General features: G+C 39.6%; 3 protein-coding genes across 15 annotated transcripts; 2 read left to right on the top strand and 1 right to left on the bottom strand.

The window, feature by feature from the left end:
* The first annotated feature begins 34,968 nt into the window (after window positions 1-34,968).
* Window positions 34,969-98,157, top strand: MAP3K1 (mitogen-activated protein kinase kinase kinase 1). 5 transcript variants are annotated; one of them, XM_049795543.1, is made up of 20 exons: window positions 34,969-35,125; window positions 73,231-73,381; window positions 75,837-76,043; window positions 77,753-77,953; window positions 78,799-78,915; window positions 79,474-79,622; window positions 82,063-82,184; window positions 82,935-83,016; window positions 83,148-83,325; window positions 84,113-84,403; window positions 84,851-84,972; window positions 86,030-86,121; window positions 86,369-86,558; window positions 86,885-88,163; window positions 89,086-89,238; window positions 90,617-90,779; window positions 92,248-92,379; window positions 93,374-93,516; window positions 93,997-94,128; window positions 95,466-98,157. In XM_049795543.1, the coding sequence occupies exons 2-20, from the start codon at window positions 73,238-73,240 to the stop codon at window positions 95,613-95,615; spliced, it is 4,047 nt and encodes a 1,348-aa protein (XP_049651500.1). In that variant the 5' UTR covers window positions 34,969-35,125; window positions 73,231-73,237; the 3' UTR covers window positions 95,616-98,157. The 5 variants fall into 5 exon arrangements, 4 of the variants coding, with proteins under 4 accessions (XP_049651500.1, XP_049651503.1, XP_049651499.1 ...); XM_049795546.1 differs by lacking the exon at window positions 34,969-35,125 and adding an exon at window positions 35,862-36,364; XM_049795544.1 differs by lacking the exon at window positions 34,969-35,125 and adding an exon at window positions 55,951-56,059.
* A 4,587-nt stretch (window positions 98,158-102,744) lies between these two features.
* Window positions 102,745-110,853, top strand: SETD9 (SET domain containing 9). Of its 4 annotated transcripts, XM_049794808.1 has the most exons (6): window positions 102,745-102,919; window positions 103,711-104,075; window positions 105,856-105,979; window positions 107,187-107,302; window positions 108,529-108,634; window positions 110,721-110,853. In XM_049794808.1, exons 1-6 carry the CDS (start codon window positions 102,834-102,836, stop codon window positions 110,806-110,808), a joined length of 885 nt encoding a protein of 294 aa, XP_049650765.1. In that variant the 5' UTR covers window positions 102,745-102,833; the 3' UTR covers window positions 110,809-110,853. The 4 variants fall into 4 exon arrangements, with proteins under 4 accessions (XP_049650765.1, XP_049650767.1, XP_049650766.1 ...); XM_049794810.1 differs by lacking the exon at window positions 108,529-108,634; XM_049794809.1 differs by lacking the exon at window positions 110,721-110,853 and having other exon boundaries at window positions 103,711-103,859; window positions 108,529-109,654.
* Window positions 107,309-140,168, bottom strand: MIER3 (MIER family member 3). 6 transcript variants are annotated; one of them, XR_007505044.1, is made up of 16 exons: window positions 140,012-140,167; window positions 139,173-139,197; window positions 136,789-136,934; window positions 134,747-134,881; window positions 133,146-133,266; window positions 130,828-130,913; window positions 130,573-130,645; window positions 128,180-128,331; window positions 127,631-127,712; window positions 123,566-123,660; window positions 121,567-121,694; window positions 121,238-121,383; window positions 120,313-121,154; window positions 117,015-117,134; window positions 115,612-115,690; window positions 107,309-108,193 (listed from the first exon to the last, which is right to left on the bottom strand). XR_007505044.1 is itself a non-coding variant. In XM_049794804.1 (13 exons), exons 1-13 carry the CDS (start codon window positions 140,018-140,020, stop codon window positions 120,697-120,699), a joined length of 1,653 nt encoding a protein of 550 aa, XP_049650761.1. In that variant the 5' UTR covers window positions 140,021-140,168; the 3' UTR covers window positions 117,190-120,696. The 6 variants fall into 6 exon arrangements, 4 of the variants coding, with proteins under 4 accessions (XP_049650761.1, XP_049650763.1, XP_049650762.1 ...); XR_007505043.1 differs by lacking the exon at window positions 107,309-108,193 and adding an exon at window positions 110,951-114,591; XM_049794804.1 differs by lacking the exons at window positions 107,309-108,193; window positions 115,612-115,690; window positions 117,015-117,134 and having other exon boundaries at window positions 117,190-121,154; window positions 123,566-123,657; window positions 140,012-140,168.
* Between the last annotated feature and the right edge of the window lie 4,011 nt (window positions 140,169-144,179).

The following is a 144,179-nucleotide window of genomic DNA, read 5'->3' as shown; positions in this document are numbered from 1 at the left end:
TACCTTCATCAGATTCTTTCTTGTGTTCTTTTCCGTCCTTTATTAGCCTTTTGCAGCATCTGGCTTCCTCTTTATATTCATTGTTATCAAATTTCCCTGTTGTTTTTTATTTTGTATTCTTTCTTTTTTTTTTTTTTTTTTTTTTTTGGTCTTGCACTTTACCTTGGTAAAGCTGGTTTTTTTAATGAATGTAAATTTCTGTTCTGATTATAGGTTGCCGGTTTTAAGCTACGTATATGTGTAAATAAATCTGTTGCTAGTCGCAGTTTCCTATTTATATTTTTCCTCTGATTGATTTGACTTATAATGATTTTCAAGTTCAAGAAATAGTTCCTTGAAAAGGCCTTATATATACATTTATTTATATATGCAAAACATACCAAATACATACATATTTGTTTACACGAACAGTGACAAAATAATGTGTCCTGATCACTTTTTTCTAAACACACATTAACTTGTAAGTTTACAAGCAATTTTTCTTTATCTGATAATATGAGATGCAGAATTCCCTGGGCTGGATATAATGTGTTTTGAGGCATTCTTAAAATTCCAAGGACACTGAAACACTGACAGCATGAGACCACCAAAAAGTCAACAAGAGTTCACTGATCTCTATGACACAGGCTGTCATTTTCCTTCTTTAGTGGAATTTGGTCAATTCTAGAAGATTAATAGAAAAACTGTTAGGCATATATTTAAAGTTTAGCACATGCTGAAGAACTTTACAGAATAAGACTGAATTTAAGGACATTTTAAAATTATTCCCTGGTACCTCTAGCACCCATCTGAAAAAAAGTCACAAAAATACAGAAAGATCAATTGCTGTTATTAGATGTTTTCCAAATGTTTAAAATTAAGCATATGTTTAACATCACTGCTACACTGCAGCATGTTTGTTCTGACTATAACTTGTTATACAATACAGTATAACATCCATGAGTAATTAAGAGGTCAAATATATCTGTATCTCAGGTTCACATCTGCAGGCTTGCAGATGAAACGCTAGTGGTCTGCTCTCCACAACCTTGATCTACAAAAGTACTTGGAGATCTTCAGAAACAAGAGCAAGTAAATGATCCCACTCCATCACAGGGCTGTTACTGCTGTGTTTAAAGGCCTTACCGATTTAGGGCTATAAATAGCAGAGTAACACTATGAATACTAGTCATCCAAATTTCTGTCATTAAACCCTGCCATCACTCTTTTTGAAACAGCGCCTGTCAGAGCTCATCAGTGTCCTGGCTAGCACATCTACCACTGCTTAGCAGCCTTGTATTGAAACATTTACTCGCTGAAAATGTGCCTTTGCTGCAATCAAAAATAGCAGCAGATCTGATGCAGCATCAGCTCATCAATCAATGCTCCTTGGGTCCTGGAATGAGTTTCTAGAGAAGAAGAATGGCAGAGAGATTGCACGCACAAGCCCTGCTGCAGAATCACGGATAGGCTGATGTTCAGAGCTTCGCTTCACCTGGAGAGGGAAAAACCTCCTGCTGTGAGTGATTTACTGCTCAGGGCAAAACTCATCTTTCTAGCCCAATGAATATTTAATTACTTACACAGTGTGAATCAACAGCAGAAGAAGAAAGTGTCTCCTAAGCAGTTTCCCAGTATTAATCAGATGGAGCAAGGACTCAAACCTGTCTCCAATGCCCTAAAAGGGTGCCCTAATGAGCAAGTGAGTTACTATACTCTTGTTGGCAGGGACTGGAGACAGGGTTTGCCTCCCATTTCTGGCTAAGGAAGGAAAAATATTAAAAGGAGTGTTAAGATTTACATGTGCAGCCCCTTTGTTGCAGCATTATAGGGCAGGACCGCAAAAAACGCCTAAAACCAAAAAGGCTGATATCTTTATGTTTATCTAACCTCTTGAAGAATGTGGAAGTAAAGAGCAGAATGGAGGAGAGCTGCCTGCAAAGCTGAAGCAGATGTGCCCCTGACCAAAGTAATGAAACTGTGAGTTTGCAACCACACCACGAGAAGTGAGAGCATGTGCAATACTCCCTGTGCTTTGAAGGAAGGGGCTGAGGGGCTGAAACCCCAGAGCTCCTTCTCCAGAGGAACTGGAACCTTGTTCAAAGCAAGAGGGGCGGGGGGAAGAGTTAGGAGTATTTTTCCTTTTTTTTTTCCTGTTCCTTGTCTTGTTTTAGATTGAAGAAAACAAACCAAAACCTGTGGAAGGAGTGGTGAGACGCTTCTGTTCCTGATGGACCTGCTTGGCCTCAGAAAGCAAAATGAAAGCATGGATCATCTAACCCTTGAAGCGTGAAGTTTAACGGAACGAGGGGCTGGGGCCAGCCTCTGAGCTGGCTGCCATGCAGCATCGGTGACTCCCTTACAGCTAGATCTGCTATAATAAGCCCTACAAGCCTTGCCTTTTTGGAAGATGCTCTGTATTTTTAAATCATTCAAGACTTCAGTCTAATTTGAAGAATGTTCAGTGAAGACAATTAATTAGCTCCAAAAACGTATGAGGTGCAAACATATGGTGAGCCAAGCTGCTTATGCAGAAAATAGCAAAACTCTAAATAACATTTAAAAGCAAGCCTGAGTAAAAATGTTTGGGCGTTTCTCTCTTTACAAAATGCAGACAGAAGAGACCAGTTAATACAAACATTAACCAATACATACTGTTGATTAAGGAAGGACAAAAGTAAAAAACTGATTTGCACTGGCCTGTTGAAAATACCTAGCAGTACTGCTGGATGCTACCTGCACTGATTTGCTCATAAGGCAGCTGGCCCCCTTTGAGCAGGGTCGCTCTCCTGAACCATGCACCAGGGAGCATCCGATGGGCAAGGCGCTACTGTCTCAGGAATGCCGTGCTCCTGCTGCTCTGTTTTCCCAGTTGTCAGCTCTGTTTATAAATTGTCCACTTATAGAAAATCCAGCACCTGCTAGCGACACCTCAAGCTGCCAAGTGCTTGAATACATCTCAAAAGAAGCCATTCCATGCTTAACCTGTTATGCTCAACTCTTTGGTTAAAGCAGCTTCCCAGGATTTCTGAGGGCAAGTTTAGGCTGTTGTGAACAAACCGGACAAACCTCTAGAGTTGCTTTTGGGTAGACCTAAGATGTGCAGTATTCCCTTTCAGGATAAAATAGCAGATCCACTGAGCCTTGAACATACCACCCTCTGTAAGCATAGCACGTTTACCCTCTACACAGCACTTAAAGATGAATTCAGAGTGGTAATTCAGAAAAATCAAAATAATTTTAAAAAATTCCCCCTGAATCTGTTACTGTTTAGTTCAACTGATTTGCAATTTTGATATTACCAAAATATGGCGATTATTCATTAATAACTCCCAGGTGGAAAGTATCAGATGCCTGGATTTGTTCAAACTTGTTCACCTCTTCCTTTAACCAACCTCCCTCATCCCATAGGTGTTCAAACAGCAAGGAGCAAATGCTCGGTTACACGCAACAGAAAACACAAAAGAGTTGTGTCAGCCTCATTGCTTGGCTGGCCCCAGCATGGCCCAAAACAGAGGCTGTCTGACCCAGCTCCTGCTGCAAAAGCAGAGCAACCCCGAGGAAAACTCTAGCTGCCAGTCTGTGAAGACAGAGATCCCAGAGTTGCTATTAACCAGCTGAGGGGGGAGCTGGGCCTGGTGCATCTTCAGCCGAAGGAGGACTTTTGGGAGGCTGCACAACACAAGGGCTCCTGGGTTTTGGAATTTATTCCTCCTCCCCTGTGGCCAGAAATAGCTCCAAATTCTTGACCTTCAGGCATAGTGTAATCAGCCCATTTATTAGTCTGGGCTTTTGGGGAGGCTTCAGATGTACTGGGTGCAGAGATTAATGATTTTTGGGGGGCGGTTGCTTTTCACCGGGGTTAGTGAAATGCATTTCTTGCATTTTATGGGGCGTAACTGGAATAACTTGAGGCTGCCAGAGTATGACATGGGCTTTCCTCATGTAGCCAAGTCAGAACTCATACAGAGGTAAATGAAATGTGGCCTCGAATGCCTTGAGCCTTACAGATTTCTGACTCTCTCTGGACTGTTCATCTCATTTGCTCCAGTGCAAAGTTGGCCCAAAATGCTACTGAACAAAAATTCTTGAACATAGCAGCCTTTTACCCAAGTCAGGCTCGTTGCAAAACTCACCGGTGACCCTGGTCTACAAGGCCTGTGGTTGCTGCCTTGCAGCTGGACCACGCTTACTCAGGAAGGGACTTCGCACCATGAACAAGGTGGTCCTGGTGGTCTGTCTTCAGGGAAGCTGGCACCCAGTGATGCTAAACAGCGACCGTCTAGAAACACTTCATTAATCTGTGAAGCTCACTGCCCCAAGATAAAAGGAGGTCAAGTGCTCGAGAGGACTCCAAATGGATTAGCTTTTGTCCCGCTCCTGCAAACTTCTAATTGTACTTGACATTCACAGACGACAACAGAGAAAACTTCATATAACAAGGCATTATCCAACCTTTCCTGGAGTTAAGCAAAAAAAAAAAAAAAAAAAAGACAAAAAAAGCCATTGTCCAAACAATCCTCTGGCAAGGTCTAGTAAAACAGAAACAGTCCACCAGAGAGACACCACTGCCACATGGCCTCTCCCGAATGCCTCCCAAGTGCCTCCTGACTTGCCGAGGGGCAAGCGCAGGGGCAGCGAACACTGCTGCAGCTAAACAGCAGGTCCTCATCGCTGCTTGGCTGCCCCAGGAGATGGTGACTGTGCCAATCACCAGCAAAAGGTGGAAGGAGAGGTTTAGTGGGATAAGGCTTAGTGCAGTGTGGATGCAATAGGCTGGCGTGACCAGCCACGGCGACCCTGACCACTTGCACCTCGTAGGAGTGGCGGCAGCATCCTGGGCCCTTTGCAAGGGACGGCAGGGAGCCGGGAGCTGCCTCCTGACACCGTGCACACCTACCATCAGATCCCTGTCCGCAGCCCCAGGCTCGGGCACATACCTCAGAGAGGGCTTTGAATTCCTTCCAAAACACTGGTAAAATGATTTTAAATACATTGGTGTGGACGGTGTTATCGCCAGCTTCTTCTTCCCCTCTAAAATCAAATGGACTTGTTATATTTTACGGGGACAGTATGCAAAGTAAACAATACTTATCAGGTTTCCCGGATATTACTTAAAACACTGAAATAATATTGTTTTAAGCATATGACCCAGACCTTAACACACAGTTTTGAAATATGCTTCTTTCTTCTATATTTATCATGCAGAAGAGATCTAAAAATAAATTCAGACACTTGAAATATACTTTAGACCTTTGATGCTCTAGATTGGCCCATGTCTAATTTTATCCTAGTTAAGCTGAACAAGCTTTAAAATGAACACTTTATCTCCAATTTTAATGTTACTCGCTTTTGTGGTTATGTTTTCAGACCAAGATATTGTAAGAATACAATACAAAGTATTGTAAAAATAACAGCTCACTGGCAGACCAGTCTTTCACACCACATATCTGCTTTTCAGACTTCAGAAGCCATTTGTAAGCACTTAGAGACATCTAAAAATGCATTATATTTCTGAGCATGGATTAGTAAAGAGAGTTTAGGCAGATCTAAATTCACCTTCTGTTACCAAACATAAAAGAAGGGAGCCTTTGAAGCCCAAGAACAGCTAAGAATAATTGTCAGGAAGGAGAGAGTCACATGAGCAGGAAGCAATACTCACGTTGCAGCTTTAGGCAACTATTAAACTGATATAGGAAGCCAGAAAGTTTTCATTTCATCAGCAACACTTAGGTTTACTACCCTACTTAATTGTACTACTATGTCTGGGGATCATTTCAGATGAACTGTTTTCTTTTGGTTTAGCACCAGTGATTAAAAATCCTTTCTCAATAAAATCCTGAAATACTCAATACGACATACAGTGGTGTTAAACCTTAGTCATCAGTGAAGTAGTTCAGAAAATGCCCATTGAGGTGTCCTGATGCAGGTGAAAATGTTTACAAGGGCTTAGAAACTATAACTAAATCTATTTTCAAATTAGATTAGCTCTCAAGTGCACATTAGCATTTGCTCCCAGATCTTCAGGACAGCTTGAAAAGTTGTGTGTCAGGAGTTTTTTGGAATGTGGCCGTCAGCTCCACTGTGAGAGTGGTTAGGTGTTGAGTGAGCGCTTCTGGAAGTGCTTTCCAGTCATGTCTCAGGACTGAGTACAGGAGAGCATGACCTACTTTAAAAATGTGACCCACTGCATAGGGAGAACAGAAAATATGGTGACTGTCAAGCAGCACGTCTAAGCATCAAGCAATACATCTTTACATAGAGTACTGTAAACTTTCACTGCTCTGGCAGTCATATTGGAATGGGTTCATAATGGAAATAATACATTGAGAAAATCATTCTATCATCTGCCTGGATGTTGGTGAATTGTGTCCAACAGGCATCCACTGACAGAGAACAAGTAACTGTTGTGGACTTGAGGACATACGCATTTTCGAGGTTAAGCTTTTCCACTGTGTTTAGATATTTGAGAGGACACAGTTTTACTTGTCACATTGTGCTGACATGACAGATACCTGCACTCATGCCACACAGCTTGTGCAGGCATGTAGTCCTTAAAAGAAGCTGCAGCTTTTGGCTCTGATCAATAGTACGTGCATCTTGACACATTACTTTTGTTTAAGATCTTGGCTGAGAGTCCAACCTTTGGGTCACTGAGTTGATACTGCACAGAAGATATTTGCCTGTATTTGGTAACACCAGTTTTTCTTACAAACATATCAGTAGTGTTAAGTGCACATTTCATTTTAATATTCCATATTTTCACATGTGCATCTCAGTGGATGGCATCATATATCACCTGTATAGGCTGACTTCCAACGGCTCCACTGACCTCCAGTATTTCTCCAGTGCCAGTTCCAAGGAATTTGCTGATGAATATCTGGCCCCTGATATGTACCTTCAGTAGAGGAGTTTCTGTGCAATTGGTCACGCTCTGTTGCAGAGCAAGTTTCAGACCATGCTTTGGAATAGGTAGCCCTGCTCCTCAAATCTCCCCTGGATTTTGCCTGATGCATTTTTATCTGCAAAAATTAATATCCTCCTTGCCATAACTTGGGCATCCTTTTCTCTTACTACAACCCAGTTCCATCATGTGTGATATTTCCTCCTCCAGTCTATATGGGAATACTCTGTCTAATAATATAAAACTTTCTTAACTACAACTTTTCTTGAAAGCAATGGAGGAAGAATCAGGCCTGAGTTGCCCATGCAGAACAGAGATAGCCAAACTATGAGCAATATATGCAACACATCTCAAAATGCTGCACACATGGTTCCCATGCAACTAAACGCCTCTTTTTTAAGAAACAGGAGAATTAACATTGCACACATACAAGACAGAAGTCTTCAGCAGCATCCCTTTAGTGTGGTGTTGAATTGTTGTTCATCTTGACAGCTGAAAGAAGCATCACAAGAACATCACCAGAACCAGCTCTGGTCTCAGTGTCTGAGGTCAGAGGATAGCTTGTGAGATCAAGTCCTTTGTAACAGGCTAAATCCTGCCATGTTAATTCACCTTTTACACAGCCTAGTGGTGGGATGCAGCTCAAGCCACCCAAGTTTTCTTCACAGCTAACTTGGCCAGGAGCTGGCTGGCTTACCTCACACAAAGCCCTTTACCTCCTCAGATTTCAGTTTCACCATCTCTGAAATAGGGCTAGCAATTTTTCCTTGTAGTGCTTGAAGATCAGCTGCTGAGAAGAGGTATTTCACTATTATTTAGGTAAAAACATGTAGGATTTTGTGGGAGCTCTGTGCAAATAAACAGAAGATGAGTACTTCCCCTGAAGTTCCTATCACAGGACATGAATCTCTCTGAGGTACAGAAATGCTACTGTCTCCCTATGACAGGCATGAAACTGATCACAGCCTACCACGGGTGCTTTGCAGTGAGTGCACTAAGATTATTCATACACTGAAACTACTTACTACAACACCTGAGAGATGCTTGCAAACCTAGCCTCTCATTAGCTTGGATATATTTTACCATGGCCTTGCATAGTACTCACCTGGATTTCCTGGTGCACCCAAGCAACACAATCAGCAGAAGTCTATGAAAATGGAAGAGATAAAAAGAACACCTCTGGTTTTTTCAAATTCTTCAGCTTTCTGGCCATTCACAAGTAGCCAGAAGGCCCTCTTCTAGGAGTGAGGTACTATAGTTATGCCCTGCACACAGCTCTAAAAATGCTGTAGCTATAAAATCGCTCCTAGTGAGTCCTAGTTACTTACTTGTGGGAAAAGGAAAACAGTGCTATGTCCCACAGCATGGTAAGCAAAACATATTTCATTTTAAGAGTAGACTACTATAAAAGCAAATACTAAAAATTGCTATATGAAAACCTCAGGGTATTCACCAAAGCATTTTCTGATCTTTTTTTTTTTTAATAAAAATGGTTGTGTTTTTCTTCCTTTTATATATATATAGAGGACACTTGTTTCTCAGGATGCCTTCCTGGGGGTAAGTTTTGGGATGGGGTAGAATTTAAAATTAGGCTTATTTATTTATTTATTCTGGCTAGATACATGACTGGCACTTGGTTGCATTGTTTCCTTTTATAGTAAGTAATCAACATTTTTCTTTCTCATATAGGATTTCAATCTTCATTTGGCAGTAGTTTAAATGTATCAGTATTAGCAATTGTAAGCATATCCTGAAATAAACACACTGAAGTGCAAGATACCTCCTGGTCTGCTTTTAATTCCAATTAAAGGTTTAGTAGAAACTCTCCTAGAAGGAAATATAACCTCAAGCAAACTATTTTAATGCTGTAGGGACAAACAAACTCTCAGGCAAAGCTAAACACAGCTCACTGTAAATTACAGGGCAGTCTTTCCCAGAGTATGGAAGGATATAAGCAGACTAAACTGACTTTCTCCACTCTCACAAATGAGGAAAAGCACATAGCAGAGAGAGAAGTCACTTGTCTAATCCTGAAATAAAGACCCAAGGTAATGTTATTATGATTACAGTTGTGGATATTCTTGATAGTACTGCTCTGGTTTATGCCCATCCTTGCAGACAGATCTCAGATGTGCAACCACACGGGATAGCAAGCTCCCTTATAAAAAGATCTGCCATAAAAGACTAGAAATTATTAAAAAATGTGTGAGTGAGGAAAACCCCACTTGTAACTTGTCTAACAGTAGGCCAGGATATGATAGACCTGTAGCCTGACTGAGGTCAAACCTAGGAGAGAAAGCAGACCCTGTAAGGCGATTATTCTGTTTTATATAAACAGCTACTCCTATGTCCTGACCTCCAGGCCCAAAAAGATATTCTTGTTTAAGGTCACAAGGAAAACAGAAGAAGTGAATAGAGCCTGGTAGTTTTTGAAGGAGGAACGCCTTAATTACATGGAGACAGACAGATTGCATGCCTGTGGAAACCTAACTCTGCTAGCTAGGCTTGATATAAACTGGCCACCTCCTGAAGAGCTTTCCCATTTAGTATTCATGTACAAGATGGCTAAACAAAGTGAAATCCCCTATATTTCATTAATAGATGTTGTTACTAAAATGAAACTCATTTCCTGGACTCTTTTAAATAAAACTACCAAAAATAGTTACATACCACTGCCAGAAAGTTAATGCAGTCCAAATTCCCATGAAAAGCATCAGTATGTGGTATTTTATTCAGCTGGTGTATAGTTACTGCCCAAATGAAATGCCGTGTAGCTCACCTGGAGTCTAGGAGCCACTGCCATCATCCATAAGAAGGAGAGTGTGTAGCATGCTAATCCTGTATTCACATGGGTGTTGAGAGGAGAATGCTTATAATAATAATGAGGCAATTGAGGCAATGTTGTACTGTTAGGGTCATTAAATAGATCAAATAGAAAATACGCTCTCTTCTAAAAAAAGTGGCAATGGCTCTATATCAAGACTAATGAGGTTAACAGGAGTATGTATAGAAATCTGGAGCCTGAGGGCCAAATCTTATGAGATGTTGAGTGATCTCATCTTGCTCAGAGTATTAAGCATTTTTTAGTCTCTGTAACTAGCCCCAGTGACTCAATGGAATAACTCACATTACCAGGTCAGAAAGACTGATATTGATTCTCCTTAGCCCTTCACTAGAAAGAAAAAAAAATAATAAAAAAAAATCATTGTTTCTTACATATTTTTAACTTTCTCAGGCCCTTAGTTGACAGTTATGGGACACTACTCCTTTAATCAAGAACGTGCCTTCCCATTTGAGTTTCAGTATAAGTCATCTTGGTGTGCTCCGTATGAACCTAAATGGCTCTTAAGAGCTGTTTTCAAAATCAGTAGTTCTGTCTGATTTTGTACATTCTGACATCTCTGGTAACTGCAGCAATTTGTTAGTGTGATGGGCTTTGCTATTAGCATTGAATTTCAGTGTCTTTTATGAATTTTGTGTGAGGCTGTAATCTGTGCGTTCCTTTGATATAGGACAGGATCAATATTGTTTCAGTTGTGATTTGGCTCTTTTTGTGTGCAAGGTATACTAGAAACTCTCATCCTTAAAAGTATTTCCCTGCAATACACCACTGTTCACTGTGACAGGGAGCAGGAAACTGTGGAAACTGGGGGTGGTTAAAGCCAGAAAAATGTTAATTATATGTATAATATATAGCTATATTAGCTGGAGCAATGCTTTTCAACCTCTTTCTGCTTGGAAGCCCCTAAAAATCTGCAAGTGGGTGCAAACCACTTTTCAGAAAATAAAGAAGTTATTTGCTAATGCACTTGTGTTTGGGTTGTCTTTCACAAACCCTTTAGAAGAGTAACTGCTAAGCTACAACATTTGTACAGAGGTTCCTTCTTCAGAAGCTGGGAAATGTCACAGGTTCTTTTTGATGTTTTATGTTAAGAACCTCAGTTACTAGGATTTTAACCACTGAAAAGAAATTTTTTTCAGCAATAGCATGCTCAAGCACCTGCTCTGTTTGAGCTGTTACAAAGAAAAACCATATTGATATCTTCTAACAGTTATTTGGATTTTTCCTGGCTAGTTGCTATACAGCTTTAATAATACTAAATTTGATATTTCCTGTCATCATGGACTGAGATGATCTGTTTCCAACAGAGTCATTCTTAATTCTCAGTATTATCTAGCGTGAGTTCTGATGTTCAATGGTTACATAGCTACGACTTTGCTGAATAGTGTTGTATAATTTGAGCATACTTACTGAACAATTTATATCTTAGAACATTTACTTTTTCATTTTTAAATTATAAGGGGAAATAATGTCAGCTTCTGTCTCCTTTTTTCCCTTCCAAGTTTATCTAGTAAAGGTGCTATCTACATTTCATCCCTCTGCATATCTGAAAACAAAGATATAAGTTCTCTCAGAGATAAGTGACACAGATAATAAAGTATCACCAATGTATAATCATTCCCTACTTAAGGAAGAGCCTTGATCAGTTTGCATTTCTGCTCCTTTATACTTAGAGGACTAGACTTCCAGGATCATTATCTCATATTTTGGAGCCATTTTAGACTGCAATACTATTTCTTATTCAAGCACAGGAAGCATCTACATTGTAGGCATTCTTTCTTTCATAAATATTCAGCAAAGATTTATTTCTTGCATACAAATGCCCTGCTCCTCTAAGCTTTGAGAAATTGTGATTCCTTCCCAGGGTGAATCTAAAAAAATATTCTTCCTAGACTGAATTTCCACAGAAGACCCTCTAGTGTTCAGCATTAGTAATCAAGCTTTGTTACTAAAATATTTGGTTATTTTTGTTTAATAAGAACTTTTGAAGTTACACTTGAATGTAATTTTTTCCCTTTTCCTGTATATCCATGTTCCTAGCATTTTTTCATTAGCAGTTGTGTCAACATGGCTTAGAGAAACTGAAAGGAAACAAGTTGGAAGGCTTTTAGCATATAGTCACTTTGTCATATAAAGATACTTACACAGATAATTTTTTTAAACATTTGATGTGAGTAAGAGAAACATGAATAATTTCTGATGGTCCAAAATCTGCATTTATTAAATCTGCCATTGGGCTCTGTTTGGAAATAGAATATAGTTATTTACTGTCATTTTCAGTAGGAAACAGTATTTCCTCTTTAGCTTCTTTAGACGGCCTTAAAATTGTGATTTGATTATTTTTGTGCACAGGATACATAAGAAACTCTCATCCTTAAAAGTATTACCCTGCAACACAACACTGCACATGGAAGTTGGAGATTTCTGTGAAGAAATGAGAAGAAAGGAAACAAATTAGCATCACAGATTGGCAATTTTGAAAGAAATGTTACAACATAAAAACATTTTTATGCTCCATAACATAGCCCCACATTTAAAAGTGACTACACAGACCATCCAGCTTTGTGCTGGAACCAGGCTGTCACAGACACTGTCCCAGAATTTCTCCCTACAGGTTGAGTCTACATCAGAGCTGTAAGAATGGATCACCAAGCATTTTTCTGCTTTTGAGCACGCACATAAACATGTGGCTTGATAGCTTTAAATTTATTACAGAAAGATCATTGTTACTTGCAGTCACTGTGAAGTTTGGGGTTCTATCATAATTTTAGTAGGATGATAATGTGTAACAGAGAGCTCCAAGACAAAAGGGCAATGGGCTAGATTATTGATTGTAAAATAAGGTGTCCTCGTGTGAGAGGATGGGTTTTGTTCTGACAAAGAACTGCTAGAAGGCTTCTCTTAGTTCCTGATGTAGAGGCTTCAGTGTCGTGTGGAAATGATCTAGGATAGGTACTGAGTGGATATGTGCAAAGTGAGTAGTTGTGTGATCTTTCTTCCCATGGAAACAATCAACTTCATTTAAAGAAGTGGCTTAAGACAAATAAGGTTTAAATCTGAACTTCTCTGGAGAAGTAACTAACCAACAAAACAGCTGAAGAAATAGTCATCTGAAGATTTAAGATAATGGAAGGTAGGTAAATTCTTAGAGGCAGAAAAAATTAGAGAGATGGCACCTTTTAGAAGGTAAACTGTGTTCAGAAAGTCAGTGAGAAAGAAAGAATCCCAAACTCTTTTGTCAGTAGAGATCCTGATCTCAGAGTGCCGAACACAAATTTGTAAAAATGTTGTTGTTTGATTTACATATTTCTTGAGCCGTGTAATGTGCTATGTGAGTCAGCTGTTGTTTGCGCGGAGAGAGAAAGCAGTGAACTGAAGCACTCCCTTGGTCACGCTCCTAGAATGCCTGGGTTGCATACGTGAAGCTTTGGTGTGGGCACCCAAGAGCACGGAGTCCTGTTCCTCAGCTGGACAGTGAAGGACACCTGGGGAAACTCGGCTCAACCACCCCGTGACGTGGGGAGCCAAGGATTTAGCAGGGGGAGCACAGACCACCCCGGTCCTCGTACCTCTGCAATTTGAGATTGAAAATGCTTTGGGACAGGGATTACTTCACTGTTTCTGGTAGCACAGTGGGACTCACATCTCAGCTGGAGCCCTCAAGCACCACAACAAAGCAAATAATGACAGCCATCTCCCACAAACCTACTGAACCCCTAAGACTATTTCAAGGAAGGCACCAGGATTATTAGTTCCCTGGTGGGTAACAAGTATAAACTCTCATCACTTATTTTGCTCTCTAATATTTTTAAGCTTATTTTTTCAGTTAACTGCATTTTAAGCAGGTAAATACACAGAGTGGATTTTTTTTATTAAGAGTGAATTAGCTAATTCTGTCCTTACCTCTGTTTTAAATGTACTTGGTCAGAAGGAGAAGCTATAAATAACGCAACCTTGCACTTTCTGTCCGTAGGACAGAGAAATGCAAATGACAGTCTAGTTGTACATGCCTGAGTGAGAACTGGAACTGAGCAGACTAGTCCATTTTAACATTTTAAGATACTTGAATCAAAGTGATATTATAGGCTTAAATCTAACCAAAGATGGTCATGGATTTTCATGTTATGCATAATCCCATCTAGCTCTTTAAAAATGAGCAAAAAACTTGAAAAATAATCTACAGAGACTTTTGCAACAGTGTTAATTTAAAAAACAGGGTCTTTATAAGATATGCATCTTAAGGACTACTGACTGTGAGCAATACAAAGATTAAATTAATTCATTTATAAAAAACATGTTATTTATTTAATTGCTATGTATGGATTTAGTGGCATGAACGTAAACACATATTTGAAAATCCTAACTCATGGCCTTTTGCAGATACGGAGCAAATTGTGGTCAGGCAGACATGTCCCTCGATTACGTTCAGGAAAGGCTGTGGCAACACATTTGACGCTAAAGAAGGGCTCAGATGGTCCAATACTTGTATGAGGAGGGAGGACAAATACTGCATGGGCCTTCATGCCTTGCCTTGTAATCTCATTCACTGGGTCTGATCTAGTTGTAAACCTGCCATTAGTTCAGTGCCTGGATGTGCTGGAAATCATCAGTGGGGTCACCAGTTTGACAGTCAAAAATGTTGTTATGGCTGATAATGGCTGAAGAATATGGCTGAATGTCTCCCACTGAGTACAAGAGAGTCAACAGCAGGCTCTCACCTGGGATTTACGTGCATTTCCATAGGGTACAACATCTTTCAGTCCTATTTTGTGTGCCTTGCAATTATTCCATGTATGTACAAAACCAGGCATCCCCTGAAAGACTTTTAAGGGGACTACAAGATATTTTTTCTACCTAATTGCAAGAATGACTTGTAAATAATTATCAGGACTTGTTCACTTCCTAGTGGTTCATCCGTTCAGCTGTATTGATGTTGGATAAGCTCCTCATTTAATTTCTTTTTCAAGGTGTGGCCCTGGATCATGTTTGCCAGTGACCCAATCATTGCCTTGAGGCCAGGGGTCCCTGTCAGTCCTAGGGGTAGTCCCCTAAAAGGACCAGGTTAATCTCCAATATCAGGTAAAATAAGAGACATTTGGGGGTTTTTTTGAGGAAATTACAGATTTGCAGTTTTGGTCTGATTCTCTTCCATGCCATCCCTCATTCCTAAGAATATAGCAGAGAATGGGCACTCCAGGAGCCAGTGGTCCGAAATCAGCTAGTTGCAAAGGCAGTTTTTCTCAAACCATAAATTCAAGAGACAGAAGTAGATGTCAGGCTGTTGGGTTCCTCTCATTGACAATTTCCAGTTGTCAGAGTATTTTCTAGCTGTTGTCTGACAAAGAGCTGTTAACTAAACAGCAAACATGATGCCTTTCTGAACTAATTTAAAACTTTAAGTTTTTCTAATGGGTGGGGAATCAAAAAAATACATTTTGAAAGCCAAACAAATGTCTCTGTTTTTCATTCAGTAAAGGCTGGAATCTTGCTTTTTGAAGTGTACAAAGTAGTAACATATGGTGACATTTTAGCAACATGTCATTTCTACTATTGGTCTTGCAGCATTATTTTATCCTGATTGCTTTTGAGGCACTTGACTTAGGTACTGACAGCCCAGGATGAACATGAATTCTGTTTCATATTTTGTAACACACAAATAACCTCAAAGAGGAGAAATGCAATGCTGTCTCCATTTTGTGGGGCTGGTAATCCTGCAGATATTTAAAAAAGGCTGCAAGTTGTAATTTCTATTAATATAGAATTACTACTGCAGTTCTCATAACATCAGTGGTCTCTAAATTAATGAAAAGATGTAGAAGACTGGTCTGAGGAAACCCAAGTGTGTAGCTAATGTTTCCACAGCCAGTCACTGAGATTAGAGGAAATTCCTGCCTGAGATACTTGGACTATAAAATTTCCCTCTCTAAGTGCTAAGTAGATCATTCTTGTCAAAGAAGCTGGTATTAAGTGAAAAGTGCAAACATATAAATAAGCCTTTCATGTTTTGACATCCTCAGTAGATTATGTTGTTTACTCATATAATAAAACATTCATAATTAATCACAGGGATTGTTCACAGCACATTTTGTAGTGCCTTCAGTTTTTACTGCTGGCGCTCATATGACAAAAGTTTTTGACAGCACTTACATTTTTAAAAGGGTTTCTGTGAGTTCTTACCAGAGTTTAAAAACAATACATGATGATCAATCCTTCTACTAAATTCTGGAAGAGAAAATATTTAACACTTTTAACTGCATCCTCTGATCAATCAAAGGAAAGTCATAAATATACAGTAGGTGTGAAAAAGACGTCTTTTTAGATCTTCTTCATCACTTTTCTCTTTTACTAGTGTTCAAATTTGCTTCCCAAAGTGTAGGCAAACAACACCCTGAACTTCATAAATGTGTGTTTGTGATCATAGCACATGAGTTCAAACCTTGCAGAAATAATGTGTTCACTTATAAAAGATAAGGCTCATATCTTTGGTCTACCCACCTTCTGTCTCCAGTCATGTATTCTTGCTTTTCTGTCTTGGCATTTTATCACCTCAAAGTCGCCTTTAACTGTGCTGTATTTTCTCGTCCTTTTCTTTCTCCCCTAAGTATTGATTTGGTCCTGGGTGGCTTAGGGTATTGCAGGCCCTGAGGTAACTTCTTGTCTGAGGACAGAATGGGATCAACTGTAAAATGCAGCATAAGCATGCGCTCTTACAGCTTATCGTAAGCCTCTGGTTTGTAAGGCTACCCCATCTTCTCTGCCATCAGTGCACAACATACTAGTAAGTGTGCATGATGCCCTTGCTACAGCCTTGCAGCTACAGCAGCACATGAGTGTATAAGCATGCACATCTTGAATAAAATTTACTGGTGTTCAGGTCCACAAGCCTGCAAGAATATAATCTGAAGTGTAACTTTCTAACAGATGTACTCAAATGTCCTTCCAGATATTTTTTTTTCATTTTATATATTGAAGCGCAAATGCATAGGGTTTTACTTTAAGTCAACTAAAGGATTAATGATGTTTAATCACACATGTACATCAGGCAAGTTAAAGTCCAGGAGAGCGACTTTCTTCCCTTTGGTTCACAGCTGCTAGGAGCATGATATGCATGGGTGCCTCTGAAGTCCTCAGCAGCGCTTTCAGCAGAGCAGGTTCAACCTGATGAGAGTGATGAGTTTCCTGGAAGATAAAATAGCCTGTTGCACTGAAATTTCAGCTAACTGGAGAGCCTTCAAATAACATTCAAGAAATCCAGATATAACATGCTCTGTAAACCTTCAGGACCTCATGATCTAACTCCCATAACTGATTCATAGACAACCTTAAAGATTTTTCAGGGCCATGTTAAACTCTGCACGTGCTTATGTAGCAAGTACTTCCTAAGTAACTGTGATATGACAACTTTCATGGCCAGTCAACTCATCTGTCCAATGTTCCCCAAACAATGGGACATCTGGCAGCATTCTAGCACAGATATTACCATGAGTGGCAGCTAATTCAGTTCATTCCAACAACATAAAGCAGTGATAGAACTTTTTATAAGCCATCTCTTTAGTATTTTGCAAAATACATCTTGGCCAAAAGGAAGATTCTGAACTTTGTATTCTCTTTTTGACTCCAGGAAAGTATGTTTCAACTTGAACTAATATAGAAAAGACTTCTGTTTGGATTAAAAACCACTGCCTTCTCCCATGTCTATATCCATGTGTTGCTTTATGTTTTTAATGGAAAATTAACCTTTCTCTGCCTTTAATGTAAGTGCCATGGGAGTATGTTTTCCCATTCATTCCAATGCAAATTTTATTCCAAATTTCATAATGAAGACAGATATTCCCTAATTTGTCCCTCTGAACCTAACAATATCTGGTACATTACAGAGGAGCAGAGCTGAAGACAGTATGGTCTAACAATAGAGTTCAGGCAAGGCACCACATGCTGTGTAGCAGCAATGTCCTGTAAGAACAATCTGATCTTATATAAATTGCAAACTCCTTTCCCTGAACATAAGGCTTTCTTGAGCATCAAACTGCAGCAAAAAGAAAGTGTTTTCAAGTGTTTTCCTGGGGCAAAAAAAAGTGCCTTTCTTTGATTATTTTGTTTTTCTAGACATGAGGATAATTATTCTCCCAATTTTCTGTTGGGGTAACTGGTACAATGAGAAACAAGTTGAGAAGAGATGCATTAAACCTGAAATTTCCCCTGCTGTGCCACAAGGCCATACATGGTTTGGCAGAAAATAAACAACTTACTTAAATGAGGCTCTAAATCTCTTTCTGATAAAGCCTTTTCATCATTTAATAAAAGTACTACATTATTGTGACTGGGGCAACTATGAAGTTCCCTTACCTCAGCAGTACATCAAGGGTTACATTACAATAATACCAGTTTCTGAATACAGTGCTACTGCTACAATCCTTTCCTGCCCTGGAAGTGTCTTGACCTCTCATTTAGAAAGATGATCTCTTCTCATGATCATTCCTTAGCCTCAGGCTGTCAGCTATATAGCAGTAGAGGTGAGGATGTGTAGCCCTTAAGAAATGGAAGAAGATTGGCATTTAGAAATCAGACAGTAATCTCTTTTAATTACTACCATGATATACCATGATCTAATAATTCTAACCCAATCTAATTGTCTGCAAAATGACCAATACCTTTTACTTTTTATTTTCAAACATCATCAGCCATCACTGACTTTTGTCTAACAGTTTACTTAATTGGCTACATCTGTATAAAGCTATAAAAGAAGAAAAGAAATAGTAATTAAAATCCATGCATGGAATGTTTTTAATTTTTTCTTCCTCTTCTTATTACAAGTTTTAGAGAGTATATTTCCATGGACTTTCTGAATAGGTCATAAAAATTACAGAGCTTTAAATGATAAAAATAAATGAAATCAAAAGAAAACTTACCACTCTAGTGTTAATAATCTTCCATTTTCTTTTAGAGGAATATGATGCTATAGACATGTTTTGAACTTGATTTTTCTAAGTAGGTAGTCGTGAGTGATTCATGTGAGTAAAGGATAAGTTATCAACCCCCTTGATCATTTCTTACATACAGTGAAGAAAGTATCATATGCAGACACAGCTTCATTCTCATGTGTTTTTAAAGCATGGTTTGCCTTCATTTTACACTTCTAGGAGAAAAAGGACCTAGCTGACGAGTGTTTGTACAGATCACATAGATCTTAGTAGGCTTTAAAACTGGCTTAATTTTAAGTAGTGTAGACCCAGAGCATGCACACCTTTAAACCAATTTAACCCTTTTTGAAATCTGTTAAGTTTGCCTAAACACAGGATGCTTCCTTTGTACATTACTTACAAGATAATAATTGCTCAAAGGGACTCTGTAATGCATATTCCTCTTTAGATCTTTGAATTTTGATCTCCAAAATGGCTTTGGGAGAATGGTTCTTATGTTACAGCTAATTAAAATACGTGAATACATTGTAACTGAAAGAATACTGAAATTTTGCATGGTTATTCTGCATTTACAAAATATACAACTTTCAGCACTAAGTACATGCAGTGCTGTATCCGTATGATCATGATTCATCTTCTGCCTTTCTCAGCTGCTAACTTCCTGCCAAGTTTCACTGCTGGCAGTTTTGGATAGTATAAAGATCTGAAATCAGTATGCGGTTGGCAATAATTACAGAAATAAGTTAAAAGATCCCAGTGCGTTATTTATTTTTAAAGTGTCTGGACAGTTTTCTTTCTCAAGTTAGTAGCACAAATCATCCCTTTTGTGTATTGGGCTAGGCTTGTTTCAGTTGCTGTTTCACAACATCAGTTTCACAACATTGAGGCAAGAGACAAACTAGTCTGCCGGGGCGACAGGCATTGCTATCCATTTACATTTCCTTTAAAATATTGCTGGAAAATTAGGGAGGAGGGTGGTTGCTGCAAAAATACATTTAATATCATTGCCATCGAGCTAGATATGAAACTAATGGTTATCTCTGACTATAATTGCAAGAACTTAATATGAGGCATAATTGATAAATCTGTACATGACTTCAAATGCCTCAAGCATTTTCTCAGCAAGTACGAGAGATTGCTTGGGTTTTCTCACCCTGCAGGAGGCAGATGGGATAGCACAGGTGATGAACATGGGCTTAGGTGACTGGGACCATATCACTAAGTCAAAACCCCAAAGAAGGGGACGTGCCGCTGGAAAACACATATTCTCTGGCTGTCATAACTGGCCTGCCAAGGGACTGCCTTTGCCTCCTGGCTTCCCAGAGCAAAAGAAAGCATGCTGTGATTTGCTGCCTGTGCTGGTGTCATAGGTCTGGTGTCAGTTGGGCCCATTTGTAGCTCTCAGTACATTTATAACAAGGACCTGTCCATCCTTTGCAGTGAGCTGTGGAGGCCTTCAGCACCCTGCCACTGCCATGGACAGAAGATTTCCTGTTACTCCTAAGCAAGCAGGTACAGTGATTTCTTTCTCCACAGACACTAAACTGGATCATTTTGTCATTCTTTTTGTTTACAGAAAGAAACACTAGAAGTCACAAATATGAACGATGCTGTGGTGACAGTCATCTGTATTGCCTTCTTCAAGGCCTTTGATGTTCCAGTCCCAGATAAATTAATTCTTTTCTGCATCATGTCTTCAGGTCAGTAAGACTGTGATCTACATTTAAATGCATGTAGTCATGGCCTTTATTTACATAGTTCAGCTGTTAGGGAAGAAAGGACACTTCTGATCTTGAAGGTTCTGCCACTGGACTATTGAAACTCTGCACATATGGTTCTTATGTGACTGGCTCATAAAATGCAAGCAGACTCTGTTTCTTACCTCTGTTTACTGGTTATTGTGGTTGGGTAGAAGGAGGTTTAGAAGTGGTTTGGACAGAAACAAGGGTGATGTCTCAGTGTCCCACAGCTCTGTTGCAGGCTGGGCTGTGTCCAGCCCTTTTGCCAGCCTGTGTTGGCTCATTTCTCTTCAGAGGGAAGGGACGTGGCTATTTAACACACTCCATGTCAGCACACCCTGCTCTCAGTTGGTTTCAAACCTCACCCTTCAAAACTTCCCCAGTGTGGCAGCCACAGCCCGCCATGGCAGACAGAGCTGGGTATCACCATGTAGGAGGACAGTCCCTCCCTGGAAAGCACGTCAAGGTGGGGTGGGTAAGTCTATGCAGAGCTCCAGAAAAATCTCTGGTCCCCCAAGCCTCATACCACCAACTTCTCTACTGAACACTGCTGGGACTTGGTCACGCCAGGATCTCCTGCAGTTGCTGTCCTTCGCACACATGCGCCATGAGCACCGATGAGGTTTGAGTTGGGAAGAACTACCTCAGAGCATGAGAATGCTTGTAGGGTCCATCTGACAGAAGGTGACATTAACAGGGTGGGGACAGCAGGGCGTATCTGCGTGTAGATAACAATGACTGCATATGTATATTTGCAATAAGCGGACTGAATTGTCATATTAGAGCAGTGGTGTGGCTGTACATCAGGACTCTGTCAAGACAGAATGTCGTTTTCAAGGTTATCAGCCACGGCCCCTTGTTTCTGCCTCCTGGGCTAGAAGCTGCTGTCTCGTCTGCTGTGCCCGTAGCTGTTGCTGGGGCTGCTCTTTAAACTGGATGTGCTTATGATTTACTGACTCAATAAATAGCAAGCAAACCAAAAAAGTGGCCTTTAAAAAAGGTTCTAATCCACCAGGGGGGGAAACATACCTCGGGATAGCTGACAAGGTCGTTAGTGACAATGTCATTTGCCACTCACCAGTTGCGAGGACGGCTGAGATGTACAGGAACAAGCTGCTGAACTAACACAGTTTACAGCAAAATTTGAAGGCAAATGCCACGTTGTCATCTACAGTATTTCAGCAGCTGATCTGCGAGCAGCTCAGCTGTCCGTGCACGGAAGGCAGTGTCCTGAGCTGCTAGCCTCAGCCATGCTGCATCTGCTCAGGAGTCAGCGCTCTTGGCAGTTTGTTGGGTTTTTGAGCAGGGTCACCACACAACTTTGGTTTAGACAACCCATATAGGAAACAGAATAGACACAACTGTGGGGACAGAAACTTATGGGATGCTGAGACCAAGCTGCTGGGCTCAGAAGTTTGGTAATATCTTGAACAGATCTGCTCCCAACAGATTAGTCGTGTAATGGAAATCATGTTTGGATGCAGAGATAACCCAGATCAGAGTGCAGGATTTGAGTGTGACACAGCTTGTGATTCAGCGGGCTATAAAAGGAGAATATATGTATTCTTCAGTGCCAGTGTTCAGGGTTTATGCTTCCAAAACCTTCTGGGTTTTATATGGTGAAAAAAAATCACTGTGTATAAAAGAACACCCAACATAAAGTAAGAGACTAATAAGAAACATAAGTTTATTTAATTTAAAATGAAGCAATGAAAGAGCTTTCTTCATACAACAACACTTTAGGAAATGTTAAATGTGAACAGTTAGAAATCCATGGCCTATTCCTGCAAATTTTTATTTGTAGCAAGTTCTTCCACATGTATATCTTAATTTCCTGTACTGCATTCTTCTTTAAATATACATTGTCACAAAGCCTGCACACCTTCTTCCCTTCTGAAAGTATTTTAAAGCATCTTGCAGAATTTCCAAAAAGATAAGATTATTGAACTTGAAACTTCATTTATTTTATTATATTTCTTGATGTATCAAGTCATGTCAGATGCATGAAATTACAGTTTTTCAGCTGTTCTTCATTTGATGGTACTGTGAGCAGTCACATAAAAGGATGACATACGATTTTTGTAGCAACAAAACTCAGCAGGACCCTTGGTTTAACTTCTTAACATGTGCCTAATATGTATCTGTTGCTATATACATAATTTATTTTCAGCACAAAAAAAAAATTGGGGAAAAACACCCCAGGACTTTGAATATATCTTCTTAGCATCTTGGTACTTTTCTGTGTCTGGAGTGATGATTTCTAGAGTTGTAAAATAACCAAATGAATCTATACTTAACAAGGACTCCAAAGTACTCATGTTGATACTGTCTACTTCTGATTTTGTCTTGATTTATGCATATTTCTTCTAGTAAGATACTATTCCGTGAATGAGCTTAGCACAAGACTCTGAATAAATACCATTACCTTTCAGTCTAAGCAAAATAATTTTCATAGCTTTGATAAATGTCCATCCTATTTCCACTTTATTGTTGCTCCAGGAACTGTTCATCATCAACTGCTCTGGCAAAACTCAGCAGTATACAGATTGTTCACAGTTGTAGAGCAATATATAGAAATGTTTGAAACCCAATACATTTTAAGTGTCCCCAAAGAAAGCCCTTGAACATAAGCACCTCGGTTTTTTAAAAAATAATACTTCTACCCAAAGATTACTACTGTGGTCAGAGTGAAAACTCCCAATGACTTAAAGGAAGCCAAGATTTCACTTGCCTGTAAGAGCTCTCCAGAATCTTGCAAACGTGACTAGTAACAGACTTGAGCACAGGAATCCATCAACAGAAGGATTTCCTCCATTCAAAATATGGCTTTCATTTGAATTCAAAATTAACAATCCAAATGAAAAGTCTGAGGAAAAAAATTCAGCTGAAATCAACATAAACATTTTGTTCTGATAAGACATTTCATTTCAGGTCTAACTGCTATATGATTAATTTATATACTATAATATTAAATAAATAACTTAAAATGCACAGAAAAAAAAAAAAAAAAAGAAAACAGCAGAACAGGACATTTAGACCTTATCAGAATCCTTAAAGGGCTTCTTTACCCAAACAAAATTTAGCCAAATAACTATGTGCCAAACACTGTTTGAGATGTGATTACACTTCCAGGCAAAACCCAGTTCCCTTAACTCTTTCTGCCTGTCTCTGATTAGCAGTAATGCATAGTATATATGTTAAAATGGTAGTTTCAGATTGGATATGCCCCACATAGCATATAACATGGATGTTTGTACTTCTCTTGCTTTGGCTTTTTCCCTGTGAGAAAAGAGGTAAGTGTCATCCCAGTTCTAAAAAGGCATTGATAATAAAATGAGACTGTGGTATCTTACCCATAATCAGATCTTTCTTGAAGTTAGTAGCCTTTAGAAGTACTTGGCAAAAAAGGTAAGACAAAGAAAAAGGTTACAGATCACAATACTTATGCCGATCCGCAATTTTCGCTCTTTTATCGCGAAGGGACAGATGAGCCAGAATCCAGAAAATAGCTAAGTATCATTTGTAACAGGAACTCACATTCTTATTCATCTATAAAACTGGGTAAATGACTGTGACCTATTAATAAAATGCTTCAGCATCTCCTCATACGTAATACAAAACTTAGCTAATATAAAGATCTGAATAATTAATCTCCTACTGTAACAGACAGCATACTATAGCAGATCAAGTGTTTCCATTTTTCTGAGATGAAGAATTTTATTAACTTGGCAATTCTGCAAGAGCTCATCCTTTTTCACACTTTTTTTTCAGCTACTACAGGCCAATCCAAATGTAAGATGCATTGCATTCACACCAAGTTTAAAATTGCAGGACTGTTGAAATGTTTGGAAGGGCTCTCTTGGGATTATGTAGTCCAATCTCCTGCTCTAAGCAAGACTATTGCCAGTATTAAATCAGGTCAGTTGTAGTGTTATCTAACTGAGCCTTGGAAACCTCCGAGGATGGAGATGTCACTACATCCCTCAGGTTCCGTGACAGAGGAAGAATGTTTAATAGAAAACAATAGCCACCAGCAGCCCACTACCTGATAGCTCAGTGTTAGGACAGCCTTACTGAAAATGTAAGCTAAGCTTATCTCTGTATCTGGAAGGCTGGATGGAAAATAAGGTAGTGTCTCAATACAATAATTTTTATCACTTCTTGCTCTTTGTTAAATTACTTGTATGCTCACACTTTGGCTGATTTATATTCTGCTATAGCACTGTATTTTGGCTGTTAGATGGTTTATTTATCATCTGAACATAAGTTTGTAGTGAATTTTCTGTGGCCTATCTTTGATGGAAGAAGAGAGGCCCTAGATATTTTACAGATGCTTCCAATATTTTTTGTATGGCAAAAAGTAATTTCTAAGAGATGGAGGCTCTGTTAGGAGTTAACATTGTATAAAAAATACTTTAAAGTACACCAAATAAGACCTATTATTTTGTATTTTTGCAAGCTGATTATGATTACCATGAAATCACTGGTTACATCATTCATTACAAGGTTAGCAGAAATGTGATCCTCAAAGCACATTCATGGCAGGAAAACTTGGAAACCCCATGTGGCTTTGTGGCTGAAACACTGAATTGGGCAGACACAGGTTTTTATTCCCAGCTTTCTACTTGCCCACAGTAGGCAAATAATTTCATCTGTTCCCCATCTGCAAAACAGAGTAAATGGCAATGACCTACTTTATAAAGTGGTTTGAGACTTACTGATGAAAAAAACTAAATAAGAGACTTTGACTGTTACTAAATAAAAGTTCTTATCTCTGGGAATTACTCAGGAGGGCTCCAAGTCTTCATAAAAGAGGATTGCTCTGGTTTAAATATGTTCCTTTAGAAATGGATTCAGTTAAATCATTGCAACTTCTGTGGTACAGACAAGACCAAAGAAAAAGCCTGAAGCAATAAGTACAGGGGAAAGGGAATGTATTTGTAGGTCAAGCAAAGCAGAGCAAAATTATCTGAAGCAAGCACTTCAGTCGCAACCAGTTCTCACTTGCTTTCACCTCCTCCTGACTTTGGATCACACTATACAAACGAATGTAATAGCAAACAAGATCCAGCCCTTTTACCTGAAGTTCAACCACAAGTTATTCCATGCTGCAATAGAAACCATACTTGCCACTTTCAGTAGATCGTGCAGTCACGGAGAACAATTAAAAAGAACTAAGGAACGACCTGTGCCAGACATGGACTTCCTAGTATATTTTAAAATAGAGATGATTCATTTTGGCAGCAGTCCAAAGCCTGGGGGCGGCGGGAGGAGGGGAACGACGACTTAGCCTGAAGGATAGATGGTGTTGTCGCTGTCATCCTTCCTCATAGTTTTGTCTGGAACAGCTTAAGAGCCTTTTCAGCAGAGCATGCTGAATCAACTCATTCTTGGCCAGCTCAGTTTGCTTTTTGCTGAGCCCAGTGCAGGCAAAGAGGAGGGCGTGACCACCGCAGCCTCTTTATTCTGCAGACTTCGTAGCCCCTTTGTCATGGTTTCTGCTACCTGGACCTAGTGAAAAGTGAACCATGTCCATTGTCCAATGTGTCTTGTGATAGGAGTTGTAATTTTTGTGCATGTTCTTGAAGTGCAAAAAAGCTGTGTCAGTCACTATGATGCTGCCACAAACCCCCTTATCTGACTTATGTTATAAAAAAAATTGTTTGAGCTTAAAAATATTAATGTGGGGGGTTTTGACTGTAACGAGAGGGAATAAGTGACATAAATGACCTAGATCAATTAATTAAATCCTGCATGACTTCCAGTTCATTTGTGGGAGAAGCACATGTGTTTGCAGCTAAGAGAGTTAAACATATTCTGCTTTAGATGAGTAAGAATTCCATTAAGAGTATTTTGATGTTTGAATCCAAGAGAAACAGTAGCTACCCAACGTACTATCTTAACCGCAATCAGCAGCATTTAGACCAAGAAGCACTGAACAGAGCACTAGATCTCTCTCGTCAAAACATTTGTTGCTGAGGCAAAGAGGAAGCCCAAGCCACAACATGGAAGGCCTGTTAAGTCCTTTATCTTTCCACAAGGAGATGTGCCTGTGCCTAGTGACCAGAGCAGATGGTCTCATCCAGTTTCACTTCCAGCTTAGGCCATGAGTTTTCTGTGTGATGGTAAGCTGTTTCACTTGCCTGTGCTTTAGGAATTGCTGTAATACAAATAAAGTCTGGATATTCAGAGAACTACAGTGTTAAAGGTGTGGGGCAACCTTAACACTTTACCTTGCAGTGAATTATTTGCTTAAGGAGATCTTCGTATCAGCATTAATACAATATGCCACACACCTTTCATTAGACACATGGGAGGATGACACACAGTATTTTGATTTACCTTTGCCTCACTGAGATGAAAATACCCTTCCTTTTTTAAGAGGTTCTTCTAAACTTGAACTTCTCATAGGGACATGATCCAGAACCCTTGAATTTGGGCTCTGGGCAAGAGATGACTTTAGGCAGATGTTGCCTTCACTGGGCCCAGGGCTATAGCAGGAGTGGTAACAGCATCCTTCCCCTGTCACTGGAGTTGAACCATCTGTACTGTGACTGGTGCTCTTCTAAAGCTTAGAGACTGCAAAGGAGAAGTGGACAGATGTTGTCTCTCCTCTGTAATTTTGGACCATCCATATATCCTCTTCTAGACTGATGAATGCCCAAATACACAGAAAATCATATGGTAGTATTGGGTTTACTAGCAAAATTTTCATTCATACTTTCCCATCTTCTGCAGCAAGCCTAGAATGCGAGAGAGACGTCAGTGGAATTCAGACCTATGACCTTCCAAATATTCACAATGAACCCGCTTTGAAAGCGTCATACACTTCAATCTCAGGACAGCTTTTGTTGTCTTTGGTATGGTACAATTACTAAAATAAAATGGTTGGAATGCCTCTCCATGTACCAACACAGACTACAAACACCCACATGCAGTTCTGTAACGTGCATCTGATATCAAATCTACTTTTGGTTATGTTTTTAAACAAATTAATTGACAGGCTTATAAAGTTAGTCTAAGTCTCGGGTATGAATCTTTATTATTCCAAATAGTAGCTATTTATCTCACGCTTTGTTGGGGGCAGAGGAAAAAAGAAACGTTTTCTTTTTATAGCTACAACTTGGGCTTTCATGACATCATCAAAATGCATTGGAATTTAGCTTCTCTTCTTTCAGTACTTTAAAAAAAGAGGGAAGGAGGAAGGAGACAGGAGTTTATGTTACATACTTCCCTAATATGCAGTCATTAGTAATAGTTTTAGAATGAAAAAAAAAGAACCAAAGATAATTTTAAGGGAAAAAAATTACATACAAAGGATTTTGTATTTATTGACTGATTAACGCACATCTTCACATAAGTTAGAGAAATAATCCTGTTTTATTTTAGACATAAGTAAGTTGTTTTAGACCACTCACATTAGGGGAAATTCTGGATTTTAAAAATAGGATTTTTGTCTTTCTGCAGACATTTCCAATTGGCCCCATTCTTCTTTCATTATTTTCTCAAGTGATACTCTTTTGGAGCTGTTCAGCTTTCTTCAAACATTGGATAATTTAGAGCAGTGAAAAGATGAGCTATGATGTTCTTTGATATCTAGACTCTCATATAGTAGTGTATATACTACCCCAAATCCTTCAAAATCTGAAAGAGAAGCTTCTGGTGCACATGTATAGTCCTCTGTAGAGGCATCTATCTGACCGTTGTTTTGAGACTGAAGATTCCCCAAAACAAAGTTGACTTTCAAAATTCTGGGATGATTTTTGGACATGTGGAAAAGAACAGGGACTCTACTAGTCAGGGAGACAAGAGAGCTATGTACTGATTAATGATGCAGTGAATAGCAATCTACTCAATTAAAATCTAATTGGCAGTATAAAAGAATAAAGACCTAGCCTGAACTATGAGGCTGTTTTAACATATGAAGAGAAAAGTACCTTTTCTTAGGGTTTATTGAGTTTAATGTCTGCCTGTAGCTTAACTGACATGGAAAGCTGGGCTTTCCTCATTCTTAAAATAAAATGTTGCTGCAATTATGTGTAAGCGCTTCCACTGAACTAAACCCAAATAAATGTGAATTCTCTGTGAAAAAGAAGGAATATATATTCTCACAATTCATAGTAAACATGGGGGGTTAGAATATGCAAAGGAATTTGGGAATAACTCAGAAAGTTTGGGTTTAGGAATTTAAAAATAAGAGGAGATGCTATTTTCTTTATTTAGCTTCTTCACCTTGCATTTTATTTTCACATTTGGTATCTCTCCACAGTTCAAATATACAAGATTATGATCCCCAGGGTGAAAGAACTTATTAAAAAGGGGTTTGCAGTAGTTCTTACTGTAGACTGAAAGGTATGTTACTGCCCTGAGAAGCATCCTTTGTTCTGGTTAAACAGAGCAAACAAAGAGTTATAAACTCAAGACTTCTGTGATTAATATGTAAATGTGTTAATACACATTCTTATTTGGGACAGAAATTAAAAGGAAGATTGTTCTTTTCAACAGAAAGGAGACAGTTCATGCAGCTTTATGATTAAGATGTTAGAGACTACCTAATGAAGTTAAAATCACCTCCAAATCTTGTGTCTAGAGGACAGGAAACTAAAAGCAGCACCTCAGTAGTGTTCATTTGTTAATGAAATTCAAGACAAAATAGTGACATGTATTTTTTAATTGATCTCACTTGCACTATTAGTATTGTGCACAATAAACTTGATTAAGGCACTATCCTTGAAAAGCAGTCACGCAACTCACTGGAAGTGATTTGTGTGGTTATACCTTCAATGGTAAGTGGTCAGTTATGCTCTTGAGACTTGCAAGCCTTTGTTCAAAATCTGAAAAGTTTTGGCTTAAACCACAAAGAAGAAGGAAGATAGGCAATCTGTCAAAATAAATTATGTATCCTACCTTGGCAAGCATTAAATTAATGCCCTCCCCCAAATCCACACAAACATCATCTGCCAAGGTCATTCTTCACTCCTCAAGGCCTTTCATAGTGCAAACATGTAAAGCATGTGAAGTCAGCTTAGTTTTGTACCCTGACAATGTTTTCAGGTTACATCAGCAGGATGAAATTAAATCATCAAAATTAAAATTGCAAAATATAAAACCAATCTATGAAAGAAGCAGCATATATGTTATACATATATTTATAGTATATACATGTATTTATATTACATGCAAATTAACTTTGCAAGTGTCAAAGACAATCAACTAATACAAATCTGTTTTCTGTGATTTCAGTATCTAAGAGAAAGAAGGTAAGTATGCAGAAAGGAGGGGATTTATCTACTGATGATTTATTGATAGGTGAAATTCCTTAGTCTCTACAAACACCATAAAAAATGTAAATGAACCGGGTGTAGCAAAGAAAGCTATGATATAGAGCAGCAAGAGCCCTATGAACAATAAACCCCAGGAACAGCAAGCAAATTCAAGAAGTAGGTTTATACTGTGGGAGAGATGGAATATTTTTTGAAATATCTTTTTTTTTCAGTAAATCAGATCTCAAGAAAGGTAAGAAATTTGTTTTGCAAAGATATATTTTATTTCATCGTATTTCTTTTGGAGCCAGCTGCTCATGCAAAGTGGCTTTAGAAACAACATTCTCAGGGACTGTCACTGACACACAAGCAATAAGGTAGAGTTGCACCTACCATAATTGAGGAGGGAGTAACTTAAATTTAAGAGCTTAGGAAAAAAATGATGTGGCCTTTTCTAAAATGGTGGGTATGATAAAGATCTGACTGTTTGGACATAAAAGATCCCATAACTATTTTTAAGATCTGTGGACTCCCTGACATCATTACAACAAAAAGCTATTTGATTCACTTCTGCCACGGTGCCAGAAAATCGACAGGCTTGGCATAAAGGGATCACATGATGAACTAGGCACTAACGTCGCTGCTGAGCGGTCTTATTCCCTCTGACAGCTGTGAGGGCCTTGGCAGTTCTGCCTGCTGGATTTAGGAAGAGGAACAGCACTGCCACCACTGCTAGCCATCATGAATGAAGGCATACAGACATACTAGAGGGGCAGGGTGGGAGGAACAGGAATAAAAAGGAGGGAGAGAGTGTGTCAGGCTGGATGCCATTACTGCACCCAGAAATTACCATTCAGATAGGCTCTGGCTCTGGAGAAAGCAAGTAGGGTACTCTCTGGAGGGTGTTCTTGACAGGTCCTTGCCTGTCTGGTGATTATTTAGGGATATTATTCTGGCTGTTATCCAGAAGTAGCTGTCAAACTGTGTCCCTTTTGTCTGCTCCTCTTCTACAGGATGCTCACAAGGTTTGTGCTGTATGTCCTGGATGTACCAATCACATGAGGTTGTTGGTTTGCGGCCCACAGCCATGCTGAGACACATCAGCAAGGCTTGGCCTTGTTTTTATGTTTGTTGATGGTTGAATGTTTATGCTATTGTCATGTTACTGTCCTCTAGTAACTGCAGTTTATTGTGGGTACTGTATGATTCCGCTGCTGGCAGAAGAAGGATGACTGAGCAGCAGGCAGAGGAAAAGATTAACTGCGGAGTCCTCTTTGGTGGGCCTGAGGAAGTGGTCCTTCTTCCATCCTGACCCTTCATGCTCTCTTTCAGTAGCTTGCTATATGTCCTTATTAACAAAACTAAGAGTGAAACTCTTGCATCTGTTCCCTTGTAGTTTGGAAGTCTGTAGCTTTCAGTGGAGAAAAGTTTCCACAGTTTATTAACAGCTGTGCTCATGCCCCATGCCTTTGTTTCACAGAACAGAAGGAATAATAAGCACCAAGGCTGAAAGAAATGTAACAGCCAGTGGTAGCAGTAGGGTAGAGGAAAACTAAGCTATTGCCGGTCTCCTGAGTCTGAAATGGTACAGTGGCTTTCCCCAGAGAGGGAACAGATAGTGGTGCTTACAACAGATGTAACCGCTGATCCGGGTGTGAGCTATATTGTCAATTTAGTAGTCTGGAAGAATATAAGAAAAAGAGCTGACAGTTGCAATAATTTTGTTAGCTTTTCATAAGTGATGTACAAGAAGAGGTTTAACAGGTCTTGCTCGCTTCATTACTGTACTTTCTTTGAGCAAGGGTTCACCTGGGAACTCAATAATAGTAAATCCCCCAGCCTTGTGTCAGACCTGAGGTAGGTAAGTATATTTGTTGCCCAGTTACAGTTAGGAAAAATTGAGCATGAAAGAATGGTGACTTATTTGAGCTCAGAAAAATCCACTGTAGCACAGCCAGGAAGAATAGCCAAATTAGACATCAAAGTACAGATATTTTAAAGATTACCTGACATCACAAATGGACCTAATTTTAGTAGTTAATGCAAGATGTACAAACTAGTGACAAAAATATCAAGGCAGCAGATAGACTTCTGCTGTACAAGGACTGTAATCTAGCTTGCTGATTGCTCTGTTTCTTGTCTGTCCTTCATACTTAAATTGCAAACTCTTTGGGAACAGATGACCTTGGATCATATGGTGGATAGACCAAAAGGCTCCCCAGTTCGTGAACAGATGCTACAGGAAAAAAATATTGATAACTGTGATGAATGTGACTAGACAGTGCAGGGCTGTTAGAAGAAACATCAGTATTATTAGTTCTTAAAAAGAAACAGAGAACTGTTATTACGTGCTTTGGCAGAAAAAGGAGGTTTAAGTACAGGTCTTTTCTTATGTAATGTGTCTGACACATAGCTCAAGATATAATCTTAAGTTTTATGGATCCAAAATACATTTTTAACAAAAGTTCAGTTCTGTGTGAGCTGAAGTGTGAGGGAATAAATCTTTAAACACTTTTCCCATGGAAATCAATGCTGAAATTAATAGGTGAGCCAGTAAGAAAAATACTTAAATAACAGTGAGACTAGACATTCCCAGTGCCTGAACTAAACCTATAGAATTCCCTGTAACAGATTCTGGTTTTACCTGGCTTTCTCTCTTCTGAAAAGTGATATGGCATCCTGATTTTCTGAGATGGAATTTCTTCTAAAAGGCACACCTGTTATGCTATGAAGTAAGAACTGAGCATCAGCAAGATGGCAAAGCATTGCTACAGGCAACAGAGACACCAGCAGATTTTCAGCAGGTCCTAGGAAACAAGAATGACAAGGACCTCAGACTCTATGTCCTCATTTAGTTGCTTGACACAGAGGAGTAAAGAGGAAAGGATTATGGCTTAGGAGCAGATTTGTTTTCCCTTTCTCACAATGGAAAGAATGAAGATCAAGGTGGGGATAAGTCTTTCTACACAGAAGAACAAGACACGGAGAATCTAGTTTGTATATAGTATTAAAGCACTTTTTGCATGTTTAGTCAAGACCAGAAGCTATGGACTGCGTTATCTCTCATTCTGTTTGTGGATGATGATGCCTAGGTTATGTATTCAGGGGCATGGCAGATTCCTATCTCTAGCATGTTGAAAATTGTTGGTTATTCATGACACTGTTACAGGTTTTGTGCAACAAGGAAACTCCTTGGCTTGCAAAAACTTAGTGTGTTCCCAAACAGAAGTTTCTTTGTGTACAACAGTTGATGTTCCAAATGTTGCACGATGCTAATTTGAGGCCAAAGGCTTCTGTTTCATAACAAACCCTGGGTGCCGCTCCTTATGACTTAGGGGAAACAGGCCCACTGAAAACTGCTGGAAGTCTCAAGTTACCCTCCCAAGCTGTATTTTAGATGGTCTGAGAAATAATCTATGTAAGAGGTAACTGAGTATCTTTCTGAGCTCTTCAGTAAGTTTTATGCTTTTTGCAATCAGGTCAACGCACACTGATTGAGTACAAAAGGATTTTTAAGAGCAGATCACAAGAAAACACAGATGTCAGTCAGCACATTCAATTACTGATTTCAGAACTTAGTACTTCTAGCAGACCCTCTATATTGTGCATAAATTTATGTTGCATACAGGTATTGCATTACCTAGTGTTCTGAAGTGAGGCATGGCAGGTGTTTTCTTGTGTGCTGCTGTGCTGCCCTGGTCAAGGCAGAGTGGAGGAACATCCATTTAAAACAGTAAGGTGAATATAAGGATCACAGGCAAAATGTAATTTATTAAGAGTTAGATTTCAGCCAATGCTCGGGGCATAAACAGCCCTTATAAGGCATACCATGTATTCTTTAATGACTAAATAGTGAGGTTCTTCCACTTTCCATCTTGTCCGAAAGTAACTCAAAACCTTGACAGTACTGGCCTTACTCAAAAGACAAAGTCGTGCCTTAACAGGGATGGTGACATGTGAATGTGATTTTATGGCAGAGGAGGATGCTTGAAAAGATATAGTAGTGCGCTGTTTGGTTGGTTGGGTTTTTTTCCTACTGAAGACCAGAGGATCCTGTGTACATGCAGGTTACACTGCCAACAACTGGTAATAATTTGAGTTCATTTCAGCCATCTGGTTCCGAATGTGCATGAAACTAATCTCATGCCGCTTCTACGAAGCACATGCTTTGCTCTGTTCTTCCCTGCATTTAGTAACATCCTCACTTTGACAATAAGGCTTGGTTTAGGAATATTCCAGAAAACTGTCCCTAATTTACTGTAAAGGCTGTAAATAAGCAATGGATCGTATCTTTATGAAATTCAGAATGAATTCATCTGTACATTTAAATGGACATCCCCGAGTTGTACATTACAAGAGGATATTTAGATCACCTTCTTATCCCAAAGGTACCCTACATACAAGATGACACCGAACACAACTGACTTTCTCAAAAGCATCCTTCACTGAAAAACCTTCATAAGGGTAGTTACAGCGTGGCATCCCGACAGACCACCTAAGCGATTCACTTAGGGTGACCTTAAGGCCACACGCATACTGATACTATTCTGCAATTAAATGGAGTACAACCAGTCTCCTCTGGCTTTTCCTTTTGCAAGTCTAGAGGGAAAGGCCTCTTCTAATCTGCTCGGCACATCCTTCAGTGAAGACTCTACATTTAGGTCAGCATCTGATCCCACATGTAAGGCAAGAAAGAGTCTGCTTCTGTTAGCAGGTACTTCTCACTCAACTAGCGCTTCAGATCAAAGCAGTGATCCCAGCCAAGTGACCGTAGTAACAATCGATTGTCGAGATGCTTAGTTAGTGTTACACTTGGGGGGGGTGGGGGTGGGGTGGGGGGTTCAGAGCAAATTCTGAGAAACAAGCCTAAGATAATTCAGCTAAAGAAAAGTGCCTTGAACTCTGCGACTTCTACTGTACCCCAAATAACACTGTCCTGAATAGCGACATTTAGTTTTCCTTTCCTCATCTCAGATTAAATCGGCATTCAAAGGGGCAGGCTTGTTTAACGGCAGCAAACCAGCACCTTTCCGACAGCGACGTACGCCCTCCTGCTCTCGCAAAACTGCAAGTCCCTTCTCCTCCGCAGCTCGGAGGTTGAAAGCAGAACCACCCCACCGCGGTCGAGTGGGAACCCGGACCAAGAGCAGATTTCGCTTGGACCTCCCCAGGGTTCTGGTCATGTGATGCCTCCTGCCTCCCTCCTCCCCCCCCAGCCTCCGGGGGAACAGCCGCAGCGGTGGGTACATGGGGCAGGCCATCATCTACACTAGATGCGCGCACTTTCGCACACACGGGAACGGGTGCGCTCCGGCGAGACGGCATTAACGCTTCCCAGCAGTGGCAGACATGGAGAAGCGTCCGAGGATGGGCGAAGCGGCGCCTGCCCACTGAGGGCAGCGCGGGGAAGGACGCCTGAAGGCTGCGAGCAAGGATGCGCATTGAATTTCGTACTAAGCCCAGCGAGGAACGAGCAGGTAAGCTCGGGCGCAGCAGCCATTTCCCGGCGGCTCGCCGCAGGGCAGCAAGGCACCGCGGGCGTTCTACTCCCCGCCTCGCCCCTCGGCCGGCCCCCGGGGAGGCCTCCCCCCGCCTGGAGGAGGTTTTCGGGGTGCTGGGGAGCAGGGGCAGGCGGACGGGGTGCTGCGAGCTGCGGCGCGGCGGCGCCCGGAGCCGGACCGAGTTTCGGGAAGGGCTTCCCCGCGCCTCAGCTCCTCACAGGGAGGCGGCGGCTGCCCGGGGCCGCCGGAGCGCCGGCCGCTCTCCCACACGTGGGAAGGGCCGCGTGGGGGCGGGGACGTCCTCGCCGCCCGGCGCCTCCACCGGCTCCCGGGCGCGGCGCGGCGCGCCGCGACCCGACCTGCCTGCCTGCCTGCCTGCCTGTCTCTGTCCCTCTGTCCCTCTCTCCGTCCGTCCGTCCGTCCGCGGGCAGCCCGACCTGGGCCAGGCCCTGCCGCTGACGAGCGGGCACGGCGCGCGCGGCAGCGGGCGCGGCTCCCTCCCACCGCCAACACCTGCGCGGGGGCGGGCGGGGCGGGGCGCCGCGCGGTCCCGCCCCGCTGCACCTACAGGCGGCCGCCCCGCCCCGCGTCGCCTGCCGCCGCCAATCCGCACCCGCCTCCCGCCCCCCCTCCCTACGCCGTTTGCGTAGGCAGCGCTGTTTCCGCAGCGGGTCGGAGCGCTGGCTCCCCCCGATCCTCGGGAGCCCGATGTGACCCGCCAGAGAAAATGGCGGCGGCGGCGGGGAATCGCACCTCGTCGTCGGGATTATCTTCGGGCGGCGGCGCCGAGGCGGCCGCCGCCGCCGCCTGCGGGAGCCTGAAGGGCGGCGGGGTCGCGGGGAGCGTCGCCGGGAGCGGCGGGGGGCTCCTGCGGGAGGCGGGCGGCGGCGGCAGCAGCCGGGAGCAGCGCTCTGACTGGAGACGGAAGCAGCTGCGCAAAGTGCGGAGCGTGGAGCTGGACCGGCTGCCCGAGGCGCCCCTCTTCCTCGCCGCCGCCCCGGCCGCCGCCGCCTCCTCCTCCTCCTCCTCCTCCTCGCCGGAGCCCCCCGAGACGCTGCTGCTCCACTACCTGCCCGGGCCGCCCCGCTCCAGCCCCGCCAGCCCGGCTGCCTCCCCCAGCCGCTGCGCCGAGCTCCCGGAGCCGCTGCCGGCGGGGAGCCCGGCGGGGACCGACCCCGCCGCGGAGCGGAGGATGGAGCCGTCCCCCCACGCGAGGTGAGGTGGGCGGGCGGGCTGTCGTGGGCAGGGCTCGACCCCGGCCGGCGGCGGGTGACAGCGGCGGCGGCGGGTCTGTTCCCGCGGGGAGGGCTCGGGGTATGCTCCGGCGCCCCGTTTCCACCTCGCGGGCGCCCGGCCGCCGCCTGGCCGCGGGCCGGCAGCGGATGCGGGGGGCGGGGGGGGGGGCGCGGCGGGAGCTGCCCGCGGAGCGCAGGGCCGGGGCGCGGCGGGCAGCCCTCGGCCGCCGCCTTCCCCCGAGGCGCGGGGGGCACCTGGTGCGTGGGTGAGGGCTGCCCCGCCGGCCGGGCGGCCGGCCGCAGCTGTCAGCGGCGCGGGGCCCGGCAGCCGGCGCCGGCGGAGCGGGTCGGGCTGCGGGGGAGCCGAGGCGTGGGGGTGGGGGGGCGGCGTGTGTGCTTGCGGGGGGTGCTTTTGTGTTTAACTTCTGCCGGAGCCCCGAGGGGCTTCGGAGTGCGAGGTCGGGGCGGCGGCGGGGGCCGGATGTGTCAGCCACTGGGGGGGGCTCGGGGCGAGCCCAGCCCAGCCCAGCCCGTTGGCTCTGCCCGCAGCTCCGCCGTGCCGGGGCAGGGCGCGGGCTGCGCCGTGTGCTTCAGGCGGCGGCGGTGCTTCTCCTTCGAGTGCTCGCCGAGCACCTGACGGCTTCCTGCGCTGCCCTAGCAGTTTGCTGCACAAAACTGAGTGATTTTTGTTTGTTTAAAAGGACTTCTCCGCAGTGTAATTCCAGTTCGCGGCATCGTGGTGTTGCGGAACTGATTTCTTTAATCCTTGGGAAGGGGGGCAAGAGGTTTGCGAACATAAATGTCCTCTCCCTGTTCCCAGGAGGAAGTAATTTTGCGGCGGTTTAGTCTAGGCGATACATTTCAGTGGTTTCATTTAGTGCCCTGGTGTTCGTAGCTCGTATTTGCCTTCCGTATGTACTATTTGATAAGCCTATTTCCTTGAAGTTTTCTAAAACGGCCCCTATTTTGCTTGTTTGACATGTGTAGAAGTATTCAGGGTGAAAGCGAACTCATGTCCGTGGTGAAGCAGTTAAGTACTTCAGACCACATTTCAGCTTTAACGTGCGCTTGCTAGGTCTAACTCGTGGGTATGTGTGTGGGAAGGCACTGCGGTAGTGACGGTGTAATTTTGAAGTGAAGTTGACAATTTCATATGGATTTCTTGTAAGGTTTTATATGATGTGGACTGTGCAGTTTAAGGACTTAGTGTTAGCATCCACAGACCTACTTCAATGCTGCCTGACAGTTTGTCTGGCTAATTATTTAAATCTCACAAGAAATTTAGTTCCAGTTTGGACACACGACTTGCGTATTCTTTTCAGTTGGTCTTACATTGCTTAAACCTGAAGGATATTGTTTAGAAGTTGACTTATCTTGGGACTACTGTAATGAGAACTGTTTTCTTGACCCAAGTCCTGTTTATATGAATTCTCAGCAATTCACATGGATTTTGGTCTATTTCTAGGGCACTGTAAAAATACTTGATACAGTGTGGTCATAACAGGTAATAAATGCCTCTGTACTTACAGAAGGATTAGTGAGAAATCTGAAGTGTCCGGGGAGGTGGGAATAATAATGAATTTTAGTGAGTAACTTGTCTTTTTATGACTCTTAGCACCATCTTTGTCTCTATCAAGTAATGAAATTATAATGTACTGTATATTGTATCTCATTACTGATTGTAACCAGTTTCATGGCTTTCAGTGTTGGAACACATTTAAAACAACTCAGAGTCTCATGGTGATAGCAAGTGGGAGTTAGGCTGATATTAGGGGTCCAGGAAGGTCAATATATGTTTCATCAATAGTGAAACATTGGGTCCATCCTTGCTAGTTAGTCCCACAGCAGCGGTGATAGAGCAGCTGTGGATTTTTTTTCCTTTCACATGGACGGTTTTGCTTACTTTTAAGTACTTGCATTTGGACAAGTCGGTGTTTTGAGTGTGTGTACAAGTTAAAACCCTTCTCCTAAATGCTCTGACATTTGACTAGGAATGTTAACAAATCACAGAAAATACTAAATGCCACGTGCTTTTCTCTTTAGTATTTTGGTGAGATAATCTTCTTTGAATTTATCATAATTTGAATTTATCATAAGTAGAGTTGAAAATACATGGCAACATTACTAGTGATTGTTCTTCAGAAATATCCTATAAATGCTCATGCAGAGTATCTCAGTAATTCTGTATGTCATGTTACCAGTAAACAGATGTTAGACAGCATACTCGTTTGTCATACCGTATCAAGAATTTAAAACATCCCTTTGCCCCTTCTGTAATATTAATTGACTTGTTCTAGCCGAAGGAGGGAGGTTAATTTGTATGTGAGTAACAGCGTATTACACATCAAATTTGTGCATGCAGCTGTTGCCCAGGCATTTATTAAGGCGGCAAACTGAAGGGCATAATCAAAATAATGTATTATGTGGAGGTTTTCTAGTCTGTTTTTAAAAACAGTAGTTGTACTTTCCTGTAAGGATCTACTGTTAGTTAAAAGATACTGTGCTTGCTCGGAAGTGCCCCTATCAGTCTCTTTGGTATTACAGTTACTTTGTTTTTAAATAGATTTTTTTTGTTTCTGTTTATGCTGGGAGACCTGCATGAGCCTCAGAGTGAAGCTGAGAAGGGAAATTGACTCTGTTGTTAACTCCTAAATGTAAATATTATCCTTTTTCTCCAAGCTCTCAAACATTCTGCTTGTCGCGGCAATCAGCAAATATATTCACTAAAAGCTGTGAATGTTGTAAGGGATCTTTTTGTATCACAGTAAGAGAAGGGATTTGTTTTACTAGGAAATGCAGCTTCAACATAAAGCACTTCAGACCTCTTATCCCATATCTGTACTGAGAGTATATTGATTTGGTTTATGTAAAAAGATCCAAACAGTGAGTTCAGTGATCACTGTGGTATGATTTCTTGTAACTTGAGGGAAATCCATGAAGGCAAAATGCACCTTCTTCTCTGCAACCTTGACAATGTTATTTTAAAATATTCAGGCCCTTTAAGTGATGTTTATTGGTGTCTGCAGTTGATTGTAGGTGGCTTATTACATCCCCAAGTACAGGATTAGTTATACTGCCATAACCATGTTCTTATAAAAATGAAAAGCAGGAAATGCCACAATTCATCTCCTCTGCATGCAGTAACCACGTACTGTGTGTCTTGAGTGAAAATTAAGTGTTTGAATTTGAAAATGCATATGCTAGATATGGCAGACTTTTCATATAGTTCAGCTGCAAGACAACCTTTGTAGATATTTATACTGTTTTTTCTGCAGTTGCTGTTTGAAGCCTGCTAGAGACACTGAAGACACACTATGAAACTGAAGTTTTGACTATATGTACAAGTAAAAGCTTGTCAATTTTAGCTCTGCTTATCAATTTGTAGCACCTTTGATGACTTTGAAAGGAGGGCATGAATGCTTTAACAGAGCACTGGACTAGGCAGTAGCAGAGGAACAGCGGGAGAGCACGTACAGTGAAAGCACAGTGTGGCCAAGGTTTGACTTGCTCTTTTTTTTTGTTCTTTTTTTACTGAAATAATGACAATTTTCTCTGTTCATGTTGTCAAAATGTAGCTAAGGTAAAAAACATACCCTTAGTATTGACCTTGGCTATTCTTAGCTAAGGTAAAATATAATTTAATATGTTTTAACCAAGTCCATAATGCTGGATATTTTTAACTGGCTGCTTAAATAAGCCACCAAATTTTCTGCTTCCAGTTTGAGCTGGACAGATACAACTGTGAGAGAAAATTCACTTCCTACCTCTTCTGTGCTCTGTGGCTTGAGAGTACTTCTGGAAGAGGGTCACCCTCTACTGTGTCTGATTTTTATCACTCTTAGTTATTGCAAGTGGTAGGGTTCTGCTTAAACGGTCTGATGTGGTATGGCAGTTTCTTTGTTCCTATGCAAAGTAAATAGATTGTAACTAACTACTGGAGCTCTCTGTCCCATTGGATTTAGTGATACTAAAGGTTCAGTCTCCACAGTGTGATACCTGTGTGTAGACATGTGCAATTGTCCCTCACCCAAAGGTCAAATGTGCAGAGCACAAGATTTAAAGATCAGTTTTTCCTTCTGTATGATGGTTTTGAACTTCATGAGATCTTTTAGTGTGCTAAATAATTTGGTTTTTTAAGTTGGAGTAAAGGTAATGGTGCAGCTCTGCAACAGTCTATCCTGGTGCAGGAGAGGATGAGATGGGAGTGGAAACAAGCAGGTGGAAGTGTGGTGACTGTGGGAATGCTTCTGTTGGCTTTTGCTGTCTTCCAGTATTGGTGAAACTTGGCTTAGGCTTGTTTAAAATAGCAATTATAGGTTGCCATGTAGCTGCTGTTTAAACAAACTTGTAAAGCTAGTTTTCAGCAGCAGTGGTGATAGGAGAGCGGATCTGGTTTAAGTTCTGAGATTCTAATGCTTATCTTGGTGTTCTTGGAGGATTCTCTGCAAAGACCCGAGGGTCGTCTTATTTTACTTTTTATCTGCTCTGCTCTCACTTAAAACTCTCAAATTACAGTTCATTCTTTTGCTTGAGGCAAAGTGGACAGAAAGCCTTTACGAGGACTTCATTACTTGTCTCTAGGTGACTGGGAGAATGTGGTTAAGTGGAAAGTTGCTTTCTGTTGCTTCCCTCCCTTTTTATCTTTACCCGGAGGCTGAGTGTGTTGCTTGCAGGGTGCTTCCAATTTCCTGTCTCACCACACTACAGAACTGGAGAATCTTGCTTGGTAGTGAATAGTCTTGATTATTTTTTTCCCTATAAAATATGCTTGGGGTTGTTTTGGGTTTTTTTGTTTGTTTCTTGGTTTGTGGATTTTTTGGGTTGTTTTTTTGTTTTGGTTGTCTTGGTTTTTTTGCTGGGGTGGTGGCTTTTTGTTTTTGTTTTGCCTTTTTTTTGTTTGGCTGGGGTTTTTTGGTTGTGGGGTTGTTGGGGTTTTTAAGATTAGTTTTGTTGGATCTTGGCTGAAAAATGTCCTGAAAAACAGCAGTTCTATTTACTTGATACTTAAGAGCCATTTGAAATTGGGAATTGTTTACCTTCTGTCTGGAAACTGAAGAAATAATTTTCAAATTGTCTTAAAAGCTGATAGAGCCATCACTCCCTCTCAATTTTGCTCAGAAATGTCCAATTTTTTGATAGGGCTTAGCACTTGATGACTAAGGATTTGAAGGTGTTTGCAAAAATATTTTTTTTTCTTTAAACTTAGAATGTCATTGAGTATTCCTGTTCCTCTGCTATGGGATTAAACTGGAATTCAAGTCAGTCTACTTTTGTTTCACACTGTCTCCATAGATTTCTTTTGTGTCCCTGAATTGTAAACTGTTCACATCATTCATGGAAACATAACATAATACTGCTTGTTCTCATCTCTCTTGTCCTAGTAGTCTAATTTGTAGTGGAATGGCTGCTAATATACTTATTACACTGGGTGACTTCAATTCTTCCCTAGTATTTCTTATCAGTAAGGTTTCACACTGCTGTTGATACTGCGGCTCCTTGTAACTTACCCAGGGACAATGTGGAAGGTGGGAGTAGAGTGCTGGAAAAATGAGTTGTGTCTGCTAGACCACACTGATACCTGACCACATCTGACATCTTGTTTTCTGAGCTCTTTTACATCCTCTGCTTGAGGATCATCAAAGTCATCTTGCTTTTGAGCAAACTGGAATGAGTCTTTGCTCAGTTGTCACCAATGAAGATCAGGTCCTTTTGTGAGCTGGTAGTAAACCCTCAAAGGTATGCAATGAATAGTCCTTGTTTTGGCCCACAGATATGCAGTTCATTTCACTAGTTATTTCTCAAATAACTTTCTTACACCCTGAGGATTTTTTTGTATGTCTTCCATGACCATCATGCTTGTACTTTCAGGATTGTTCCTTTCAGATACTGAAAGGGCTTGGTATAAACTTTTTAAGTGTTGAAGGAAAAAAAATGTAATTTGTGACAATACCAAATTGAGAAACAATTGTTTTTTAAACAAATTCAGTGTTACCTCCCATTCTACTGCCAATAAATGCCTGCAGAATTTTATTTTAGTAATTCTTTGTTTGTTTAAAAGGGAAGCTTCAAAGCTCAGTGGATAATAGGGCCTCCCCATTACCTTTGGGTAATATTTAACTGTTCTGCATCTGGAGAGGCATACAAAATGCAAATACCTGACATGCATGGTGAAACTTGCAGTGACCTCCAATTTGCAGTTCATGTAGAGGTTATTGAGCTTGGCAGATTCATATACTCCAGCAGGCAAGTGTTTGTTTATTGTCATTGTTAAGACAATATTCTGATTGCTTGGAGTTATGACAGTACCTTAATTTCTGGTTGCTGATTATGTACTTTGACAATTCATGTGTAGTCAGTGACAGTTTTCTCAGTTTAGTAATATTTTACTTTTTTTTTTTTACTACTTCCATGTTTTTAGACTGCAGACTTGCCAGGTATGATACTAATATTCCTTTCAATTTTCTTCTCTTGTTGCAAGCTTTAACTTTACCACCAGATATGTAATCAGTATCTTAAATGTCCCCATAAAATACATCTGAAATGTTTGTTATTTCACTAAAGTAAATGCCTCTACAGATGCCTAGTCTATGACTAAAGACTTGTTTGCTTGATGTAAGAAAATACTGCAGTTGTGACTAGCATGGAAGCTCACTGAAACACTAATATGTTCTTAAAAATTTGGAAAGGAACTCCCACATTAAGGATCTGTATGGTTTATTAATTTTATTGGATTATTCATATAAATAAAACATACGTGATGGCATCTATAGTTGTGTAAAGTTCTTAGGCAGTTCAGACTTGAAATGGAAATGTGAACAGCTGGTTTTTAAATGGAGTGGAGCTGTATGGAGTTTTTCTTAAAACTATATTAATATGCATAAGTTTATTTTTAAAAACTTATTTCAATGATGTCTGCCTATCGTTCCAGAAGATGAGCTCTTCTGTAAATATAGAAGAGACATAAATTTTTTTTGTTTTCAACTATAATTTGTGCTTTTATTTGCAATGAACAGCTCGATACAATAGGTTTCCTGATCTCTGCAGGCATATCGGATGCCCCAGCCTGTAGGAAGTGCTGGTGCACCTGGGTTTCTGTTAGGTTTTCCATGGTAAGTGTGGAAACTAATTCTTCTATATTGTCCAGCAAATGCAGCCAGGCTCTTCGCTGCCTGCCCTGTAGTGGTGGCTACTGGCTTCTGGCAAGGTCACTGTAACCAGCAGAACTATTTTTCTCATTGAACCCCCAAGGTTAGGGTCAGGATTTCCTGCACTGGTGTGTTGTGTTCCACATGGCCTCGTTCACACCTTGTTCAAACATTTTCCTAAAATTAACTGGGAGTTCCAGTTTCTTCCCTTGTCAAGAATTTACTGAGTTGCAACTGCATGTTTCTTACACCTCCCAGAGGCTTTTGGGAGGAAGAGCAGGGGTATGTAGGGAAGAGGTCTTAAAGACATGCAGATTGTTGTCTGTATTTAAGCCAGTATTACAGGAAGAGGGAGGAGAAGGAGCGCCCTCCCCACCCACCCCTGGTCTTGTGTACAAGAAGGCATGGAATGAAACTCCTTAAGCCATGCAGATCTCTGGCAGAGAGCAATGTGGATAGTCTTCAGGGTTGTCATTTTAGAAGTGCATTATGCCAAACTGATACAGAAAAGATTGGATCACTGACTGATCTGTTTGGTTTCTGTCATTGTGAAGACTGACATGCAGACTGTCACTCAGACTGCCTTTTTTGTGGGAAGAAGGCAGATAATCCCCATCAGGGAACTGAGTAATAAAATATTTTGGATTAAACTAAGATGTCTTCCATCTGTGCAAAGCTGTAAGGTGCTTTCAAGTGAGGATGTGTTCAGTATTGTAAACCAACATACACTGATACCCTCAGCAAGCTGAGCGAGGAGAAATATTAACAACTGGCACAGCATTTGGCTTAGGTGATACAGGGCAATTTAGGATTGTTGCAGTAGTTACAGTGGTGTAATGCCTGACCATTGCTCTTAGCTTCTGCTGCAGGTCAGCATGCCTCCATTCAGAATGGTTACTGTTGTCATTGATTTCAGCTATATTGTTGGTAGTGAAGGAGTCAGTTCTAAAAAGAAAGCTTTTTCCTTGTATTGGTACTTCAAAGCTAGATGGGTCCAAGTGACTCTTGGGAATGGAAAACACAGGGGAAAGGGTTAGAAAGCAGCAGATCAGTAAAATAAACAAATGTTAAGTGTTTTGTTGTACCTGGGGTGCTCATCATTTCAGCCCAAAAGAAATCCTCAGGCCAAGCTTTTTTTCTATCCACAAAAGAACAGAAGTCAGGGTTTGCAGAGTGCACTCTTAAACTCTCCTACAAATTCTGTTTCTCTTCTACAGTGGAAGCTGGACTTCCCTTTCTGAAGGAAAAAAAATATAATTGTTGGAAGACTTTGAGCTGAAAGTTGCCTTGTGAGGTGTCCATGAGAAAGGTCTTGATGACATCCATGGTGGGTTGACCCTGGCTGGACACCAGGTGCCCACCAAAGCTGCTCTATCACTCCCCTCCTCAACTGGATAGGGGAGAGAAAATGTAATGAGGGGCTCATAGGTTGAAATAAGGACAGAGAGAGATCACTCAACCAATTACTGTCATGGCAAAAAATACTCGACTTGGGGAAAATTAACTTAATTTATTGCCAATCAAACCAGAGCAGGGTAATGAGAAATAAAACACCTCCCCCCCACCCCTCCCTTCTTCCTGGGCACAGCTTCACTCCTGAATTCCTCCCCTCAGTGGTGCAGGGGAATGGGGGTTGTGGTCAGTTCATCACACGTTGTCTCTGCCACTGCTTCCTCTTCAGGGGGAGAACTTCTCATACTCTTCCTCTTCTCCAGTGTGGGGTCCCTCCCACGCAGGACAGTCCTCCATGAACTTCTCCAGCATGAGTCCTTCCCAGAGGCTGCAGTTCTTCACTAACTGCTCCAGCATGGGTCCCTTCCATGGGCTGCAGTCCTTCAGGCACAGACTGCTCCAGCCTGGGTCCCCTGCCGGGGTCACAAGTCCTGTCAGAAAACCTGCTCCAGCATGGGCTCCTCTCTCCACAGGACCACAGGTCCTGCCAGGATCCTGCTCCAGAGCAGGCTTCCTATGGGGTCACAGCCTCTTTCAGGCACCACCTGCTCCAGTGTGGGGTCCTCTCTGGGCTGCAGGTGGATATCTGCTGCATCGTGGACCTCCCTGGGCTGCAGGGGGACAGCCTGCCTCACCATGGTCTTCCCCACGGGCTGCAGGGGAATCTCTGCTCCAGTGCCTGGAGCATCTCCTCCCCCTCCTTCTTCACTGACCTGAGGGTCTGCAGGGTTGTTTCTCTCACATTTTCTCAATCCTCTCTCCAGCTGCAGTTTCTGGTGCCACAGCAACTTTTTTTCCCCTTCTTAAATATGTTATCCCAGAGGCACTACCACCGTCACTGATGGTCTTGGCCTTGGCCAGTGGCAGGTCTGTCTTGGGGCCATCTGACATTGGCTCTGTTGGGCGTGGCGGAAGCTTCTAGCAGCTTCTCATAGAAGCCACCCCTGTAGCTCCTCTGCTACCAAAATCTTGCCATGCAAACCCAATACAACATCTCATTCAAACGTCTGCTCTCTGTACCAAATACATCAGTGTCAGTAACTTTCCTTGGCTGCTGCTCTTGGGATACTCTATATAATGTCACAAACCTTTGTGAAAACTCTAGTACTTCTCAGAAAGGTACTGTCTTTAACCAAATCTTTCCCCTATTTTCTCTAATTAAGGATATTAAACTAAAGAAACTGTTTAATGTCCATCTTTCTAAATTCATTCGGAGTATAATTATACTTGGTCTTGAAACTACATTATTTACATTGAAAATTTTGAAGTATAGATTAGCTCTTTAGAAAGTTATGTGTATATATGGTAAGAGGAACAGTCCTACTATATTTTCAGTTTTGTCTTTTAAGCATGTGGTTAAGTTCGAGCATCTTCAGGTACGATGATAAACCATCTCGTCCTGGTAGATATGCTGAAGTATATAATTCCCCTTAGTACCTCAGCAGAAAATGAGTATGCTCTCCTGTTTGCTTGTTCTGAGCTGCATGTTTGTGGCAGTATTTTTCAGTTCTGCCACCAGAGAGCATGCCCAGCAAAGCCAAGTGGAGAAGGACAACTGTTTGGGCATTTTGAAATCACCTATGTATGAATTACATTCCTATATATTAAAATTGACTGCATGTGGGAATATAGGTCCAGTGCCAGGGCAGGCCACTTGTAGACCCTGGGAATCAAGATTGCAGGGGAGAGCACAGCCAGAACTTTTAGGCTTTTGGCTTGCTTTCAGCCCAGAGGGTGGACTGCCGAGGAGCTAGCAAGGGGAACTAGTAGGAAATCTGCCAGCTTCTACCACATAGACAAAGTTCCGTAGGAGCTTCATCAAAATGGGTCTCTGAAGTTTTCTGAATAGACAAGTAATTTTTTTTTTTCAAAGTATCTCTTTCCAGGCAGCAGTTTAGCTGTATGCATAATTATTTCCACTGTCTTTAAAGTACTTCCATGTGCATAAGTAGTTGAGATCTAAATAACCATAAATAGCTGGGACTTAAACAAAAATACAGGTTTTAATCTTGTGAGTGAGCCTGTAGTAAAATGCTTATGCAATGGTGGAGCCTCATGGGTTTTATTGGTATTCTTTGTGAGCAAGTGTTTACTTAATGTATATCTATTCTATTTGTGATATTGGTGCCTTAGGCTAAAATAAAGCAAGGTTTATCATCAAGTAGGTGAAACTTCTCTAATCTGTGTTTCATTCAAAACATGAATCCCAATTCAGAGGAAAATCAGGACCCAAATTACCACTATGGCCACCTTGGAGTTACACGTGACTCTTGCAGTGTTCTGAGTGAAGCTTCTCTGCTTGTCAGCTCTGTCAATCTAATGGCAGCAGGGCAATCCTAGCATAAAACCTGTTTGTACTCACAAAGACTAGGTAAGTGCTGTGCATCTTGTGGCCCTCAGCTACATAAAACTTGGTATGGGACTCATAAGGTTAGCAAGGGACTGTCTCTGATGCTTCAGGCAACAGATGCCTATAGAGCTTGGGGGAAAAAGAAAGATGCAAGATCTGGTAGTGTAGTTTGTGTTGCAAACTGCAAGACCTCCTGGTTCTAACAGAATCTTGACATACAAATGTATTTCAATTTACGTATGTGTAGCACTCTTAGGTTGATTCTGCCTAGGCCATGCTGATTTGTGAAATATCTAAAAATGGTAAGTTTCTGCCATGATGAAAATACCATTCAAAGGATGTAACAGTGAAAGTTGTCAAAAGTAAGAATATGATTGTTTTTCCTTTTTTCTTTTTTTTCTTTAATATACTTAGGACCTTTTGAACTATGAATAGCTATACTTAAGGAGCCATAAGATTTTGAAAAAATACTCAGTTTGCTTCTTCTGGCTTATTGGGAAATAATTCAGCTCTGTTACAATTAATGTTTGTAAGGGAAAGACTACTGAACAAATTTACCTTCTCTGGTTACCTTTGGTACAAAATGAACATTAAGTTTCTCTGATTGTAGAGCCAAAAGGGGCTACGCATCTCCCTGATTTGGACGACTAGTCAGTAGGTAAACTGGATTGGAACAAAGCCAATGCAGCATTTTCAGATCTGTGAAATGTCATCTGTGCAAAAGGGCTCTGCTGGTTATACTAGTTGAGACCAGCTGTGCTCTGTCTCCCCTCTGTGGGGAGAACAAAGCTTGCGTTAGAGTAGCTGGTACCTTGACAAGGACAGGCTCTTTTTTCCACTAAGTATGTTCAGTTAATCTCTGGGGGAGAAGACACCATTGCCTCCAGATTTCAAAACACTTTGTTGTGCAGCAAACACGATGACAAATAAATTTATGATTTGATGGAGGCACAAAGCAGGCCTATGGATTTTGCCCTAAAGAAATTTTAACTTTTTTTTTTTTTTTTGCTTGAAACCACCAATAATTAGTGCATAAGCATAAATGCAGTCCAAGTTTTCATTGTAGTTATAATTGGGTAAGGTTTTGGCATTTGTCAGTAACGGGCTATCCAATCTTTCCTCAGGTTTCTTTACAATCACTTTTGGAAAATAAAAAATACTGTGTAGAACTTGCTCTTTTCCTTCCCTAAGTTCTCTTTAGAGACCCAACATCTCACTTTCTCTCCTGAAGGCCCAATGTCTGCTTCATCGCGTTTCTGAGCCTTATTGTGACAAGGTCTGCATTTTGATACCTAAAAGGAAATGGGAAATGAGACAATATGGGTCTAGCACTGCTACTCCCTTTCCATGTTCAAATAAATGGCATGTTTTTATAACTGGGAGGGGATAAAGCTGGCTCTCACAAGGGAAGTGGTTAGTGTAGCTGGTTCTTACCATGGCGACTTTTGATAAGGATTTGTTAGACTATACTTATTTGCAGTCATTAAAATAATCTATACTTAAAGGGTTTAAGATGTTTAACTCTTTCAGTTTAACTACATTAGTCCTTCAGAAACTGCAAATGGGCAGTCAGGGTATAAGAATTGAGAACTGTGCTATTCTGTCTTTGTAGAGCAGTTTGCTTCTAGCTTTGTGTAGAGGTGTGGCTGGCTGGCTAATGCTTAACCCAGCTGTATTAAGCAAGTAGATGGGAAGTCTGTCTTCTGAAAGTGTTGACCTCCCCTGTCTGCAGTGTTTGAAGAGATACAGTTTGGGTCCTGCATTTGAATGTTCACGTAGTATTTGTTGTTAGAAATATGACTGAAGCTGACTATGCAAACGCCTTCAGTTCTCCAGGATAGGATTATGTGACAGTGTGTTCTTTGCTGGTCCTGTGCAATCTGAGCTGAAGTCAGCCTTGTTCCAGCTCCATTTCAAGCGCACATCTTCCTTCTGACGTCTGCATGGACTTTTGGCTCCATCACCCTAGCCACAGATCGTCTGTCTAGTGTAGCAATTAATTCAATGGGTGACATCAGTCTTCAGCTTCTAGTTCACAGCCAGGTCACTTCCAGTACCTAGTATAAGATTAACTTGTTGAGAAGAGTATTTCCATAAAGAGTCCATTGGTGAGACACAAGGGCATGACTGGTTTCACACGTAGGCTCTCTCCTACCTATAGTTCCACCAGTATTTCCTGGAAATGAGTTTTTATTTCTGGTCTTTTATATATGTGATGTAGTTTCATAGTTACTTAAAAAGCACTTACACATGTGTTTAAAGAAGTGAGACTGCTTTCTCAGTTTACCGTCCCATCTTTGAGAGGCTGCTACTGTGATACAAGCCCTCATGGTAAGAAGTAAAATGAGTCTGACATGTCTAGTGATCACAGATGTTTGCTTAATCTTTGAATATTGTATTAAAATTTAGTAAGGAACTTATCAGAGTGTTAAAGCAAATGCTTTTTACATCCCCTTTTCTTAGACAGTGTCTTGTAAAGGTCTTTCAGAATAGTATGCTTTTCGTTGACCTTAAAATCAGCATATTGCAAATGTGTTTCAGTGATGGTAGTTAAACTTGCAAGACATCTGATCACGCATTGATCTGACACAAGATTCCTTTCGTAATCTCTTAATATGTGGCAATGCCATTAAATTAGAGCACCTTCCAGAGTTGTAAGAGGAGTGGATTTTTTTCCCCACTTTTTTCATTCTTTCAAAGTAAAACTTACATGGTGTAGCAAAGTAGAGAAAATTAAATTGGATTATCAATTTGTAATAATCAGAGAAATTCTGGGATAGATTCTTACTATGTCATGTTCACAGAAGTTGTTTTTAACTAAGACTGAAAGTCTGTTCAGAGGAGTCATAACACAGCAGGGTGGTCACAAATGGGACTATTAACTAGTACAGCTGCCTTGCTGGTCAGACTGCTTGGCAATCACCTGTTTAATTTGTTGCTGCTTTATCCTTTTATATACTGAAGCACAGCTGATGAGTAAAAACTTGGTGGCACCGCAGGGAACTACTTCAGATTCAGTTGTTATTGATTTCCTCTGGGTGAAACATATTTCCTCTGTAACACGGGGGATAATTCTCCTTTCTTAAGTTGGTTCAGTGAAATGTTGCACTCTTATTTCCCACATTTTTATGACTATTTCTTTTACTGCTTCAAGTCACAGTCCTAGTTTGTGTTTTGTGTTTCTTATCTTTAAATGTGTTGCGTTAAAAAAAAAACCCAAAAAACAAAACAAACCAAACCCCAAAAAACCCACCACCCAACAAATCAAACAACAAACCCAACAACCCACTCTGCATTAGGTTACTACTGATTTTTATATAGATTCTGATTTTAAATCCTCAAAGCGTTTGTGGAAGTTGGGACAACATGCAACTTAATGAGATTTCACTTATGAGTTTCTGCAAAGAAACCCTGTGAAACTTCTGGAGGAAAGCTTTATAAGGCAGATTTGACAATTTGATCTTTCCAAATAAGAATGAGTGTTCTTGAAGATAATTAGCTCTTCACTTTCATTTCACTTAATTTTGAGTAAGACAGTTTTGGCTGCTTGCAAATACATGAAGTCGGTTTAAAAATTGTAGATTGATCTAATGAGTCTAGTACAAAGAGTGAGCAACTAATAGCTTGCTTCAAAAGGAAGAAAAAAAAAATAAAGCCACAAGGATAAACAGTCTTTTGAGCTGTGCAAGTTTAGATTTTTACAATGTGAAGATACTTTAGCCTAATTGAGCGTACAGAGAATTACAGAAATTGGTTCAAACAGAAATGAGTTGTGCTTCATCAAATCCAAAATTCAAAAAAGGATTAGGTGAGTTGGGCCTCGCCTGTGCCTTAAGTACATGCTGATTCTTGAATAGGATCACAAAACATACCAGAACTTCTAGCTAGCAATTTCTTCATGTTTTTTGTATCCAGTTGCATTCTTGTTCATTGTAGTCTCGTTTTTCTTGTGATTAGGGTTTTTTTTCCCAAAGTAACTGTCATATCCCTTATTGAGTGGGTTTTTTTATGTTGGGGTTTTAAAACTTATTCTTGTCTTCTATTGCTGCTTTCTAGATTGATATACTTCTTTTTGAATGTTCATACAAAAACTCTACTTGAGTTACTCAAATTCTTTTAAAATTTTAATTAATAGTTCTGAATTTCTCTTGTCGGTATTTGATTTATGTGTTTTCTGGAGACGAATGCATCTTCTGTTCTTTCTTCTTTACTGTGCCCTCTTTGATTAGAATTGCTTATGCAGAAAGTGAAGGTTGGATTTTAAATACAGCTGAAATATAGAATTAGTTACTTAAATGTGAAGCCTAAATTTGGTAACAGTTTTGGGAGGCTTGGAATTTCTTTAGAAAACCAAATTGCTCCTGTAGATACTTCCATATGAATTGGGAAGCTTTTGTAATGGGAAGGCAAAGAGGGGAACGATCCAGAACAGCAGCCAGAGGTAGTCTTTCACCTTCTTCAGAAATGTAATGCTCTCTTTTTCTGAAGCTGGCAGTGGGAACAAATTAACAGAAGAGTAATTTATCAGCCAGTTTGCTCAAAGTGATGTGGTGTATTCTGACTTTTTTTTAGGATTGAGTGCACAATATTAAACATTATTTGCATTTTTAATTTGAAGTTGGAAGTGGTTAAGAATCTTCTGAGAATAATGCCAGAATTTTAGTTTTCTTAAAATACATAACTTGCTTGAGGTGCTTTTTGCTCAATGTTTTTGAAGAGAGACTAGCTGGCTTTCATCCACCAATTTTGCAAACCAATAAAGCTCTTTAAGGTTGTTATTTTAATGGACCAGAATTTGTTGTTGCATGAAGAAATTATGAGATGGTTTTGAACAGAAATACAAGATTCAGTCAGTGTTAGTTTAACCTTCCCTTAGACCACTGAAATAAAATTAACTGGAAGAGCTCCGGAAACCAGATTAAGACACAATTGAAAGCACAGATTTACTTAGGGCCTTTCTTACTTTAGGGTATCTTGGTGCTCAAAACTACTGGAGAATTTTCATGAGAAACTGGTAATAAATTGAAGTAAAAACTTACTGCAGGAAGGTATGCATTAGTTTCAGAAATTCCTGTTAAAACAGCAGTGCAGACAGAGTCTCTCAATTGGTGAATTTAATGCTGTGAAATGACTGAGGAACTCTCTTACAGCTTAGTCCCAGAGTGAAATGCCAACACTTGCAAATGATCAGGCTTTTGGACCTTTTTTAAGAGAAAATGGTTTCTCAGCTAGCCTCAGAACTTAGTCTGTGTTGGTAGGGATTTGTGTCTGACAGTGGGATGTGGAAAGGAAAAGAGACAGTTTTTAACTTTACTGGAACTCGGGAGCTGGTTCAATGTTGTCATTTATGGCCTTTATGGCATTTATTCTTCTGGGTTTGCCTTCATTGTACGCATATGTTTCAAGTATTCTGCATTTGTTGTTCTTCAGGAGTTAACAGTAGGGTGAAAGTTAAGGAAAAAATATTTCTGTAATTTAGGTTCTGTACTAGGTTTTGGGAGGTGGGTTTCTGATTTTGGCTTTTTTCCTGAAAGCACAGACACCCAAGGAATGCTAATTTAAATAAAGCTGTTCTTGTAGGTGCAAAATTATATAGATGTTTTTTAAACATAAAAATAAACAATAAAGTGCATATTCTTCTTTAATTACACCCATATCTAGATGTAATACTGTTGTTTGAAACCCCTTAAATTTATGAAATATTTTTGAATAGTGTCTACTACCAAGGAGGTCCTGCAAAATACTTATTATTTTCTGCAATATTTTCTTAAGGTTTTAAAATCAGAGAAATTGTAGAATTATGCAGTTTGCTTTCATTGCAGATGCACAAATCTTAACCTGCAGATTGGTATGAAATCTTCCGTCAGATAACCGTTTACACTGCATTTCATGAGTTAGAAATATGAGTTACTAACATGAGTTAGAAAGGTGTCCTAGATACACTGGCATAAAAACACTACACAGGATTTGCTATAAAGTGAGAAAACTGGAAGCCGCTTTTAAAGAGTAATGGTTTAAAAAGGTAGGAAACAAATATAGAAGTTATAATTTAAACTTGTTCCACAAATTCAATCTAGTATTTACTCCTTTTTTTTAATCTTTGAAATGCTTTATTCCCAATAAAAGGGGGAAAAAATTGAAGCCGATCTCTTTTGGTCCCAGACAGCAACATGGTCAATGTTGGGAAAATTTTGCACCAAGCAGAAGTAAGGATGCCTTTCAGGCCTGTTGTGTAGGTTGGTTTCACAAGTGAAATATGGCCGAGTAGTGCAGTTCCAGCTCATGAGAATGAGGAATAGTGTAATAATTATGATAGTATGACGTAATTGCCTCTATCAGTAATTACTATACAAAAATGCCTAAAGAGTCTCAAAGGATCTTTGTCATGTCTGATTTTAAGCACTTCATGGAAAAACAGTGCTTCAGTCTTTTGTCTCAATTTATTTCATTGCCTATTAATAAGTAAGCAGTTTACCAGCAAACTTGGGCACATACCTCTGGCACAAGTGACAGTTATCAGATATATGAATTCATGGAATAAAGTGTAAGGCAAGAATATATAAGTTGGTTTGGGGTTGTTTGGGGTTGTTTTTTTTTTTGAGGCAGGGGGGATATAGATATTGGAGTGATTTCTTTTAACATTCTCTAATATTGTTTCAAGACTTTTTTGTTTGCATTTTTTTCTTCTAGATTTAGTGTTAATAGTTTGTTTGCTTCCTTAGATAGGATTGCTTGATTGATTTGTGGGGCTGCAATTAATACCAGCATAGTTCTAAATCTTTTGATCTGATGGCAAGTTAACAGTATGTTTCAGTATGTTTTACACTAGAAGTGTTGCTTTTAATGATCAAATCAATTTGTGAAGCACTGCAGGGGTATACAGTGGAATATCGTCTTGTTTGCTTGTAGCAACTGGAGAACACATGAAACCAGGACAAGATTCAGACAAGAATGACTGTTCCTCCCCCACACCAGCACTCCCCCCTCCCCTCCCCACCCCCCCCACCCCGACACTAGTGGCACTTGTGAATTGTGTTAAATTAGACATAGACCTTTTTTGCTTATTCTCAAACATTTGAATTCTACTGCCCTTCATAAGGGAGAAAAACTACACATAATTTGATTGAGTAAACTAAAATAAAACTCCAGATAACTAACTTGCTTCACCATTGATCATAATTTTTGTTGGCAACACTTACATGCATAGGTTAGATTTCATGCTCTGCTTTCTTAACAGCAAGAACATTGCTTGTACACTACTGCTGTTACATAGATGTGAACGCCTTGCTTTGCTTATTGGGTTCTGGACTGAGGAGAGAGTATGGTATACTGTCCTATGGATAGGAGATACCCATATCCTGTGGATATGCAAGTAGTTTACTCTCAATGCACTGTTAAGCTGGAGCTGCTGTGTTGTAGATGGAATAGCCAGCTGCTATTTACGTAGTAACATCTCCTAAATTAGGTAATGTTTTCTTTACTGTACCACTTTCAACTAGATGTATTTATTATGTGTAAATGACACAAGATTTCTTTTGCTGTAAAGAGAATAATTTTATAAGAAATATTTGCATTTTGTGAACTGTAAAACAACTCTCCCTAGGGAAAAAAAAAAAAGGCAGATCTGAGTTTGTTGCTCCTAGATGAACTTTTAAAAATACTACTGTAAAAGTCTTCTGAGATAAATTGCAGATAACAAGTGCCTTGTACTTCCTTTTTAGCTTACCTCATGCAGCTGTATCTTTAGCGGATGGTGAGTTTGCTGTGGACTTGATTCGAAATAACCAAACACTTACTGCAAAGAACAGTCCCAGTGAGTGTATTCTGTAGCGCAAGAAAACAAAGTCTGATCTCTAGCAAAATGCTTCCTGTTGCATTCTGAATGGCTCTGTCATAGTAAATTGTTTATTACTTAAGTCGTCTAAGGGGAAGCTGAATTGTGACAGATCGTACAGTATAGTAAAATTCAGTTCTGTGCTGATCGTATCTACTAAGTTTATTTTATTACTACGTACTTTAAATTCAGTCAACTGTGTACTGTGCTGTTCATAACAATTCAGTGCAAAAGTAATGCAAGACTGTCACACGTTTTGTTTCCCTTTTTATAATTGTTGAAACAAACAGCTGTATTTCTACATTGCCCAAGGATTTTGATTTTTTGAATGTAATGATCCATAGAATAGAAATCGCTTCATAAAACATGCTCAGATGTTATTAGAACCACACTTGAAACTAACTTCTGTTTTCCAGATTTCTGCCTCCCATGAACGGAGTTTCACAGAGATTTTTGTGTGCTGCAACAGGAGAGAGAAGGATTTTTTTTCTTAGCCAGATAAGAGAAACTGAAAGCGTGCAGACTCCTGTAAAATGTTTTTTTCATTCCCATTTCTGCAAGGGGAGGAGTCCTTACAAAGCCTTCTTTAACTTCCATTAGCAACTACCTTTGTCTTTATGCCATCTGTGTTATGTCAAATATAACTTCAATGCATGTATTGAAATTTGTGTCCTTTTTGTATTTATGTTTCAGAGAGAGCATGAAAATGCATCTTTCTTGACTAATGTCTGGTCTTACTCTGTCTAGGCCTTGGGAAGAGATTGCCTTTTTGTTGTTGATGCCTCCAGGAATTTGAGGGGTTTAGGTTTTGTTTATCTGTAATTCAGCTGCCAGCTTTCTTTCATAGCTGAGGTACCACTTTCACTGTGCTAATGAAACACTACCAACATCAAGGTACAGTAATCTGTTCTGTCTGCCTGTTAGAGGTTGAAAAAGTGACAGTCGTTTTGTTAGTTTTGCAAAGCAGGAAATTACAGACTTTTTACTCTTTGTCAGAAACTTCAATACCCAGAGCAGGAAGAACTGCTGAGATCCCTAAGAACATGTTCCAAGATACAAACACACAGTGTTTCTGTTTTAGCTTCACTGTTTGTGAGGAAACTGATGTAACTGAACACTTTTTTTAAAAGTTTGTAGTAATTGATAATTGTCTCCTGATTTGTTGGGATATGACTTCCAAGTCATTTTTTAACACAAGCCACGGTTCAATCGGACCTTATTTCTGAGAATTCATTGCTAGTATAGTTAGACCAGGGAAAGCCTTCTTGAAATGGAACTTGCCTGCCTTCCTCTCCTCTTCTGGGCAGTATGTACGTGGTAACATTGACAGATCTGTTTGTTGAATGTCTGCTTGCATTGACAGCTTCTTTTAGTGTTTGACTACAACTTTTTTTCAACTTGCCTCAGGATTTTAAAAGAAAGCAGGGACCTCAAGGGGGTGTGGGGGGGTGTTTTTATGGGAATTCTTTTTTAAGTTGCTATATTCCTAGGCCTTCAATTTTTCTAACAGTGGGTTTTGTTCCCTGACCTGCATTTGTACACAAAGGTGGCACATAAATTGGTATAAACAATGTGTATTTACCTCTTACATGTATCGTATGTAACTTTATGTACTACAATTAATTTCAGCTGTCATCTTACCTTTTTTTTTAGTATTATGGTGTGCTGAGTAAACATCATTATTTCTTTTTTTCCCTGAGGTCAGCTCAACTTCTTTTAAACATCTCAGGTCATTTCACATGACATGCCTTTGATTTCTAGAGTGCAGTCTACATACAAACAAGCAGATGAAAACTTAAAGCAGATCAAAAATCAGTTGGGCAAATTCATGTGGTGGCATCCTCCTCTGATTCCTCCGTCAAGCCACACATTGCTGGCGAACATGGGGAAGAATCTAGGGGTAGGAGTTCCTTCGTGGTTGTTCCTGTAGTTTTACCACAGCATGCATAGTTGCTGCTTGACATAGCATACTGGGCTGGTTTGGTCTTATAAAGGTGCTTTTATGGGGAGATCATGTGGAGTGATACACTATGCAGCTGGGAGCCTTGTCAATGCACAGTCTAAAGTTGCCTGTAAGCTCTATTCTTACATTTACCTTTGAGTCATACTGCCATGCCTCCTTTCTGTCCTGAAAACGTAGCTTTTTCTTCCTACCATAAATAGGAAACAAAGGAAGCAGTTATTTTTTGGGAGTGACCTCTTGAAGAGAAAACCAAAAAAAAGTAGTATTAATTGTTTTCAGAGTGTTAAGCTTTCCAATACATCTAATCTCGTGGGTGCAGGTCATAACCCCTGCTACCTTGCTGAGTAAATTCAGGCTGAAGGAGAATAGACTTCAGATTTTGGGGGCCGTAGTTCCTACTTCTGCAGCTTCATTTTAATAATAAAACTTTCTTCATCCTATGAAACTGTAGTTTCCAGTGTGGTAGATTCCATTGCTGCATGTAGGGCATCTTCTCTACTGGAATAAATCTGTATTACAGTGCATGTGTACTGTGAAAATGGAAGGCCTTATTATTATGTCTTAAAAGACTGACTGAAGCTTGTTCATCGGAAATGCCATCCTGTCTGTATTCCTGGGAAATTATTGCAGTACCATGTTATGAATTGGATTGGAGATCAAATCTAGTTCACAGGTTTCCATTTTTTCTTCTCCAACTTCAAGTTTCAAAATGTGTGGTATTTTGGGTTTGTTTTTTTTTGTTTGTTTTGTTTTGGGTTTTTTTTTTGTTTTTTTTTTTTTGTCAGATCCACATCAGTAGGGAGGAACAGAAATGAATAATCGAGGTGGGGAGTAGGAACTCCTCAAACTGACATTGCTGCTGGGAAGTTGATATATGGAACTGTTTCAACAGGTTACTTACCCAAGTTAGGACAACTTCTGGCCCCTTCTTCCTCTGTAGTGGCATATATAGCTGTTTATTCAGAGCCTAGGTATTTAAATTACCTAATGTGTTTCTAGGCTTGTTACCACTCTAGTTCTAATGTTAGTACTTGGTCTAAGAGTATTCTAGCAGCAAATTCAAGATCCTACTTGCATATAAATATTTTATGGTTTCTTTGCTGTTTGATTTTTTTTAATTTTTTTTTAAATATTCAGTGTATTTTTTCATGCTTAAAAGCATCTTGTTCTATAAAACTTAAGTGTTTATGGCTGAAATTTAGATCCATAACCAAACTGAAAAACTTGAAGTACCCACAGCAGCACTAGCTTGGCTTTTCTTTGATGGATATGGAATAGCACATGGGGAAGTGGTAAGAAATGAAATCGGAATGTCTTGCATTACTGAGTTTGCTTGTAGATTAATACTCTGAAAAACTGTTTCAACTTTTTTGCATTTCTTTCCTCATAAATTTTGAAGGCTGCTTAGTAAAGAAATAAAAAACTTGCAATTTTTACTTTTTCTGTGTTGTCCCATGGAAAAAATTTTCAGTAATATCTCTGAACGTCCAGTTTTACAAATGTTCCACATTACTTTCAGTTTGATAGCATTCTCTGGGATTCAGTTCAGCTGTTTTTAAAAGACTACATTATAATGCTAAAATAACAATATCTCTGTCACATACTGCTAGTGGATTGAAAGGGTTTAGAACTTTGTTGCAGCCTGCTGTGAGGTGATTTATGTTGCAAAAAAAAATGCAGTACTTCTGATTTTTCTGTTTTATGATCTAGTTCAACTCTGGCCTATAGACTAGACTTTACATGTCCAATTTCCCTTTTGTTGTATGAGTATATTCTTTAGTTGGAATATTAAAAATAAAATTGTCAACTTGTGGTTTTGAGTTAAAATTCAACATTGCTATGTAATTGATTTTGTGTTTTCTGATGAGCTAACTAGGGAAAATGTTGCATCTTGTGTTTATGTATGACAGGTTTTAAAAGATTAATTACACAGGATTTTTTTCTTAATAGCCTAACATTAGTATTTCTTGATAAATTGAACTTTAGGAAGTTGAATTTAAAAGTTGCCATGAGGAATTAGTTATTTTGGACTGAACTGCATTGAAACCATAGCTTTCAACTGAGGCCTCAGTTTGAAATCTGCTGCTTTCGTGTAGTAGCTAGCTCTGTGCTTGACAATATATCATCTCTAGCTGTGCTTCTTCCCTGAAAAGGGGAGCACAGCAGTCTTCATGAGTCTAAATGCCTGTCACACACTGCTGTAACTGCATTTTCTCATTAATACTTGAATTAAATTTAAGGATGGCATTTTGCAGTAGTGTGGACTCCTAGTCTAACTGCATGTTTGCACATTCCACCCAATGCTGAATTTTGTGTTACGTTGGTTGCACTAACCGTGTTGGGTGGTAAGTTGAAAACTGGTCTGCTCTAGGAGACAAGGGCTGCAATGTTGTTGTATCCATCTAGAGTAGGTAAGTGTGGCTGTAAGCAAGACTACATTTTCCTACCTTTTGTCATTGCAGTGTTGATTGTGAATTAATTGCATTGAAACTATCTGAAATCCAATATTGCTGGGGGGCAGTGTTAAAGCTTAATACATAGGCAGGTACTGGTAATGGATAAAACACCTCTGTGCATTCAAACAGTATTCATGTTAAAGTTTTCTTGTAGGGAAGAATACATGAGATATGCTTGCAGCAACATCCAAAGCTCTTCTGTCTTGGTTTTGAAACTTGACAGAACTACAGAAATACTGTCCTGCACATAGGGCTTGGTGAGTAGGCTCTCTGCTTAACATGTGGATTTTTAAAATGTTTAATGTATTGGCAGCAACAAAATTTAAGAAGTGCATTCATTTTATGATACCTTCATAAATGAGACACTCATACCAGGGACTGACACAGTTTACATGCTTTTCCCATAGAGCTTTAACTTGCCCTGCAAGACCTTTCTTCAAAAAAACCCAAAACCAAATAAACAAACAAAATAAATAAATTCCAAGGACAGTGCTAATACCTGTGAATCTGAAAATCAAAGCTCTAATACTTCTTCACTTTACAAAACCAAAATCATGTAGGCATAATTTGAATAAAATCTCTGCTATTCAGGACTGAAGTTTCTCTTGAGCTGTTTTAAATAAAATGCAAAAATGTTTTCAGTTCCACTGCTGCCTGAATCATACTCACCAATTCCTAATAGTGATTGTTCTTGCAGGTGGTGGTGATAGTGACAACTAGGAAGTAGGGGAACATAAGCAAAATATTTGTAATCAGGCTTTCACTTATTTCAAGTGGCTTCAGAATGGTAGCACTTGGGCATATTATTTTTTAGGGAGGCATGCTGAGAAATGTAGAAAAACAATAGTTGTTACAAGGAAGTGCTTTCACTTGAGTATGTTGTTGGCAGTGGATTTCTGTGCTAAAGATTTCAAGGGTCAAATAAATGAATGAAATGCATTCACATAAGTTATACTATTTGTCTCCAAATCTGCTTAGTGATGGAAAACACCTTAAAAAAAAAAAAAAGGGGGGGGGGGGCGGGGAATGGATGTTGATATTTGACTCTATTGGTTTTATGTTCTAGAACAGGTACTCCTGAACCAGGGGCCTACATGTTTCTCCAGGGTTTATAGCTTTGTTATATTTCACAAGTTCTGTAAAAATAAGAAAAGCAAGGCTTTTCTGTACAAAGGTATAATTTTAAAATTAAAAATAAAGTCTGCAAATGAAGATGTTTGAAAACCATGCTGTAAATTTGGGCTTGGTAAGAAAGCCTTCTAAAGAAAATTTAATTCCTTGTAATTTTAATTTCAATATGGCCTTGCTTCTCATGTGTAATAGTGAAATGTCATCTTGTAGACAGATGATAGGAGGTTTCTCTTTTGTTTATACAACTTTCTCAAACATGTATCATTAAGTTTGAGAAAACTGGAACTTCTTTGTATGTATGTATAACCAAGAGATTGTTTAAAGTATCAAAAATGTTTTAAATTATTTTAATTTTGGCACCTTGAATAAAGTTTACTTTTATGTATACACTAATTTTTATTAATCAAGTTACTGTTATAAAAACATTATTACATTCTGGTTTTTCTGGTCTCAGGGAAGCAGTACACTGCTTTCACTTCACTGCAAAGCTCAGTTAAACATTAGTGCTTCATGATAGCCTTACCATGTTTTACATCAATTTTTTAAATTAGTTCCTTTGGGTGGGGAGGGAGGGATAAAGCAAGGAAACCTTGTCATTTTTGTATGTGAATACTTAGGCATTGTGAACTTCATGTGGGAGCATCCCAGCATTCTTCCTTATATTAGGAATATTCATGAAAGGGCCTTGCTATTATTATTTTAGATTTCTTAATGTAAGTTTATTGATAGTGTCAGAAGTCTGGAGAACTGCTCCGTTAAATTTTAGACTTGATTTGTTGAGGGTGAACACAATTGTGGACAGAAGTTGGATGTTTGAGGATTGCATTGATCAGCTTACATGAGTAGTCCACAAAAGCCTAGTGTATAGTATTGCAGGACAAACACAATCTTTGTCTTTTGGGCTATGTGGGAGAGCAATTTAAAAATCTGAAAGTACACTTGCATGTTAATGTTTTTTCTTTGAAGTCATGGACTTCATTGGGTGCTGCTATCTCAGCTGTAGCAGTGCTTGAGGGTACTACAGAAACGGTTAATACTGGTTCCTATCTATACCTTCCAGGGTCCTTTAGCGTGGATGAACTGCATGGCAATTCTTAACCACATTTTTCTTGGTTGCTGGTTCATGGCTACCTTAATTGAAAAACTTGAGTGGGCCCCAGGCTTATTCTGTCAGCTACCTGAAAGATGGCCTGAGTAGTTGTAGATTGTATGCGATTGAAGAAAAATCACTGGTGTCACTGGTCTTAAATGGTAACTGAAACCTTATCTGGTCAACAACATATAGGAAACCAGAACCTATTAGCTTGAATGCTGATAGTCAATTTCTGATTAAGTGAGCTTAAATGGGCAAACAATTTAAAAGAAGGATCTGACATCAGGCAGTATTGTCAGTATTAAATATTTAAAACAAGTCCCAAGTAAAGCCAAACTCTAATTTTAAGTGCATCATTGTAATTCTGTTTCTCAAGTTCCCTTTTAAAGGGAATCTAATATATGAGAGAGAGATCTTTGTCATTGAAAACGTCTCCTCTGGCTGAAGTATACATTTATCTCTATATTCCCATGCTCCAGATAGTTATCTTACAGATACACTTGGTATGCATCCCACCTAAAATACCTTTGGTGCTTATCTTATAACCAATGCTGTGAATACAGTTCTCTCAATAAGCAAGTAAATGTTGGGGGTTTTTTTAATCATACTTATTTTGTAGCTTCAGCAATGTACAACTACTTGCTCTTCTAAGATAATGGTTCTTTCTTTTCTGTGCTTGTTAGGATAAATGAAAAAGCTTTCTTAAAAGTCACTTTAATGTGATGCTTATCCATGGCCACAAAGAATACCACTTGAGTGCTGCTGTTGATAATTTTTTAAATATGTGTTTTTGAGATTTTTGACAATTTCAGTTGTTTGACTTTTCATAATTTTTTTGAAGTCCCTTGTATGTCCACAAAACTTGTGTACCATGATTGCCTGTGCTTATTCCCATTTATAAATTTCATGGTTTTCACAACCATTTTTTTCCTCCTTCCCTGATTCCTTTGGATCAATAAAAAGATGACATTGGTCAATTTAGCTAGTCTGGTTTTGTTTAACAATAGTATATGAAAGTTTGAGTTACTGTTGTAACTGCTTGCCAGCCAAAACCCATACAGTTACCCTGGCGAGGAGATCTTGGAATGGAGAATGAATTGGAATTGCTCTCTTACTCAGTTGTGCTGCTGATTAGACAGCACAGTGAAAGATTAACTCCCCAGTTCTGGAAAACTTTCCTTTATTCCACTTCAAAGAGGTTTTTTAACAGCAGTAAGAATTTTTTCATTCTTATGCCAAACAGATACAGTTGGTATGATCCAGAGTTCATTATTACTTTAAAATATTACTACTCATTTTCAATATATTTTATGGCCTCAATGTCCCACATGATGTTAGAAAACAGATTTGTTCCAACTACCATATAAGTACATATACCAGGATGTTTGAATAATGCAGTAGTGGGAGATGGGTGAATATCAGTGTAGATTTGGCGTTGTTCAACAGTACAGTTTATTTTGTCCTGTTCATCATGTCTTTTAATCTTTCTGTTGTTCTTAGATACAGAATTGCTTTCAGTGTTCAAAGTGGCATGGTGGCGTAATCAATACAGTGATAATATTTTACAAAATTTTTACAAACCAATCGCTTTAAACAATCTTGATGGAAGGAAAAGATTTCTTGTAGCTGCCAAGCACAGGAATCCTAAAGAGTGCTATCCTTGAATCAAAAAATGCTGTTTAATTTCAAAAATAAATGCAAGAAAAGAGAAGCAGCCAAAGCATTTTCTGGTAGACTGCTGGAAGATGGAAGTGAAGGCACTACCCCCATCTCCTCCATAGCATTTACTTGATTTGAAATCAGAATCTTATCAGATGACTTTTTGCAGGAGGTATAGGTTTGCCTTTTTTTTTTTTTTTTTTTTTTTTTTTTTTAATTTTATTTTTTCACTTACTGCTTTCCCTGTAATGATTACTGAAGCCATTGGTCTAGAGAACTCAGGAGTGTAGTCAAAGTGGGATGTAGGGAACTGGTGTGTAGAGCTGTATGTACTGAGCACTGGTTTTAGTAAGCAGAGATGACAGAGTGCTTCATGGCCCACAAAACCTGCTGAAGGTTGGCAGTAGTCCACTGGAAGTCAGTATCCTAACTGAAATCTAAAGGTAATGGAGGCATCTTTATTCACTACCAATGTCTCTTTAAACTAGGACTTTGCACTTTGTCAGATGTCAGATACTGCTACCCTTTCATGAACCTGGATTTAGTAGGACCAAATACATCTTACTAGATAAATTAATCTTACTTGTTTCATTTAAGATTGTTTCACAGATAGAAAAAATTATATCCATCTGATGCAATAGCTCTTACTTCTTACATCCTCCCTCAAATACTGTATAAACGCTTAAAACTGCTTCTAGTTGCTCTTGCATAGCATGCCTTGATGAAATTAGACTATTCCTTTTAATATAGCATGGTTTGGGTTGGAAGGGACCTTAAAGATCATCTAGTTCCAACCCCCCTGCCATGGGCATGGACACCTTCTGCTACACCAGGTTGCTCAAAGCCCCATCCAACCTGGCCTTGAACAATTCCAGGGATGAGGCAGCCACAGCCTCTCTGGGCAACCTCTTCCAGTGCCCCACCACCCTCACAGTAAAGAACTTCCTTATATCTAGACTGAATCTACCCTCTTTCAGTTTAAAACCGTTATCCCTTGTCCTATTGCTACAGGCCCTACTAAAAAGTCTGTCCCCATCTTTCTTATAAGCCCACTTTAAATACTGGAAGGCCACCATAAGGTCTCCCTGGAGCCTTCTTTTCTCCCAGCTGAACAACCTCAAGTCTCTCAGCCTGTCATCATAGGAGAGGTGCTACAGCCCCCTGATCATCATCGTAGATGTGTATATATATATACACACATGAAAAAGCATGTTTTGCATAAGTGTAGTGTCTATCTATATAACTTCATGCTCATGCATCTTTCTAGATATATGTGATGTTATTTTTATCTTTTTATGATGGGGTGCCCATGGCTTGTGAAAGTGTTTTCCCCAGGTGCTTGCTAACAGAACAATATATTGTCCCTAGGAGCCTGTGAGGGAATGACTAAACTGAAAGTTGAATGCAAAGCCTTTCTGATCAGATTCTGTTCACATAGAACGTTGTGTCCTTCCTCAAATCACTGGTGACAAGCTGGAGCTCTTGTAAAGTGATGCTTCTTTAGTGTTATGCTTTCACACTGCTATGCGCATGTGTCTGCAATTTTTATGTAAATTTTTAAGCTAATACTGAACATACCCTTTTTCCTTTATCTAGGTCCATATCAAAGGGATGTGGGCTTACTGCATTTTTACTTGACTATGTAATTTGTAATTAGTATCAACAATTAAATTTCTTAAGATGTATGCATTACTATAAATTAAAAACTTCAGTACATTGTTATAATTGAAATATGAATGCAGCAAAGTTTTAAAATAGTCAGGAATACACTGAGGATGGTGAGAAAAAATGGTATATTTTTGGTATAAAATATGGTATATTTAAGGAGTAGTCCATGTACTTGCTCTCCTGTAATTGCCTTCCTTTGTTATCACAGACCTATTTAGTTATTAAGGATTTTTTTTATTGCTTGCTAACTAGATTGATTTTTAACATTTTTTTAAGTTACCTCACTAAACACTCCTTTCCTCATCAGATATGATTCCTTCGCTTATTTTCTCTTTATAGTATGGTTTATAAAGAAACCAAAATAGGAATTACTGAAACTATAACCATTTTTAGCTATATGCTTGCAGAAGTTTTGAATGTCTTTTCCTGTCATTTTTTTTGTCTTGCTAACTTGTTATCTTGCAAAAGTAAACATTTGTAATAGTAGCTGCCATTGTTGAAGTGGGTGTAGTTATTGTATGCTTGGCCTGTGGCTAGACTAGTTGATAGATGTCACCGAACGGTCTCCTTGATGCACAGGGAGACAGTGCTTTCTTCATACAGCACAGAGCACTCTGTATATGTGTGAGGGGGTTACATGTGTAAGAGTTAAGGACCTGAAGAGCCTAAGTCTGGGTCTTCATGGTGAGAGCCAGTTCCCCTGTGACTTTCTGCTGATAGAAAGTATGCCGACCACTATGGATCTACCATAAGTGAGTGAAGGGTTCTAATATGTTGCTATAGGGTTGTATTTCTTCATTTCGCAGTTACTCAAAATAGGCTTACAAGGAATTTTTTACTTTATTTCTGCACCCCAGGAAAGCTTTTTATGCCAGAGCCAAAAATACATATGGAAATGTTTAGTCCTCCTTGACTTTTGGAGCAAAATTCAGCATATGCATAAGTCTTCGCAGGACAAGGATGTTTTGAATGGGTCTCTGAGTGTCAGTGAGCAAGACATATCTCTCTTTAGCAAGGTTTAGTGCTTACTTAGTACAGCTGCTTATTCCTATATCATAAGAAATCATATTAATACTGTTAATTCCTGGTGTAACTTGGATTGTTTTTGCTTCTCTTTTTGTATTTCTTGTCCATATATTTATCGAAGTAGAGCATAAGGTGAAAAAAGTTTAGTACCAAATAACAAAACCAGACACAGACAAGATAGATAAATAAAAAAACCAAATTGGGATGATTAGCATACTAGGGTCCTGCTTCATGACTCCTAAATGCTACTTCAGTACAACTAGTAGATGACAATAATAATTTGTTGTAATTGTCAGCAGTGTATACTAAGAAACAAATATAACCCTGGTGACAAATAATGATTTTTATCATGGAAGCATGGCAGTTGAATCATTCTTCAGAAAGGAAAAAGAACAAGAGCAAACCTGTTAAACATCTTACTGGGTCTCTGGTCTCCTTCTGTAAGGCCAGAGATTGTTGGGTTTTATAACTTTTTAAATCTAAATCATTTAAATACTTACTTGTTTTGAAAAAGAGTAAGTTTGGTTCTCCATTTGTCTTGCATACCATTTACTGCCTAACCAGTTATTAAGACTTAAAAATTTTAGAGTATGTTATGTTTCTTTGCTAGAAATAACATGTTTATAAGCCTTTAATTTTTAATTTGCTTTCTTATGTCATTTATTTTTATGATCATCTTTTGCTGAGAGAACTTTAAAATTCTCTTTCCAGCAGCCATCTTGGAACATTTGGTATCTGCTCATAATTCTGTTTTGAATGCTGTTAGATTAGTCTAAATTTCCTTTCTTGTTTATAATTCCTCCAGAAATGATTTAATTAAGCTGTAGCTTTTGAAACTGTATATAGCTCATTCTCTCCAAGTTACTTGTTTGTATGCTATCTTATTTCCACCATTCTAATTGGAGGTGGAGAATGTAGTATAAATGGTTTTATCTGCTTATCCCTATCACCTTAAACTGATCGAAAGTATAATTTTTTTTGTATAAAATATCTGATGTTCTTCTCCGTTGGGGATAGGAGATTTAAATTGTCTAAGAAACTCCTTATCCTGTGCATTATGTGTGGAGACGTTTTACTCTGCTCTGACAGTCATCCAATATGAAATAAGCAATTTCATCTTTAAAAATAGGACAGACAGTTAACTCAAAACAGTGTGAACATTCTCATATACCAAATATATGGGCATATAAAAATGATCTGGAATGAGAATTTAGGACTTCTATTTTGGGTTTTACTGTACTTTTAATCCATCTTTCTGTTGATGGCTTCAGACTTTTACATCAGCAAGGACCACCTGTTCTGACTTGACGCTTTCTATGTCTTATCCAATTGTATTTCAGCTAATGCTCCTGTTTTGGGGTATGACAGGCTTAAAGAATCTGAATCCCAAGTTCAGTTTGGTGCCTAAGAGATTAAACTGTATACTACAAGTAAAGAATTCGATTCTGTTAAAAGGGGAGTTAGGTGATGTATGACCAGATAAAAACTTGGTCTTCAGCAAGAGATAGAGGGCTCTGGTGGGCTAACCTGGGGAAAAAAAAAAAATCCCTTTCTAACACCTATGCTTGACATCCTATAACCTGGTGCATATGAACTAATCGCATAACAAGCTGTCAGTGAGCACTCATATTCCAGTCTAATGACATTACTGCTGTTCTTGGTGATGGCTCAGTCTGTGGAGTTAGAGCTTTTGTTGTGAATATTGTCCTGTCAGAGTCAAATACTCTCTTTGACAAATGCACCTTTTGATGTATGAGTCTTCAAGAGAGATGCTTGATAAAATTACTTTGCAGGGAGAGAAGATAAGGGGTGTATAAAACTGGGACTAAATAATGATGATTACCAAACTAGTAGAGGTGTAGGCTCAGTAGTTCTTGTTTTAAAGCCAAATAACTGAATGTTTTTTCTTTCATGTTTTCACATTCTGTACAGGTTTGTTTCCCTTCTACAGAAAAATGGTGGAAGAAATATATGTTTTAGCTTCTAAAACTACTTTGATGTAAGGATGCAGTGGCTGTCACCACATGGTGTTTTCCAACAGGGGATCTTGCACTGCAGCCTGGGATCCCCAGGGCAGCAGAGGTTCCACAGGAACCTGCTGGGTGTTATGTTTTTCTGTTATAATTATATCTAGGCACCATTATGCTTTTTCTGTATTTTTATAACATGTAAATTTGTTTATAGTTTATGTTTCAAAATATATGTAGAAGATGAAAGCTTATTTGAGGTAGATAGAATGATGTTTCTAATGCAGAATGCTTGCTAATGATTCATCTAAATGACATAAGAAAGTGGCAGTTTTTTAATGTGAGTGAAAAGCAAACAGTGGATGTAGAGTACCACTCAATAGATACTCCTTGTGAGCTTCAGTGGATGGTGTGTTGGCCAAATGAAGAGAGCCTAGGTTGTTCTGAAGGGAAGACGATGAAGAGCTATTGGAGAAGCTGAGGCAGCTATAAAAAAGAAATACAGTTATTGTTTTGTCTTTTGTGTTTGTCAGGTACTCTAACAGAAGAATAGAACTTAATTTCACGCTTATGTAACATTTGGCTAAAATCCTCATAACTATTTTAGGAAGCCAGATTCATTAGTTTCTACAAAGTAGTGTGTATGATGCTGTCTTTAAGTGGCAGTTCTGCCATTTAGTACCAGGTGGAGAAAGTTCCCTGTTAAGTTTTTCATTGTAACAGAATATGTCATACCTGGTCTTTTGCTTTGTTAAAATGGACACAAATAGTTAGATGATAGATGCCAGCGGTAGTGGATCAGGAGGAGAAGGAATGGGAGACTGGCAGGAGGACAGACCATGATGCCTTGCCCATCTTGATCTGATTTTTTTAACTGATCTTGATATCATTAAAAATGCTTAATGGCAACAGAGAAACTATGAGCCCTACTGGAACTGTTAGTGGCAAGAAGTTATCTAAAACACTAACAGCTGGCCTCAGTTCAGGGAGTGGCTAACTCTTTTGTCCCCACTCCCCACACTGAGCACTGCTCCTAGCATGCCTCCAGGCCAGTTGACTAGCCCAGCGTTCTGAGGACCTGTCGAGGCTTGGGTTGCAGGTAGCTGCGTGCCCATATTCTTAATTCTTGCTTAAGGTCCCCAAAATGAGCTCTGTACATCCTATCTAAGCTCACCCGCAGTATTGACTGTCACCATCTATGGCATTTGCACTGAGCAGATTATGTAATTTCTCCCATATTAGTTCCTTCTCATTCAGTGCTTTTCCGTCAAACCCTGGGGCTCTTCTCCTCAAAACCTGTTGTAAAATGTGTTGATCTGATAAAGCTGCTGTGTGACCACTTTTGTTCATGAATGTTTTCCATGGTCACCCATGGTTTGACCACTGCTGGTATGCAAGTTACCTTTGCTAACTTGCTTCAGACAAATGTTTAAAAAAAAATATCACTCAGCAGCTAATAACTTTTTTCCTCCCTATGATTGGGTATTTGTGGATATAGCAGACAGAGCTTCCCTTGTCTTGGTGAATTGACTCTTTCCTCTTTTGGAACTTGCCTTTTTCCTGTTTTCCTGCTGCTAATAAAATCTCGTCCAGCATGTCTATTGGATAAAGCTGTTGGCTTCTCTGCTATCTTATTTGAGCAAAGACATCTAACTGTTTCTAAACATTGAGAAGCACACGAAAATGAATTGGAGCTGTGATTCAGCTTTCATATACCATTATATGCCCTTTGTAAGAAAAACACTTGCAGAGTTAGTATTAAACTCACTGAGCTATTCAGAATTAAATCTTGCTTGTGTATTTAGCAATAGTTTGCTAAATAACACGTGCATACCTTGTTTTAAAATATTGAATCATTGATCCATAGAGAACAAGTTGTTAATAATCTAACTATTCAATTACTGTTTGCAAGTCTTCAAAATTAAGACACAGAAACAAAGGACGTTTTGCCTTCTTTGTTGCACAAGACGTTGCAGTAGACCGTATCCATGCAGTACATTGATCTGATTGTATTTAGTTTTATGTAGTTCATGAAGCAAATAATCCAGAGTGAATAATGCAGTTATTAATTTGCAGACCACTGAGCTTATGCATTAAAAACAGTAGTCATCACACTGAGCTTGCTTAGTACTTTAGTATTACAATTTAGATCCATTTCTTTGGAATTTCTTGACTAATAATACAGGAGCGATGTCTGTTGGTTTAAAACTCCTAATAAAAAGAATTTAAAAGATCCTTGATGCTGCCTTTTGGCAGGGGGGCAAGGTTTAAAAGTTAAAATTTATCTGGAAAACAAGCCTTGTATCTTTTTTGCTTGATGCATAAAAAGCTGAAACATTTAAGAGCAAAATCCTTTCTTCCTGATGAAACAGAGGGGTGGGCTGGTGAGAAATGTCAGGCTCCCTGGTCCAAGCTAGCATGTTCTCTGAGATTGTTTTTTTGGCCTGCTCCTTAGCTTTGTCACTGCTGTTCAAATAAAGCACCACCTGGCAGTCACTTAAGCATATTGTTACCTTGACTTATGAATAGGTTTTGCTGTATGAAGATCAGAATGCTCTGTACCCTGCAGGATCAAGTCCTGGCTAGAATACGCTCTGGATTTATTGGTTTTGTTTTGTGCTGAGGTACAGTGATGTGGAGATGGGCAACCTAGCCATTGTCATGTAGGACAACTTCAGCTTGCCTGTAATAGGTGAGGGGGCTTGCTTTAGATTAAAAAAAATAAAAATAAAAAAAACCCTGCAGATTCATGGCCACAAAATGAGGATGTCCTGCAGTATGCAGGAGCTTTGTGCAGTCACAGGAAAAAGATTTTTTCCAGAGACCCAATATTTAATAAATATTTTAGCCAAGCTTGAGTTAAAATACAAAGTTTTCTTGAGCACTTCAGAAGCCGTTTGGTAAAAATACACATAATACTTAAATTCTGTGAAAAGTTAACTGTTGTTTACTAGGCAAAAGCTTTCAGACTCAGTTGGTCTTTCCCACCTGCGTGGTGAAAAAGCACAAGAGTTCTTTGTGCAGGCAAGAGTAGATCGGTTTAGCTGTCACATGAGAGGAAGATAGCTGCTTCTGCTTTTTAGAGAACAAGCACAGATTGTAAAGCCTCCACTGTTGTATTACATTGTTCATGAATTCAAGTCCACAGACCTCTAAAAGACTTTTTTTATATCAGTTGGGAAGTTAATCATGGTTATACGAACAAATGAAATACTGTGTCATTCTTTCACTGTTGGGATAGTGTTTTCTGTCTTGTATACAAAGTATTCATACAACTGTGATGGTTCATGCCATGGAATCACTAATATAAAAAAACAGAGTAACTATATTTTTAAGTTGCACCTATATTATTTCAGAGCTGTACTGTTCTTATGCAAAGATTTCTGTCTTTGAATTGATTTTTTTGACTGAGGAGAAAATGTAAAGTTTTTACACAATAGTTTTCTCCCCTATTTTAAACATAGGCACTCCATTTGGACTCTACCTGCTGCTGTAATATCTTTGTGTTTCATGAATTATCACTATTTTTTTTGGTCTCTGTTTCTAGGAAGCAATAGTATGGAATTCAATGCTGGGACAAAAATATTTTTTATGTCACTTCGATTAGTTTTGAAGTTGAGCAAGCATTAATGCTTAACGTCTGAAAAAAACATTTATTCTTAGGTGGATTATGTTTCTATTTATAGAGACTTTTAAGTCTTTAATTGCTAGACTCAGTTCTAAGTGTCTAAAATTGTTATTAACAGTAGGTTTAGATGTTGCTTGAAAAAGATTATTTTGTTTACAGTATCCATCTGCTTATTACATTTCAGCACTGAACAGGAAGAGTTATTTCCTGCCTCAGAATACTTTGTTTCCTTTGTCTTTACAATGAGAGAAAAAAAATAACAGTATTCCTGACCAGTGAAAATGTCTCATTTTTCTGAGCAGGGATTTGTGATAAATGAACTTTAGTGATGAATATAGGAATTGTAATTTTAACATCATCTTATTGCAGTGAATGTTACAGGGACTATGTTGTGGGTCATCGTCCAGTACATAAATGTACTTTTAACTGCATAGCTAAATGTTTTAGAAGCTGAAGACCACATGCATGAAAGCAGCGCTTGTAGCTGAATTATTATATAGTCTTATCTTCCACTTTAAGATGTGATTTTATTTTTTAAATAAAATTTCATTCTGAGAGTTGGCTTGATCAAGCTTGCTTATTTTTAAAGATGGCTAACTTCAAGAAAATGGGTGGGGATCATGTGCTGCTGCTTAAGAATGTGGTTTTGTTGGTGATTTAGCAGATAGCTCAACAGAATCAGGAAATCTTCCAGACTGTTCATATTTGGTTTTCAGTGTCTGACAGTATTTTTTTCTTTGTTGTTGCCAGCAATCACAAGCAACTACTTTGCTGTAGGTCAAAAAAAGTACAAGCCCAGATGAATTACACTTTCATTTTGCAGATACGAACTTGCTGTCAGTTTTGCTATAATTATAGCTAACTTGAAGAGCTTTTGAGTCATCAGTTGCTCAGAAAGCAAGTCTCAAGGCCACTAGCCTCACTTTCATGACTTCTGTGTCTAGTTTAAGCATACTTACTGTGTATTCGTTTACAAGCTCTCTTTTTTGAGGAAGAGCTCATGTATAGTAAGAGGCATTACATACCTAGCTCCTTGCTTATGCATAGTATGAAAATGGAAAATTTTCACCATTAATTTATATTCATTTTGTAAATTGTTTTAAAATAGAGATTGTAAGCTTTGAATTGCCAAGGAATTCATGAACCATCACAATACTTGTGAAACCTTTGGTGAATGACATGACATATAGGCTAATTTTTGTATTGGTTTAATATTTGCCAAGACCTTCCTTTTTACTGGGTGTCCAATGTTACAAGCAGTGTACACACATTAAACAGGTGTGCTGCAAACAGCAGGCTAGTGAATTAGTCGTAACTCTTAAAAGGCTTGCTGCAGTCAGTTGGAAGTAATGTTTTAGCAGCTGTGTTGTAAGGAGAGGGACACTAGGATGGCACAGAGTTTTAGAATGGTGTGGTATTATACTTTAACTAAAATTAATTGTGTTTATGACTATTTTTTTTTTCTTTGCTGTAGTCGTGACATGGAGAATAAAGAAACCCTCAGGGGGTTGCAGAAGATGGATGACCGCCCAGAAGAGCGCATGATCAGGGAGAAACTCAAGGCAACTTGTATGCCAGCCTGGAAGCATGAATGGCTGGAAAGAAGAAGCAGGAGAGGCCCTGTGGTAAGTGGCACTGATGGAAGGGCAGTATCTGCAACAGCTATTACAGATAAAAATCCCTTAAATTTCTTTCTATTAGAAACCTCTTTTTCTTAACAATCTACATACTATTAATTATGGTCCTCCTGTTCATTTTTTGTGAGCTGTTTAACAGCAAACTGTGGTTGACTTTCTGAAATATACACATTTATTAAGCTTTATTTTTAAGAAAAAGGCATATAGCTGCGCGGCTGATTTGTGTAGTATAAAATAACACTGTGACAACACTGCCCTCTAATGCCAACAACAAAAGTAGCTCCAGTTCATTAGTTTAGAACTTGAGTGCAAAACTGCACTATAGTGCTTTGTACTCCCTTGTTTCTTAGGGGTTTCATGACTTCGCTTTTCCATAGTTTGAAAATGTTAAGTTTTCTAGGTATTGTAATGGAAGTGCATGGAATTTTTGCTAGATGAAAAAACAAACTGCAGTCTTACTAGAAGCAGGAAAAAGACCAAAGCTGAGTAGTAACTCCTTCATACAGGTCTCAACTCTACTAAACTTTGGATGCCAGAGTATTCTATAACCTTTTCGGTAACACTTTTGTATAAATGGTTCAGAAGTGGTTTTAAGAAATTGTGGGTGGATCAAACATGAAACTTACTAAGCATAATTAGAGTTCTATTCAGTATAATACTGGTTAATTAATAGCCATTAGTAACCTGTACGTGTAGTTGCATTGCCTAATGTGACTCCCATGTACCACTTGATAGGAATGCTTATTTAAAGCTGAGATCCTCTGATGGAGTAAACAAGTGTTTGTGGACAGCTTTCTAGACCAGAAATAAGAGGGTTCTGTTGGCAACTTTCTCTCATGACAAAAAACATTGAAAATACTTACAAGTGCACAGAAAAGCAATACTTCAAAGGATCAAATAACCCCAAACAGTTCTTAATCTAAAAATTTTTAAATGCATCTTGGTTACTGCGTAGCTTGAAATTGTTTCCCTGCGTAGCCCACTTTTGAGGTTTCTGGGTTTAATACACCTTCTGTTGCTCCAGATTCTCCCATTTTACATTTTAAATGTTTTCAAGTACTAGCAGCTGGTAACGGCAACTTGTCCATAGGCCTGTGAATTTGCATTATGACTGTCCAGGAAAGAAAAAGCATTACAGTAATCAGCAGGAGAGAAAAAAAAGGCTGCACTGCTTTTTATAATTCTTCATTATCCTGTTCACTTTCATAATCAGATAGCAGTATATTTTAAAAAAATAGCAGCAAAGTTTACTGTAAAGTTCAGGTTTGCAATCCATTAAATATGTTGACTTCTTAAAGTAAAATGAGCAGTAATGTAAATGCAGATTTTTCTTCTGTTAGGCAGTGCCTAAGTGGAATAGCTTCAGTTGGATGAGGTAAATGTTTCAGTTTAAAATAGCATTTGACTTTGTGGATGCAGCCCAAATCATCAGGTAGAAGGACACGAGTCTGGATGTCTCTTACTCCCCTGAGCAGGAAAACCCCTTCCATTTTTTGCCTAAATCAAAGAGACCTCTGGAACTTTATAGGAGAGGTCTGTTCTGTTAATCTGAAGTGTTATTTGGAGCTTCTTCCAGCTTTGAGTCAAGCCCCTAAGACATGCAGAAATGTAGAAATAAAACTGAATCTGCTGTGACTGCTTTTAATTCAATTCCCAGGGGCCTTACTATTCTTATGCATTATGTGGGTCTGAGTGGCAGGCAGCTGAAAGTTGTCTTGAAATATTCTGTACCTCAGGGTCAAAATTCAGTGTTCATGCAACAAAGCACTGTATTAGAAGTGTGTGTACTCACTCTGCTTGAGCACATATGTATATTCCTGTAGCGCAGCACTGTACGCAGTGATTAGCTCAGATACCAGATGTAGTGTAGCTGTTCCACTTGTATGGCAGGAAGAAAACCCACATGTGGTTCTTACGGGGTGCAGCACACCTTAATTTTGCTGCATTGCTTCCAGGTTTAACGTAATTTTTACTTTGCAGCAAGTGTTGTGCTGTAGAAATAGCAACCCTAGTATTTCTCAAGTGATACTTAGTGTATATAACAGATGGATCCAGCATTATAGGTCTTAATAATCAGACAATGTCTGTTAGAAAAAAAAAAAAAAAATTTTGGCTGCTACTATCCAAATGGGGGAACTGCTATCCTTTGAGATCATGAATGACAACTATAGAAGTACTTTGAGAATCAAATCAGTTGCTGCCACAACTAACATAAGCAGGACAAATGGGCAGGAAAAAGGGTTCTTGCTTTTGTGTTGCGTATAGATTAATGAAATAAGCCCTATTAGATATTAGTATTAGAACCTAGGGAACATGCAAACATCAGATGTCTGGATAATGGCTTAATTATATAATGCTAGCAAAACAAGTTTTGATGAATTTGTTTTGCTTTAGTGTAAAATGATCAATTCGTAATTCTAACACATGGTTTAATTCTTGCAAGGTGGTGAAACCTATCCCTGGGAAAGGAGATGGATTGGAAATGAACAAACTCTCTCTAGAACCTCAAGCTGAAGGACAAAGCACTGCTTCTTCACCTACACAGAAAGGAAGACGTAGTCCTTCTCCTAGTAGCTCCTCTTCATCATCTTCTAGGACGGTTAAATCTGAATCACCAGGTGTTAGAAGAAAAAGGGTATCTCCAGTGCCTGTAAGTTACAAGCTGTGATGTAATTTTTGACTACACTCTGCAATCTTTTGCTTATAGAGGCAATTAATCCTCCCTGTGCAGGGCAAGATGCTGATACAAAGGGCTTGTGACAGGGTATCACTTGTGAGATATGCTCTGCATATCTCATGTTACGATTCTCATGTGTGGGCTTTTATTCTCTACTCTTTGGTGTGTGTTTTCTTTTCAATTCAGTCCTGCTTTCAATTTTTATTTCTGGGAAATAAATGAAGAAATACAGATATTCAGTCGTGAAGACATGTATGTTCCCTTAGCTTGATTTGCACAAAGAGGTGCTAGTAGTTTGGTGGTTTTCCTGTAGTTTTGCATGTCGCCTCTCCAGGCAGATATATTCCATTGGGGATATGATTGTTGACGGGATTATGATTCCTGTAGAAAATTGTTACTGGTATGCTATTTGTGATCTTCTATTCCAGAACTGATCTTTATGTACAGATAAGGGAAGATTTAGGTATGTACCTTGTTAGAAGACTAAAATCTCTATCATTACATTTGAGAAGATCTGGAATAGAATAATGTTTTGAGCAATAGCATCTAACAGGTTTGCTTCTTTACAAAAATGTTCATCCACAGTTAAGCTTCAGTTGACTTGTCTACAACTTCACAGTGCAATTAGAGTAAGAATAGGATCTAATTGATTTTATTGTCCCATTGCTCTAAACAAGGTTTCCAAAATCAATTAAAATATGTACTACCATTCCTCTGAACTAGGCACGAATATCATATGTTACAGCACTGCAGCACATCTCCTATCCTCTTGACAAAAGCAATTGAAAGGTTAAAAAAAACAAATCACACACACAAAACAATGCAAACCAAATCCACAACAACCCACCAAACTATCTAATTTATCCTTTGATCCATTTTTACTTGATTGTTTTTCTTTGTTTTACATTAAACTTTCACATCAAAAACCTTAGAAGTTCAAGCTACCTTTTACTTATTGATGGACAGGTAGTCAATTATAACCTGCATCATAACATAAAATTTGAAGTGGATATAAGTCAAAGCAGAAAATTTGAAATTGGACAGAGCCATTAATGCATCTCAATGTTAGAAATGTGGAGAATTTAAATGAAGACAATTTTAATAAAAGGTTTGGGCCACTGAATTTTTTATCATGGGGAAACAAAATAACACAGAACCATCCTGAACTGGAAGTTGCTTTAATTGTGCAAAGGAAAGGAAGCTGTATCCTTTTTCCTTTTCTTTGGAGTTTCTTAAACTTTTGTTCATCTTTGACCATATATTCCCTTTTGTAAACTCTAGTCATAGGATTTCTTAATTTATGAAATATATTAGCACTATGACCTTATATAATAATTTCCTGTATTGAGTCACAACTCTATGATTATCTTCCAGTTGAATTATACTTGCTAATTCAGTAGTAATATGGTAAGGCACCCAATGAAGACTTGAAAATAGAAGGAATTTAAAAGACTCCTTTTCTGTCATAATGTCAGACAAAATTTCAGTTTTTCTTCTGCCCTCGAGTTCTGGACGTGGAAGAAAAGTAACTCTTTTAAAGGCTTATAGTCTAAGCAGGTTGCAGTAGTTTCAGGCTTTGGGGACTCTCTTATTCTATGTCATTTGGAGGGGGAAAAAAACCCCCAACACCTAATTAAACTTACTGTTGTCTGGAAATCCTTATGATGGAACCGCTTATGTAGTTTCAGAGTGGACGAATAACACCACCTCGACGAGCCCCATCTCCAGATGGCTTCTCTCCATACAGCCCTGAGGAAACAAATCGTCGCGTCAACAAAGTTATGCGAGCCCGACTGTACTTGCTGCAGCAGATAGGACCCAACTCTTTCTTAATTGGAGGAGACAGCCCTGATAATAAATATAGAGTGTTTATTGGGCCTCAGGTAGAGAACATATTTGTGTTGTCTGTAGCTTTTAATAATTTATAGTTAATCTTGGAAAACTGTTCAAAACCAAATTAGATGAAGTTAACTGCCAACCCATGATAATGGTTCTATTAAGTAATGTTTAATAGTTTTAATCTGTGCTCATGTAATGATCAGCTTGTATTTTGTCAAATATGTATAAAGTGTGCTAGTTTTCTCTAAAGTTTCTCTTTAAAAAAGAAAAAAGACTCTAGTTTGGAAGTAATTACTGTTGTCCTGTCTATTTCTCATTCCTACAAGTGGCTCTGAATTACATATCTTAAGTATTTTTGGCTAAAATTTGGCCACATCATTTTCCTAGTTTCTCACTCTGAAACGCTTTATTTCCTCTCTCTATATAAATGACAAGCACATGACATAATTCCTTTAGTGGTGTGATAATTTCATTAATACCCATAGTGAGGTCCTTTTCATAGACTTTCGTCGTACTAATGTGATGCTGCATTGGGGAACATTTAGGTTTTTGAGTAAACAGAAGCATCTCATTCAAGCTTGATTGCTGTCATGTTATTAGATATACGATGATTATATGCATAAATTCCTTCTAGGATGAAGCATAGCAGTAACTTCAGTTGATTTTAAAAAAAAATTAAAAATGGGAAAAAAAAGTCAACTGAAAACTGATGTAATAATTATTTGCTTTTCCATATATATTCCTGAATAATATTTGGGGAATTCACATTTTCTGTTAGGCCATGTAAGAAGATAAGATGATATTTATGCCTATGATGTAGTTAAATGCGGAAAAATTATCTATGTAATTATCAATTCAGTAAAGCCTTAGCATATACTTTTCTTTGCAGACTTGTAGCTGTGGCCGTGGGACATTTTGCATTCATCTGCTGTTTGTTATGCTGCGGGTGTTCCAACTTGAACCCTCGGACCCAATGCTCTGGAGAAAAACATTGAAAAACTTTGAGGTAATTGATTTGTAATAGATCTAATGGCAGATCTAAAATACACTCCAGGTAAAAGTCTTCAGGACTTTATCTTAAAAATGCTGAAAACTGTTTCAAAGCAACAAGAATGTATGTTTTTAATTATATCTTTAATTCAGTCTCAAGACTGAAATTTTTTTCATTTATTCATTTGCATAGCTGCAAATAAAAGACGTAACTAAAAGAATAGTAGAGAGCGGTAGTTTACTGAGTGATTCAAATCTTGGATTTTCTACTCAAATTTGTCTGTCTCACCGATTACCTGTAAGGTAAACAGAACAAGGGTTCAGAAATAATTGTGTGTATACTTAAAGCTGGTTTTTATTTTTAATAAGCCAATAAGTTTTTGTTGTAAAGTGTTTCATGTGATCTCTTTATTAGTAAGACCTCTAAAATTCCTGCTGCTGCTGCTACTGCTAATGCATTACTGTGAAGGTGAACAGATCTTTTTTTAGCAGTGGTTAAGCTTCAGTAATACTACTTTTAATACAAGCTATTCTTAGCATAAATACGTCTGTTGCTATCTTTCTCTGATGTTAGGTTGAGAGTTTGTTCCAGAAATATCACAGTAGGCGTAGCTCGAGGATCAAAGCTCCATCTCGTAACACCATCCAGAAGTTTGTCTCACGCATGTCAAATTCTCATACATTGTCATCATCTAGTACTTCTACATCTAGTTCAGAAAACAGGTTAGTATTTTTCTAAAGGAATTAAAAGCTTTATTCTGTAGTTTTCTTCTAAATTTGGAGATTTAGAATCACCTACATTCTTTTTGTTCAAAGCTGCTTTCATTTCAAGCCTCTTTAAGTCTCTATTTGCAAACGATCAAGTCAAGCATACATTAGTCACCAAGTGGGTATATTTGCTTTGTAACTTCTGTTTGAAAAATGTTAAGTGGAGTTGTGAAAAGAATTTTTTTGAGTCTTTATGAATTTGGGAAACAAACTTGTGAAATGTAAGTGCACGACTGAAGCATATATTAACTTTGGAAACCTATTTCTGTGCATTTGTTCAAATACAGCACTTATGCAAATGTTGACAAATGAAGAAACATGATTTTTGTTTTTCTCTTGTCCTACTTTGTCATCGTCCCAAGCATTTCTCCAATACACTGAAAAATTTTGGGGTGAATGCACTTTGGGTAAACTTATATGAAAATACATATATACAAACATAAGTAAGCGTATATTTAAAAAAACACTTCATGTAAAATGGGTGATTAAATTATTTTAAGGGAGCTATTAAACTATTATGATTTTCACAGTTTATACAATATTAAACAATGCCTTATTTACCAATTTTAAGTGATGTTTGATTCTTTGATTCCCACCCCTCCGACTTCTGCTATTTGAGTGATTTTGCATGTTCTTTTCCTTGATTTTGAAAATATATTATTTTTTTTAAACAAGTGATTTGTGCATGCATGCATTAGTGAGTGAACTAGACATCCCCTATAGAGGTCAAACCACAGAAGGCAACTAAACTGAAGCTTTCTTTTGTGTAAAGTGAAACCTAACCTAAGGACTACCTTGATATATTACTTTGTGATAATAAGCATATAGTCAGATGAATGTATTCAGACAGGTTTATAATTCTGATGTACATTTTGTGACCTTAATTTCCCATCAACTTTTACTTCTTTTTTCAAATTGCCAAATTGTGTCACTGTAAATAAATTGCATAAACAAAGCAGTTCAGTAGTTCTAGAGTAGATTATGTGTTTATCTGGCAAGTCAGGCCCTTTAATATAGATAACTTGTGCAGGAAATTTTATTTTTTTTTTTCATAGAATTGGCTTCACTGGATTGTGAACTTCGCTGCATTAGTTCTCATTTTTTACAGGATGAAAGATTTTTCAGTTGCTTGCCAGTACACCTGATGATTAGTTCCTAGCATTACTGGTTCAATGAGATAAATTGCTGTTTTGTGCAAGTCTAATCTTGCATGATATAAGCGTTGGAGAACACTGAGCATCAGATTCATTTGAGATAAAAGTTTACTCAGTGCTGATAATTACTGTGACTTGCAATTATTTTAGGTTTACTAAAATTCTTCAAAAACAATTTTTAAATTAATACTTGTGTTTCTATACGTGCTGTGGAAATGAATTTTTCATTGTAAGCTTATTTTTCTGGATTTTTCAAGGAAAAAAAATATGTCAACCATTTGCAAGGAAACAGAAGTGAATATATGTGTATAGACATAGTGTACATACAAATTAATATTATTCTAAAAATATATTGTTGGTGAACAAATGCAGGGTTCCTGCAAACTTTGACACACATTGACTATAACTTAAATTTTTGTTACGAATAGTTAGAGTTTTGCACATTTAAACAGTATTACAGAATACTAAAATCTGTGTTTTTCACTACGTGTTACTTAAGTTCAGAATAATTTTTCTGGCTAAACCTCTAGTTATATCCAATTGAAAATTAAGGTGGGGGTAAATAAAATGGAAGCAACATGTAAAACAGGGAAAAAGTTTTTTTAAAAATCTACATGTGACATGTAGGTATGTTAGTGTTCATGTGAATCTATAGCATCTGTTTCTATTAGTGGCAGAAAATTATTGGGTGGCTGTTATCTTCTGTTAATTTTTTGAGTTTTACATATGTTCATCAAATAGTATTTACAGTTTCTTGTAATGGGCTAAAGACTATCTTGTGACTCAATGCTCTGAAAGGAGTGTAATGGATAAAAATGTAGGTAGCTTTCAAAATGTAAAGATTTCTTAGTTCTTCAAAAACAAATGATAAGTAAAAAAGTGAAGGTTGGTTTGTTTAAAGAAGCCTGAGGTGGGGGGGTGGGGGGGGTGGGGGCGGGATATGTAAGTGCCTGAAAGGCTGGGCCTTTCAATCTCTAATTGGTATCTGACCTAGTTTGAAAAAGATGTCATGTGTTTTGTGACTTTCCCTTTCTTTTCAACAAAGTGTTTTCTGTACTCAGTGCTTCTAAAAATTTGGTTGCTTACTTATTCAGACCAAGGTTTAGGAGAATGATTCATGAATAGCCTATGCTTCTTCAGAAGTGACTGTTCCAAACTGGAAGTTAATCTTTTTTCACTGTTAAAGCCTGTTCTGAATTCTGATATGCCACTTTTACAATCACAAATGTCTATTTTTATAGTATGAAGGATGAAGAAGAACAGATGTGCCCCATTTGTTTGTTAGGCATGCTGGATGAAGAGAGCCTAACAGTGTGTGAAGATGGCTGCAGGAACAAATTACACCACCACTGCATGTCAATATGTATGCTGTTATCTTTGTCTTGTTCAAGTTCTGGTGCCTCTAAATATGCAAAAGTATTATAACTTAGTGTGTTTTTGTTGGGGTTTTTTTGTTTGTTTTAAAAGGAAAAAAACCAGAAACCTGCTCTTAAGTGATGACTCATAGCTCTTTGTGAGAGTTTGGTATCATTCAGGTACTATTGGTATGCCTTATTTTATCAGTTATTCACAAGTCAAGTTTGCAATGTGATGCTTTGAGAAAAAAGTTAACTGCAGGGCTAGAGGTTTGAGCCTCTTACCTGAGTGAAAAGATTATGTCCAATTCAAGCAAGGTTAGGAACAGACTTTTAGCCCCCTGTAACTTGTGCGTGGAAGTCATCTGGTATCAGCTAGAGTTACATAGTGAATTATGGAGTATGCTTACATAGCACATTAAATAAAGTATGTAAATTATTACAATTTGCTTTAACAAATAAAATTCCATCTCCCATATTTTAATGCTTTTGAAAAAGTATTGCCTATGTCTGAAGTACAAAAGGAACTGCAGTTCAGTTCGTAACTTTTAATATTAGTTGTAGTGCTACACTGAAGCACTTCTGCATGCAAAAAATGTTTAAATGCCCATATTTATCAGGCTGCTGCAAATGGCTCAGTTCAGAAGCGTTTGTCCTGAAACTAACATTCTTCAGTAAGACTTAGAAATAGTAATGCCATCTTCTGGTTTTATACACTGTAAAACTGAAGTATGTATTATCCTGTTCCTGTGTTCCAGGGGCAGAAGAATGCAGAAGAAACAGAGAGCCACTTATCTGTCCTCTTTGTAGATCTAAATGGAGATCTCATGATTTCTATAGGTAAGGATTCAGTCTGTGTATAAGAAACTGTCTGTTTCTGGATCCTTAGTTGATGTTCCTAAATATGCTGAAGTATTTACCTTAGGAAATGTTTCATTTGTTAATCCATGTTGTTTGTTTGTAATCTGCAGTCATGAATTGCCAAGCCCTGTAGATTCTTCTGTTCTGCGTGTGGTTCAGCAACAAACTCAGCAGCAATCTACAGCTGGATCACAGAGAAGAACCCAAGATAGCAATTTTAACCTTACTCATTATGGGGTCCAACAGATCCCTTCTGCCTATAAAGATTTAGCTGAGCCATGGATTCAGGTAATTTTACTTTGTAAAAGAAGCTTCAAGGGTAAAAACTGATTTTGAACTGTTCTTCTAGATTTGTTAAGTTAACAGTTCAAAAATCTATTCTGAATCCTATCAGCTTTTTGATTAATTCTAATTGGAAAGAATTATGTTTAACTTGCATCTGAAGAGAAGGTTTTCCAGTCCCATTTTAACCGGGGTTCCAGTTTTGGACTTCACCTCAGGCCTTGTGTTAAAGGTCCATGTAATAAAATGTAGTATTCTTAACTCTAGTTTTGGTTGTGCAAGTATCACATAAATACAGTTGGCACTTATTGTTACCTGAGCTGTGTTGCAGGAGCCAAATGACCTAAATAACCTGTAGTGTCTAGAGGTGGGTTCAGTGGAGCAGGCGTCACGTAGTTAAAAGTGGGAGAACTTATAGTGCCTGTATTTCTGCTGTAATTTTTTGTCTGGTATAGCTGGACCTTGGTTTCAAGGTTGCTTATATCAATGTCTAGAAATAAACTCCATACTGAATAATTAACATTCAAAGTGAATGAAACCATCCACACAGTCATCCTCCCACTTCTCCTAACACGGTTTTTGGAGACCCAATGACTTATCGTTTATGATGTTTCATTTCTATCACAGAATCTTTTTTAAGACACTGTACCTTCTGACACATTTTTGCTGTCAGACTTCTTAAGGTGATTTTTCACCAGAAACATTTCTTTGCTCTTTTTGATTTTTCTTCTTGGGTACTTAAGTTGCAGTATTATTCAGTTTAACTTCTGTAACATTGCTTTTTCCTTGGTAGGTATTTGGAATGGAGTTAGTTGGCTGCTTGTTTTCTCGGAACTGGAATATACGAGAGATGGCACTTAGACGTCTTTCCCATGATGTTAGTGGTGCTCTATTACTAGCTAATGGTGAAAGCACTGGAAATTCTGGAAGTAGCAATGGAAACAACACAAGTGCTGGAGCTCTGGGAGCAGCTAGTGGGTCATCTCAGACCAGTATCTCAGGAGACGTGGTGGTGGAATCCTGCTGCAGTGTGCTGTCCATGGTCTGTGCCGACCCTGTCTACAAAGTGTATGTTGCTGCTTTAGTAAGTAGTTGTTTACTCATTGTATTCTAGTAATTTCATAGTTACTTCATTTTTGAAGGGGAGGGAAAGGGAGGAGATATGTGAAGTCAGGAATCCTAGTAATTGTTGTTGAGCACCACTGACGGCTTAACTTCTAACCATCATCTGAAAGCAGGATGAACAAAATCCTTGGCAAGAGTGGAATGGCATGGCTCCACTGGCCAAATATAAGGAAATGCTTGCTACAGTGCTACGTATTAACACTACTTCTATGACTAGGTTCTTTCCAATCTCAAAGAATACATGACTAATTCTAACAGTGATATGTAGTAAGCTATTTATGCTTTGAACATTTCACTGATGCTTTGAATGCGATTTATATAAAACTATTTACAACTCTCTAAAAAAAAAATTTTAAACATGTAGCTAATTTGATTTTGTATGTATTGCTTTCTTCCTTTCTCTTAGAAAACTTTAAGAGCCATGCTGGTATATACTCCCTGTCATACTTTAGCAGAGAGGGCTAAACTACAGCGACTTCTCAAGCCAGTTGTAGAGACGATATTAGTTAAATGTGCAGATGCCAACAGGTATGGTGTCTCATAAACTTCAGATTTATTTTGGATTGTTACTAAAATGTCTTGAAGCTTCATTTGTTGCTATTTATGTGGAACTAGGAGACCATTTATAGTTGGTAGCGAAATAAAATGTGTGGATCATAAGTATAAATTTATTGTGTTTTTTTAAAAGTCTAATTGCTACCAGCAAACTTGAAAGCTTGAAAGATGTGGGTTTTGAAGGCACTTGATTTGTATTTCTCCAACTCTTAGAGATCTTAAATGATACTCTGCTTTTACAAGGCCTTTTTCCCCCCCTCTTAAAATAAAGGAGCATGTTAGGTGCAGTCATCAGCTATCCCCTCCATCTCAGTTGATATTGCTTTAGTCTAATTCTCAGGACTCATCTTTAAGCAGTCAGCAAGTACCAATCATGTATGTTTCCTACTTCAATAAAAGCTGTTGTACATCTGTGCCATAAGGTGTTAATGTAACACTTCTACTTTTTATTTCACAGTGTGATGTTAGGAGATGGCTATTCTGAGTGAATTCCCTTGGCATTTCTGGCTTGAGTAGGACTTTTCTTCCCATCCCAAGCTACCCTGTTTGTTCTGCCAGACCAACCATTTCTTCATCTGTACTGTAAATTCGATGCAGAAGTCTACCAGCTTATTTTTTGTCTCTTTAGGTTTAGTTCCTAAGCAGCATTTCTTCTGAAACTGCAGCTAGAGATGCCTCAGCAATAGTCTAGCAATAGAATATCTAAAGTTAAAGGAAAAGTGAAATAGAACTGCTCCTTGTGTTGCTGAATTCCTGGATTTGGCCTGTTGTTGCAAGAGGATGAAGTCCTATTTGGGGTTTTGTTTATTTCTTAGTGATAGACATGACATTTCTGGAAGTATCCATGTAAAACATGTCACAACTATTGGTAGCTTACAGATAGAGGATTATAGAAATGTATTGGAATAAAGTGATATGAAATTTTCTACACACAATTTCAAGCTAATGATTATTGAAATATAATGATTAGAATGTTTTTCCTTGAAAGCATCTGCTAAAAGAGTTATTTTTTGGTTTTATTTTCTTACAGTCGAACAAGTCAACTTTCAGTCTCAACGCTATTGGAGATGTGTAAAGGCCAAGCAGGCGAGCTGGCAGTTGGGAGAGAAATACTTAAATCTGGTAATAGTAGCTCTTCATATATAATTGAATTATAATTACAAACAAATATACTGAAGTATTTTAAGTTTAATACAGGATTTATCCAATATTAGCATGGCAAAGGGAACAGTATTTCTCTTAGCAATTTGGGAGGGGGGTAATTTGGGCACGCAATGTGTATTCCTGTATGATACATTTCTGATCTTTATTTACATCAGAATTTAGATGGTGGACATACCTAATACTTATTTTACCATTTTTTTTATAGGGTCCATTGGCATTGGTGGTGTTGATTATGTCTTAAATTGTATTCTCGGAACCCAAACTGAATCTAGCAACTGGCAAGCACTACTGGGGCGACTTTGTCTAATAGACAGACTTCTGTTGGAATTTCCTGGTGAATTTTATCCCCACATTATCTGTGGAGATGTTTCACAGGCTGATACCATAGTAGACAGGTACTTGCTTACACTTTGTGACTATTAGTGTTTGTAGTTGAAAGTGGTGTTGGTGATTTCTTTAAAAAAAATAGTTGTTCTAATTCTGGTAAACGAGTAGTATATATTCATATGCAAAAGTGTGCTTGCTTTATCAAGTAAATGGTTGCCTTTTTTAAAAACTTTTGACCTGTGAATCAATTTTGAAGCAGCAGTGCAGCAATAAGTGTCCTTTCTACTGCAGAACTGACAGCTAAATACATTGTCTTGAAATGGCTTTCTTGGCACTAGTTACCTAGAGTATCTCAGTGTATAAAACATCTCTTTTTTTTTTTTTTTTTTTTTAGGTATAAGAAACTTCTCTCCCTCTTAACTTTCGCCTTGCAGTCAATTGACAATTCCCACTCAATGGTTGGTAAACTATCGCGGAGAGTATTTTTGAGCGCAGCAAGAATGGTGGCAAGAGTGCCCCATGTTTTTGTAAAGCTGTTAGAAATGTTGAGTGTGACAAGCTCAACTCATTATGCAAGGATGCGTCGACGTCTGATGGCAATAGCAGATGAAATGGAAATTGCAGAAGCCATCCAGCTAGGCATGGAAGAAATGCACTCTGGGGAATGTCAACATGAAGACTTTTTGCAGCTACCTGTACCAGATAACTCTCCAGAAGCTACAGAAAGTAATACTCCTAACAATACTGTCCAGTTATCAGGGAAAAGTGGGAAAGGTTTAAGTGACAAAAAACTGAGTGCCAGTCCAGAGGACTTTTCTGAGACACTGGCTGCCCTTGCTGTGGGACTTCCTGTTTCATCAGTAACCACTGAGCAACCAAAGCCAGCCATTCAAACAAAAGGAAAACCCCACAGTCAGTGTTTGAACTCTTCTCCCTCATCCAGTCATTCCCAGTCACTATTCCCAACGCTTCTGTCTCCTTCAAGCCCATCTGTACCAGCTGGAACTGTAACAGATGTCTCTAAACTCAGACCTCAGGGATTTGTTCCCTGCAAAATCCCCTCACCTTCTCCTCAAACACAGCGGAAACTTTCTCTGCAGTTTCAGAGAAACTGTTCTGAAAATAAAGAACCAGAGAAACTTTCTCCAGTTTTCACCCAAGCCAGGCCATTGCCATCCAGTCACATACACAGGCCAAAGCCATCACGACCCACCCCCAGTGATGTGAACAAGCAGGGAGAAACCTTAAAAACCAGTATGACACTTGACCTGAATGATATTTCGCAGTGTGACGGCAACAGTAGTAGTAGCAGCAGTGCAGTTATACCAAGTGAAGAGACAGTGTTCACACCAGTAGATGAAAAATGCCGATTGGATGTTAATGCAGAGCTCAATTCCAGTATTGAGGACCTGCTGGAGGCCTCTATGCCAACAAGTGATGGCACAGTTACATTCAAGTCTGAAGTTGCAGTTCTTTCTCCTGAGCGGGCAGAAAATGATGATACTTACAAAGATGATGTAAATCATAATCAAAAATGCAAGGAAAAGATGGAGGCTGAAGAGGAGGAAGCTTTGGCTATTGCTATGGCAATGTCAGCATCTCAAGATGCCCTGCCAATAATTCCCCAGCTACAGGTTGAAAATGGTGAAGATATCATAATCATTCAGCAGGATGTAAGTATACATATGAGAATTTAGCGTAAGTCTCAACTAAGGTTCACTGAATTTATAAAGCAGTGCTGTTATATTTCCAAAGTTATATAAAATGTAAAGATACCCAATACCCTGTCGCAGGAGTTGGAGTATAAACAGTCTGCCAGTTGAGGGTGCTGACAGAATCGTTCCATGGTTATTAACAAGCTTAGAGAAGGTATTTGGAAGAGAAACATCATGTCATGTACCAACTTTTAAAATGGCAAAGAAGGAAGTGTAAAAGTGGGGAAACCAGGAAATGAGGACAAAGGTTTTAAGCAGTAGAACTGTACTGAGTCTGTACCGATTTACTTTGAAGGCAATTGTACAAAACCAAACTAGTTTCTGAAAGAAAAGGCAGAGTTGTAAGAGATCTTGTTGTCAGCACATCTTGAGAGAGATGTGAGATACTTTAGAAGTCAGAAGAAAGATGCTTGTTTGCAAGTAGACAAAAGCACAATAAGAAAGAATAGAGAAAGGAGTATTTTATTTGTGGTCCTTTGCATGAGGTAACAACATGTGAAGCATAAAATGGGAGAAATAAATTAAGTAGAAAATAACATGATTTTGGTCGTGTTTACTATAGGTGCTAACTAAAACCTTAATTAGATGTGAGATCAGGAACAGGAAAAAAGGCTTGCTCCTGTTTGTGTCCTTAAATCTTGCCTTTCACCTTCAGCAAGTAACATAGAGGAGGCTCTCTGTTCTTGCATACAGTAGGAGTATGTGGATTATGGAATACACTGGTGTTCTGGTCCCAGCTGAAACATGTATAACATACAGTACAAAGAACTGTAAGGGAGAGGAGAAGCACATAAGCTTGGATATTTCATAACCTTCCAGAATGTCTACATTTTATATGCATGCTAGTAAACATGGAATTGATTTGGAATTCAATTTGCAGACACCAGAAACCCTCCCTGGACATACCAAAGCAAAACACCATTATAGAGAAGATGCAGAATGGCTTAAAGGTCAGCAAATTGGTCTTGGAGCTTTCTCTTCCTGTTATCAAGCTCAAGATGTAGGAACAGGGACATTAATGGCTGTAAAACAGGTAAATACTTCAAATACTTCACTTTCTTGAATATATTGTGCTTGTTCTTCAGTATTTCTTTGGAATATTAAATATAAAAGCTCTCTGTCCTCACAGACTTCTTGTATTCCTTGCTTCCTCTGTTCCCTGTCATGTGTTCTCACATAATACATAATAAAAAGTCTATATGTGCAGGGTATTAACATAACATTTTCAGGGTTTTTTCAGTTCTTAACATGAAAAAAAAACCCCAAACCTAACCTGTAAATTGTTTTTATATGCCCATTTTCTTTCATAGTTCTTCAAATGCATTTTTACTTTTATCACCTTCATAAAACAGTGACATTTAGGAATGGAGCCCAGATCTCTTGATTCCAATTTACTGCCCTCTTTGCAAGGTAGCTGTTAAAAGTAGTTTCCCCTTACTTGTCGAGACTTTTTTTCCTAAAACAGTTTAAGTGGAGGAAATGTAGTTTAATGCTTGTTTCCTCTGATCCAACAGCCAGCTTTGAGCCAAGTATTTTTAATATTGAAATTAACAGATACAGAAGTATGACTGAGAAAACAGGCTCAAATGCACATGCTTAAGATTTTTGAAGGTTCTAGATGTGAGTAAATCTTTCGGGCTTTAGGTGCCCTAGCTGGATCAGTGATACCAATACAGAGAAAATCTTAGTCCCCACATTTTCTTATTAATTCTAGAATGAACTTATACCTATGGAATTGAGCAATTTCAAAACATTTCATCAGGGAAAGAATACCCGTCATCAGCTGTTCTCCTCTGAAACTGTCTTCCTTGTGAAGGAGTAGGACTGTCCATGTAGTCCTTGAGGCTCCTCCTGGAGAGATGATACTGATGATTCTGAGGCCCAGGGGAAATTCTCTGCAGCATACCATTATCTGAGACTTACTATGGATCTGAGCTGGGGTTGGCTCCAGTTCCATTACAGGACTTCTGATCTGCTTTCCCTGTCCCCCAACCCCCATCAAATTTCTGGGATAAGATGTTTAGTTATGAAACAGATAGTATGGTTAAACTGTTAAAAATCTTACAGATAACAACACTGTCAGAATCCCATTTTAGGCCTTATCTTCTTTTCTTCAACATCTGAAAAAGAAAAAAAAAAATCCTAGTTTAAGCAGGAGAGTGAAGAGGGGAGTTTCCCTACTCCATACTGGGAGAGATTTTTGTTGGTATTTCCCCAGACGATCACTCTTAATTTTCTATGACTGTCTAACAGGGAGGTATGTTCTCAGCAGAAGGGGCTTGAGATACAAGAATACTTGCTATTTCCAGATGAAGAAAAGGGATGGAAAACCATCCATTCTTGTTACTGTACCAAAAGGGGGGTTATGGCACTGGTAATTATGTGAGTCTGAATAACATATTTCAAAACAGGTGACATATGTCAGGAACACATCATCTGAGCAAGAAGAGGTAGTTGAAGCACTAAGAGAAGAAATAAGGATGATGAGTCATCTGAACCATCCTAACATTATTCGAATGTTGGGTGCTACATGTGAGAAGAGCAACTATAACCTCTTTATTGAATGGATGGCAGGTAAACAATTACTGTGCCAAAGAAAATGGAAGTATCAGTTGTGTCTTGAACTATGTAGTTTCATACTGCATTTTGCATCACTTCAGTTTGCAAATTTGTGTTTTCATTCCTGTTGGTAACCAGTATAAAGGTCTACTTACAGAACAGTTTAAGTGGTCATATTCTTACTGGTGCATTCTTTTTTTTTTTTTATTTGGAATTTTCCATACCTAATCTGTCATACAGTTAAAGCAGTTGGAAGTCCTGAATAAAAATTCCTACTACTTTTTCCTCAATTTCTGAATCTAATCAAGGAGTTAGAAACTTGAGACAGGCACTTCACTTTAAGTTATTATTAAAAATAACTTTGCTAGAAAATTTGGAATACCTGTCACTTGTTTTTGTCCCAAGCATTTTCATAAAAGTTGTGCGAGGTGACGTGCAAAGGCAATTAAGAACTTAAAATAAATGTCTAATAGTAGGTAGTAAGCAGCATACTTCAGGAAAAACATCTTCAAATCCTAAATGTGTTGAGTGGTAATTTAGTAACAAATAGTGAAATCTTTTCATTATACTATACAGCAGGGACAAGAAAGTCTATATCTTTTTTTTAAGAAGGAGCTTTATTAATTTTATGAACGGGATTATATGTTGTTGCCATCCAGTTATCAAGACTAGATTTGATGTTTTATACATTCTTATTTCTTATAAAAGAAAGCATTGCAACTTAACTTACATTCTTTGGCAGAAACTGCTTAGCAATACCAGAGTGCTAACAAGCAAAGCCCAAGTATGTTATTACAAGCAGTAGTGTAGAAAATATTTTCTCAAAACTAAGGGTGTTTTAACTTTATTTAACTATAATTTTTCTGAAACAATATTATTTAGGTAATGAAATGTCAGGAATTGTCTTTACCTCATTCAAGCCCAGGTTATATTAGAATACTTTGAAAGGCACAACGGAAATCCAAAATCTTGAGGATCTATATACCAGCTGTGGAAAACAGAGGAAGACACTCCTTTTCCTTGCTTGTCTACTTGCTTCTATATATTGGTACTTGGATGGTAACAAAAGTAAATTGAGATCCTCAGAGGGAATGCTTACTGGAGGCTGCATGTATTCTTTTGCCCCAAAGCAAGCTAGTGTTCTGCTGCTTAAATGTTAATGTGAAATGTGGATAAATATATGTATTTTTTTTCAGCAACAGTACTTTGTACACTAAGGTATTTGTACATTCTTTTAAGGAAGTATAAAATTAGGAGGAAGCATGAAGAGAATGTCTTTAATGTGTACAGTTCTAGGTAGAAAGTAATTAAGTAACCAGGTATATTACTTTTTGCCTATGAAACTTTGTAATGTTTGGGGGGGTGGGGTGGAATCTAGTTATAAATTAGGAATACCAACACCAAGTTCCAATTTTAGGAGGCAGTGCTGCATTCTACTAATACAAAATATAAGTGTTGATAAAATACATTTTTTATCTTCTAGGGGGTTCAGTTGCTCATTTGTTAAGTAAATATGGAGCCTTCAAAGAATCAGTTATTATTAATTACACAGAACAACTACTACGTGGCCTTTCTTACCTCCATGAGAATCAGATAATCCATAGAGATGTTAAAGGTGAGAATTACGTAGAATGTCTTTTAAAAAGGAATGTTCAGAAAGCAGCATCTATTTTGCCTTGAGACTTCTTGCTTCTCTCAAATACCATCTCAAGAGTGGTATTTCTATTGGGTTTGATCATTCTTAAGAACTTCTAATTACTGAAATTAATCAGAATGTTCATATCCAGTGCTTGGGGATGTTTGCTACCTATGCCAATAGTTTAGAAAAATTGTTTTTCTCAATTGGTTCAAATAAAATATGAAGTTGCCATATAGCTTTAAAGATTGCTAGTTAAATTAATGTAAATATTTACACTGAAATAATACTAAAATCTGTGAGCAAGCCAAGATAAAAGAGGTCAGGTTTCTAATGTATAGGAGTATTGTGATGAGTTTTCTTCCTTCATCCTAGTTGAACATAAATACAGTGGTACGGTGTTTGAGCAAAATGTGGACTTCATTGGGAAATACCAGTCTTAATAAACTTTTCCCTTTAATGTCACTATAGCTGTCCATGAACTGGAGAGATATCCAGATAAGTAGCAATATAGCAATTGCAAATATTTGTCTTTAATATTTCTTCTTAAAATAGGAGAACTTTCAATTACTCTGTAACTCACTCCAAGACAACTCAGAGTTGCTTAAGGGTGAAGTAAGTTTAAATTTCACAGGGACCTGCAGGCAATGAAAACCTCCAGGGTTTTAGGTCACCATTTTCTTTCATTTTTCCATCTCCAGGCATTGTTCCAGAATCCTGTGTTTGCCCTACTTTGAAAGTTTGATTGCTTCTCTGTATCTCTGACAGCCTCAAGCTGTGTGCAGTATCATTCAGGCATAACACAAAAGTGACATTATTAGACTTTGTCCTTGATTTTTTAGATTTCTGTTATACTGAGGGGGGGAACATCAACCTATTTATAGTTTCAAAATGGAGTGAGGAAGAGTGTCTGTTCATCCTTTTGCCTTTAATAGAAAGCCAGCTAGCAGTAATTTTATTATGCTGTTGACAGGTGCCAATTTGCTAATTGACAGCACAGGTCATAGATTAAGAATTGCTGATTTTGGAGCTGCAGCCAGGTTGGCATCAAAAGGAACTGGTGCTGGGGAGTTTCAGGGACAGTTGTTGGGAACTATTGCATTTATGGCACCGGAGGTAAGAAACCCATTTTGGAAGTTACTTCAAAAAGTTTGTTTGAACTCTTTAAGTTAATTCATACAGCCAAAATCCAGAAAATTGCTGTAAATGCTTGAAATATATTTTAAATGTACTTGTTCTAAAGAATAGGAATGATTCCAACATGATGATAATGACATTTCTTTCTCGCTGCCAAAGTTGGTTTAGGTAGTTTGTTACATGTTTTATCTATCATAAGTATTGCTACTAAGGCCCAAATGACCATTTGGTCCAAAGCTACTATTGCAAGGTACCTTGCTTTGCCCCTCGATCAGGCATTTTATTTACTAGCTCTCTACAGCTGTATAAATCTTATGGCATTCACACCACTGATCACTCTCTCAACCTGAAATGTTAATCAGAATGCATTTGGTTGATGATACTTTTTGCATCTAAATTACTTAGAATTAAGAGACTTTGAAGTGGATAATCTGAGCTTTGGTCTGTCTGTCTCTTCAGGTTCTGAGAGGTCAGCAATATGGTAGGAGCTGTGATGTGTGGAGCGTTGGCTGTGTTGTTATAGAAATGGCTTGTGCTAAACCTCCCTGGAATGCAGAGAAACACTCCAATCATCTTGCTCTGATATTTAAGGTGAGGTGCTTTGTTGCTACCAATATGCTACAAAAGACTAATTTCATATACAGCAATGTGAATTTTAGAAAAGTATACAAGTAGTAGGGGTTGTTGCAATAGCTCTTCTTTATATTGGAGCTGTTAGTACAAAATCAATACTGCTATCAACATAATTATACTTGCTTGTTAAAAAAACCCAAACAGCTACCAACACAATAATATGCAGAAAAAGCTCTTTTGTAAGATATAGATACTTAGTGTAAAAGGCAAAAAAATGTGGGAATACTGTTGATCTTGATTCTAGGCAGAAGGCTGAGATTTGAACTCTTTCTTACAATCCTGTAAAATACGGGAGCAAAGGAAGTTTTTCTACCATAAAACATTTATGTGTGTATTCATATCTCAGAGTGGGGAATGTCCTTTGGTAAAAACCTGATGTTCAATGTTCAGATTTTGCTGAAAGATATTTACCATTATGCCATGCTATATATAAATATTGCCCCTCCCTTCTCTAGGTCATCCATTTAGGCATTCATGTTTCTTACTAAATTCAATCAGGTATATTTAATTCTAAAAGTTCAATTGAACTGTAGGCATGAATGAAGAAAATACTGCCACAAGTGAAGAAAGTGATTATTAGCATTTTCACTAGCATCAGTGAAGAAAGTGTTTCCACTAAACAGAACTAGAACAGCAGTATTCAAATATGTTGTAATTAAGTACAAATCACTTGTGATAAGAGATGTAATTGTCTTGATTCTGTGTCTGTGAACCTGATGGTGCTACTCTAGTGTTCTCAGTCACCTCACTTAACCTGATCTAGAGAAGATCAAAATTAATTTGGTGGGGATTGATCTGTGTCTATCTGAGAAAGATTGCCCTTTGGGGTGGTAGCAGAAATACAGCAAAGAAAATGCAAGAGAGCATACCCAGCTTAACGTATCATAACGTAACACCACTCAGCTTAATATATCTCCATGTTGGCTTATGCCAGTTAACAGTGATGGCAACTAGTAGACTAAAGAATACCCATATGTACGGCATAAGAGCTTTTCTTGTGGCTTGCTCAGCAGATGGTCACTGCAGAATCTTGCTGTAAGAAGAAAATTTAAAGAAAAGTGCAAGGAGAGAGGCAGACTGTGAAAAGCAATAGGTATAAGGGCAACTTAAGACCCATTTTATAATATGGAAGCAGTAATGTAATCTTCAAACTGCAGTAGGAAATATGCTAAGTGGAGAAAAGCTCATAAATATAACTCATGGCCTGAAAATGATCAACTTGTGGAAGGGTTTTTGGGTAGGAGAGGGGACTTAAGAATCACTGACTTCTAAAAAGTTATTTTCCCTTTGTTCAGATTGCTAGTGCAACTACTGCTCCATCAATCCCTACACATCTGTCTCCTGGCTTGAAAGATGTGACTCTTCGATGTTTAGAACTTCAACCTCAGGACAGACCCCCATCAAGGGAGCTGCTGAAACACCCAGTCTTCCGTACTACGTGGTAGCTACTTATGTATAAGGCTGATATACTGAAGAAGATGCTACTGAATATACCATAACTGTCTTGCAGTGCAGTTAAGCACAGCAAATTGTATTGTTCTGCTGGCCTTAATGATAGATACATCAAGGACTTAAGGCCAGTGGAGGACCCTACCTAAGTATGTGATTGACAAATCGAGATCTTTACCTAAGCTCAGTATGCAACATTTCACAATTTGTGCAGAGATTAGTAAACTGTGCCTTTTCAAACATCTGGCTCTATGTGAACACAAAAGCATTTTTCCTTAAATCTGCATGATTATTTAGCAGATAAGTGATTTTTATTTTATTTGGAGCACTTTTTCAGCAATATTAGGAGCTGAGGGGCTCAGGATCTATTTTAATATAGCATTCACTGTTCCATTTCACATCATGTAGATGAAAGCAGAGGATTCTGCAATTAGTTTTCAGCACTGGTTAAAAGGAAGTTCTGTATCTGTCCATTTTAATTACATAAAGTTCTCTGAGTAACAAATCCAAACGTTGATGGATACTTTAAAAAAACATTTTGCCTTCCTTAAAGTAAGAGCAGGCAGTTGTGGTTCACTGCATTTACTGCTGGCCATGTAATTTCTTTTGAAATTAAAGGGTTTTTTCATTGTATTTTTAACTTTCAGGGAAAGGTGATCTTTTAAAATAGTCTTTAGAAAAAGATGCAATAAGTGTCATGGAACATCTTGCTGACACAAGAGTTTTAAAAACAGATTTGCTGGAAATCTGGAAAAAAAATGCTATCTTCAACAAAGCAGTGTTGAAGGCTCTGATAGTATAGGTTATTTAAAAAAAAAAAAAAAACAAAAAAAAAAAAAAACCCACATTAAAACCAAGATTGTTCTGCAAAGAACAACTTAGTCTGAATCATGCTAAAAGTTGGTGAGCCTTCTTTTCTTATAGCAGTTTCTTCTGGGAAATTGTGTAGAGAAGTTTCATGTCAAAGGCCCCAGCTCCCATTAAAGTTTATGGGAGACTTCATCTTTATACTTCAGCGGGAGCAGGTGCCAACTATGAGCAAATCTCATTTTTTGTGTAACAAAACTGAGGTCATATTCTCTACTGATAATAACTTTCACATGCTGTTTTCCTTCTGCCATACATCATCTATTTACTGTAGCCATTAGTGATAATTTAATTTGAAAATGCTAAAAATATTACCATAAGAAAGGTATTTATTTTAACAAGAAACAAACTTGGACTTGAAAAGCAAGATAAAGTATAATGTGAAGTAAAGCTTCACCTGTAGTGCAAAACTTGTGTTTTTTAGCAGGTGTGTTTTTTTAAAACAGGTTTTTAAATTTATTTTAAAGGCAGGTTATTAGATTCTGATGCATGTAATTCTGAAGGAAAATGGCAGCTTTTCTTTTGCTTTTTTAAGAGGGGATCTTTTTAAATCAAATATTGATTGTGTTTAATCTATTTGGAAAAAAATACTGTTCATGTTTTAACTCTTCAGAAGCCAGTTGGATTGTTGGACTGAAATAGAATTGGTTATTTTCAAAGACTCAGGACAAACTAAATAAGCTATAGTACGTTAAAAATGTACAATACAAATTGGAAGTAAAACATCTTAAAGATAAGTTTACAGGAATGATAGTGCTCATACTAATATAAAAAAAAAGCAGTGTCATTAGTTGTGAATGTGTTTCTTTTGGAAATTTTACATTCCTTTGTTTTGGAAGACTGGCAGACTTTGAAGAGTTAAAATAATACCGAAATGTGAAGTTTGGTAGCTCTAACTGTTTTGTACTTGACTTTTTTTTTTTTTTTTTTTTTTACCACTTAGAATTTCTCGTTCTAGTAAGATTGTTTCCAAGTCTTTCTTATGTGCAAGCTTTAAAGGATGCACTCTTGCCAATTCATGTACTGGAAGATCAGTTGTCAGATTAATACTGTTACTGGTGGAAATGCAAACTGTATAAACTGATGAACCTCAGCTAATCAGTATTACTTTGTAGATCACCATGCCTACCACATTTCAAACTTAAACTGCCTCTAGGTGTCCAAATGCGTGCGTTTGCGTTTCCCTCAGCTTGCTGGTAATTGTGGTGTTTTTAAAATGCAGATGTGATGTAATATTCTTATTTTCTTTGGATCAAAGCTGGACTGAAAATTGTATTGTGTAATTATTTTTTTTGTGTTCTTAATGTTATTTGGTACTTAAGTTGTAAATAACGTCTACTGCTGTTTATTCCAGTTTCTACTACCTCAGGTGTCCTATAGAGTTTCTTCTACCAAAGTTCACTTTCACAATGAAATTATATTTGCTATGTGACTGATTCCTAAGACTTCCAGGGCTTAAGGGCTAACTTCTATTAGCACCTTACTGTGCAAGCAAATTTTACAGAAATCTCTGGGTTAAGAAATTTGGCTTCATTGTATCCTTTGTTATTTTAAATATATCAAGATATTTTAATTAAAAGTTTTTACCCCATTGAACCAATTTTATATAGTATAATTTGTACCTATTTTGGTGTTTTTTGTCTTTATAGTAAATAAAAGTTTTTGAACAAATTTTGTCCTTTGCTTATTGTAGTGTGAACACGTTCAGTTTACTGATGTAACATTTTTTTAGACTTCACTGTTTCTACATGATTTCATATGCAACACTCAATATATCAAGACTTAGTTTCTAATATTGAAAGACACATATGAATGAGTAGTGGCTGATACATGTATATCTTAAGTGTATCAGTAAAGAACGCTTAGATAAAGGGAAGCAACAAACACTAAATTTTTCTTAATAATAAAGGTAGGAACTTCTCTCACAACAATATATCTGTCAACCTCACTTGCTTATGCCCTCGGATCAAATATTAAATGTCTAAATTTTGCAGTAGTGCAAATGTAACTATTAATTACCAAGCCAGATGAGCCGATTTGGTTAGATCAGTTCTGGAGGCATAGAGGTGTACCTTGGAAGTTAATCTGCTATTTTTTGAGTGAAATGATTCTGTTGCTTGTGATTTAAAGTAGCAAACATAAGCCTTTCCTTATTCAGGCAATCTGAATAGGTATTGCAAAGATAGGGCTTGTTTCAGTTGCTTGTTTTTCTCCCATGTTTTTAAAATTTTAAAAATTAGTCTATTTTTTGATAGTTGAAAATTAAGTTCAAGTGTTCTGTAGCCTTTTTTGTAACTACTAAATTCTACATTTTGAAGGATCGTTCTCTTCATAGTCTCCATTAATTGAGTTTCTGCAAATAGAGACAAACATCAATTCACCAGCAAAAATTGGCAGCAGAAATCTTCAGATAAATTCTAATATCCGATTTTTAAATACAGAAGAATGTACTACCTGAAATGTTAAGAAGTAAAATATATGACAGGGATTAAATAAAAGATAAATTTAGTCTAATGTATCTTCTTTATTTAATTTACTATAGAATTTTGTATTGGTTTGCATGGTAAGGTTTTGGTAGCGGGGGGGCTACAGGGGTGGTTTCTGTGAGAAGCTGCTGGAAGCTTCCCCTGTGTCCGACAGAGCCAATGCCAGCCGGCTCCAAGATGGACCTGCCACTGGCCATGGCCAAGACAATCAACGATAGTGGTAGTGCCTCTGTGATAACATATTTAAGACGGGGGAAAAAAGTTATTGCACAACAGAAACTGCAGCTGGAGAGAGGAGTTGAGAACATGTGAGAGGAACAACCCTGCAGACCCCCAGGTCAGTGAAGAAGGAGGGGGAGGAGATGCTCCAGGCGCCAGAGCAGAGATTCCCCTGCAGCCCGTGGGGAAGACCATGGTGAGGCAGGCTGTCCCCCTGCAGCCCACGGAGGACCCCATGGGTGCCCGAAGGAGGCTGTGACCCTGTGGGAAGCCCGTGCTGGAGCAGGCTCCTGGCAGCCCTGTGGAGAGAGGAGCCCATGGAGCAGGTTTGCTGGCAAGACTTGTGACCCCACAGGGGACCCACACTGGAGCAGTCTGTGCCTGAGGGACTGCAGCCCATGGAAGGGACCCATGCTGGAGCAGTTTGTGAAGAACTGCAGCCCATGGGAAGGACCCATGTTGGAGAAGTTCACGGAGGACTGTCTCCTGTGGGAGGGACCCCATGCTGGAGCAGGGGAAGAGTGTGAGGAATCCTGCCTGAGGAGGATGAAGTGGCAGAGACACTGTGTGATGAACTGACCTGATCCCCCATTCCCTGTCCCCTTGAGCCACAGAGGTCGAGAAAATGGAGTGGAGTTGTGCCTGGGAAGAAGGGAGGAGTGGGGGGAAGGTGTTTAAAGATTTGGTTTTATGTCTCATTACCCCCTACTCTGATTTTGATTGGTAACAAATTAATTTTCCCCAAGTCGAGTCTGTTTTGCCTGTGATGGTAATTGGTAAGTGATCTCTCCCTGTCCTTATCTCGACCCACGAGCCTTTTGTTACATTTTCTCTCCCCTGTCCAGCTGAGGGGGGGAGTGATAAAGTGGCTTTTGTGGGCACCTGGCATCCAGCCAGGGCCAACCCACCACAAACACCTGAATCTTGCAATACTGTGTGGTAATCACAAGGTTGCAGTCTCCTTTTTAGGAACAAGAGATGGCAGAGATCACCTGACCCCAGCAGTTGGCAGAAAATGTCAAAGACACCTACTTACAGAACCAAACATCTTCATTTGCAAAGGGCATGTTCAGTTCTTTCACAGGCAAATAGTAAGCCTTTCCTTTTTTGGTTTTCTCTGATGGAAAAATGTTACATTCCATGTTCTCCATGACAGTCGTAGATTGAAGTCTGATAGTGTTTCATCTTTGCGAGTTCTCATTGAAAGGTAATGATTGCTTCCAGACCATGCCGAAGCATCACGAGTATCATGTATTTCGCCTTCATCATCTGAGTGGGCAACTTAACATCTGTGGCTGTTCTGACCTGACTCTGCCCACCTCCCAAGACACTGAATTTCCCTTACTGACTTTTCTCTCGTTGCTTAAGTCTTCCTTGCTGACCTGAATCATGAACATAACAGTCTTGCTTTTAAGAGCCACAATATGCATATACTGTGGCAAAGGTGCCTGTTGTTTTCTCATTGTGGCACACAGCTGCTGAAATCCAGAATTTAAGCTGTGAATCGAGACCCTTCTTCCCTGACATTACCGAGAAAGTCCAGAAGATGGCAGGAATGCGTTTTGAGGCGGCCACTGTGCCATTTACTTTTACTTCCCTCAGTTATTCCTGTTTGCAATGTATCATCACTCGGTTCCTGTTCTTGAAAAGATGTGCAAGGCCAACAATACAATTAAAGTGAATATGAAGTAAATCAAGAGGCCATTTATAAACATTTGCAAGGCTCTGAGACAGGAAATTATTTCTGCTTGTTTCATTGCTCTGGTGGGGCTGCCTCTCAAAATCCCAAACCCTTGGCTAAAGTTTAGGTCCAGATACAGGACTGTAAGCCTTGACAGTGGTTTGAGGTTTGATTTCTCTGTTCCCCCCAAAACCAATTCTCAAACACTAGTTCCATATGATTATTTTTTAAACTAGTTTCCTCAGAAAGTAAGATACATGCTGTCATGTTCTGTCCTTTTTTCCCCAGTAACTTTTGACTTCATTGGCAGATTTTAACTAAAACTGCAGGGTAAGGAGCAGCATCCAAAGATAAGTTTTATGAAAGTAGGTACCCAAGCAGAGAAGGGAGAACAGCAGCCAAGGAGATACCATTACCCTTATCTTAATATATCTTAACTTAATGATTTGTGAAGAATGATTTGGGGACCTTTGTTAATTTTTGAAGCTCAATTGCTGAGCGATTGTTTTCTTCACTAGATTTGTTTGTTTATTTTACAGACAACCTATGGTAGAATGTGGCAGCAAAAGAGATTATGTCCCCACCCCATGAGCACTCTAGTCGTAAATGCTCATGATTTGCAATATATCCCTTCTGTCTGGCTTGTTAGGTTTGCAGTAAATGCTGCAGACCGCTTCATACCAGTAAGCGGGCTGCGCACCTTTCAAGATGCATTTGCTTATGATGCTACAAAGCACAACTCGTGTCTCCTTGTCGCCAGGGCCAAATACTAGTCAAAAGCGCGGACAGAAATGTAACAGGTTTCAGCTCTGGGCTATTGATCCCCTCCTCTTATGATCATCTGAGGCACTAACAGTCTTCAGCATCGCTAGAGGCAGGTGCAGGATAATTTTGGAAAGGTGATCTGATAGTGCTGGGATTGCTCCTGGATGTGGAATTGTCAAGGAGACGTGTTTCAACTGCTGCTTCTAGATCATTTTTAAATCTCCTTTTGGTATCATCTTGCCTTTCTTGATTGCTTAATAAAACAGGGGAGGGGCCTGCAACCTTATTTAGATACAGGGAGGTGTGCGTGTGTTTACACGTGTAGGTATGCACCCACGGGACAAGACTTTTCTTTTCCAGCGCCTGCAGCTCTGCCTTTTTTGGTGCAAACACACCATGCCGTTATACTACCTACGGTTAACCGGCTCTCCCTGTGCCGCCAGCTGTGGCAGAACAAGGAGTCCCAGCCCCACTTGAGCCCGATCTCATCAACCAACAGCCCTATACATTTGCACTAAAAAGCTTCCCGCCCTGCCTCCTCCCCGCGGCCGCGGGTGGCCGGCCCACCCACCCCATTTTCCCCGCGGATCCTGCCCCAGGGAGGGGGCCAAGATGGCGCCTCAGCCGCCCGGTCAGCCTGAGGAAGCCCCCTCGGGTCAGTCAGTTCCGAGGGCGGGCGGACGTGGGCTTTGTTTTACTTTGTTTACCTGTACAAGGCTCTTTCCGCTACCTGTGTCAACCGTAATTTTAAAAATTAACTTCTTAAAAATGAATTTAAGAAAAAGTAAATGTTGAAAAATTTGGCTTGCCGTCACGCCTCCGCGGGTGTTAAGCGCGCAGCCGCGCGACAGTGAGTAGGCATCGGCTCCCTAAAAACGCACGTCACTCACGCTCCTCGGCGATGCCCGAGCTCACGGGTGGGCTACCGCTCGCCACGGCACGCGCCGCCGGCCCAGCGCGGGCCCGGCGGGCGCTGGCCGCCCCGCGCGCCGCTCACCGCCCACCGGCCAATGGCAGCTCCGTACGCAAATACGGCCGCGCGTACAGAGCGGGGATCGGCCGGGGCGGTTGCGCGGGCGCGGCTGGAGAGAGGCAGCGGGCGCCGTGAGGCAGCGGGCGCCGTGAGGCAGCGGGCGCCGTGAGGCAGCGGGCGCCGTGAGGCAGCGGGCGCCGTGAGGCAGCGGGCGCCCGCCGCCATGCTGCGGGCCCTGCGGCGGCGGTGGGACGCCTACAAGTACCGCTTCGTGCCCTGGCTGGCCCTCAACCTCCGCCGCAAGCGCAGGTGAGGCGAGGGGGAGATCCCGGGCGCCAGCGGGCAGCGGCGAGGCCGGTGTGGGGAGGCCCGTCTCGCCGCCCTTTTTGCCCTCCGGCGGGGTGAGGTGGCGGCCGGCGGCGCCTCCTGGCGCAGGGTTTTTCGGGCTGGAGGAGCTGCCGGAGCTGGGCGAGAGCTCCCTCCCCTCGGGGGGTGGGGGGGCGCGGAGCCGCCGCCGAGGCCCCGCTCCCCCTTCTCGGGAGCTGACGCGGGTGTTTCCCTGGGAGGCGGCTGCTTTGCGGGAGGGGTTCAGCCTTGTGTGCCGCTTCGCTGGCGCGAAACTTTAGTACCTGCCTGCTTTAAAATGGTATTCAGCGTTACAACTGGATGGGTTAGGTTTTTCTTTTTTTCAGCAAGACGCGTTTGCCCTCCTTTTAAAGGTAAAAGCAGTGCTTGAATTTAAGTGAGTACGGCGTTGTTAAAAGTAGCATAAATTAAAATCTCCCTAGTCAGCATAACGTTTGTCCTTGCCTCATTTAAAGTGTAATGCACTATGCATATTTTTTTTTTTAATAAACTTTGGTAATCACGTATATTTGATTTTTGGTATGTTTGTCACTGAGAGTTCAGTGGTGTTTAACCTACCTGCCTTGCTGTAATACCCAGATGATGGACAGGTATGAAAGAATATTCTTCAGAGTTTGGGTTTGTTTGAAACAACAGTGCCTGTAAGTTGCTGCTGTAAAATGTATTCCTAAATAAAATGTATTTCATTTAGGAAAAATGTAATTTTAAAATAAGGGTGTTTTTTTTCTTTACAGGACTCTCCGATATGTTCCCGAAAGCTCCCAAGACAAAATTATCTCTGATGAAGATGTCTTTGAAACGCTACTGAAAGTATTTAAAGCTCTGTTCATAAATGACTTCAGTAGACACGCACATATTTTGGCCTTACTTCCAGAAATCAAATGTAAATATATGGAATTACTGACTGTTGAGCAGAAGCGATCAAAAGTAAATTCATGTAACCAACAGAGTCAACATGTGTTTAGTCCAGAGGAAGTTCTGTTGAATACACTAGGGTTTGCTATTAGTCGAGACCGAAGTTCCCTGGTGTCTGCTGGAACTGGAGTCTTTGTTACCAAAGGCTTTGTACCAAAAGGGACAGTTGTATCCATGTATCCTGGTAATGGAATGTTCTTTTATCTGATTAAGTTAGATGGGATTTCTAACCATCTAATTATAGAATACTGAAGTTCCATTCCACACTAATCTTTATTTTACGGGTTTTATTTCTGTCATTCCTTAACAAAATTGCAAGTTACGGTGAATGAGAATATATCTGTATAACCTGACTAGAGTTCTTTTGGAAATAAGCAAACCAATATTGGGGGTGTGTGTGTGTGTAATTTTGTTTATAAAAAAAAACTTTCAAAATCTGATATTTTCAGCTGCTGGAAAAGTTGTTCCAGATTCTTTAAACACAAATGTATGGGAGCAATTTCAAGTAGATGAACAATACAGTTTAATTCTTCGGGGTTTCTGTTTTGGATAAGGATCTGAAAAAGGAGGTTTTGAGATTTCCACACAGATCAGCATACAAGACTATGAACTTTTTCAAAGCACAAAAATACAAATTGGAGAATGAAAGTAAAACCTTTTAGTGGAACTCTCTTCCATAGAAGCATGCTTGGAAAATCAGCACTTCTCTGTTCCTCATTTCTTGGAACTGTATTTGCTTACATTTCTTAAAAAGATTTGTAATTCTGTCAGTATGGCCAAGCTAGGACAGCTCTGCTGAAGTGCTTTGGATTTGTTTCTGTTTCGTCTGTCAACAGAGTCATTCCCTGCATGCAGTCTCTAGCTTCTGCCAGCACTGCAGGATCAGGACCAGTCCAAGCATCGGGCAGCGGTGTGTGTTTTGCCGTGCCAAAGCAGGAGTGCCTGGCAATTGCCATTGACTGCTAAACTGACTAACAGTCAAGTGACAATCACAGGGAATGAGCCTGCGACCTTGCTGCTCACTTCAAATTTCAGGCACATGCTAAGTATGAGTGTAGGCTCATCAAGAGTCTCCTCTAGCAGCTCATCTGGCAAAACAAGAGGATGAGCTGTTGAAATGCTTTCCTTTTTCAGGAGTATGAAGGAAACTGCAGGGCTGCTGGCTGGGGAAGGGACCCTGTGGAGAGAGCAGGTCAGTGCTCTCCTGCTTGTTTGGCAGTGAGCGCAGACTGCTGTTGGGGCCTTTGCCTCGCTTCTTGTGAGACTGCAGTGAAGGATTTCTGCAGAGAGTTGCTGAAGGTGTAGTGGATGTGAGGGACGTAGGACTGCAATGTCACGAAAAGTTGCAAGCGAGTCTGCTGTCACTTTTCTGTGCTTGGAACCCAGGGCAGGTTAAATCCTGTCCACGGATTTGTGACGTGGTTTGCTGAAATGATTTGTCTGTTCTTGGTTTGGCATTTTCCTCTCTCCTGTACCAAACAAAATCTCCAATCAGGGTGGTGGAGGGGGGTGTTTCAGGTTCTTTGCTGTCTGTGTGTGTTTTTCAAAGTCCTGACGGAGTAGTAACAAAATAGCTTAGTACCTTCAGGTGTGCTTTCCTGAACAAATGTCACATGACATTTTCTGCTCTGAAGCAGGCCAGTGGGCTGGGATTTTACCTACCTCTCACATGGATGCTGGACATAGGCCTTCTCCTCAATGATTTCCTTCAATGGCTTCTCTCTCTGGAATATCTCAGCTCGTTTTTATTTTTTTTTTTTTTTTTTTTTTTTTTGCATCCCACAAAGATATGTCTAAAAGCTTGTAAGTTTACAAGTGTTAATGTCATTAACTGAGAGAGGAGTTCTCTCCTACCCCCTCTGTCTCCTTTGAGTTTCTGTATGGAGAGGGCTGGGTGATATTGTAAGCCCATTCTGACAGTTAACTTCTTTTCTTCTGAAATAATCATATCTGTCTTGCAACAGGTACAGTATACAGAAAGCATGAGCCCATCTTTTTCCAGTCCCTTGGCAATCCCTTTATTTTTAGGTGCATAGATGGTGTCCTTATTGATGGGAATGATAAAGGACTATCAAGATCAGTGTACAGGTAAGCGGTCAAAAGAAATAGGGGTTTGTCATTCAACTGGTTTAAAACAGTGGTACTAATAGTCTCAGTTCCCTGTTGTCTTACCCTAAATTGAGTTAGATTTTAATATTATCCACCTATGTGTATCTTGTAATGCAAACAACACAAGGGTAAGAGCTGCTGGATGTGATCTGTTACGTACTTGTCTTTATCTGTAATGCCAGTGAGATGCGTTTCAATGTACAGAGACCGTTTCCTGTAAAGAAAATAGTTTTAATAGGAGCAGGATGTAGCATAAAATTTTTTAAATGCTTCTGAGCTGTTATTCAAATCTGCTTAATGGATTAAAAAAAAACCCAAAAACCCTCTATATGGACTTGCCGATATGAACAGGGTGAATCTGGTAACTTCGGCTCCGCTGTATGGAGGAGCAGCACTTAAGAAGGGAGCAGTAACCCTAATAATAATACTTACTATCTCACAATGGGAGGGACCCATAAGGGTCATCAAGTCCAACTCCCTACTCCTGGCAGGACTACCTAAAACTAAACCATATGACCAAGAGTGTTATCCAGACACTCCTTGAACTCGTGACAGGCTTGGTGATGTGACCACTTCCCTGGGGAGCCCGTTCCAGTGACCGACCACCCTCATGGCGAAGAACCTTTATCCTAATGTCCAATCTGAACTGCCCCTGATGCAGCTAGCCTGGACTGTTTTAGCTTACCTTAAAATACAACTTGTAGCAATTTGTCTTTAAATGTGAGATGGAAAGGAAATAAAATCTAATAACAAGCAAAATGATCTAAAATAATACCTAATTTGATTACTAATACCCACTAATACCAGATTTTAATTCTGGGAGTGAGTTTGAAGTTGATATTATAATGAGCCTTCACATCTCTAGAGGTGAGCGAGATGTGTTGACACTTCTGTAATGGTAATGTTTGACGTTGGATTTCGGGAATGGTACATGGTGGTTTTGTGCAGGTTCTTCCAGTGGAGTCTGAAAGATACCACACATTATGTTGGAGGTTTAAATGCACTTTTTAAAGTATCATCAAGGTGTTGGTCTGCATGCACACAACCCCACCCCAGTGTTGTCTCCCAGGTGGTTTGGACAGCTGTAACTTTACCCAGCAACTGTGGCCATTTCTACTGGAGGAAGTACAGATAACCTGTTAAGTGAAGGAGCAATTATTCACATTAACACTCTTGGTTGTTTCAGGTCTTGCAGCAGGAGAGATCAACTTGGCCCATTTCAAATGAGTGACGAGAGCTGGCTCACAGCTGCCCTGCAAAACCCACTGGCGGTGGGACAGTATGTCAACAACTGCTCACATGGTAAGTTGCCAGGTAAATTTTCCAGGCTTGAGTTTGTCTTTATGGATGTAAGTTGTTCTGGGGATGACAGAGAATCAGACACTAATCTTGGAGGATGATACTGCTGTTTAAAACAAGATAAGCACTTATGGAAAAAGAGTTTCTGAGGCTTTTTGTGACGGCTGGGTGTTAGAATCCTTCAGTGTAGCAACACTTCAAATATCCTTATGCTTTTCTCACTGACTCCCCCAGTCTCCTTCCTGGTACGTAGAATGAAAGGCACACATCCCAAAATGTGAGATGGTGGGAAAGAATATCTGGCGAAGGACTGCTGTGCTGAGGCAATACACAGAGTTGCAGATCACATTCCCCAGTATGGTTCCAGCAGGCTTCATGAGAAAACCATACACACAGTGGCATGTACAGTAAGAGTCTATCACTGCTCAGTTTGAACTATAATACTTTTTTTAGACTTCCTTATGTTTATGTGCAAAATCTGGGAAACTGCTGATATGATCTAGCTGTTGGACATGAAGAAGGGAACTACTTATTTATTCTGTCTCACACAGTATGTGTTGGTCTTAAGGTTCGGGGGAATAAATAACTTATGGGAATGGTTGTGAGATACAGAAAGTTGAATTGCTACCATCCCTAGCTTGTAAGTGGCTTTGAGAGCCTGCATTACACTGAAGATACCCTGCCTCCAAGTAGCACCCAGAAAGGTTGCTGGAGTAGCGAACCAGGTGTTGACTGGCACAGAGACAAAGGGCTGTCCCATGAAGCTGTTTCTTCCAGATCCAGTGTCCATATAAGGAAAATTCCCTTCTTCCTGCTGGACAGATGGTGATTTTCTCTCTGCTGTATTTATGATGTATTTTGCCACCAGGAAATTTCTTTTCTGGATGTTTTTAACTGTAAAAGCAAATGTTGTGTATTAACAACATTTAGCAATGTTGTAAGCTACCCCTGGCACTCTGCAAGTTGTGCCCCTTCATATACGTGTTGATAATCAGGTCATACTGTTTAATGTGATAAGGATGAATTAAAGCTCCTGTAGCTGACTGTGTTATCTCTTGTGTAAATTCAAAATAGGACTTCAGAGGAGTGTAGTAGCTCCCAACAGAGGCATGGTTTTCAGGCTTGATGAAACATCTGGTACTTCTGCAGCACTACACTTGATATTTTTACATATCTCTAAACCCTAGCTAAGATCGTCCTAGAGACTTTTTTTTTCTTCTTCTTTCTAGAAAAAGCAGCCAACGTGTGTTATCAGGAGTTTGATGTGCCGGGATACTTTCCAGTAGAACTGAAACAGTATCTTCCAAACATCGTCTACAGCCACAACATAGAGAGGTTAGCAGTGAGTCAAAGAGCTCATAGTGATACAAAGCTTACTGTATGTGTAAAAAAAAAAAAAAAAAAAAAAAAACCACCACAAAACAACACAAGACAAACATGGCTGAAGAATAACATTATTCCATATAAAGATGTTACACAAATGCGTGCACCTGTATGGAAGAGTTAGCTCTTTGAATAGACTAATTTTAAGTGATTTACAAGACTATTTCTTTTTGTTCCTGTTTCCACATCTTCACAAATAAGATCAGCATAGCTCTGAAGACATGGTTTTACAAGCAGTTGTTACACTACGGTGTGATTCTTCTGAATCCCATAAAGCACTGATTATATTTTGCTTGTATGTCAGTACTTGTTTTTCACTATGTATTTCGGATGTAGTTAGCCACCCTTAACCAAAGCCCTTCTAAGGTAGTTGAGATATAGGTTTCTTGCTCTCCTGTTCCCGTGGTCTTCTGCTTGTTTGAGGAATAAGGAAATGAATTTGCAAGAAGAAACCTAAAATTAATTTGTACTGAGGCAAGTGAAGTACTACGCAGGATAAAGTCGTGTGACTTAGTTACACTACACAATTACAATATCCTCATTTCTGAGAATCCACCTCTTTTAGAAATTAAAACACTTGGAAACCTTTCTCAGATTTTTTTGTTCAGAAAAGTGACAATTAAATGAATATGTGCAAGAAGCAGTATGGACAACAAGGACAGACAATACATTTGGAATTGAGAGTCCTGTACTGGGATGTTGTCAAGAATAACTTTGAAGCTGTACGTTAAGTTGTAATGTTGGTCCTGAATTTAACACACCAAAGAAACTGTGCTTCTGGTCCAGTTGCTACCTTCAGGAACCAAGTAATCTTCTTCATTTAGAGGATGTGTAAGGGTTTTAAAGCAGATCATCTAGACATTTAATGTAGTTCTGGAGCTATTTAAAAAATCTGGTTGGAGAAAGTTATGGTGTGTATTGGAAAAACAGCTTTTCTGATTCAACTTAGACTTTGTTGAGGCAAGGTTAATGATGCAGTTGTAGTCTGCAAATAAGTAAATAAACGCTAATAAAAGAAGTGGTAAGACTGAACTTGGAGGAAGCCTGGATGCTGTACTTGAAGGGTGAAAGTGCAGTGAGCAGAGCTAAGCTATGGGACCATTTCGGGAAGGGGGAATTTTTCTCTCTTCCTTGGAATCTGTCCAAGAAAATACGGTCTTTCAATCAATTCTGCCAGCGAACAGCCACTAGACAAAAGATCCCATCTGCTTCTAGCTGCTTGTTTTGATATTGATACTTACAGTGCTGTCAACGTAGGTAATCTGGTTTCTGAATCTTTTTCTGTCATGTAAAAGAGTTCTTAGTACTTGCTTAACATTTTGTTGTTGTTCGTTTTGTTTCAAAATGACCTCACACTCAATTTCTTAGTAGTGGGCACTATTTGGGTTGATGCTGTTCTTCAAGTTCATGTTTATCAGCATCAGAAGAATGTGCTTTCCTTTGAACAGATACTTCAGCTTCAGGGCATGGTCACTTACTTAAAGGAGGTTTGGCGGGGGGGGGGGGGGGGGGGGGGGGCGGTGTCCTAAATCTCTCTAAGCAGAGACTGCCAGCTACTGATTTCAGCTTGGTTTATGAAGAATTCACCCATCTCCATAGACTGCAACAGGGCTCTGATGCAGTTTGGAGCTGTCTTTCTGGGTGGTGTTGACTGAGGGTGGGTTTAGCCAGCTAGCACCTGTGGGTAGGCGTGTCTAGAGGAATGATTTCTGCTCCATGAACTTTGCTGTAGCTTTGCTTCCTGTCTGTGTGTCTTTTTCTCCATCTTGACTAATTCTTTTCATTTCTGCGTAATTGTGTGAGTGGAAGGTTTGTTTGTGGTTTTTGGTTTTTTTGCAGTTATACTGGTTTTGCTTATATTTGCTGTCTGTATCCCAGTGTTGTTCTTCCAGGCTCCTGGGCCTGCATTATGCATATTACTCCCAAAAGTAATCTGGACAGAGCCATTGTTTTAGTTCCTTGCCATGAAGAATTTAAAAAATTCAAAGGGACATGCAATTGTTCACTTTCATATATTTTGCTTTTCCTTTTCTTACAGCCACCCAAGGTGTGTAGTCCTTGTTGCTCTCAGAGACATCAAGCAAGGAGAAGAACTTTTTTCTAACTACTACACTGTTGTCGGCTGAATAATAAAAGAAATCTGTGTCATTAAAATACTTACTTTGTGTGTACTTCAAGCTTCGTGAGCATTTTTACATAATGGAGGGCTGTAGTTTTACCATTTAGACAGCAAGCTGCAGGCTTGTGTTTCCCTGAAAATACTCCACATTTGATGCAGGGGTGAAGGTTTAACCATTTATGTTATTAGCTTCTCAGCTCTCTACTGTTGTTCGTATTACTGCTTATCAGTGTTCAGCTGTCCATACAAACCTCATAAAATAAAAACCTAACTTCTGGACATGTCATTTAATCTTCAGTTTGCACAGCTGTCTGTAACTTGTGGCTTAGTTTTAATACTTTGCCATTTCACATCTTGTGCTTACAGTACACAAAATTTGTAAAAATGACTTCCCTCTCATGAACTATTCCTTGGATAATTGTCATAGTTCATGGTAATTACTAGTTCTTTTTCTGATTTTCTTGGAGTTGGTCCCTTTGGTATCTGCTTCCTTTTAGAAAGTATTTCAGTGTAGCCAGTTGTCCAAATCTTTTATGAAGCTGGTTTTGGAACAATGCTAATACATGCTTCAGCTGTGCCTGCATGGTGCCCTGTGATCAGGAGGCCAGCTTGAGCCACTGGCTTTATCTGTGCCTGTCTTGGGGTGGGAGGAAAGAAGGTCTGTATCTTGAAGCCCTGTTCAATCCTAATTTCAGTGGTTCAGTGAAAGTTTCCTGGCATGTGGCAACTTTCACAGCTTTTATTGTCAAGGAGAACCTCATGTTGCAGTGTAGCTGGAGGAAATAATGCCAGCCAAGTGTGCTGTGTATTTTTTTAATGAGTTACTGGCATAAACAGAGCCAGCCATTCCCACATTAATTCTTGCTGCTGTCTGCAAACTGCCTTCAGAAAGTAAACAGGAGACAGCTTGTCAGTCTTTCGGTCTGGCTAAACAGCTTGGGAAAAGAAAAATCATCCCTGTGTTTACTGCAAAACTCCAAGAAAGCCTCCCAATGAATTTGTGGTTGGCATAAGCTGATGAGAAAGGAGGGGCTGGGAAACGGTGCGCTCTAACAAATCTGGTAGTGGTTGGGGCAGCCAGGGTGCCGTGCTTAGCTGCAGAAGCATCTCGTCTCCTTTTCAGAACGCAAAGCTTTTCGGTGTCTGTGTGAACTTGGTCTCCTTCCAAGCCTGAACCTTGTCTTTCATATTCATCTGGAAGTCCTTCTCAGCCAGAGAAGGCTGGCTTTTTCAGGAAGATTTAAATAGCAGAGCGATGAGACGGTGGCAGGTGGCTCAGCGTGGGTTGTACAGTTCTATGAAGATGCTGGGGACAACTTTTAGTGGCCCCTTGTGTCTTCACGGCATGGTAACAGATCAGAGCAGGCAGCGATCTGCAGTCTACTGAAGAGGATACTCATCCTCCGTCACACTGAGGATCCCTTCTCTCCTGAGCTGGGCCTTCTTGCCAGCTCTCTCTGGGAGGAGGTTGTTGGGCATCTTGATCTCTGAAGAGGAGGCTGGTTGTCAGGCTGCCTGCAGCATTGCTTGGCTGATCAGGCCAGGGTTTTTGGGTAGGTGAAGAACCCTAGTCTCAGCATGCCAGAAAAGGGAGATCCTGTTCATGTTCTCCAGGCTGAGGTGCTGTCACACAAGGGCATAGATTACTGCAGCTAGCAGCTATCTCATTATATGCTTGTTAATACTTTTTAAATGACCAGATCTGAAAGTATGTTCCCTTCTGACGACTGTGGAACTGAAGTTTACAACCCATCTATTGAGAAAGCTTTGCTTTACTGCACTTGCTGCCTCCTGGATGTGAATGTAGCAGGTTAGTGAAGGACTGCAGCGCTGAAGCGCAAGCTGCCTATCAGTAGCAGGGTACCTGTGACTGGCTTCTCCTTGCTGAAATACTGAAACCTGACAGCCCGCTTCAGGGACTGCTCACAGGTGACGGAAAGCAAGACCTGGCCTGCAGCTGGCAGCAGCAATTGATTTCTGTCTGCTGGTGGCTACAGAAAGCCAAAAAGTAGCAGGAGGAGGAGGAGGAGGTTGTACTTCTGAGCAAGCAGCACCACACCATGGGCACTGAGCAGAAGAAAGGAAAATGGAAGAGTAGAAATAATGGTCCAGCAACGTGCTACAGCCTAACAGGGCTTCAGGTAGATCAGACTTCTCCTTGTCATCTTTAGATCCCTGTGTCTTCATTGAAGGTGAAAGTCATTCTAATTCCCTGTGTGTCCATTCATTACCACCAAACTGACACCACCAGTGCCTGAGAGGAGGATGCATTCTGATGTATTTTCAGATACAATGTGCAATCTGATGATAACCCAGTAAAATTCTCTATGCAACCTATTTATGGTTAATAATAAATTATTCATAACAATAAGTACAGTCTCTTGAAAGATTATTTACCTGGGTGATTTTCATTGGAATTCCCTAAAAATAGGGGCTTACTTGGCTAATTCTGTCTCTGTATACCTGTACACTTCAGTGGTAGAAGGAAAGGAAAATCAAACTAAAATTTAAGGTGTTTTCAATTACTGACAGGCCAGATCCGCAAAGTCCTTCTCCCAGATGCAGACCCTTAGTCTGCATGTGTTAAAATACTGTACTAATTCAAGAGAGAATTTGTATGTTTAAATCTGTTGCCAGCTGTGATGCGCTGGCTGGTATCCTGAGTGAGGCTCACCAGCTGTCTTGAGCCTGGCTGGGATGGAGCTAACTGTCCCCACAGCAGCCTGCCCAGGGCTCTGCTTTCTCTTGGTAGCTAGACGGGTGCTGGTAAAACAGCAGTGCTGTGGCTGGTGCTGAGCAGCCCTCCCACAGCATTGATGTCTCTCCCATGCCCTCACCCCCAAAGGCTGGTAGGCTGGGAGTAGGAAAGAGCTTGCGAGGGGACATAGCCAGAACAGCTGTCCCAAGCTGACCAAAGAGGTACTCCATACCACAAGACATCACGGTCAGCAATGAAAGCTAAGAGAAGGGAGGCGGGGAGGGAGCATTCACTATGAAGGTGTTTTCCTCCAGACTAGCTGCTATGCTTACTGTGGCCCTGCTTCCGTGGCAGTGACTGGACATCACCTGCTGATGGGAAGTGGAGAATAAATATTGTTTCCTTTGCTTCTGCACAGCCTTTGCTTTTGCTTTATTAAAATGCCTTTATCTCAACTCACAAATTTTTTTTCATCTTGTTTTCACCCCTGCGCTGGTCTTGCTGAGGAGGGAACTCACAGAGCAGCTTGGCAGGCACCTGGCAGCCAGCCAAGGAGACCACACCACACCAACATAAGAGCAAAACTAGGAGTCCAGGCGTGGGGGGAAATAGAAAGGTTCACCACTGCATGGAGAGTTTTAGGCTTATTTTTCCTGGATTTGTTTGAATTCCTTACCCCTGTAGTAAATGGCCTTGTAGTCCTGGTGCTGCCAGCGGGGGAGTGCAGCTTGTGAACTTGGGGGGGGTTGAAGGGCTGAGAAGCTTTAGCAGGTTGGGCTGAATCCATGTGCCTCCTCAGCAGGAGCAGGAGGATGGAGCCCTTGACACTGCAGTATTGATTTGGAAACACTGAGGGCTATCTGCTGCTGTTGAGATGGTGAAATCAGGTTTTGGAATAAATGATATTGCATCAAGAGACACCCAGCTGGTGTCACCAGGCTCTTCTGAAGAAAATTAGTCTGCAAGGCTCTAACTTTTGACTTCTTAGCTCAAAAGGCGAAGCTAGTGGTAACACTCGACTGCAATTCTTCAGCAGGTTAAGTTGTTAACTGGAATCCCTGTTGATTCGGCATGGCAGGAGAACAGAGGTGCCTGAGAGATAAAGAAATGAGCTAACGAACTTTGCAGGGGTGCTGCAGACTCCTGGAAAGAATAGAGAGACGGCCCACAGCAGGAGAGGGATGTGTCTGCTGGGGGAAAGAGCTGCAAGGGGTCAGCACAAGAATTGGAAGTTCACTTTAAAAAAGCAGTTCTTAATCAAGCTACTGAAGTATTCAGTAATCAAGAGTCTGAAGTATCAGCAGTATGATTTAGAGCAGGTGGACATGAAATAGCCTGTGATCAGCTGTCCTGGTTAACACACTTGTGTTTGAAATGCCTGTGCACAGGGGGAGTCCACCATGAAGGGCTGGGCTGGAGGGGTGACTGGTGGCAGCTCAGAGGCCACCCTTCCCTCAGGGCTTCCTTGTTTTATCCATCATTACTGCCTGTGGCCATGGATAGTGTGATGAAGGCAAACCACACCTCCCTGCTGTGGCACTTGTGAGTTGGAAGGACTGAGAACCAGTTTGTCAGGCACTGGAAAGAATATAATCTGTTAAGCTACTGATGGGTATCTATGTGTGTACACGTGTTCATATACAAGTGTGTCCATCTATATATTCATACATATACACAGGTGTGTTTCTATACAAATATACAGATATCTAAGTGGGACTGGTGCAGCAGCTGCAGTTCCCCACGCAACTCCCACAGCACTCTGATAGGAGGAGAGGGGGAAAGGTGTGAGTGCATAAATGCTGCTGCTCATCCATCCCTCCTCCCTTGCTCTCAAAGCCACCATTCCTTCCTGGCCATTGCTCATCAGACCCTACCGTGAGCTGATCTGACTTGCTAATGTGGGAACACCAACACAAACCACAGGTTTTCTCACTTGTTTTGGTTTCTGCTATTGCAGTGAGCTGAAACAGCTCATATAGAGGGGCCAGAGCCAGCAGGACAGCAGGAAGCCTATAGGTGGTGGCTGCAAGTTGCTAATTTGACTCATGGGATCTTATGAAGCCACGCTTTAAGACACTTTTATTTTGCATATAAAGGTGACATTGTACTTACCTGACAGCTCCTCGTTGCCTGCCGGGCTGCTCTGCTGCCGGGCTGCATCCTCCTTCCCTGTTCTAGTTCTCGAGCTCACCTGGCAACACAGAAAATCGAGTCAGTACCTGCAGCAAAAGGGAGCGATGTTCTTCTGCCAAGTTAACGAATTGTGTCAAATCTGTTCACAGAACGGGCAGATGTGTGCCAGCGCTAAGGCAAAGGAGCCAGTGGGGATCAGCAGCCATGCTGCAGGACAGCAGCAGCCCATTGCTTCAGCATAGGATGAAGGCAGCAGGAGAGCATGTTTCTGCTGGGGCATCCTCATCTCCTCCCGTATTGGAGGACCAAGATTTGCTGGGAGCTCTAAATTACTTTTCCCTACAGAGAAGGAAGAGAAATTCAAGAACTAGTAAAAACTTTTTTAGCAAACCGATCACTGGGGTTTATGCTTCTAGTCCTTGCTGCTTTGCATTTTGTGGACAAAACTTAGGCACTGAAGATCCAAGCACCTTAAGGACTTCAGGGGCTTCTTATCTTTTTAGTGGCAGAAGCAGATGTGTCCCAAGATTACTATAAAGTAACTATTGAGTTGGGGGGAAATGTTTACATTATATACAGGTATACTAATTAAAACCATTTTTAAGACTCCAGCATTGCAAGACTAACAATTAGTTGCATCAAAACATGAAAGGACTAGATGGGGTCAGTCATCATGATTTGTACTAATAGCACTGATCTTTATGCTAAGCAACCAGAAAAGAGAGGTGTAGCTTGTCACCAAAGAGCTTTGGATAGGTATGTCATTTTGCACCTTGTATCAACCATCATTATTCTCTTGCATCTCTTCATCAGAGGAAGCAAAGCTCATTACATTACCTGGCAAATTACAACTTTTGCTGTTCAGAATTGTATGAGCTTGCACTTCTATCTAATTAAAAAGAAATAATCTTTTCTTTACCCAAAGCTTTATTGTGCCAGCCATCACAAAACCAAGCATGCTGGGCCTAGGAAAGCACAGCACTAATTCTGGCCTTTGACCGTGTTGGTATGCAAGATCTTAGACGTAATACAGTGCTTTTCAGGATCCAAGATTAGTGGTCATTTCCTCGAGGGAAAGAAAAATCAAGACAACAAGCATTTCAAACCATTTAACTTCAGCATTAAGGCCTAAGCCAAGTAAAATTTTTGTATTCACACCTGTAATTTAGCTGGACATGGATTTAAGGATTTGGGCAAGCTTTCTTGAGAGAAAACAGGAGAACAGGAAAGTGTTCTCTACAGTTTACTGTGTAGTTTGAATACTAGCTTATACCGCTGCGATGCGTTACTCTGAAGCTACGTTTAAGTCCCATCTAAGATTTTGCTATGCTTAAGCCATAATGCTTTAATGTTTGAGGGAAATCATTACTTAACTACCTTACCTGCATCACTGCATGCTGCATTTTTCACTCTTCTCTATGTAACATTAGGTAGTGTGGTAGCGTGCACTTTAGTGGTACCCGGAGTTCTTAAAATGTGTTCAGAGTTACTGCTAAATATTTCTGAAAATGAAGTAGCAAACATAGTGCAGATGTATGTAAAGCTTTACAAGTAAAGAAAGGTTTCCAGACATTTATTTCTGGAGCTGTATACCAGGTATTAAAGTACAACAAATACAAAATAATGCTCAAAAAAAAAATCAGTGTTTATGTACAAATATTAAAACCAATGCAACAATAGCGACTTCCTCTTGAACATATGATACTAGAACATGTTCCGATTGTCACTAGATTTGTTGTTATGCACAGGGTCCTTACTTTGAACTGAGAATAACTGGAATATCTGTTTTATTAGGAGAAGTATAACCATTCCTACTGTATTTTACAATTGATAGTATCTTCCTCCTTCTTTCAGTGAAAAATAGGAATAAAAAAAATAGTAACCTTGTCATTATCTTATAAATTACTGTATTTAGTTTCCCTGTCTGTAGACAATGTGCTTGTAATGCTGGGCAAATAGTGTCCCTGTTGGTCAGTTTATCCATTAGTTTACATTCAAAGTTGAAATATTCACTAGAGACTTTGGTTAAATTAAGTAGTATCACTATGTTCTACTTGAGCTGAAGTTTTCCTATATTTTTGACCCTCAGTTTTAAAAATTAAAAACAGGAAACAATTGCACAATTCATTGACCTAATTGTACACAATTTAGTATTCTTCAAACAGTATTGTACATCCTTCAAGTAAATTCAGCAGTTTGACCATGACAAGAGGAAAACTAAACATTTAAAAACCTAGCATGAGAAGATGATGTATGACTAACTAAAGTAAAAGTATTGCTATAATCACAGCACCAGTTACACTCCTAAATGAATCAGCTACCCTCTTCAGATTCCCTGTACATAAAAAGGATACATTTACCAACACTGCAGTTGCCCATACTGATTTTTTTTTTTTGGTTTGTTTGTATGAAAAAAAAAGTGTGGCATAGGACAAGAATTCATCACAGTTTGTTATAAGAATTGTGCTTCACCATCTAAGAACCAAGGCAATGTAATTTCTTCATATGGTTGCAATTCAGTTATCTTCATGATGACTTTCAAAACGCAATTCTTTTAATAAACAGTAACAAGTTCTCCATTTAAATGTTTAAACTGAGAGAAAAATAAGTAAGTCCAGCTTTTAAAAGAAAAGTTCAATAAATAGCTATTTTACATGGATAGAGTCATAGTGGTACAAATTTATGAATGTCACATCAAGCATGCACAAAAATGTAACTATACACAGAAGTAGTCAGAAAATATTGAAATAGATATCTAAAAAGATATGAAGAATTTACATATTTACAAAATCTTGCAAATTATTGCCTCATTTTAACAAGGAATTAAAAGTAAACGATACCAGCTAGCTAGCCAACAGGCTAAATAAGATCAGCATTTAAAAATCTATTAGACTAGCTGGAATTCATTTTTCTCTCATATCATTTTCTGAATTTTGGTCAAAAGTCTTTATTAAATAACTAAAGTGTCCATTCAACTTGCTGACAACCCAAACCTTAGACAAGTCTCTGTCTACTTTAAGAGCCCAGCAATGCATAGATAAACTGAATATATTACTGCATCAGCTAATGAGAATGGGCATGTTCATTTAAGTGCAACTGGTATAAGCATTCAGTCATCTTTGTATAATGATTTTTATACAGACCAGCCACTCACTGTAAACCCATAGATAAACTTGAATGTATAACAATGGAGGATTATGGCCAGTATTTTACAAAATTACGTAAAATGTGTTGATTCATAAACAAAAAAAACAAGGTACAAAGTTCAGCACAAAACACAGCAACAAGAAGCTGACAACTTGGCTAAAAATGTCAGAGTACAACACAGGGCCAAGGCTACCTGTTATTTACTGTGTACTTACTAAAGTTACATATTTCAGATATGTAAATTAAGAATGGATTACAAAATTATGTCTACTTTTGTCCACTGTGCTAAACTAATTTGGTTTTAATATGGTAGATGTGCTATTGTGTAAACACTTCAAAGCAATCTTCATTACAATGCTGTAAAGAAAACTCCATACGCTGCATCCGAAACTCAGGATGTCAATGCATTTCACAGTATGCATAATAAATACCCTCTTCCCTTTCAAATATTAAAGTCACTACTTTCTAATTACTCAGCATAACCTTGAAGCAACTATTACAAATATCAACAATGCAAACTTAATCACTTGAATAATGAAAACAAATTAGTGGCAATTAAATTTGTAATACAAACAGTGCAAAGAAAAAGTATGGTGGGAAAGGGGTAATCCTATTGAAGTAAGGTTCAGATTCTCATTAAAAAGCCCTGCAAGCTGTATGCTACAACAACCTGTTACAAGCCAATACTATGCTTGGGCTGCCTCTCGCGCAAGAACTAGAGCAAACATTTGCAAGACAAACTTCCTGGATGGCTAAATTGCACTCAGTGTTCAAAATAAAAATTAAAAAAAAAAAAAAAAAAATACTGAAGTTACATAGTTGCTTTTATGGGAAACATTTTTACTCATCCTTTCCTATTTGACCAAGGTAGTGAAGTGCCATTTTTGAGCCAACGACTTGCCAAAACAAATAAATGCAATCCACACTAAAGAAAAACTTTCAAATACATACTTCAAGGTTCTACTATTCCTATATAAGCTAGATAGTCCCTCAAAACTGTAACACTTAGAACTGCAGTGCTCCAAACAATTTAAGATGTCTTCCAAATGTAGACTGTTTGTTTAGTGGTAAATCCTAAGCTGTGCAGACTGTAGCTTTATACATCAGCTGCCCTAGGAAACTTAAGGTACACGATTACATTACTCTTCAAAGTCGTGGACAAAACCCATCCGAATACAATATAGCCTAAAACGCATCTGTTTAAGCCAGTAAATAAGTTTAAAGTACACAGACACCTATGGCAGCATAATTACTTCTGTGTAAGGTAGCCATGGCCTATATTTTTGCAACAGCATTGAAGTGTAGGTCTTCACACTTTAGTCATGTTAAGTCCCTTGTGCTAGCTTCCACCAAGATGAACTTGCTGTTTTGTAAACTGAAGTGCTCTAGTTTAGTATCACATGAGAGAAGGTTCCATTTAAAAAACATCCTTGTATGTTTGTGCAGTTTAAATTAAAGAAACCCATCCCTGCCTTTATAAGGGAAAAAAAAAAAAAAAAAAATGCTACATTGAGCAGGGATCAGGATCGGTACCTGTAAACATTGTTATTCCACTGCATCCGTTACGGCAAAAGTAACTTAGACTAAAAAGCCACTCCAATTCGTTCAGAACTTCTGTGCTGGTTTTGAAATGGTGGCCTCCGTCTACAGGCTTTAAAAAAAATTGAAGCAGAGCTTAAAGCTGCACCACAGAGTTCTCTTAGTCCCAAACTCTGCTGAACATCCTATGACATTTCCACATTTATGGACTGAAAAAGAAATTACTCTTGATAAATCAAGATATAGTTCTATACATACAAAGACATCACTGATGTCATAAAGTTCAAACTTCCAGTGAAAGACTAAGCAAACCTGATAGCTCCCATCAAGTTTACTACTACTGCATAAAGTACCCACTGTTTGTTTAGTTTTCCACAGTCATTCTGAGTGAAGGGCAGCATGTTGGTGAAGAGTGTGGGTATTGATAAAACCATTTGTCTCATTTGCAGATAGACTGCTGAAGTCAGCCACTGAAACAGCCATTTTGGCACTGGTAATATGGTGTGTGTGGTTCTCGAAGTCCACACCAAGGTTATTTACAGAGACATCACTCATGAAAGATTCTGGGACAGCAATTCCCATTTTCAATCTCTTTGCAGGTCTTTCTGTCTCCTCACTGCACATGTTCATTGGGTTTAGCTCTGAATGATAAAAGCCAGTCTCGAATAAATTAAAACAATCACTTTCACCATTGCTAGGCAAGTTAAGCAATTCTTCTGTTCCAACAGGCACGTGATTAACTGGTGCTCGGGGTAAGCTGTCCATAGGAGGAAAGGTGTCATCCAGGCAGTTCACATCTGAAGTGTGGCAGACTGTAGCTACACTATTTGTCAATGCTGCAGAAAAGATGAACACAAATGCAAATGAAATAGTTGTTTGCATAGTTACAACAACACTTTTTTTTTTCCCCTTGATTTACCTGTCAACTCATTGGCAGTGATAGAGTTCAGAATGCTTAACTGTTGATCAGGAATGGTTTCTGTTCGACTATTAGATGTTAAGGCTGAAGAATGCACTGCGCCACCAAGGGCTTCTGCTTCATCGACCAAACGATCCATGTAGTCCCTGAAAGAATATTGCATCCATGATGTATTATTTAACTGGAAAACAAAGCCTAAAAATGATGATGGATTTAATTTCAGTTGCTATAGCCACTGCAGCATTACACTGCAATGACAGAAGGAAAAAAATAATCTTCTACATTTATGATTTGTAACACAAAACATATTCCAAGAACGTTTTACTTACGTAACTCCTGGATGATGGTTGTATCTCTTCTTTCCAAATCTTGTTTGCTGAGCAAAGTAATCATAACGTTCTGACTTCTTCCACATGTAATAGAAAGCCACACACTCAGCAACTGTTCTGGTTCTTACCTAAAAGAAGGCAAGAAGAATTTACAAGATTAATGCAAAGACTTATGTTTTGTCATCTCTCCAATTCCCATTCCTGCAATATTGTTAGTTTTATTGTTCTAGTATCTGGAACAAACCAATTAGATTAGAAGACTTCAAAGATCTACAGTTTCAAGTAAGTATCACATTCGTTCTACTGTATGCATTATTGACTTTTTAAAAACTAGATTGAAACTATATCTACATCTGAAGCATTTATATATATAACAATTTTTTTAAAACTATAAGATAGGCTCTCTCTTAAGATGGAAAAAGCTGAGCAAATCAATGACCTAAGAGAAGTGGTGCAGGAAAGACTTTGGGTACTTATTCCTTTTGGGGAAGTCCAGAATCCTGGGGGCTTTGACAACAGATAATCACAACGGTAAATGCTTAAACAACAAAATAAAATTGTAGTCTTGTTGAGAAGGTTATAAAGGACTCAAAAGATTAATTTTGATCTATGTTAACTGTCTCTTTCCCCCAAATGGAGTTTGCTATGTGAAATCAGATTCTTGGTAGAAAAAGTCGTTACTTCTACCTATATTCTTATAAACTACATCCATTTTTAGATGCAGAAACATTTCACATCACCCTCAGCCCACAGTTCCAGTTCAAGTTTTACAACCAGCATGTACAACTCTATCAGTTGGCAGTAAACTATCCTTGAGCTTAATCAAACTCACGGAAACATCAGAGGCAAATCCAAAATACCTTGGGTGTAATAATAAACCTTGCTAGTTTAGACAACAACATACCAGGCAGGGGAGGAAATGAGCAGATGTCCGTATGCTAGTGATATCAAGTCCCAGTTAACAGTGCTTTGCAGTACAGTGATAAGGAAACACCTCGTGTTAAATTTTTCCACACACAAAAGCTTGTCTAGCTGATACTTTTGAAACAGAAGTGGCATCAGCTTATGCTGGATCCCAGAACCTTCCCTGAAAATCCTGGCATTTTACCCTTTTGGAAAAAAAACCAGCTGACTTCTTAGACAAATTCCGATCCATAGCAACAGATACATCAACCCACATACTTTGTTGCATGTTGGAAAAAATATTTTAAAATTATTTCTTTGCATCTCTGATGAATTACTGTTTATTGGTAAGGTTCACTTAAAATCTGAACCACCCAAATATTATTTAGGACAGGTTAAACCAGGTATTGAGTATGACTAGCTTACTGTTGCTGAACAGCAACGACAAACCTATCAAGTTTATCTGAAATACAAGACCACCTGACTCCTAAAGGAAAAAATCTTCAAGGTGGTATCAAAATATAAAGTAGATACACAGAATATTTGGAAACATCCATATTGACAACTGTTGCTTTTTGATTAAAAAAAAAATAAAATAAATCCCTACTCTTCAGACACAGATCAGTCAAATCAGAAGCAATCCAGATCAAGATTAGAACTCCTTTGCTGTCCACAAAACAGAGTCCTTATGGATGACTACACTTCTTGAAAACACAAAGAGCTAAGCCTGTTTCAGTAAACTTACACATTCCTGGTGACAAAAATAAGTTAAGATGCATTTTCCCCTCCCACTGCTGTGGTATGGAAATACTGTACTTCTCGATGAGGCACACATTTAAACTAAATTGTAATATGAATGCATAAATAGAAGTAATGTCAACATAAGTCAATTTCAGAGGTAATACATTGACTCATCTTGCAATGCCTAGTTTTCCAATGACATCTAGGGAAAAATTAGGACAAAAATGCCAAACTGGTTTTAATATGTTGGTTCTTATTTCACTCTTCTGCAGGGCTTCTGACAAATGTATTGCTTTTATGGATTTTCAGCATTGTATCATCTACTAATTCTTCCATTTAACTGTAGAATACTAACCTTGTTTTTCTGTATGAGATGAAAGTCTTTTCCATAAATAAGAAGTGCATGTTCAAAGCTTCTGCATTCTTCTTCTGTCCATGCTGTCATCTCTTCTAGACAATTATAAAAGTAGCATGATAAACTTGATTTCACTCACTAACCTTTTACAAATAAAATATTTGTTGCTAATGGATGACTATCCAAATGCATTCTAAAAAAAAAAAAAAAATCCATGTTCTTTCCTCTACTGTACAGATATCCTACCTGAAATCTAACATTCTTCTTTATAAAGACTCATAGAAGAGTTTGATTTCTGAAATCTTTTATCCTTGAGGGCAAGTGACATGCAAAAGATTTGATTCACTATTTCTTAATAAGTTTGTCATCAAAAAAACAAGGTTTGATAACATCACTGAGGTGTAAGCTAGAGATAATTTTTCTGAATATTTCTTCTCACATAGGATACAAAGACCAGTGGACGTTCAAAAAGAGTGAAGGAACAACCTGTTGTGATGGATACCCCTGCTCTGAGTGAGCGAGCAGTACTTTGATTCAGGCATCACCAACAAGGCAGCCTGAGATCAGCCCTGCTGCACAAACCATGGGAACTGTGCTAGCTGTATCTTCTCAGGAACTAAGGAGTCTAAGCCATGTCTTATCAGGAACTAACAGTACCAGCCTGAGCTGAGAGTAGACAAAACTAAAACTGCTACAGCTGCACACCTGCACGTACACCAAAGAGGAGGGCTGACTACAAGTTGGTCAGTTTACACTATAAGTATCTGTAGCTGCCCCAAGCCCTCTGAGATCTCCTGCAGAGCAGCAGACTGGGCAGAACTGATCTCCGCTTGAGCAGGGAAGAGACGCCTCTCAAGGTTATTCTTCAGAGTTCAGACATACCCTGCCCAGGACGTAAAGGCTGTAATTAGGTAAGTGACATTTTACATTAAGCCTAAAAGTATATTGTATACTAATGACATGTATATATATCAAGCTATAGCTTAATTATTAGAAGTGTAGTAAGTAGTAGAGTGTTTGATCACCACCTGATTATCAATTAATTATTGTTAAATCAGTTTAATTACTATTTGATTGATTAATTACAGTTTAATTACCAATCAACGATTAATTTTCATTTGATCATTTAATCATTAGAAACCCCTTTTAGTTAACCCCATAACGATGACTTTTCTCAATTATTCACCTGCAACAAAAATATTGGCATAGTCGGCAGGATGGCTGATTCAATCACTGACTAGTTATGGAGTCACAGAGCTAACCCTTCACTGAAATTTTCACATGACTGGGTGCGTGAAAAGTAGGATAATTGGAATAAGATAAAAGAACAGTTGAACCCTGTAAAAGGGAAGCTGAAAGACGGTAAAGAGAAGGTAATAATAATAATAATATACAAGATGTTGAAGAAGTATTTATGAGCTGCATATCAGTTAAAAGAATGTGACGAACAAGAAGGGAGAATGTTACAAAATTAGTTTGAACAAAAAAAGTGACAAGAAATGCTGGTACCTCTGCAAATAAACCAAATGCTTAAACAACCAAGGGAGGAAAAAGAAAAAACGCAAAAATGCAAGGCTAAGTATCTCTGGCATGCCTCCTTAACAAGGAGACTGTATTATGTTAGATCAGGATGGCTTTTGGGGACCAGGGGTGCTCTTGAACGAGAGACCATCCCCTAACACTGAATCACACTCTATTACCCGTTGAGTAGCATATTGGGCAGGAGGCACAGACCCTCAGGATAGAGGGGAGCCCACTGCTATATCAGTAAGAACATTAAGTGAACTTTTTACTGCCGTTACAAAAGCAGCCTGCCTTAACAACAGAGGTGCACGGGGTGATTACCCTGTCTCTGCCCCTGTAGACCCCAAAGCCATGAAACCACTAGTAAAAGGAGCCCCAGCTGTTTTAAAATTGTACTTCATTGCAAAAAGAGATGAAATAAGACAAAACATAGAACATAATGCTCAGGAAGGTCAGGGTAGCCAAACCCTTCTCTGACCCATCCCGACCTGGGCAGACTTGATGCGTGGCATTGTAAATCATAGTTGAGAAATGGGGTGGCGTGAACGAACACCAGCAGGGCTGTCCTGAGCTAACACAGACAGCAGACAGATCTGGCAAGTAAGACAGACTTCACAGAACCCCTGACACTTTCCTCAAACTCATAAACCTCCCGGTGAGGTAGTGGACCCCCAGAAAAAGCATAATGAACCATGGAAGAAAGGCTTAGCTCTAGGCATACCTCGGGTAGCCATACAGGGCCAACTGACTGGGACTACACTTAGTCTGATCCAGGCTTTTGAAAAACAAAGGCTATAAGGGAATCCGGAACAAACCAAACAACCATCTGCTCCTAAAGATCCCAGGAATAACCCTTTCAGATTTCATAAGGTGGAACTGCAAATATCTCTCTCTGTTGTTTTTGGGTTTGGGGAGTTTTTTTAAGATAAAACCCGCAATTTCTAAAACTGAATTTTAGTTTTACAAACAATAACAACAACAAATCATTAAAAAAGAGTAAGAATTTTAAAACAAAGTAGCTCAAACTATTTGAATAGGTCAGTTTTGTCTCAAGTATTGTTGCTTTCCTATCTTGATTACGGTTTGGATCTATACAATTAAGAAGGGATATTTCAGGCTTCTTACATTCATAATGATGATCCAAAGTTCCTGTTCAGCTGATATTTACAGCCAATGGCGGGGGGGGGGGGGAAACATATTTCAAAACATTTCTGGAAGCAGACACTGAAACCAAGACCTTTCTGCTCCCAGAAGGAGATAATCATGCCACTGCAAAGTCATTTTCTTTCTTTCTCACCCCACTGATTTTGCATTCCTTACTACAGAGTTCTCAAGCTTTAAAGAGAAAAGATCCTCATGTAAAGTCCAACAGTTAAGAAATTATTTTGGGAGTGGTGGATTTTTAATTCTCATCTTGAGATAGCAGTGAACTTCAGTGGGTAGATAAGATCATAGCATAATGGTTACCCTAGGAGACATGCACTGACAGTGTTATCATCCTTTATCATTTTTAATGAAGGTATAATAAGTCCCATCCGATGTGGGGCAGGACAGGGAGTGTCAGTACTAGTCCTTAGGATAGAATTTTTGGCTCTGAACTACAAACAGGCAGACGTATTTTTCAACCCCGGAACAGGAACATAAATCCTAGAAAGGTGTGGGATTTAGGATAGAACCCTGCAACTGATACTTTCTTATTGTTTAGGTCTACGCAATCTCTTCCTGTACATGAGCCTTCTGAAGCACTGCTCTGATAGTCCTTCAGCTTCAGCTTTACTTTAGATACTTAGCTTTCACAGCACCTAACTTGTAAACACTCAAGTTCCCTTTGAATCCAATTCTGAGTAGGGAATATCTGTCAGACTATCAGTTTATACCAGGGCTCATACTCCATTTCTGCTTTATGCAACACATATGTTAAAATACAGGACAAAGGACTGTCTTTGCTAAATGATAAACTCTGACTTTCATTTAAGGGAGTAATAAAGTCAGGGATAAACAAGATGGAAGCTTGTTTTCCACTGTAAACTCAAGCAAAGCTCTCCATGCTCTACTGAAGACCTATAGAACTATACAGTAGAACCAGTTTAGGATTGGCATAGCACAACATTAGCACAGTGGGGAAGAGAGTGGGGCTTATTTATATAGCCAGCTGTGTTGTCCTGATTTTGGTATAAATGTCATGAGATTATAATTCATCATGATCTTAAAAAGATGCTGTAATGTGGGTGAGAACTGCCACACGGGAGGCAAAATCACCGCTCCCCCCAACCCCTCTCCTCAGTCTGTGCCATTGTTACAACAGTAAAGGAGGAATGAAAGGAAGGTGAAAAACTGATCCTCAACCTCTATACAAGTTGCAAACTTCTCTAGCAGGAATTTCCAACTGGCCAACAGTCAGATTATACCTAATCTGTGCTAAAGACATCATGGAAAGGGATCTGCTCATCAACCTGATTCTTACTCAAGGTTTCTCTACGCAACTTTTTTTTTTTTTTTTTCCAAACATACATTTCTGAAAAAACAGGTATTCTCTCTTACCCTGAGACGCCTTTCCATTTGAGCAGTACCTCTCAATTGCTTCTTTAACATTATGGCTACTTTTAAGAAGTTCATACAGTGCCTATAAAATAGAAAAAGTCTTTTTTATTAAAAGAGTCAATGTTTGCAAATATCCAATCTAGACCTCTAAAACTAGCCTTTCAGTTAGCATATCTAACATAGAAAATTTTTCTTTATAGATGATGAAAATTTTAAAATAACAACCAAAAGCAAAACCATCTAGAAGTTAAGGCAAGGATTAATTAAGAAAGTGTAAAACATTATATGCAATTATTAAAAAAGCTGGATTTGTCAACAGCATGGCAATCAGAAACGTCACAGATCACAACACTGCTAACATTCAAATACTCGTAATTTTAAGCATGTGCTTAAAATTACAAATAAGATCCTGACCCCAATAACATCTAATTTAAAAAAAAAAAAAAGAAAGAAAATTGAGTATTGCTGCCTTTATAACAGAAGGCAGAGAAAGAGAACACGTTAATTACAAAGCAACGTGTTCCAAATGGAACAAGATATAAAACATACTTGTTCATTGTCCCGTGTATGTAGTCCTTCAGGAATTCTGCCAATCATTTTTTCATTTCCTGTTCTTAAGGAGGTTTCAAAAAGGTATTCTTTAACTTTACTTTCTGAGATCACATCAGGTTTCCAAAGTAAATGGTCTTCATTTTCATAGACTGTTAAAACAGAAATCCATTAATGCCAGGTGTGACATTTTTAAGACTGTAACATTAAGAGCTATTTCACAAAGACAAAGAACACAGAAGTAATCAAATCAAGCACCATCATGCCTCTTTTAAATTGCAGCTCACTTTCGCCCAAAAGCCTCAGTTAAGAGACAGACTCTGTAGTGTGACATGGTGAAGAGATTCAGGTTCCATGAAGACAAGAGACTGAACTCTGGAGATGAAGAGTCTTTACAGAGGAGCAGCTTGTTGACAGCTAGATGATTCAAGTCGAGTTATGCATATGTATTCATCATCTCCACATAAACTAACTAGCAAAACCATTCACAGTTTTGTTCAGCTGTTTTCAAAAAATAAACTATAGGTTACAGTAAAAGTGTAGGGTATTACTTTAATATTTCAAATATTACATGTCAAAAAAAACCAACAAAAAAAAACAAGAGGAGGTAGCTGATTGGTCATTTTCAACTAAAATTTGCCAAAGATAACTTAACAGAAAAGAAATTTAGGTCTCAATGTGGTAATCTGTTTTTCCGTTCACTAACAACTGAATGCTGTTAAGAACTTGTACGTTGCATACTTTACAAGGAATCAGGATGTATATTCCTCCTTCATAGTACACTAAAATCATGCATGCACCTCTTAAGTAGCTTATTTGAAAGACAATATATTGGAAATACACAAAAGTTGGACTGAACCTTTGTCAGTCTGTGCACGTTTCAATTCTAGATTAAACTATAAATCCTTTATTTTATCCACAGTTGTGATTAACATTGCATGTAATGTTTCACATAGTGTCTTGGTGATACAAAATGAGACAGTTATTCAATTCAAACACACAAGGCTGTTACAGTAGAATAGATGGAAGATTCTCAAATCTTTCATAAAACTGTGGGAAACAACATTAAGCTAAGGTGAGGAATAAAATTACATGTCCTCTGAAAGTTTTGTTACAGCTTAAGAACATGGAAAACTTTCAAATAGATATGTTACAAGTGTAAGGTTTATAGAAGAACAGAACTCCCTTCTAACACAATTCTGGTAGCTGGGAGTACATAGGAGAAATCATAGAATCACAGAATCAGAATAGTTTAGGTTAGAAAAGACCTTTAAGACCATTGAGTCCAACTGTCAATCCAACACCACCATGCCCACTGAACCATGTCCTGAAGCCCCACGTCTACACGCTTTTTGAACACCTCCAGGGATGGTGACTCCACCGCTTCCCTGGGCAGCCTGTTCCAATGCTCGACAACCCTTTCAGTTAAGAAATTTTTCCTAATGTCCAATCTAAACCTCCCCTGGTGCAACTTGAGGCCATTTCTTCTCACCCTATCACTAGTTACTTGATAAAAGAGACGAGCACCCACCTCACTACAACCTCCTTTCAGGTAGCTGTAGAGAGCAATAAGGTCTCCCCTCAGCCTCCTTTTCTCCAGGCTAAATAGTCCCAGTTCCCTCAGCTGCTCCTCACAAGACTTGTGCTCCAGGCCCCTCACCAGCTTGGCTGCCCTTCTCTGGACGTGCTCCAGCACCTCCATGTCTTTCCTGTAGTGAGGGGCCCAAAACTGAACACAGGACTCGAGGTGCGGCCTCACCAGTGCCCAGTACAGGGGAATGATCACCTCCCTGCTCCTGCTGGCCACACTATTTCTGATACAGACCAGGATGCCGTTGGCCTTCTTGGCCACCTGGGCACACTGCTGGCTCATATTCAGCCGGCTGTCGACCAGCACCCCCAGGTCCTTTTCTGCTGGGCAGCTTTTCAGCCACTCTGCGCCAAGCCTGTAGCACTGCATGGGGTTGTTGTGACTCAAGGGCAGGACCCAGCACTTTGCCTTGCTGAGCCTCATAGAATTGACCTCAGCCCATCAATTCAGCCTGTCCAGATCCCTCTGTAGAGCCTTCCTACCCCTGAGCAGATCAACACTCCCTCCCAGCTTGGTGGCAAACAGGGGTTTGTATTTGCAGATGACATCACAAGCTCTTCAGGGAGTACATAAGAGCTTTCACAGAATCCTTCACCCCTATAGCCAGGTCCAACCTCTCCAAGCACTGCTGACACTCATCTTCAACCTCCTTCAGTTTTATAGTGCCCCCCCCCCCCCCTTTTTTTAAGGTCTCTGAAACTTTAAGTAAGCCATTGAATTTACCTTATAAATTTAAATAACATTTTTCCATCAACTGCTATGTATAAACAAAATAAAAAGTAAAACAGTCAGAAGAACCTACCCTTTTCATCATCACTGTATCTGCCAAGGTAAGGTGGAATTTCAGCCTGGTACTGTGAACCAACCATTATTTCCTGAAGATGTAACAAAAATGAAAAAAGAAAGGTATTAACTTAATATTTTGTCGAATGGAAGCATTAAAAATGCCATTAACCTGGCATTTGGCAGAGAATTCCAGAATTAAGGTACTATTTTAGATATGTACTATAAATCTTAACGCATTTTTCTTAACAATAAGAAAAGACACAATCATTACCTTTCTCAAATCTTCAGATGAATTACCATTGTCTGCCTCTAGATCTTCACCATCTGATTCCTTATCTCCATCACATGTAGTGTTTGCTTCAGACACAAAGAAGTTTGGTTTTAGCTAGGAAGAATTTTCAGTTCAAACACAGAACTACAAGATAATATTTACTTTTGAAAGGGGCACCTTGCTTTTATTCTGGGAGACACTTAAAATGAATCTGTTGATCTACATTTCTGTCAGAAGCCTGTTAATCTACATTTCTATCAAACTAACATGAAGTCAGAAGGCACTGGTACTTGTATACTGCAGAAAGGAAACATTTATCATCACCTCACCTGAAACAATCTACCGTATTTCTAACAGTCAAAAGGAAATGAGATCATGATTCTTCATCAATTTTCTCAAAAAAGGCTTATACCTTACAGAAAAGGTATGAGAAAACCAGAAAACTTCCAGGGCTATGACTTAGCCTCAGGTTAATCACAAAGAAAGTAAAGTTGAAGGCATGTCTTTATTACCTACTAAAACCTTTCATCAGAAGTTTTAACGGGCATTCAAACAATTCCTTTAAACAGGGCTGCCTCAGCATGAAGTAAAGATACAGGAGAGATACACAAAATGGAATAAGCAAAATACAGCAAAAGACTGCTTATTCCTTTTTTTTTTTTAATTAGGAAGAAATACAGCAGAGCACACCAAGCAATTCAAATACAGTACTCCACACAAGAACTCGTATTTTAGAATCTCCAACACTGTGGTACTGGATTCTGAAGTAATTCTGTTTTTATAGCTGTATAATCTCTGGCAGAATGGAATCCACAGTTCTGATATGATTAAAGCTATTTTGTATTCTCAAACTTCAGAAAAAATATGCTTATAAATAGGGTTGCAATTTCAGCTTCACCACAACTAAACAGAATCGTCAACATCAGAGACAATATCCAAGACTCTATGGACTGAAGCTGCTCTTCTGTAATCACTACTACAATCACCAGTCTATCTCTTTTTCTTGTTATTAGTAGAATGCAAGAAGCTAACCTAAATGCATGAAGTAACAATATGCCTGGATAATCATAGGCAATTATTTTTTCCAATTAAAGCAAATTTAAAATAGCCTATGTTATGTATTAGACACGTTTATCTTAAAAGTTAATGTTATCTTAGTATCTGAGAAATTGACAGAGATCAGAAAAAAAGGTGAAACTGCCGACAGCACAGAGAACTAACATCTGCCTCCCTGAAATGGTGGTTATTCGATTTTAAAATATCCAGCCAAAAGTTCTAATAGACAAAGTAACATTCTGATAGAAAACCATGAGAGCTGAAAACTAAGATCACTGTTTCTTAATCCTCAATAAGATGAGGGGCTAATTATTTTTTCTATAAAGCTGCCACACTTTCAGTGTCATATTCATTAACAGTTCACAAGCAATGTTTAAGTGCCAGCAAGTTTGTGGTTTGCTTAACTGAAAAAAGGGTGTTATAATTTTTAAGGTTTTTGTATCTCTCTTTCAGTACAAATGTCTTCTATTTATTACACAATCAGCAGCATGCAAAAGGCTACAATTGCTGATGACTGAGGCAGCACACCCCCTTTATCATCCCCCTGCTCTAGAGGAATGAAATCCCCCAGGAATAGCTTAAAATACTTGCCAAATCAAAACTGTGATAAAAATCCTCCACATTGCTCTAACTCTAGTACACCAGTGAACAAATAAGCTGCAACAGGCAATGAGGAATATCTCGTCCAGGTTGGATAACTGAACCACTGGTTCTCAGATCTTTCCCGTAATAGCTCCATGGGTAGTGAAATTTTGGTGGTCATGGGTTTATAGGCCCCATCCCATATAAAACCACTTTGGCTCACCCCATGAAGTTGAATGTGTGAAGGGAAATAATCACAAAGAAACCGCGTCCCAGTTCACATCCACAGGCTGCACGGAGAAGTCACTGGCTTAAAAGCAGCAGCAAAAATTTTAGTAGAGAAACACTAATTTAGAAGAATGGGTTACATATTCATGTAATTCACTAAAATATTGAAAATTAATTAAGGGTGTTCCTCAATACCACATTAACTATTAATTATGAAGTTATTGTATTTGTAGAGAAATTAATTTTACTTGTGCTTTGAGAACAGTACCAAATACAAGTCTTTCAGGTAATCAGTAATACCAACCAAAGACAACATTCATGTACAACATCCTGCAAAGCACTGTTTCTCAATTCCCAGTAAAGTCAGCACTACCAGTTTTGATATTTTAAGTTAGGAAGCTACATATAATGCTAAGAGTTTTTCAGTACTATTAAAAAATTAGGTTTCCTACATCTTAATGGCCGAGGAAAGAAGTCAGTAGCCTCATGTGAAGTAACTGATGGTGTCAAGTCATCAGCAGAGGACTGTGTTTCTTCATCATCACCCGACAAGAGGTCTTTAGCTATTTCCTCCTGTATCATTAAAATAAAAAACGTAAAACATCAGACTGACTATTAAGTATAGACTGGTGAGCATTTAGATTCAGCAAATTGTAAGTCTCATTAATTAAAAAGAATTATTTTACCATAAGTAAATTTAGCAGACCATACTCCCTTAATTAAAAAGCTAGTTTGCTTCTCCTCAATCTGAGAACAAATATAACAATTCATTTCAGAGTTGAATACAGGGGTTCATTTCCCCTTTGTCTTCTATTAAAACAAATGCACAAGAAGTAACTTCTGCAAGCATCAATCTCAGATGTTCCTCCAGCTGCTTCTCATGAAAAATGGCAGTGGAAGCTTCCTCAAATCTGTAGAATTCTGTCATTCTTTGCATCACAGGTATACTGAAGTTTTAAAAGGCTGCTACCCCTTAAACTCTGGCGGGGGGGGGGGGGGACGGGGGGGGGGGACGGGACACGGACCCAGCCAGGCATTTTTGTAGACTTCTGCTGAGAGGACAGTTACAGACAATAGACAACCTGTTATCTTCTCAAAATACAAAAAAACTGACATTTCTGTAGGTTAAAGAAAAAGATGTTACAAAAGAAAAAGCATACTTCCTCCACTAGCAGACATGTTTGAACCCCTCTGTAGAGAGGTTAGGAAGGGAAAGAACTGTATTAGACAACAAGCCGACTACATTTTTGTAGCCTCAACACAATCGTGAATCCTAATAAGAATCAGATGTGCAGAGCCATCATTATATCCTACTTTCTGTGGACTGTACCATTACATCATACTCACAGAAAGTAAAAAAAAAAAAAAAAAAAAAAAAAAAGGACATATACTTATACCTATGTACTTTATAATCCAAATTGCAAGCTGCATATGCTTTACAGCCAAAAATCAGACTAAAATCTCAGCATTCAAAGTAAGCTTGCAAATCACAAAACCTGAAGTTTTAGGTTTTTACATCAGGAATGCAACACATGTAGTCACTGCACATAAAACAATCTCTCTCTCACTCCTCAAAGTTGAGATCTTTCCAAATTATATGCATTTGAAAGCAACATTCCAAGGCATTCAGGAGTGCATTTTCAAGTTTTCCACAGACGTTTTGATACTTGACATGTGTGTTGGAAGTCAGAATTATTACTTCTGGACATTGCATACACTATCAAAAAATCCCACTTCTATTAAAAAAAAACACACCATCTATTGAAAGTTCAATATGTGTTTTAGAATGTGTTTTAGAAGAACTGTTAACTTATTCATTTCTCATTTGTAGTAATATAGTGCCACTGAAGTTGCTATGCATTTGTAAGAGTGATAATTATAATTAGAATCAGATCCTCAATATTGCTGAAAAAGAATGAATTCAGAGTATATTGTATATGGAAGTTAACAAAGATACATATTTTGTAACATTAAGAGATAGTGAAATATAATTTAAGGTCACCTGGATTTCTGCATTTAAACCATAATACAGGGGAAAATGGTTCTGACTTACTTTATCTAGAGTCATATCTGGAAGTTCATCTGCAAGTTCACTTGGAGAGCTATCAGCACTGGAACCCGCCATAACTGGAATCGTGGGTTCATAGCCATAGAATGCCAGTAAATCTTCCAATGGCATGTTTCCTTCCTAACACAAGAGGATTTACAAACATTTCAACATGTTGCCAAATACTTGTAAACAATTCAGGCCTAAAAGGATAAGACATATTTTGAAGAACAAAAGTAAAAAACAAACAAATAAAAACTTAATTGAAAGCAGGAATCTTGATTCAGGCACAGGACTGAAATAATTCATAACCATGTCTCTTGGCATATAGCGAAGTCCCATCAAGCAATTGTAGAAAATTGTTTACTGGATGAAACTAAAAAGTATTAAAAATTTGCTCCTTATCTGATTCATACTGTAGAGCATGATTTGCCTATACTTTTTCAAGACAGAAGATATCCTAGAAACACTAACAAGCCTCCTACAAGAGAGAAATGCAGAAAAACTTGAAGACTTTAGTCCTACAGTTACACCGGCAAGTGTGCAAAACCCCACAGAAGTAAACGCATATAACAACTTTTAAGCCCTCCTTTCAATCTCCTGCACAATATATTTTACAATGACTGTTGAGAAGATAATAGGAGAAAGACAGCTAATGATACAGAAAGAAAAAAATCAAGAGAAAGGCTTGATTTCTAACTTGTTTTTTCCCCACCAGCTTTTGATCAAGTGATTGATTTCAGTATAATCATATCTGCATCCTAATTCAATTAATAAAACAATAAACAGTGGAGATTTTTTTAGTTACCGGATTCAAGCCATCAAAATATAAAAAATATTTTCTAATATTTATACCCTTAAAAGTTATATTACCTTTAAAAATTTCTTGTTCAACTCATACACTGATTAAATTATTTGTTTTCTTTAGTCAGCTAAGGTCTTAGTCCTGCAAAGACTTTTCACAATGGGTAAATGTAAACTCACATCCAAGTCTTTGATGATCAGGACCTAAAGTAATAAAGTGTTTAAGATGAGCGGCTCTCAATTCTTCTACCTTCTATTACAGAAGCAATAAGATAATTTTGTGGAGTAACTCCATTTTAACCACCAGACATGGCGAGGTGCTTTGCTATTATAATTGCAAGTTCATAATCAGCAAAAATGTAATTGTAAAGGTAGCAGGACAAAAAAAAATAAATAAATCAGGAGTATAAACACTGTTAACTCCACATTTAGAAAATTTGTTCTCACACAGACTACAAAAACACAGCCTCATATTTGATGCTAAAAATTACACTTTCCTGGAACTCTGTTGACCAAAATCTGCAGTTATGCTGAGTGGTGTAAGTGGGTCACCCAACAGTAATGAAAGCAACATCAATTTGTGGGTGTTCATCATTCAGCAAGCATTTAAAATGATGCACTGCCACAGATGAACAAGAGGTGTAAATAGGAAAAACCATGTAATTAAAGAGCGTAAAATGGAATAGGAAAAGCCAAGGAGCGTGCTGGTCATTGTGTATACCTACCGAATGCCAAACTGATGAAACTAAGACATAGAACTACCATATACATAGAAAATGAATGTGATCCATCATGCCTAAAACAGGACTGTTTGTTTGCATATTGAAAAGCAAAACCTAACCAACAGAATAAAATACAGCTAGCTGTCACTTAATAGTATGCAAAGTGTACAGCTTCAACTTATATCCAACTTACAAAACTTAGAAGTCATAAAAGATATTAGATGGTAGGACTCTAAAACCTGCTTCAGTGATTTCTCTATCAAAGTGAAAGGACTACTAAATGAAAAATATGAACTTAACATAACACTGATATCTTTCAGAAGAGAAGTTCAGGCATTTGGTGAGGACGCACTGCTATACACTAACTAAACATAATTTTCTTTTCTTTTTTTAAACAAGCTGCAGAGGCATGTTGCAGGAAACAGCATTATACAACGCAAACTGAAGAACAGGTTGAGTGTTCTTTTCACTAGAAAAGTTACAACATGTATGGACATTTATGAGAGCATGAGTCACTCTTACCTTTTCTAAATCTTCAATTTCAGAACTGAAATTTTTGCTTTCTTCCATCATCTCCTCTTCTTCGAGAGTTCGCTCATCATCATAATCATGTACCAGCATTTCAGCAGATGGGTCAAAGTCATGATCCTCAGACGATAAAGAGCCAACTATAAAAAAAAACTAATTTGAGTAATTTTTTTTCTATACCAACATATGAAATTACATCACAGAAAAAAATATGGTTGCATGAATTCTTTTACATACAGGGTCAGAACCCTCAGTGGAATAACTGGAACAAATTCCTAACTACTTGACAAATTCAGCTGTTTCAGCTGGCTTTCCCTTTTCATATTTATAAGTAGTAGGTGCAGTTTTGTCTCTTCAGTACAGAGTTATTGCTAGAAGTACCTAAACTACTAAAAAAAAGTTTCAGAAAGGACAATCCCAAATTAGTATTTTACTGAATGAAAGATTGTGCAAAACATATTTGAAGTCATCACTAAGGTACAAAGCACACATGTCACAAGATTTCAGATGCTGCAAGACTGTGATTTATAGACTCTGATTCTATTTATGTGATTTATATGGTAGCAAGCATAGTTTTTCACTGATAAACAGCTAACTTAGATTATGAATCAGCTTTCCAACAGCAAAATAAACAGCGAGACTTGCCTCAAATTAGTTTAGCCTCACAGATGGATCTTTTATTAAGACTAATTTAATTCTTAGCACTTAATCTATGAAGAAAGAATAAACATAACAGAGTTTCAAGAAATATTGAAGAAAATATACCAGAAAAACCAAAATGCTTCTAATGGATTACAATAATTAACAAGCCATTGTGACAGCTCTGTGGTCCAACAGACACTTTTTCATTGCTCAAGGATACTCATAAGTCATCAAAAAAGTACTATAATTGTTTTTGTTATTAAGTTCATTTTGCCAACTCTTAGAAAGGTTATCATTAGATCCAACAGGCTTTAAAGATGTGAATATTCTGCACTGCAAAGTCAGTGTTCTACACTAGAAATCACTGAATTACAGGGTCATTTTGTTCTTTAATGTTCACTTTCTTATGGCTTTCAGGATGGAGAAAATGAACAGATTAGGCTATTTTCTTTCACTTCTGGCTTCCCCTTCTAGTTTTTACATACTAGTGCTGTGTTGCAATCCTTGGCTTACAAGCAGCAAAGAAAAAGCTTATTAAGAATTATTTCCATGTAAGAACTTCTTCAGAAGTTTTGAAGGGAATAGCTACAAATTTTCAATCCTTCTCAAAAAAATAAAGCCGTACCCCTCTTTGCACTGCTTCCAGCCTTGAAAGAGACCGTTGTATGTACTAAGACTTCAGAGTCTTAAGACATCAAACTAATTTTTCAGCAATTATGCTAAATACTCACTCCTTATATGCAGGCAATGTAAGTGAACTTTGTCTTTTTAACTCACTTGAGACAATACTGTGAAAGTTCATAATATCATACTGTAGAGAAACACTCAGGCCAAAAATGCTTTTTATTCACGTTATTCATATTATGGTCTCACAGAACTTTCAGTATAGCTGATAACGCTAATCCAATTACAAGAATGACATTACGTGTTGAATTTTCCTGCTCTTGGCCATCACACCCTGATCCAGTTTTAAAGAAGTGTCAACTGCCTTAATCTAATATATATTTATATATATGTGTGCTCAAGATTACTGCTTCTCATCGCTGTTCTAACCCACCTTATGTTTGAGTAACTCAAATGGAAGTTCTATTCCACTCACAGACTTTAGATGAAAAAGTCCTACTTCTTTAGTAGCTCTGAATGCTCAATATCCCATTTAAAATATTTAAAACCACATTCAAGAATACTAGCTCAATAAATTTTGTGAGAGTAGTTAAAAAAGAAGACAAACAGCCAATGCAGAAGGCAGTTACACACAAGCGAATTCCCAAATACTTCTTCAAGAGTAGCCCTGCTGATGTCAACTACGCTTGCTTGCGTAAAGTATTCCAAAGAACCTTAACAGCAGTTAAAGCCTTACACATTACTTAGCATTACGATTTTAAGCATTTTCTCTTCTACCAAGAAGTTAAAAATTTACACAAGCCTGTAGTTATCAGCAACAAGAGCAGCAGTCTCCCTCTGGGCTACATGGCTTTACTGAGATACTGACTTTTAAAAGCGCTACAAAACTTTGTTTTCATTTTGGGTTCCCAGCAGCCAATTACTAACTGCAACCAGAGTTAAGGGAAGGACTCCACAGCGCACATCTCCTTCTCTTAAAAATCTGGCAGGCGGTTCACTGCGTGCACATGAATCGTTAGGAAAGCTACGAGGGGATAAATTTGGGAAGGAGCATAAGGGAGAGAATGGCGGGCTGGCGGCAGGCCGGGCGCTGGAGGTGGGCGAGGACGAACCTGGGCTCGAACTCCCAAAGGAAGCCTGCGGGGAGGAGAGAAAGCGAGGTGAGAGCGGGTTCCCTCCGACCCGGCAGCAGGCAGAGGTCTTCATTTCATGCTCTCCCCCCTCCGCCCCCGGAGCTGCGCCCTTCCCCCGCCGCTCCCCGCCGGCCTCGGCCCCTGCGTCCCGCCCTGCCAGCCCCTCCATCCCCTTCACCCTCTCCCATCCCTCCCTCCCTCCCTCGCCCGCTCGCTCGCTCCCGGCCTGCCGCTCTCCTGCCCTCCTCCTCCTCCTCCGCTGGCAGAAGCCCCCCCCGCTCCCCCCGGCCAGGAGCCGCGCCCGGCCCGGCCGGTGCTCCCGCTGCCTCCGGCCCCGGTCGGGCGGGACATGACAGGGGGCGGCAGCGGCGGAGGCAGCCGGACCGGCCGCCGCCTCTTACCCCCGCTCCCAGCCCGGGGCTCGCTCCTCCTCCCTCCCGCCCGGCGCTCCTCCATCGCCGCCGGCCCGGCCCGGCCCGCGCCCCCCGGCGGCCCGGCGCGGCGGCCGCGCCCCCCTCCGCGCCCGGCCGCGGCCTGCCGGCCGCCCGCGGGCTGCGAACCCGGCACCCGCGCTGCGCGGCGCCCGCCGTGCGGCCTAGTCGCGCAGGCTCCCCGCTGCCCCGGCGCCGGCGGCTCCGCCGGCCGCCCCCCCCCCCGCCCCCCGCCCCGCCGGCTCCCCCCTCCCCCGCCCCGCGCCGCCGGGCCGCCCCGGAGGCGCCTTACGGGGATGTCGAGGCGGGCGCGGGGGGCCCGCCGGCGGCGGGGACCCGCGCGGAGCCGGCCGAACCCCGGCGCCCCAGCCCGCTTTCCCCGCTCACCTCCGCCATATTGGGACGATCGGGCTGAGGAACAGCGCTGCGCCGAGTGCCCGGATGGGGCCGCTAAGCCAATGGCAGCCGCCGAGCCCCAGCCGGAGCCGGCCGGGGAGGGAGCGGAGGGGGCCGGCGGGACCGGGCTGGGGCGGAGGAGGCGGCGCCGGGGCAGGGGCAGCGCTGGGACCCCACCTCCGGCGGCGCCGCGGCCTCCTGCCCCGGCCGGCGACGGCGCCCTGCCCGCCCCGGCCCTGCCCCGCCCGGAGAGGGCGCTCGGCGCCCGCCGCCGCCCAGAGCAGCAGGCCGGAGGGGCGCGGCGCCGGCCGCCGCCCTCCGCCCGCCCCGCCCGGGGAAGCCCGGGCCGGCAGCGGCCGCCCGCCCGCCCGCCCCGGCGTGCTGCCTCGGGGGCCCCGAGGCCGGCCGGAGCCCGGGTAACTCGGACAGCTCCGGCCCGGGGTCAGCGAGAGCCTCCGACGGCCGCGGCTTGCCGCCCTGTCCCGGGGCCGGGGATGCCGTACGGGAGCGGGGCACCCGGCTGCGTCCCCTGCGCTTCGCTCGCCGCCGAGCCCCCTTCCTCGGTGCTGGTGCGGAGGAGGGCTGGCAGTTACGCTGGCACCCCGCGGCCCGGGTTTCTGGAGCAGGAGACGAAATGTCAAAGCCTGCGGACCTTCCTGTCGTTGGCTGCCTGCAGTGGCTTAAACGGAGAAAGTGAAAATTACCTGGCGGTGGGGTTTTCTATCTAAAGGTTGAGGCGTTTTACATACGAGTAACATCTGTTCTGGATTTTCAGTGGTGTGTTTTGGTCCCCGTACGCACGAAGTGGGAGTGGGGCCATTTTCAGCTTGGTTTCTTCATCCCAGGCTATAAAGGCTCAGGCTTTTGGTTTTGGAGTCACATGTTTCTACTTCTGGCCAAAATAGCGTCTGCCGTACTTGGCTCTACCCAGTATTGCTCTGCTGGAGGGGTGGGTGGTGTGTGTGTCACAGCAGCAGCCGGGTGCAGTAATGCCCCAGACCGTGTCCCACCTGGGGAATTCGGGAGGCTCCAGGCTGTATCGCCAAGTGAACGGCTTCTTTGGATGTGTCTTCAGTTGGGTTTGCAGACAGCGTAGAGATCCCAAGCTAGTTTAGGTACTTAAGTAGTGGAGCTCTGTACTGTTTGATTTATTCTGCTGGGACCTGTTGCTCTGAGAAGCAGAGTAAATTTAACTTCTTGTGTGCTCCACTGCTAAGTCTACCCTAATTCCAGTATATAAACTGTTTGTGTACCTTCAAACTACAAAGCAGCCTAAGATGTAGACGTACCTGCTCTTGATGTACCTGGGGTGAGATGTTGACAACACAAAACCCCCAAGGCTTTACAGAAACGCATATTTTTTTTTTTTAGGAAAGTTGCCACAGTAGCCACCAGTTCCAGCGATACCTCATCCTCTGGTCCCCGATCAGTCTTTGCCTTTTTCCAAAGTTTTATATGCAGATTAGGGAGCTGTCTGGTAAAAGTGATCAGTGACAGACAGATAAGCTATGTCAGAGCACACTGCATGTACCCCAAAATTAAGAAGGAAGATTTAATCCTCTCCATCTTTGACTGGTCTGGAATGCTGCTGATGCTCCTTAGCCTTTTTCAGTTTCATTCCCTCTAGATACACCAAACCCACTTTCTACCCCTGTTCCCTTGAAGCCTCAGCTTGAGCAAGGCAAAACAGCTTCTCATGAACACAGAACGTGTAACACATACACAAGCCTGTTCATCTTACCAACAAAATAGTATGGAAAGTGCAGCAGGAAGAACCTCCAAATCAGGGAAGTACATATTTGCTACTATACACATTTTCATAATAGGAATTGTCCCCGATTGGATGCAAGCAGCTATTTCCTAACTTCCAAAGTAGTTTACTCACAGTCTTTCAACTGTTCAACATGATTAAGTTTTTCAATTGTGTGTTATCTTACAGAAAAATCTTCCATTGTTAATTTGCCACTAAAAATCTCTTATCAGATTTAGAACTGATATTTTTTTATTATTATTATAATTCAGACCACTTTGATAAAATAGTATGAACTCATACCTCCACCACAGTAGGTCATGAGGTGTGTTCCAGAGCTGTCATATAAGTTACAGCAAGAATTCTGGAAAAAACATAGGGCTCAGTATAGTGAGCAGGGGGCTACAAGACAGGAGGGGGGAAAAAAAAATAAAATGTAAAACTTAACGGGATCTAAAGCGTAACAGTGAAAAAACCAAGCTTTTTTTTTTTTTTTTTTTTTTTCCCCCCTGTCTTTTCCTGAGATTCAGTTTGGCACTTGGAAATTGCAGCTATACAGAAAAATATACAAATGTTCGCAGATTCTAATAGCTACAAAAGATGGTGAAAATCTGGATCCCCAAGGTTTGAAATGAGCTGCTATAATCTTGTATCTGTGTGGGGACTGGATTTAGATGGCAATACCTATAAGTGCAATTATATTCCATGCTGTTACAACATGTTTTACCTCCCAGTGGTTTTCACGGAGTACGGATCAAGATAAAGAGTGAGGATGGCAAAGTTACTGGCATAAGCTTGTTTGAAGGGGGTGGAAAGAAGCAAAGATGTGATTGTACCACCTCTTTCTCAATTAGCATTTTTCTCCAGAAACAGGGGTGTGAGTGTGGTATGCTCCTGAAGTGTAGCTTGGAAACCAAACTACCTTGTGCTTTTGTGGAGTCTGGTATGGCATTGGTATGGAGCTTCCACCAGGGCCCAGTGCTTTCATGCGTGGGCTTCTGCTCTCTGCCTCACCTCCCTGAGCAGAAAGGAAATGTGAGATTGCTCTTTCCATTTTACAGGGACTCAGAATTAGAGATAGCTGGACAAAATATGTGTATGCATATATACAATGAATCAAATAGTTACATCAATGCAAACACAGTTTTCCATAGCTGCTGGACATAACAGACCGTGTGGAGTTCTGTATTTCAGGATGTCTTTTCTCTTGAATTGGAATCAAGAAGATGGGACAAAAGTCTGCCTAAACTGTTCTTTCTGAAGCAGTGGGGGAGGACACATTTTGTGTCCATATTTTGACTATATTTTATCATCTAAGTTATTCTCAGATCAAATAAAAAAGGAAAAAAATATTTTGAAATAATTTTTTTTGTTTCAATTGATTGAAACAGTCAAAAAAATTGAAAGAACTAAAATGAATTAAAAGAGAAGAATCCCATCATCAAAAAAAAACACACCCAAAACAAACAAACAAACCCCAATGCCCCAAAACCAGTAACGCAATGAAGCTGAACAGTTACAGGTGAGGAGTTGTAAGATAAGGAGTGCAGAAACCCTAAAAGAAAATCTCTTAATCTCTAACATTTTTTTCTCCTTTACTCTTTAAGAATGATAAAATTAAGTCTTACTTTCTGCACTCTTAGTTGTATGCTATCCTATCATGGATACATCCAACAGATATATGGTGATCAGAGAATACCATAACCACGTTTGAAGTCTTGATCTGTATCTGGGTGGTGTGAATGTTACAATATTTTTTCATTTCAGTCCACACTCTTCTAGCAAACCTGTTGCCCAGAGCCCTAGAATACTGGCCTCAAATAGCCTTTTCTGCAGGTGTAACAACAAAAAGTAAAGCCTGCTTATTCAGGAAATGGAGCTGGTCTTAGACCCTTTGGCTGTATCTCTAGTAGTAAAATAAATATGCTCAGGGATGTTTCCTAGACATTAAAACCACCAAAAAGCATGGAACTACACACATCTCTGCTAGCAAAAGCTCTGCTTCCTTCAGAGACCGCCTGTTGCAGATGGGCTGTTGAACACAATGACTCCTGAAAGGTACTGAGGAGGCAGGCTTGTGGGAGCAGGGCACAAAGCATGCATGGACCATCCTAACAGTTTGATGTTATGGATGACTATGTTCCAGCACTGTTTAACTTACTGGAAAAGATAGAATTGTAAAGGTAAAATTGTAAAAATACAAGTCGCAGTCTCCAACAAATCTCTGAGCTTCGAGGTGGGAGGACAGAAGGAACCCCATATGCGTATTAGGCACATCACTTACTACATTGCTTGATGTGTAGATACCATGGTTCTGAGGATTGGTTTTGCAATAGAGGATGAATACGCGAAGTAAATTTTTAAATCCCCTTTGTGTCTGTCTCCCAGTGCTTTAATTTTCATAAATGC

Source organism: Accipiter gentilis, chromosome Z, assembly GCF_929443795.1.
Source record: "Accipiter gentilis chromosome Z, bAccGen1.1, whole genome shotgun sequence".
Classification (NCBI taxonomy): Eukaryota; Metazoa; Chordata; class Aves; order Accipitriformes; family Accipitridae; genus Astur; species Astur gentilis.
Note: the sequence above shows the minus strand (reverse complement) of the source record. Positions and strands in the feature narration are given on the sequence as shown.

Excerpts from the sequence above, each read along its gene's own strand:
- MAP3K1 (XM_049795546.1), top strand. The coding sequence starts at position 35,877 with ATGGCGGCGGCGGCGGGGAATCGCACCTCGTCGTCGGGATTATCTTCG. Across the intron at positions 79,623-82,062 it reads ACATCTAGTTCAGAAAACAG|TATGAAGGATGAAGAAGAAC; the intron begins GTTAGTATTTTT and ends CTATTTTTATAG. Across the intron at positions 86,122-86,368 it reads GAGAGAAATACTTAAATCTG|GGTCCATTGGCATTGGTGGT; the intron begins GTAATAGTAGCT and ends TTTTTTTTATAG.
- SETD9 (XM_049794807.1), top strand. The coding sequence starts at position 102,834 with ATGCTGCGGGCCCTGCGGCGGCGGTGGGACGCCTACAAGTACCGCTTC. Across the intron at positions 102,920-103,710 it reads AACCTCCGCCGCAAGCGCAG|GACTCTCCGATATGTTCCCG; the intron begins GTGAGGCGAGGG and ends TTTTCTTTACAG. Across the intron at positions 104,076-105,855 it reads AGTTGTATCCATGTATCCTG|GTACAGTATACAGAAAGCAT; the intron begins GTAATGGAATGT and ends GTCTTGCAACAG.
- MIER3 (XM_049794802.1), bottom strand. Across the intron at positions 121,695-123,565 it reads ATCTCATACAGAAAAACAAG|GTAAGAACCAGAACAGTTGC; the intron begins GTTAGTATTCTA and ends GCCTTCTTTTAG. Across the intron at positions 121,384-121,566 it reads AACCATCATCCAGGAGTTAC|GGACTACATGGATCGTTTGG; the intron begins GTAAGTAAAACG and ends ATATTCTTTCAG.